Below are 144,179 nucleotides of genomic sequence, written 5' to 3' on the forward strand. Positions count from 1 at the left end.
GTGAGGTAGTGATTTGAAGGCTGGCTATTTTTTACTGAATATTTTGCGTGCAAAAATGCATAAAAGAGTATTTTTATCCCAGACGTTCTGTAAAACACCTAAGCCTGTCTGTGCTGTACTGTCATATGAGTGTGTCTGTAGCAAAGAAATGATTGGATGGGTGTTAACTGAAGGCATCAGTGACAAAAGAAGGAGGCGAACTTCAAAGAAGGAAACCGAACTGCCTTTGAGTGTGTGTGTGTGAACTGAAACCAAGGTCCTTGAAAAAAAATGGTGGAATATGGAATTTGTTTACGATCTTTTAAAATGAAAGAGGGAAGTTGTGTGCTTTATAGTGACTTCTGTTACATTGCAAAGAGTTTTACAGTATTTGCTGTTCAGTCCGGTGATTGTTTTTAGGTGAGTTCTGCTACCTTTACTGGGGTGACTAAAATACATTGATACACATATGAAATGTTTAGAATCATGTGCAATTTGCCAAAACCAAGATGATATTTCTACCCATGGATGCACAGAATAGCCCTAACAATGTTCCCTTGACTTCTCTTGTCAATGAGCAAGATAAGGAGTGGGAAAGTGGAGCATCCAATCCCAACCCGATCAACGTCCCACAGCTGGCATGATGGGAATGGATGGCAGCAGATGCTGGAAGCACCCAACCTGCTGTACGCCACAAATGAGAAGCATAGCCACAGATGGCTATTAGTCGCTTTCATAAATGTAACAATGTAAAGATAGAGGTCTGTCTGACACTTGCCACTAAATACGTACCCATTTTTTGCCATCAGCATCAAATTGGCTCAGTTGACACTGAGGACTTTGGGAATGTCAGCTTCATTCTTGTTCATGGTTCAATCCAAAGAGATACAAATAGTTGGTAAAAGATTCTTATTCCTAATTTGAAATCTCTCTCCCATACAATGTCTTCTGTTCTGGGTTCTTCCACAGAGACCTATAGAAATGAACACTGTTGCCCATGTAGGTATATCATATGCGCCCACAATATACACAGTCAATTCACTTTACAGTGTGTTCTGTGAAACGCTTTGAGACATCTTGAAGACATGATAAAGTGCTATATCAAATGCAAGGATTATTATTGTTGGTAGTTGATAATAAAAATCTTCAAAATTCACATTGCAAATGGGAGTCTTAATTTTTTTTGCCCCAATTTTAAAAGTTTCCTTGTTTTAAGAGAAAAAAAAATCTGCTCCCACCAAAAGCTCTTAGCCTGAATTTGCATTTCCGTTGATGCTTAACGCAAACTTTGGAGCTTGCAAATAAATAGTTGTCAACTCTTTATATTTGAGTCACCGATAGAAAAATGAAGGCAATGCAGTGTTGTAAACAAAGTGGCAGAACCAACTCACAGTTAGGTGGGACGCTTGACATCACCTCAGCTCTGTAAAGATTGCCTGGGATAGCTCGCTCTACAGCTAAATAAGACAGAGAGAGAGGCCTGTGGGCAGGACAAAATTACTTCTTTGAACCATAATCTAGTTTCCCAGAAACCAGTAAGGAAAAATCCAAGGAAACAACTAGGCTTCAAATGGAGTCTGAGCTGGGTGACGCCTGGTGACTGCAAGAAACACTTATAAAGTTTTTTGGGGGGAGGGGTGTGGAAACTTTTTTATTGCTGCTCACTTTTTTTGGAGAGGGAAATCAGAAGCAGCACTGATACCCCGAGAAAAATCCAGATCCCTTGTAGTTTGTTCGCAAACAACAACATTGTTGGACAGGGGGAGTAACAAGTGTATTTATTACCTCCAGCCACTGTAAAATAAAAATAGGCACTTATAAATAAACTGAATGACTTTTATTTTACTTTAGCTTGCACAATCCGGAGTTAAGCACAGAAATGCAGTGCTGTGCATTGGGAATTGTTACAAAGCTTTCTATATTTTTATTTTGATCAGAGTAAAATTCTTAGTAGTACATTGAAAATGCAAGAAAGTTTATATTAAAAAAAATGCCGGCCAAGAGAGCAGTCAGTCTCCTTTGGAGCTAGTTAATTAGCTGAGAAACAGGCCGATTTGTGGGTACCCATTCACTGAAGATGCCAGTTGCTGATAGCAGCCACATGTAACCCATCAGGCTAATTGAAGCAATCTGGCAGAGAAAAACTGAACACTGAAGAATATGACAAAAATGAAGTGATTTCAGGAAATAAGAAAGGGATTTGAAGGATGAAACGTCTTGCAGCCTAATGCAAAGCAGAGATGCGCTGCGGTTTGCTTTCCCTTAGATCTTCCGATGTAAACATTCACCTCCAAGTACAATGACTAATTGCAAATCCTTTTTATCCATTTCTGCAGATCCTTCCTACATTTACAGTGAGAGAGTCGCAATATGATAGAGATTTGTGGAAGGTACAGCATTATTGCACACCTAACAGCACAGCATTGTTATGAAGGAGGAAATACTAGTTAGTCTAATACTCCCTGCTAGTTACTACACTAAAATCCTATAAACACTCGCCTATAACCTGCCAGGACACATCTGGTTTTGAATCTCCGGCCAGCCTCAAGGGAGACCCGACATTTCAGCTCCAAGATCAATGCCCTTCAGTGCTGGGTGCCCAGGCAATGCAGTATATGGTTTGAAATTCACCAAAAAACAAACAGTCTCTTAGCTGATAATGGAGCTTCTCATGATGGAGACTTGTGTTTTATATTTAGTTTCTAAGGAAGGAAGTTTGTTTGATGTACAATGTACATTTTCACTAGTGTTTTTTTTCAGCCTCTGATATAATAATAATCCTTGCATTTGATATAGTGTCTTATCATGTCGTCGAGACACCTCAAAGCGCTTCAAGGGAGATATTGTTAACTATGCTCCCCATTCTGCTCTGCAAATACTGCCAATTTAATCCCTAGGAGAAAGTAAATCAAATTCTAAAGTTTATGGTTAACGTTAGTCGCTTTTCTCCCTCCTCCGCTTCTCCCCCAATCCCATTGATTTTAGGGAAATGGTTCAAACCCTAAGTGTTGATGACATTTGCAGGGGAAAGCTAGCTGAGAGGAATTACTGGGGATGGTAGCATGATCTTTGAGGCAGGCTTGCAAGAGAAATACTGCTATTATTTATGTGACCTTCCTCTTCGACTGTGCTTATGGTCACCTCCTCTTTCCCCCAGCTCGGCATCAGGCTCCACCACTGTTAAGCACTCTGATTCGCTGCCCCGCCTGTAGGGTGTTATATAAATGTAAGTTGCTGTTGTTGAAAGGTTGTAAAATGGGGCTTTTTTTTGTGGTCCCCCAGGTCCACGTTTATAAGTGAGGACCAGATTTTCTTAAAACTCTCAAAATTCAATCCATCCGAGTGACATCCTTGAAATAAACCTATTTAAAGTACATGGGAACCTCTTTTATACTGTTCTGTGTGTAATGATGCCAAGCGGCTGTGTCCATTTCCCATCAACATTACTCCCAGAGGCCTAATCTCAATTAGCGAGCAATAACTGTGACTGCTCCCAAACTGTTTAGTGTTTTAGTCAAAACATACAAATACCAATAGTCGCCTCTCTTCAAGCGCATGTGTTTGTTCTCTTTTCACTGTTTAACTCAGCCCTCAACATGAACCCGCATTTATAACCCGTTTTAGTGTCTGTTAGGGGCTGATTCCTAGAATTAGTGATTGTGGAAAATCCCTTGAGAAAGGTGCAAGGAAAAGCGTGGTCCTCTCACCAATGATCGTTTAATAACACTCCTCAAATCTCTCCTGGGTGAGATTAAAGGGCAAATCTCCCCATAGGCACCACTTTTAAGACTGAAGCAGTGACAGATAGTTGTAATTAGCTTTTAACACATATTAAATGTATTTATTTTCTGTCTGCTTTATAAATTGGTTGGAATTCTTTTGTTTAAACCGAGTGTGGATGACATCCTCAAGGGAATCTGGCTGGAAGGAATTACTGAGCCCAGCAGTGAGAGTGGGCGCACACACAGCATGGTAGCTTCATCACTGTCGGTGTTAGTTCAGCTCCGTCACACTTGGGCCTCAATCCACCCTGACACTTGGGTCTTATTGATTTTGTGATCAACATTCACTTTTTAAAAGGGAGCCATTGAAAAAATGGGACTCCTTCCCTCAGCATGGTTTAACACCATTACCTGGTTGACATAGGTAGAAAGGTCCTATGTTTGAGTCATAGAATTAATATATAATAATAATCCTTGCATTTAATAAAGTACCTTATCATGTTGTTGAGATATCTCAAAGCGCTTCACAGAATATACTGTAAAGTATATTTTGACTGTGTATTTTGTGGGCATAATTTGCACTGTTTAAATCCCCAAATCTTGAGGCCTCAGACACTTCCCCACAGGGAGGGAAGGTGGGTTAGAATTCTGGATGGAAACCATTGAAGAGCATTCTTCAATTGAATCTCTCTGGTGGCCTCCAACAGCCATAAACCGCGTGATTCCTTACACAACCCCATCCTCCTGGCTGGCATGCGATGTATGACACGGGAGGGGGCTAACTAGCCAGAGGAAGTTTGGGAAATAGCTTTACAAAGTACGCTGAGAAATAAAAACAAACGGAAATAAAAGTTAATGGCAGCTGGACAAGCAACCAGAGGTTGGGTAGCTGTAATCTTTTCATGATCAAAACTGCCTGAGGAAGGAGTACGAACGCTAATTTAATGATGACAGCTGCAATATTTCTGGAGCATTTTAATTCTGTTTACAATTCCACTCCTTCCCAATGAAGTGGAGGTTAAACAGTCTGTGACAGATGCATCTGCCTTTGCCAAGTGAAATGGAGACAACGGAGATCTGTTGCCAGAAACAAGATGAATTTCACCAGGGCTGATGGTAACCGAGATATACGATATCTGGCCACTCTGTTAACGCTGGGATTTGGATTATTGTTTATTTCTGGGTCAGAAATGCTTTGTTGGTGACCTGGTACAGGTCAAGGGTCTGTAGTATCAGGATTAGTGGTCAGCAGTTTTAGGGCGTATTTGGTGGTCAACTCAAAGTTAATGGACTTGGGCCTTTCACACATAACACCCCAATGATGTCACTTCCGAGTATCTCGAAGACGTGATAAGGCACTATATCAAATGCAAGGATTATTATTTTATTATTATTATTATCATCAACTGGCCGAGGGATGGCTCTAAAGAACTCATTTCCTTAAGACCTATGGAGTTTTAAAGGTTTCTCTTCCCAGTCGATCAAAGTGTTTATTATTGTAATTTTTGGTGATATTAATGTGGTTTCCTTGCTTTCTGCGAAAACTATATATGCCTGTGCCAGCTATTTTACAAGTTTGCAGAGGAAATATGTCATTCAATTTGTTTTGACTGGCCCACAATTGCCACTGATTGAAAACAAAAGGATATGAAAATGGCCAGTGGATTATTGTGCAGGGTCTTTGATCTGCCTGCCAGACAGTAGAGGTAGAAAAACAGGGAAAATTGAAAGAAGATAGGCCTTTTTTTGAAAAACCTATTCCCTTATTTTTTTGAAGACAATGCCACCAAATGCTGGTGTACTGTTCAGCAGTGTTCACCAGCCTGCAGTGCTTTGCTCCAGTGACCCAGAGAATGAGTTTTATTTAACCAAGGGGCAAGGGTGCCTCAGCCCAATCCTATCAACTACCACAGGTATTCCAGGGAGAGAGAGTGCAATTCAGATGCAGGGAAATTTCCATGTGTCGGTGACATACATATGTGGTACTCTCAGTCTGGTTTGGTTAGTCTTAAGTACGGTGATGGGTTTCCACATGTGTCAAGACACCCGGCTGGCTGAGAAACACACACACACTACATTCTCCTCTACTGCCTCAGCTGAGATCAGTCAACTCAGCACAGGCCATTGATCAAACTTGAGTCCTTCCTGATCTGCACTACCTCAGGACCATGGAGAAATGAGCTGTAATTGTGAGTGTAGTATTTTTCATAAGCATCTTGGCATTTGGCAAATATAAAAAACAATACACCAAATTGAACTGAAATGTAAAGATCTATAATGGGCAAACAGACAAGCTTGATGTGTGGTCTTACCTTTAAGTCATCTCATCTATCTCTGGTTTGGCATGACCGAATTAAATCCAGGACTAAGTGCATATAATTTGCTAGCTGGTTCAATGTAATTTCATTTCAACCTATTATCTCCCTGTGATGGGTAATTGGCAGTCTGGTAGTCCTGTTACTTCCAAAGAGCATATTTGGTGTGGTTTCCAGATATTTATGACTGAGGTAATCAGAAGTGGCGCCTTTAAGACTGCTCTTGGCCTTTCTTCTTCTTCTGTTCAGTACCAGGCCTGAGCCAAAGGGAATAATATAAGAAACCCATTCGGGAGCTCTTGTTTCTGATTTGAAACAGGTAAATGCCAGGCTCAAAGAGACTTCTCAACACAGTGGGTCTCAATAGCTCTCTGGAAAAATAAGTCTCCAGCTCAGGATATGTATCATCTTCATACCAAATGTTCATTTTTTTGTTATTTCGTGAGTTAATGAGCTGGATTCATTTTGATTCAGTTTGTGTTTTATATTAAGTATAAAGTCTTGTAAGTGTTTTGCCCAATTTTCCCCTCCCCTACTGAAGGGCTTTGATTTTCTCTTTCCTTCCATTAGAGTATGTTCCTTGAGAGCAGGATATCCATTGGTACCTCCTACCTCCGCACCATCCCGCCGACCCAAAGTGACATTGTGTACATGTGAACCATGACTATCCTGTTTCAGTTTAATCTTTTGAGTAGACCAGGCAACCGTGCAGAGTATCACACACCTTCCAGCTGGGTTCTCTCTGATCAGGAGCGGAGCCCTGGCTAATTTTCCATTGCCTAAGAAAGAGTGAGCGCTGAGATCAATTGGAGTGCTGAAACTGCTTCACTGGCTAAGATCAGTGTAGCTCAACACAGCACAGCATTTGAACCTGAGAACTCTAGTCTGCCTCAACTGATGCTCTTTCCTCGTGAGGCTATTGGTGAAGTTCCTTGCCTGTGTATAAAACAATTTGTTTCCTGTTTTTGAAACATGTTGTATGTTCCAGTAAATATTTATTATTTTTGTGAAACGTTTCTAATTTTTCTTTCTCCTTTTACCACAAGCTATTTGTTTCGCAACGTAACAATCAGTAAGTGATATGCTCCAACTCCAGTGGTGATTGCTGTCTGCTGGAAACCCAGGGTGGCTGGTTCTCCCATCTCCCCTTCCTCCTGGGAAAACTGCTGGGCTCTGCTCAGCACCTCCCTCTAGTGGCCCAGCGGAGATCAAAACTTCTCACATGGGGAAATCCTCAGCATGAGCCCATGTCTCTAACAATTCATTTCTTAATTTCATTCACGTTCAATCATTCATTCATTCCAATTTTTTATTTCAGTATCCTAAAATTAGCCAATAAACTGCAGCTTCCTCCCTACATCTATGAGAGAGGCCACTAACCCTTCTCTGGGGAGATTATGCAATTTTCATTGCCAAAATTTAGAAACACTGGGAAAAATAATATTTACCAAACGCTAGTCCTTAAACATTCTGTGAGAGGCTGGGAAACATAATTTCTAAAGATTGCTTGCTCATGTCTCAATTCAATTTAATCATATCTGACAGTGGAATTTCCTCATTGTCATGTCTCAAAGAACACATGACTGTCTTTCACAGGCAAACTCCGTAGCCATTTTGCTCACAGCAAAGTTCCACAAATGCTGCATTATTTCCTACAAACCTTTTAAATATGAATACGAGCACTGTTCTCTTTGTACGAGGAAATAAGTACAGAAAAATTAACTTATGCTTACTGAGAATACAAAGCAATACAAACTTTAAAAGGCTGTGAAAATGGGACGAATGTACTTCTGTATTATAAACGTTTTGAGATTCTATCGTTTAAAATGCTTCGAGGCTGAAGTTACAAAGATAGACATCTTGTGATTGTTAAATATTTGCTGCTTGAATCTAAATGATTATAAAAGAAATGATCAACTGTGATGAAGATATGTTTGTGAAGACAAAGAATTCAATTAAAGCTACATATTCGGTCTCCAGCAAAGTCCCAACTATTCAGTTATTGAGGTCACACATCACTGACCCTTGACTCCTTGACTCTTCTCCCTTTCTTTCCTAGATCAACTACACTGCCAGAAACCTTCACACGGGTTTCACATTTAAAATCCGGGGGGGGGGGGGGAGGGGGGGAACTATTGCATTGTAGGAGACGTTGTCCCTCATGTTAGACATTAAACCGAGGTCCTGACTACCTGTTCGCAAGGACATTAAAGATTCCATGCATGGTACTTTTTGAAAAGAGAAGGGAGTATCTCCCAGTGTGCTGGCCAATAATACCTAACACAAATTGGTCATTCATCTCATGGCTGTTTGTGGGACATTGCTGCACGCAAATTAACCCACAGTCACTACACTTGACAGCAATTTTCTGGCATGTGGTTTGAGCTGTTTCAAAGTTAAAGCAATATATGAAATGCAGGATTGATATAGGATTGATTTAAGTTGCCAACTGTGATAAGAAGGGCTACTATTTCCATAAGATGCTCTGGTTAGTAACCACACATGCAATCTGTTTGTTTATTGCTTCATCCTCAATCTAGTGACTAAGTTGACTTAATTGCATAGGGTGTTATATTGTATTTGAGTCAGGAAGAGTTTGCATCATTTGCTGCCCATGTTGATTAGTCTGTGATTCACTGTTGTCCCCCTATGTTGTAAACCCCTATGCATTAAATAAATAATTGACTTGGAAACTTAGTTCTGTACATTTGATGCTGGATAGCCTTCTGGTGTTCATTTGACCAGTTTGGTATTTTGTATTCCTCAAGATAAGAGGATGTTGGCAAAATCGATCATTTTTTTAAAAAAATCAAACCATCCATCAAAAAATCAAAAAATCCAGCAGTTGTAGAAGAAACAGGAATAAAAGAAAGAACTTGCTTTTTTTTTACAAACTATTCAAAAATCTCAAAATACTTCATTTTAGCAATTAGTATCGGGTAGTGACTATTTTTTGCATTATAGCATGAATTAGACACATGGGGAAAGCTTCTACTTTTCAATAATGCAATGACCCCATTCTTTTCAACTCTGTACAACAACCCCTCTGAATGTGGCAGCTGCCTTAGTGTGAAATAGTGCCTCAATATGGTTAGTTTTATGCTGTACAATCACACCTGTTGGGAGCTGGATTGAGACTGATCAAACATTCCACGAATAGGCTTTATAGCCAGCCACCAGTCTGGGTTGGATTCAGAAAGAGTAACAAAACGCTGTAGCAATAACCTGCTGCTTAAAGTTTTCATGATGTTTTTACTTCCAATGGAATAGTATAGGAAGTTGCTGATCTTAACAAACCAAAGGAACCACATTGGTTGAAATATCCAAGCTCACATATATCCTGCTGGTGAATTCAAAGTGGCTTCTGTCTTTTATTATTAATTTGAAATAAAGGCATTTTTCTTGCTCAGTTACAATGAAAAACACACCCACGCTCAACAAGAAATTCAGTGTAAAAAGAAACTGCTACAAGATTTATTTCTCGTTGTCTGATGTAACTTTATTGTTCTAGAGTATCGGCTGACAGACTGATTGGAACCAAATCTACTTGATTTGTGCCAGCCAGGGTATCGGAAATACGGTTAATCAAAAACTTTTCAAGTGGATTAAACGGATTCCAGAACAGGGATCCAGTTCAGTAGTGTCATATTAATTTGATCCCAATCAGAATTAAAACTCCGATTTTAGCTGGATTTAAGCTGATTTGCTTGTGCGCTGGTGAACTAATGATCTAAGGAGAACTAAAGAAGCCTGTCCCACTGCCTTCAATATACAATCCTTGTTTGTTGTAGTGACTAGTGAGGTGGTATTTATCAAAGCTATAAAACTTTAGATACAGTGGAAACTTATTATCACCACCTCAGACGTAGACGTATTTGTCACTTTATAACCAGCAGCTTCTATCGCCTTGGCCGAAGTTCCATTTATAAGTCAAACAGTGAAGTACTGAACCCTGATAAAAGGAATTGTTGGACAGGTCTCTACAAGTTTGCAATGTTGAGGTTTGACTGCACATTTTTCAAGCCAGTTGATCAGTAATTTTGTGTGTAGCCTTAGCCTGACATTCTGACACAGACTGAGCTGTAAGATATATCCATGTCAAGCACACACTTCAGTGCTGGTAAATCTGATGGTGTAGGGAAATATTTTTTTCACTTTGTTAATCGGTGATGTTAAACTCTAAACTTGACGCCATCAGAATCGTCTTGAGTCAAACCAGCATTTGACTATGAGCATTCAAAGTGGTAGTCTTTCCTCCCAATGTGAAAGACGTTATATAAATGTAAATTTGTTGTTCTTGTTATTGTTGTTGTTGTTGATTGTGTTTTCCAGCATTACTAACAGCAAATGAATACTCCCCATCACTGGGCTGTGTGTACGATTGTGTGAGCTTATTTATTTCATGTGTAAGTAACTTCCAAGTCTTATATTTGGCAAAGCCCAGAACTCCTCCTGCAATAGCCTAGTGGGTAAAGGCACTGCTCAGTGCAGCACTAAGCCACACAGACCAGAAGGTTGGAGGTATTACAGTGCTGAGACCTGCAGTAAGCAGTATGAGAAATGAACTCAGTGCCCCTATTATAATGATAAATATTAGCCAGGTTTTCAGCTTCAGTTTGGTGCCCAGTGATTCGTGTGAGACCACGCTTGTGGAAATCGAGGACGAAATGGAATAATCGTTTTTGGCTGCGACAACCTCCATGGAAAACCAGAACATCTGGCGATGCACAATCAGTATCTGAAAGAGAAAACGTATGCCCTCCTTGTTACCAATATAAACCACATTGAATTTTAATTTACTTCTGTGAGAGATTGGGCTACAGCTTTTTTTTCTCTGTAATATGACCTGGGAAAACATGACAATATACAAACTGTTTCACAAGAGAGAGAGGCTTGGATGAAGAAGGCCCTCTTCCCCATTTGATCTTATCCTTCCAGAATACTCTCTCTACTGTTCTCCCATTACAGCCTCAAGCTGTTTTCAAAAAACACTTTTTTATTTTTCAGCCGGGTGTCTGACACATGTGGAAGGCCATCACCATGTTTAAGAGGACCCAGACAAAACTGAGATTTCCATGCATCCCACCTATACATGGAAATCCCAGAGATAGATTGTTGGAATGGAATGTGCACTCTCTTCCTGGAAGGATGCTTCCTACTTACCTAATTCCAGAAAGTATTAGGCGCAGGTTGGGAAGAGCCAAGGACACCGGTGTGTGTGTTGCTGGAGTCGAACCAGGAAAACTGCATAGCTTGCTATTGCTGTTGTTGTCCGGCAAGCTTTCCCTCTGCTTATCAAGCTGGATCACCCTACCCATTAGGGATTTGGCTTGCAGGGTTAACAGGAATTGAGTGGGAAAACTCCCTGCCCCCAGTGACTGGTCTGTCCTTCCAAGTTTTCCTAATGACCCAGGCAGGCTGTGCTGTCATTAGAAGTGTCCTGGAATCCCAGATTCTTGCGTCAATTAACCTTCCTGGTAACCTGTTCTTATCATTAATTACCCTCTGGGTAAACAAAATACCTCTGGCAACTGAGATTTTGCATTTTTTGTTCTTAGCTTTTCCCTTAACCTGGAAACAAAATTCTTGCACTCGCTATCTTTGTTACAGAAGCATCCAATGTTCCTCCAATTACTTATTTACCAAATGCACAGCCTATCGTCAAACTGAATCACGCACACCAGGACAGTCTGAGGTTAAATGTTAGTCTGTGCTGAGTTAGATGATCTCAGACAGGGTGGTCAGTGTGAAACAATTGATAAGATTATAATGCAGTCAGTGAAACCTGCAACAAAGTTCATGGGTGGACAGTGGGCAGAATTGGTCTTGGCTCCAATCCCCACCATCCCACAGTTTGACACCTACTAATGTTCATAATTCAGGCTCCTGATTATAGAAAGGGGAGAATTTGGGTGAGGAACCGGAGGAAGCTGATAGTCACAGGGCACTAGTCCAGCATGACTCAGCACTACTTGAGTGAGAAGGTCAGAGAGCGAGAGATAGAGGCAGAAATAAAATTAAAGGAGGGGTACATAAATAAAATTAGAGGTTGAATTCTGGAAGTGACACTAAATCATAAGCAAGTGGAAGATGTCAAACTCATTGCAAAATAATTAAACATCCCTCCTAGGTCATCACATTGATCTGGTGATGATGACACACTAACCTCTAAAGATCTCATTTCTGACCTTGCATCAGGAGAAATCAGGGCACATTCATTAGCTGTGGGCATAACTTGAGCTAATCATTTTATTTTTCAATGAAACCCGTTGAAATCTCTTTTGAATTTCCTTCACAGAGCATGAATTGAAGTATTTATGAATACCGCAAGCTGGCATAGGTGGCCTGGGTTACTCATTAGTGATTGAACTACTAAAATAACCCATCCTCAATAATTAGTCAACATGGGTTGATGTAGATACACAGCAAAGGACCTGCAAAGACCTTATGTCCAATAATGTTAACTAGGCATGTTACATGTGAAACTTGGTGGCTATGAGAGAATGCCTAATAAATTCAACTGGTGGCTGACTCTGGCTGTATTTTGTGCTATTTCCTGGAGACTTGAATTTGGCAGTAAAGTACGTGATTCAATGGACGCTGCTCCAGATCTGTTCTGCATAAACATTGGTGTTTGGTCGCCAATCTAAATCTGGATGCACAGCCATGGGAAATGCACTTTAATCCAAATGACGCAGTATCTCTAATAGATGGCAATTTACTGAATTCCAGACGATTCATCTGAACTCTTCTGTACCAGAAAAAAAAAGCAATTGGAATTTTCTGAATCCCACAACAAGTCAGTTGCATTGCTGGCACCAATACATTTAGGATTTCTTTTTGTAAATGGCTTTTCCTTGTAGTGTTGCTTGCCACATAGCTCTCACAGGCCTATGGTTGGGATCCAGAGCAGTCATAAATTCAGTTCTAGCCAGCTCAGCTTCACCACATGAACTGGTCTTAAACCATGAAAACATGCAGGTAAAAACTAAATATAGTTTGTTATATGCAATATAGCATTAATTGTACAAGGCATGTGAAATATTTTAATTCACATTGCATTTAACATTACATTTATGGAAGTGATGCATGGAACTCTAGGGAGATGTCTCATTGTCGGTTCCTTATCAAACACTTTTTAGATCTGTTTCTATTTTTGACCAGCAATGCTGTGTACAAGGGAAATGCAAAAAAGGCTGGTTTTCCATGCATTGTGAATACTGCAAACCCACTATGGCTTATTTTCATAACAAGAAAATAATAATAATAAAAAACGCAAAGCAAATGCCTTTAGTTGTGGCTTTGCCCAACACAATAAAAAAAATGTTTACATGGGATACATATATTTCTTTCTGATCACACTCCTTATAATAATAATAATCCTTGCATTTGATATAGCACCTTGGCACGTCGTTTAGACGTCTCAAAGCGCTTCACAGCATACACTGTAAAGTAAATTGACTGTATAGTTCGTGGGCAAAAACAAAATGAATTTATAACAACATTCCCGGCTTTACGTGGTCTGGGGCACACACCTCACTGAGTTCAGTTCCAAACCCCGGAGCCCACTGCCGGTGCTCGGCTGATACATTCACATTCCTGGGAACGCTTGGAATGAGCTTGGATTCTTTACATCTAAACTACCCAAGCCGGCTGAGCTGGAAAAATATAACACTTCGGACACCAGGAAATTCTAAAGCAAGTGCACCTGCATTTCCGAAAAATGTCATAATTCTGAAACATTTTCCTTCCAAACCGTCAGCGAACCACCAATGGATGAGGTTTTGTTGGAATCACTGAAAGTGGCTGGGTTTGCTCTGAGACGCTGCCCTGCGTGAAGGCGCTATATAAATGCAAGTTGTTATTGTTGTTTGAAAAGCACTCAGTTTCTTTCCAAACAACCATTCAGCTGAGTGCTGAGACCTACGACTGCAGTGTTAAGCCTTATGTTGTTGTAGATGTCATTTAGTTAGTTGGATGTTGCTCGGCACACCCTCCTACCAAACCAGCGGTGGTGCAACACAGAGAGAACAAAGATACTGCATAGGGTTTCCTTTTATTGCACTGAAAGCAATCCAGATGGGAACTAAGTGGCGCTTCCATTCTTAGTGTTGATCTCTTGGTGATGTGTGCTGCGGTAAATAGGGAGTGTGACTGCAAAGCACACACACCAACCCCCACCCCCCCACCCCCTCCCAGCTCAGTGTCTGCGTGAAGCCACTGTCAGCACAACTTAATGCTCTCAGAAAGGATGGTAAAGCTCTTGTTAATAAAGTTAAGAAGCTGGGGATGAAAAGAAGTCGCAATGGAGCAGCCTGGCAGTATTATCTCTGCTCAGTATGGGAGCTGCCTTTCTGAGGTGCTTATAGTGGTTGTAGCTACAGGGGTGGTGCTACCATTACAGCCTTAGGACAGAGCAAATTATTTGGACCTCTCAGGCTTCAAAGGGGGGCAATTATACTTAAGCATAGCAATGAACTAATATTACAGGCTGCCAGAAAGCTTTGAAGACAGAAAAGCTCTTTTGCTTGAACAACACACCTTTTGACTAAACACATCCTAGCACGTATAATAATAATTGAGCTTTTTTGCCCTGCCCTGAGCCACAGCAACTCACGCCGATCATCAGCTCTCATAATAGAGGCCGAGGCAGAATGGCTCCTCTCAGTATGATCTGCATATTTAGTGAGAGCCGGGGCTATTGTGAGGCTGACTCGGAGGCCTGGCACAAACAAAGTGCGATTGCTTGTGAAGTTCTGAAAGAGGCTTTGATTGGAAATTGCTTTGGCAGGAGGGCTCACCTGCGGAGAGGGGCTCTAAAAAGCTTTTCAAGGCCAGAGCAGCTGCCAGGGCTGTAAGTCTGGGCACCCAGTGGGTTGAAGAATAGGAGACGAGGAGCCGTTGAATATGGGGCCACTTAGTAACAGAAGGCATGTGCCAAGCTTGCAAGAGAGAAAATAAAGTGTCCCTTTTTTTTGGCGAGTTTGCTAAATATTTGCAGGAGAGCCCCTCTCTCCCATTGTGTTGCTCATGCGCCTCACAATGCACAACACAGGGCTGCATCATTGTAAAATATGCAGGTTAGTAAATCACGCAACATCGAGGAAACCAGCTAAAGGAGAGAGAAAGAAGGGTGGAAAACTTGCGAGTAAATGCAAACAGGAAGCAGCATCTTTATGTTTGCAGGAGTTGTAGTTTTTGCACCCAATGGTCATATGTTACTTAATTAACTAGCATTTATAAACATTATGCCCTGGAGAGAATAACAGGGGCCTTTTATACCGACTTCACACTCCGTGTTCAATGTATTTGTAGCCGCTTGCCCAGTCAAAATGGGGCCAGCTCTTTTGAAATGGCCTGGCTTTTGATCCTTTAACAATTTGCTCTGCGCGACTGCGGGAGGATGTGCCTGAACACAGGCACTGCACAGAGGGCACAAAGGCAAATCAATTTAAGTATCTCACGGCAGCTAATTTATGATGCCCTCAAAGCAACTTTCACAGCTAGGAAAGTGTAATTGTATTTTCCAGCTCATTAAGCAGGAGTACAACAAAAGCAGCCTACTCCCAAAAAAATCTCGGCTGAAAACCGACTGGGCCACAGAATTAAATAAACTGACTGGGAACTTGGGGGACAAACGCTGATGATGGGTTTTGCCTCTCACGGAAATCTGTCTGCCGCTTAAACCAAGTATATTTCTCGTTCCCCCCACCCACCACCGCCCCTCACCCCTCCCCATCTGAAATCCCACCTCTTTTGTAAACTGAACGTCTCATTGTCAAAAAAGAGAATTTAATGCTTGTTTATTCAGGATCCTTTTAACATTCCTCCCACTTATTGTTCCCTGGGATGGGAGGAATTCTGAACTGTAATCTGGGGACAATTGGCCCGCTTATTTGTCCTGACCTTTCTCTCTGGTAATCAAAGTTAACCCATAATCACATAAACATCTGTCACAGTGGTAAAGCAAAAGGGATTTTATGACCCCCCCCCCCCCCCCACACCCCGCACCCTCCACCTTTTTTTTCTGAGACTCCTACAGTGTAATTATAACATTAAATGGTAGGAATAACTCTGTTGAAGCTTTTATTTAAACAGAGGTCATAAAACTACTGTGAAATGGATACTGTCAATCAGATCAACAAAAGTGGGTAGCGAGCTGTCTGCAGTACGATGCGGGGAGAGTTGGGGAGCGAATGGGCTTTTGAACTGGTGTCGAGATTGATTTTGCTCTTGTGCAATACTGTTTTATTTTCGCAGGTCCACACGCATGCAAAGCAATCCAATTCCCTACCCCGCCCCCCAGCAAAATAAAGTACCCAGACATAATTTGTTGCTACATTTTTTGCCCTGTGATTCTTTATATTCTACCCCGAAATATTATTTCATAGCAAAAATCTACCTAATTGATTCTTGAAAGAATCAACGCTTTCTGCTTCCAACCTTCTTTCACCTAGCAAATTCTTATGTTCTTGTGTACTTATTGTGTATCAGAATGCAACAAAACATAAGGGAGTGGAGAGAGTCAGGCCAGTACACATGGATTTCTGTAAATAGTTTTCAAAGTCATAATCTATTGGTTCAATGTCCTCATCGTATTTCTTTCCATTTTCCACTTTGTTAGCCAGATCCTAAATGCTTTTGGCTGGCTGTGTGATACAAAGAACTCACAGTTTTATAGATTTCACCCGCAGTGGCTCTGAAGCATAAGTCGCCCGTCTACTACTGTGCAGTCAGGTGCGCTTTAAAACTCTGCTGGTTTTCTTAAAGCGATATTATATTTGTTCCAAAGCCAATGCACCAGTCAGATTCATAAATTGCTTTCGAATTGCCTAATCTCTGTGCAAATGAGTTCATTAGTCGCGAGCGAAGCAACAAGCAATTAACTGAAGCAAATAATAATTGATGGCGAGGTGTCGTGTGTAACATTCTTTTTAAGTGTTTCTTCAGCAATGTTTGCTTCCCCCTTTGGCCCAGTTGGCAGTGTTTGCTAGACGGCCAGTGTGCAGTGCTGATGCTGTGTTTTATTATAATAATAATCCTTGCATTTGATTTAGTGCCTTATCACATCGTCAAGACATCTCAAAGCACTTCACAGAATATACTGTAAATTGAATTGACTATATTTTGTGGGTGAAACGTTGGTTTGGTGCAATCCAAAGGCAGGACTCCTGCCAGTATAGGTTTCCACCGTGTCTTGTGTTTGTATATGCAGGACGAACCCAGCAGCCAAAGAGCACGCAACAAGTCCCACAAACAGTCATGAAGTGAATAATCAATATATCTGGAGGATTGTTTTAGCTGGCTCACCAGGACAAATAATCTTCTCTTCTTGAGTCATGTCACGGGATCTTTAACGTCACCTGAACATGCATAGGGGATCTTGGTTTAATGTCTCATCCAAAGGACGGCATTACACACACCCAACAGATCCCAATGTGGGACTTAAACCCACAAACTTCTGACCCAGAAGCCAGAATGCTACCACTGAAGCAGGCTCACACCTCACCTCACAATCTCCCACTTTCTACCAAAAGCCCTGCCGACAATTATAGTCCAGGATGAATAATGGTTGAATAATATTAAATTGTCCACAAAATAGCAGGCTGTCCACTATGGGTGGAACTATACCTCAACATGAGTTAACATAACCAAGAGAGAAGGGAAGAAAATTGGAAAGGGATTTTTAAAATAAAAATTATTAGTTTCTATGCCCTGATCTCTCTTGTCTCTCTCCCTCCTCCTTGTATTGCTAAAGTTATAATGTTTTTGTCCCAATCAGTCATTATGTTGCTTTTCAATCTGCTGTTACTTTCTTGATCTCCACTCCATCAGACACATATGCACTCACACACACGCACACGCACGCACGCACGCATGCACAAACATGCAATAAAGCACAATGAACTACAATGCAATAAATAGGTAGGATTGGACACTGGGGAGTCATTACGAGGCAGCAATCTCATTGAAAGGTTCAGATTACACCATAAATGATGACCACAAAGCCTGAACCATTTGTAACGCTTCACATGATGCTTCAGAATTCTTCTCCCCATTAGATTGCAACTTCTGCTTCTATTGCAGGGTCTGTAATATAATAATGTTCACTTTATGGTGGGGTATAGGCCCATGTCCATGTTTGTGCTAATTTCAGTACCGCCTCTTAACAACCATTGTACACTGTGTTGCTAAGTGGCAACATACACATTAACACTTGGAATTTCATGACTTGTTTATCTAGATGTTCATTGCTTCTTGTTTATCAGCACTCCCAAGATGCTATCCTGCAAGAAGGATCTGAAGACACCATTGGAAGATTCTTTAGCTTTTTATATATTATGTTCATTAATAGAGGCAAGTGGTGACCAAGCAGATAAAGGCACCACTGAGTGTAGTCCGAAACCAGGCAGAGCAGAACGTCACAGACTGTGACCTATTAGTTTATCTATGATAGGACAGCAGTTGGAGAGCTATAATTGTACTTAGCTCATTCCTTTGGGTTAATCAACATTCTCACTCCAGATTCCTACCCAGTGGTGCCTCCTGATGCCCACGCTCCAGGATACATTCAGGATTGGGCTCGGCTATTGCGATATCACGGCTCTTGTGATTCAAGAGGTTTATTAATGGACTGACTCATGCAGGAAATATCTCTGCAGACTCACCTTTGGCTTGGTTTTTCCAGAAAGACCTGCGATTTCCTATACAGTGTGATTTAACCAAGAGAATGGAGCGTTAATGTCAGAGTCTGACAGTCAAGACTCACCCACTGTAACATGTTTGCAATATTATAAAGAGCAGAGAATTCAGAATAACTTTGATTTAAGTTGAAAGGCATTAAGAATATAATAGTTCTTGAGATAGATCAAAGAAAACTGGCTAATGCAGAAAATCAAGCAATTTCATTGACTGGTTCATTGCTTTGTAACTGAGTACAAACCCAGGAAGTCAGATGCATGCATTATTTACACATTCTATCCATTGATAATTTGATCAAGATTTCTTCGGTTTGATGTAAATTGCAGTGATAATAATTTTTGCATTTGGTATAGTGCCTATAATGTCATAGGATCAAAGCCCTTGAAAGACATTTGCTGTAAAATGTAGTTATTGGGTATTTGTAGGCAAACTCAACAGCCAATTTGCACACAGCAAGGTCCCTCAATCAGACAATTTAACTGGAGGACTGGCAGCCAGGACAACAGCAAAATCTACATAATGTTTTTAAGTACAATATCTGATAGAACTAACCTGGAGGAACCAAGCCTATTTTCTCTGGACCAAAGTAGGCTAGTGGAAGACCTGATAGAGGTAATTAATATTTGAGGGGTTTTGATAAGGTTGACAGGAGGAATTATGTCCATTGGTGGGTCAGTCACTCAGTGACCAGAAGGCATCAAATCAAAATATTTACCAATGGTGCAAAGGGAGAGATAAGGAGGTTTCTTTATGCACAGATGTGTTAGGATATGAATTGTGCTTGCGGAAGTGAAGGTTAATCAAGATCCACATTAGCTCTGAAGAGGGAACCAGATAGATATCTAAAAAGGAATAATTTGCCAGGTATGCAAAAAATGCAGATAAAGGAGACTGTATGCCTTATTCTTACAGCAAAGACACGATGAGCCAAATTGTGTTCTTCTGTCCTGGAAAGTCCCTGCTTCGCAACATTGTGGGATCACCAACAGCATAAGATTTGCCGTGATCTAGACCTCACCATCATCTCTTCTCAGGGCAACTGGGGACAACTATTAAATCCTGACCCTGTCTATGTCGTCCATATCCCCAAATGATTTTTTTTAAAAAGTGTGCCTTGTTACATATTATCCAAATTAAATCGGAGATCTTGATATGGTACTTTATCATAAAATGGGTAACTTGACAATCCAGATTTTTATCTTTACTTTTCAACTTAATTAATTTACATTTAGCAACTTAAGTAAAGAGCCAATATTTTTGCACAGTTCCAAGCGTAATCAGATTAGCTGCATGGTGTTGTATCGAGGCTGTGTGCATGTGTATGAGTGAGAGAGATAAAGTGTGTAAATGTGTTGATGTGTGACCTGGTTTTGATGTGTAAAGGCAATAAAGTGGTGGTTGAGATGCTGTTTTGTGTGGTGCACGTTCCTTACCTGCAATTCATTTGTACCTGACAAGTTAAATTGTGCTTCTGTGATCAAACTACACCACATAGTGTGGATATACCATTTACATTTTCAGCACATCCATGGTGTATATTTAAGGCAATCAGAACAATTAATTAATGGTCAACAAACTGACAAAGCATTCCAGAATTAAAAGCAGATTTGTTTTCTAAAGGAACCACAAATAAAACACAAAACAGCTCAACTTCCCTACCTCCATCTATATATAAAAAATATTCATTGTTCAAAAGTGATGTATGACGATGCTGTATTAGTTGTGATGGAAGGAGCAACTATTGTTTACTTCTGATCAATGGACAAGCACCTGGTGAGAAGAGAAAAGGTACAATGACAACCAAAAATACAATGAGAACCAGAAAACCAAAGCAGGGATTTGGAGTTGAAAGATAAAGAATTAAACAACCTTTATACCTGACATAGCGCTTTTCATGTCAGGACGAGGTCTCAAAGCGCTTCACAAGATATACTGTAAACTGTATTTTGTAGTTGAACGTGGCAGCTAATTTGCACACAGCAATATCCCACAATGAATGACCACTTTTTTTATCTGGGGGATTGTTGGCCAGGACAAATATCTTTTCAAATAGTGCCATGGAATCTTTAATATCCACCTGAACAGGCTGACAGGACCTCATTTCAACATCTCATCTGAAGTAAAAAAAAATGCTAGCAACTGAGCCAGGAATATACACAGCATTGAAATGAAATTAAGAGACATCAGTGTCACTTTATGTTCTGAGGCAACAGATGCTCTGATCTAAATCAGGAAACCCAGCTGCTAGAGGAAGTCTGAACCAAACACTTGGAAGGCTCAAAATTCACCAAGCCTTACTTAGCCTGTTTGTCTTACATTTCAGGCCTCCCCTCAGTCAGAAATTCAGACTTAATCTCGGAGTTCTTGGTCTCTGCTGATCTGGTGCTGTAGATTCCAGGTTCTCTTAGTTCAGACTCTGCTGATCTGATAGTAGAGTGCCAGTGACTCGATATCCTAATAGAAAAACAACAACAACAAGATTACATTTGTATAGCGAAAAAGTAACAACTAACAGCAAAATAGTTTATTGAATTATTTTTAAATGAATTCTGAAATGAGGAGGGAGCATTATCCTTTGTTTGCCGGTTCTATATTTGATCGTTAGTGGGGAGGGAGGGAGGGAGGGAGCAGCAAAAATGCCTAACCCATTTTCCTCTAACAACAAGCGATGAATAGACTTTAATAAGCTTTCTTTGAAGATTAAATGTCATACATGTAAATTAGCATTAATCCACAAATTCAAACTCCACAGTGTTTTTAAGCCACTACCCATAGTTTATAGTTGAATGATTCTACCCCCTTTGAATGCTATAACTTGGAAACTGAAGCCGAGTACCGAAAGCTTAGTACTTTTCTCTCACTCAAATGCTTGAAGGTTAGGCTCATAGGCTTGGCCTTTTGTCAAGATCTCTTACCGTTTAAAACCAAATTGACCAGGACAGGGCTAATAATGAATAATCTGACAGCAAGTTCAGTTCATTGAGCATTCCTCTCTATCTACCCTTCGTAGAGTGGAGTAAGTATTGTAGAATAGTGTGCAAGGTGCATTGTACCCTTTCTGCCTAAAAGGGGTTGCAGAATGGAAAGTATCCTCCCTACAAATATATGTGAGAAGGAGTTCAGATTTTTTTAAAAAAGATACTGTCTTAAAATAGCGTGCTTGTTCACGATCCAAAATGATATGGTTCTCCCCTTGAATATTAATGCCAATTTGTTTTCCTCCCATTCTCATGTACAAAACATGTGTCCAGGTCCAGCCCCATATGTATGTATGCATGCCAAACAATCAGGATCTATACCATATGTTTGTGCACATTCCACACCCTCCAATTTGCATATGAATTTCAAGACTTGAGTCACAGAAGACTGAACAGTCTGACTCTGAGTCTGTGGTTACAAACATTTTACATCTCTGGAATGTCTCCGCGGAAGACTAGCATGTTGACTGTCCTCTGAAGTCAGATGGAAAGGGAGGTGGCATTAAAGTACAAGGCTAAAAGAGTGTTTGTGGGAGAAACAGAAGAAGATTCTGCAAAACAAGAAACTTTACAAGAACTTTGTAGATAGATCATGTGTGAAGCCTAATATATACCGAAGAAATTTTGATGAATTCACGAGTCATTATTGTCAAGTGTAGGCACCCAACGAGTTCCCACAAATGGCCATGAGATTAAGGACCAATTTATCTGAAGGACTGTTGGTCACAAGACTGGGGGAAACAATCTCCTTTCAAATTTGGTTAAGGGGTATTTAAAATCCACGTGAAGAATACGCAAACAGGGCCATCAGTGGTCTCATTCGGAGAATAGCACCTCCAAAAATACAGCCACAACCTTCTGACCCAACTGTACCTAGCTGCCATCCATTGAAATTCTGAGAATAAATGTAGTGGAGCTAAAATAGTTACACTGTTAGCTTTCATTCATTTTTCTTTTTGAATTTCTTCTTTCTGTCATTGGATTTTTATTATTCACCTGGACAGGCAGACATCTTATCTGATGGATGAAACCTCTGACGGTGCAGCACTCCCCCCACTACTTTGAAGAGTTAGCATAGGCTAATAATAATAATAATAATCCTTACTTTTTGCATTTGGTACAGTGCTTTATATCCCTATGTGGGGTTTGAATCCACAATCTTCTGATTCAGAGTTAAGAGAGCTACCAACTGAGCAAGGCTGACTCACAAAGGAGCAAAGTAGGCCAGAAATCGCACCTAGCTTTAACCTGTATTACCATTTCCTCTTAAAATTTAAGATCAAGTGAAAATGTGAACAATTTGTAATTTAGATGCAGCTTTTCTTCAGTTTATTAAAAGAATCGACTTCCAAATTAAGCCTGAATTTAAAAGTATTCCATGCAATTTTATGTTTTACAACAAAATTGTCTTACAGACTAAAACTAGGTTGAATTTTGGGCTTAGCTGTCTATGAAGGTATAGGATCTTCATCTGCATCCATGGTTCTAACCCAAAATGTGTTCTGCTCTTGCTCTGTGATATGGCAAAGCAACTAAAGCTTGATCTACACCCATTCCAGTGATATCCGGATGGTGTCTTCTCTTCCATTGTTACTGTCTTTGACAGATTCTTCAGATGTAAAAAGTATTAGAATTGTATTCATCATCAATTCTAGCTTGTGAAAATATGTTTTATTCATTTGTTCTCTGAATGGAACATCCTGTTCACGAGGACATTGAACACTGAGAAACATCGCAGAAACTGACTTTACTAACACCCCACATTACATAGAGTCTTAACATCTTCAAGTGACAGGAAGGGAGGGGCGATGGTAGGCAGATGATGATTATAGCAACAAGTTGCATTCATATAGTGCCCTTCATATAGGATAACAGCACTTTACTAGGACAGAGTCAGATGCTAAGCAGAGAAGAGGGGTAAGTGACCATTGGCGCAGTCAAAGGTTTTAAGATTGGAGTTAAAGATAAATAGAAAGAGGCGAGACAGAGGGGTAGAGGGAGGAAGTTTCAGAGATTAGAGACGTGAAAACTGAATTCTCAGCCATCAATCTTGGTAAGGAGAAGAGAGGGGATGTGCAAAAAGCTGAGTTAGCTGAAAGGAGGGGGCAAGAGGAGGAAAGGGGTAAGAGAAGATCAGAGAGATAGAGAGGTGCTGGCGCATGAAGGGACTTATAGGTAAGGTTGAGGATATTGAAATTGATCCACTGGTAGACAGGTGCCAATAACCCATTGGAGCTTCACTGCTACAGTCTATGATCCTGACTGAATCTTTCGATGAGATTGGAACCCAGTAAACACTCCTGTATATCCTTGCTTCTTGATTTCCTTTGGCCCTTTCATTTGTTCTATATGACCCGATATCTTGCACCATGAAAGGATCACACACCCACTCCTAGACCCCACTAACCAGCCACTAGGAGGTGAGAGAAAGTGGCCCACCCTTTACTTCGTGCTTTACGAGTGAAATCCTTTTGCGAAATCAAACCAGTAAAGTATTCATATATTTGTTTAATGCCTTTTTGTTTTAAATATTGGTGACATAATCAACAACAACAACAACAACTTGCATTTATATAGCGCCCTTCACATGGGGTAGCGTCCCAGAGCACCTGACAGTGGTAGACTAGGAGTCGCAGCTTGAGGAGAAGGAATAGATTTGGGTGTCATCCGCATACATGTGGAAGTTGACCCCATGTCTGCGGAAGACATCGCCGAGTCGGAGCATGTACATAAGGAAAAGAAGGGGCCCAAGTATGAAGCCTTACCCCGCAGATGACCAGGCAGGGGTGGGAGGAAAAAACATTTGCCGAGATGTATTGTTGATTATTGCTCCCTAACTAGTGCTGCCTACACTTCCCAATGCTTCATTACACTTCAAACCTGCAGTCATGCTTTCATATTACAATTGCATAGAATAAACTGCTTAGAAGTCTTTATCAGACAGTTATAATTATAGTGAAGCACTTTGAGACGTCTCAAACACGTGGTAAGGTGCTATATCAAATGCAAGGATTATTATTAATACAGTCTTATTTGTGTTACACTGTTATATATTGTTATATCACATGTAGAGAGCAGTCACATGAGCTTTGTTACAGTAGATTTTTTCTCATGGACCTGCTACCAGCCAGCATATGAGATATGATTATGATCCATGACTCAGTGTGCATTTCTGGACAGCAAACTTTAGGTTTGGTTTGCAATTGGCCAGATATAAATGCAGTCTGCCCGAGAATGAACAGTGAAAGGTTCCAATCGGATACATGTGTCTCTAAAGTAAGCCTGAGTGGAGCCCATCTGTGCATTCAAATGTGGTTTGTTGCTGAATCAACGTTTACCAAAAAAACACTATCTTGGGAAAGGATACAATAGAAGACAAATTAAAACTTTAGTCAAATTTCCTTACTCTGCACACCTCTGTTTACCTAACAGTAAGTCGGAACCTTTTTTTTATAGTCATTGGCAGATCACTTTCCTGCGGTAATAATCCCTCTCCTCAAAAACAATTTGGTCACTCACTCTGTGAGTGTTTGTGGGACACTGTTGTGCACAATTAACTGTTGCGTTTCGCCCACAAACTACAGTCAATCTACATTACAATATATTCCATGAAGCGTTTTGGGACATCTCAATAATGTGATAAGGTGCTCTATCGAATGCAAGGGTTATTATTTATTAAGTTAAAATTAAATTACTTACTAATACTTCAATATCTTTGAGTCGACCATATCCGAGATAGATCAGAGACAAAACATCAACAAAGAAACTGCTTGACTTGACAGCTCATTCCTGGGATATGTGTGTGTGTTGTGTGTATGTGTGTGTGTGTGTGCGCGTGCGAGAGTGGGGATGGGGGGGTGGGGGAGAGTCAATTTCCTCATTATCAGAACAATTGGCATAAATTCAAATGCCCTTCAAAACTGCCCTTACACCGAAACATAATAATAATCCTTGCATTTGATATAGCGCCTTATCATGTCTTCGAGATGTCTCAACGCGCTTCACAGAATATACTGTAAAGTGAATTTACTGTATATTTTGTGGGCGAATTATTGGGATAATTCGCAAAAGGCTTCAGATGAACTTTCCTTTCACTTTCATGGGGTTAAATGGGTGTGACCTTTAAAGCAACATTAAAGCGCCCATCACTTCCCGGGTGAGGCAGGGATCAGAGTGATGATGGTTTAATGGGGAAATGTGAACGCCTGAATGGAGCATCGTAAAGTTGAATAACCTACAGAGCCGTTCTTATGAACGGCGCCTCGCATGTTACTGCTGCTGGGAGGTTGCAGTAAAACGCCTGAACCAGCCCAGTGCCATTTCAAATCAAGAGATCTCAAAACAGCCCAGTGATTTAGGGGGAAAAAAAAGAATCCACATAACCACACACCGCACAAAATTCAAGTGCGCCTTTTCCATTCCTTCTCGGGTAAGGTTTGCAGACTGGTAAAGCATCCAAAAGCCTCATTCCCACGGACAAGAGTTTGTCTCACCTTTGTTGGAGCTTCAAGGTGTTGGAAAACAGATTCCATGTGCAAGCTATTTGCAATGAACTTAAATTATGTGGATGGGGGAAAACTGTTCAGAACGCATGATAATCTTATCGAACTCAAATTGCATTAAGAATTAATGTCTAATTTTTTTTTAAAAAATGCAAATTGGTCCAGATATAGTTTAATGTCAGCGAAAGTCGTTTTCTGCCCGACAAGGGGATTACACACATCTGCTGATTGTATAAACGCCGTGAAAATACAAAGGTAAAGGAGCAGGAATTATCTATGTCGCTTTAAATACTAGTCGTGTGTTTACACTGTTCCAACGAACTGTGCAGTTGGAAGGGTTTCATGGGGAAGTTTTGATGAGCGCACTAATGCTGGCCTTAAACTGTATGTATTTTTATGTTTGTTTTTTCTAGACAGCAGAACGACCTTGGAAGAGCTGTTCGGATTTCACCTTTTCTTTTTAAAGGGTCGTTTTTATACAGTAGAAAATAAGACGCAAATTTAGCTTTGGGCATGCATTAAAATCTCTTCTGGCATGCATATGTTAACAATATAATTACTCACTGTCTGGTTCCACTTAAAATTAACAGTAAGTGAAAGACCAAAAATTAGGCTGAGCTGAATTAATTACTAACAACATATGTCAAGCGACAAAGAGATCTAACATTCTCTCACCCCCTCCCCTCCCCCCCGTTCCTTCCCTCCATCCCGCCCTTTTGACGCTTGTTCCAGACACTTTTTTGTAAGGTTATCTGTAACGTTTTGAACAATCGCTAAAAGTTACGAAACGGCAAACATAGAAGGAAGGAAGGCCCTTTGGCTAATCATGTACACATTGCACAGATCACATTTGTCCATGAAAGTCCTATAAAAGTTACCCCAATGACTCTATTTAGTTACAGGGGGCGGCTTGCTTCACCACAAAAGGCGTAGCATGAGTTTTATATGAAATGCGATTGTAAACATTTACATTCCTATACAAATATTTACCTTACTTCAAGGCTGCTGTATTGCGAAAGTCCCTTATAAAACATGTTTCTAATAAAAAAAATGTTCCTTTAACTGTATGCAGTCGCATAATGCTTCGAAACTCCGTAATTGGTGATTTGAACCATCCATCTATTGATAGATTTTCCGATGGAATGTGCTTTTAAAAATCTAACTTTATATTATATGTAGACTCCACCTATTCACCATCACCATCACCATCACCTCCCTTAAACAAAAGTGATGCATTCCAGGAAAATGTGGAACTACGTTTTGGAGATGTGTAATGTGCAAAGGTAGACTCCAGGCGTTTCATCATCTCTGTTTGCTGCAAGATCCCATGATTTAAGACCGATATCAAGTATTGATATATTGCATTGTGTTAACGCCGATGAGTTGCTTTCTATTTGGGCTTTTGGGTAGAAGCTTATTATTTGAAAAGATCAGAGGGTTCCGGAACACGCAGACATGTGTCTGGGATTGCCTCTTGCCTACACAAGCACTAATCTTACACGCTTCCCTCCGAATTTCTTCAGTGAAATGATTTCTGAGGCGGAATATCTGAGCAATTCGTTTCCTCGACAGTCGCAAAATAAGGGCGGCCGAAATGTACGCAAAATGTTTGTTTGTTTGTTTGTTTGTTTGTTTGTCTTGACAACGCAACTGATCCCAGTCAGGCACAAACAAGCCAAAAACGGCTGCAACAAGTTAATTTTAAGTTAACTTTTCCATGACCTCAGGCGAAAACTGCCTTATAGCGACCCATTAAACATGTCGGTTTACTGTATTGGCTATAATTCCATCTTCTGGATCAAAATCAAAGTGTAGAAATGTTACAAGACGTAGAATCGGACATTAATTTACCGATTGTATCATTAAAAGCCTAATAATACACGAATTTCCATACATACAGTGCTTCACTTTTCTTTAACATGACAAATCCTTCGAAATAAATAAATGTGTTTTAATATACAACTTAAGTAAATCGTTTTCTCGCAGGAGACAGTTGTCTTAAGGTGTTTTGAAATATGGCAATAGATTTGAAGTCTAAATTAATACAAATGAGTATTTAACACATTAGTTAAATAAGCCATTAGTTAACTCACCGAATTCATAAGAGTACTGAATATCTTTATATCCATATAAGGACTAGGGGTCATGTTAATTCTGTACATATAATGGGGTGTTGAAATTGACAGTGCCCTGCCACACTATATATCTATAAATCATATATTTTACGAGTTCAATTAATTTCAATGCACTCAATTTCCTCCTTTGACGAAAACTGCAAGTTTCAGTCGACTCTTAATAACGAATCAAAGGGCTGTGAAGCGATTCACTGGGAAACCGAAATCCATATTCCAACGAGATGTGTTTTAAAAAAATATATAATTTAGCGTAAATTCGATGCAAAACTTTTTTTTGAATAGATATGGATCCTCGACAAGCAACGCAAACGTTTAAAGACCATGACTTTATTTAATGTAGGAACCCATCATTTCAAAATCAATATAGATTAAATAAAATGTTCATCGGCCCTTGACGTTTTAACACTCTTTATTAATATTATTTGCCTCTTGCAAAATGCTCAATAACCCTAAACGGTGCGTCCGTTGTCATTAAGTCCCAAACACAGTGATTGTTAGTTAATACACAATAGTGGGTAACGGAAAATCCTTCGAGCAATCCATGGAAATCCATAGACATGTAACATCCCTGGAGGCATTCTTGTGATGCTCTGATCCCGATCAAAGTAAACCAGATCGCGGGACAACTGTTGAAACAAATATCACAATACTAAACGAAGAGGAACCGTCTTGATTTGCCAAAGGAGATTGTGACAGTGCATTCGTAACGATCGAAAAAAATATGTAAGCACAATTTTCCTATCTAACCCCTCGGACACATTAACATATGGCAAATTTACATCCCGCAATAGGATAGTCAGTGTTGGTGTATCACAACACAGTCCATCTCTCCAGTACACAGCGAGGACAAAACCAACTCGAAGGGATGTCAGCCATGTATGTATATTTGCAGGCTGGTGAAATTGGGAGTTTTTTGGGGGCGCATTTTACAGTATCTGAATTGTCCTGGTGTCTGTGTGGAGTAGATGAAGTGCAGTCGGTCTTCGTTACATCTCCAATCCACCTTGAATAGATTAGCGTTTGAGAAAGAAGGGGGCACCAGCACAGCACCAGCACAGCACAGCCACTTTCATCTTTATGTTTAATTTAAGTCGATCATCATCGATTCAAAAGTGTTCGGCTCCCACTTCCAAGCAGGAACCGGCCCTGTTAAGATCCGAACTGAACGGAACATTTTTCTCTCTCTCATTTTATGAGTGTGAAGTTTCTCCCTTTCGTGCGTTCGCTTCGCAGGTTTCATTCTCGATGTTAGAATTCAGCACGAATATTGCAAAGGTACTACAAATCACACGCGAAGCGACAGACGTCTGACTTGTTTGTTCGGTGGTAAACAAAAAGTTGGTTTGTAAACAAAGACAGTCTCCAATAAAGAAAAGCGTCATTCTGATCTCTCCCAACACACCACCGATTTTTGAAGCAACATCCTTCTGACAAGACATATATATATAATAGATGTGTGTATATATATAGATACATTAGTGGGTAACACACAGCTCAGATAAACCTATTCTTACTTATTTAGTCAATACCGACACAGCCAGTAACCCTTTTTTCTTAACAGAGCTGTTTGCAAGCAATGTTAGATCTTCTCTCAGTCCCTTCCAAACCTCCTTGTCCGTTGCAAACTATTAAAACTGCAACATTATTGAAGTCAACTCACATCATTATTGGTCAAATTGCAATACTTTTTTACACACACACACACACACATACCGGTATATGTAGAAGAACGCTTCCTGACTCAAAGCAGGAGCAGATGTACATTATATAGAGGGAATGTGTTTCTTGAGGTGATATTTATATATATATATACACTGTATATATCAGAAAGATGTGGCTTCCAGTCGCTCAGACGCCGATGAGGGAAGTCTTTGTCCCGTTTGATGTTCTCCTGGCGCTGGAGAGCTTTCCTTGTAAAGGCAAACTGTCGCCTTAGCGTTTCGATGCTCCGAAATAAATGTCAGATTGTGGCTCAAACAATGTCACCAGAAGCCATTGTCGAACTGTGTTTCAAGTTTCCAGTTAACTTCAAGAGCAGGAGTTCGATGAAAGCAATGTGACACGGGAGCGAGGTCAAAGCAGTAAATGTTTTACTTCATATTGTAAATTTTATACAATTGCAACGGTTTTTCCAAAGCAAACGCGAGTTGGTAAATCTTTTCATAAAACTGTATTGTAAAATGCTCGGTTGGGAAGGCGGAGAGGAGCGCTGGATTCGGTTTAAGCTTTTGTATTTCTTGTCGATGATATAAACAAGGAACAGCTGAGAAACCGCGTGGATTAGTTGAGTTTTTTTCTCCCCCAAAAACTCAATAATATTTTTGGCTTCCGGAATGATGCGAATCCTAAACTTCAGCTGTTTTAATAAGCGATTTAAACCGCGGTTCTGTCACTTCAAATGTATCAGGTTTTGTTTATTATATATATATATATTTCCAAGCATATATATATATATATTGTTGATAACCTTTATATTGTGATTTTTTTAACCTTGGGAAGTTAGAAGGTTAGACAGAATAACATCATGTTGTTGTGTACAGTAACAATTTAATCTAACGGCAAAGCAGAGAAGAAAACTCGGTTTAAAGCGGGTGAAATAGACCTACAATTTGTAACCCGACTTTAATGATGTCAACAACATCATAATTTATGGTGTATCCTCTGAGTTTTATTTTAATTAATACGAAACGGTTAGGTCCCCTACATCCTTATACTTTGATCTCGAGCTTGGGCAATCTCTATATTGCTATCGAGAACAATATAGATATCAATCTATATAAATAAATTAGATTTAAACAGCGTCTTTTTTAAAACAAATTGAGAGAGAGAGAGAGAGAGGTGAAAAACGTTTGGCAATTTGACATAGCCCTTTTTTTGGAAAAAAAAGAGTGCCCGGAGTTCATCAAACAGCCGAGATGAGCGTTTATCTAGAATCGGGCATTTGTATTAAACGCAGATAAAGGTCGGCAAATGTTCTACGCAATATATTGTATCTATTTCAATCGCCGTTTAAGATATCGTGAGTTGTGAAAATGTTTGTGGAGATGCATAAGAGCGGCACTGGGTGAGACTGTTGCGAATAGGACGTGCACCAGACTTAAATCGTTTGAAGACAATTGGTTAAGTTGAGTTAACTGTTGCTCGTTCTCCCTGAGGTAGCGTCTCGGTTTGATCCCACCGAAGCTGGCGCCTTCCAAAACATAACTTGTCTGCCTATTAAATGCCTTGACTTATCTTGAAGAATTGCCCTTTCCTTTTAACTTGAGCTGAGTTTCGGAACGGTGGGGGTGGGTGAGTGGGGAGGGAGGTGGAGGGGGTGGCGGGGGGAGAGTTGGTGAGAGACTGAGTGAAAGAGAGAGGGGTGAGAACGAGAGAGAAAGGGAAAACAGGGGGAACAGACGCATCACTAGTAAAAAAAAAGATGATCAGAAGTGAAAATATGCAGAAAATGCATCCTGGATTTTTTCATATTTAAGAGAACATTTTATTTAAATACCAAAAGGGGCTGATTTTTTTTTCCCCCCGCTTCCAAGGCATGGTTTCAATAAGTCACCAGTAATGAGAAAGGGATCTTTCTAAAGGCTGCCCTACTGCTTAATTGCGTTGAAATTGCTCTTGTGGCTCTGTGTTCCTATGAGATTATAGCCCTTGAGCTATCAATAAACCTGCCCAGCAAGAGATCTATGATTAACTACTCATTTCTTTCAAAATGATTGTTGTTGCCTTTTTAGAACCGGGGAAGCCAATGGGGGCAGTATTCCCGTCGTCAGGACCCGGACAGGACCAGCCCATTGGAGGGCGGCGAGATGACAGCAAAGTTCCAAGAACTTTATAGCCCGAGTCATTCGTCTGGAAGCCGGGAATCGCAGGCAGCAACTTTTGAGGGGCAGAGTTGAGCGTAGGGTGAGAATAGTTCCATTTCTCCTCCATGTCAAAAGCCAGGACGGAGGGCTCCAAACGCGATCTGTAAAAGGTGTATGGCCCCGTGCTGTCTGACCATGAATACCGTGCAAAGGTCTCTCAACCAGGGGATGAAAGAGCAAGAGAAGGACTCGGGGAGTACAGGGAAGGGACGAGACTGCAGCGAAAGTTCGACCACGGACTCCAAGGGATCTAAGAACCAAGTTTCCAATCTTTCTTTCAGCGTGGAGTCCCTCATAGCTGGAGACAGAAAAACTTTCAGGACGCAACCCTCTTCCTCGGAGCCCGGCCTGGCCGCGGTTAACCCTTTGGTTGCCAAGGACCAGCCTTCGGCAAGGACTCTGTATCCTGGCAAAAGTTACCCCGTGGAGGATTTTCAAAACTTTCCCGAAAACCCGTCCTCTCACGAGTCGGAAACGCTCAGCGACAAGGAGCAATCTGCCTGGATTCAAAACGGTTCCTATTCACCCCCACCCAGTAAGTACAGCCCCGTCTGCAAACCATCTCTCCTAATGCGATTGATGACCTTTGGCAAATGTCTTCATCCGGCGCTGGTTAGTTGAAGACAAAACGCTCCATTAAACTTACATAATTCTGGGGGGGGGGGGGGGGGGGGGGGAGGCGGGGTGTAGTCTTTTGTTTTACTTTATTTCGGGGCTTTTAAAAAATGCGGTGAATTGTCAATGTTTCCATCCGTTGAGGAAAATAATGAAATGCCACAGAATTTCATGCAATACGGCTCTACGCTTCCTCGAAGCGCAAATGAGTCTCAGAGCGGGCGGTCGGATAGACGAGTGCCACCTGGGAACGGGCGCCCTTTGCCTGAGACTCGGAGGGAAAGGGATCCCGATAGCCTTAGCCTTGTACGTGAGGACCGGCGGTGTCGGGGCAGCGCCGAGTGAACCGGAGATAAATTGGAACTTGATTTACCTTAGAAGAAGAAACGAAAAAAAAACCACGCGATGTACCAGGAAGTGACTGGGTGTCAACAAGTGGGTGTCGCTCTCCCTCTAATACCTGTAGAAGCTGCTGATACTCTGCTCACCTTCACTGGGACCTGATTGAGAGGAGATTAATTCAATTCGCCTCCCAAACTCCAGCGCGGCTAACCGGGTCTCCGCCTAATTTAGGACAGGTTTTTGGTTGTGTTACATGGCATTAAAATCTATATATTTCCGGAGGGCAATTTGAAATGTTCCAGAAGTTTTAAAAAAAATCTCCCCCCCCCCCCTATATGTACCACACTTTGTAGAGAGACACGGCTGAATTCACTCAGATTGCTACAGTATCAGGCACTCGACCCAGAAACATTACATCTATGAGGTTTTTCTCTACATAAACGAAATAAGGCGCTCGAAATTCGCAGTATAAGACAAGTCCGTCTGTCTTTACGCCAATCATTAATCCATAGGCGTTTCGTTATCTGTTACTGGATATATATGAATATATATATATATGAAACTGATCATATATATGAAACTGTGAAACTATGTTCAGATAAACGGTGTGTGCAGTTGGTAGTAATGTGTCCACTCTCATGACTTTACTCCAATTCAGGAGGATAGGCCAACATTAGCCCTTAACCCAAATCGTTGTAAATAGACATAAACTGCACATGTTTACTCTTTCTGAAAAAATCAGAAAGTGGATTCGTGAAGCATATATGTCACGAGAGTTTGTGTTATATGTGGAGATTTATGAATCTATTCAGCTTTCATTGTCAAAATCCGCCCGAGCCTTATTTTAAGGCATTGAATCGATTTTAGCGTTATTTTTTATATGCGTTCATAACATTTCTGCCCTTTTAATTTTTCCTCTCTCCACGTACACACACACACACACACACACGTTACCAATTTCATCCCATAAAACAAGCTTTAAATTTAAAGTATGCGGCTATTAAAAAGTGTCAAAGTGTATAAACTGAACACATAAGAAAGAAAACCCTCAGCTGATAAATGTTCTCTTTCAGCCTTTTAACATTTATATTCTCGTAAAAAAAAATTCCCTTTTTTGTGTAATGTGTATATATATTTATTTTAAAAAAAATTCGGGATTATATTGTAAAACATTTTCTCCTTATTTTCCCCATCATAGGACACCCCAGTCCATCTCCGTGCACTCTGAGGAAACATAAAAACAACAGGAAACCCAGAACGCCCTTCACAACTTCTCAGCTCCTGGCGTTGGAGCGCAAGTTCCGACAGAAACAGTACCTGTCCATCGCCGAGAGAGCAGAATTTTCGAGCTCCCTCAACCTGACCGAGACCCAAGTCAAGATCTGGTTCCAAAACCGAAGAGCAAAGGCAAAGAGACTACAGGAAGCCGAGTTGGAAAAACTCAAACTGGCCGCTAAACCCTTATTGCCCTCCTTTGGGCTGCCATTTCCCCTAGGGACCCATCTTACATCTCCATCTTTATATGGACCATCCAACGCCTTCCAGCGCCCCAGTCTTCCCGTCCCAGGACTTTTCACAACCCCGGTCACATATGGAATGTATTATTTATCGTAAATTGCAAGAATTCTTGTAACTACTCTCCCGATTTAAGAAAGACAGGATTCCCCTTTTCACTGATGTGAAATCAACTGTAGCCAAGTTTCCAGGGCACAACGTGCTTTGGCTAAAAAAAAATAATTTTTCTAAATAATTCCAATCGCTCTGGAGTCCATGATCGCTTATTAGATTATTTGGGAACCATAGGGATTTTTTTTTCGGGCACAAATTTCAATTCAAAAACCCTGTACGCGGCGTCCTTTACTATAAAGACGATGTTTTCTAAATAATCGATGCCATTCAAACCAAATACTTTTTTTTTAAAAAAAATGTTAAGAGAAAACGAAGGCGATGTAATAAAAATGTCCTATTTAGGTTTGTGAGCCCGGACTTCATTGATAAAGCTGAACACAGAAGCGTTGAGGGTGAAGCGACAATAGTTGCAAGAGTCTCTTGTCTGCTGTCAACTCTGTTGGATAGATTGGGGGGGGGGCATGAAAAATGCCTGGCTTTTATTTTTTACAAAAAAAACACATCTTTTAAAGTAGTTCTCGCTCAAATTTTGTTTTTGTTTTGCGCAACAGTTAGGTTTGAAATGTACACAGTTGATTGACCCTACCTATTGATTTCCATCCCCATGTATGCCTCACTCACTTCACTTCTACCGGATTTGTCACGAGCACCCAGAACAGAGCAGATAAGGAGTATCTGGTTAATTTCGCAACCTTGACAGTGGGACTCAAATCAACAAAAAAATAGATGAGAAAGAAATGGCATTTTCTCGAGTGCCGAGAGCCCAGCTGTTGAGGAAAGGGGGGGTGCTGCCTGTTTTAAAAGGAGTTAGTTCTTCCTACATGGCACTATATCGTTTTATGAAATTGTCACTTATAAAAGCAACCCCTTTGAGAGGGACGTTGCGCCTTATACTTTTACGGTGATTTTAGTCTATTATGATCGTTTGCTTACGAACAAAATCTATTCCTCTATAATAATAATAATAATAATAATAAAGACTCTTTAGTGACTACGCGCTGTAAATATAGTGAGTTCTCCATAGGGCTACTACGGCTGTTTTTGTGTTTGTTTTTTGCAAAATCTGTTGGCACTCTGCGACATTTTACAAATCAGATGAGAAAAACTCTTGAGAAATTGTTTACCGATATTTAAATATATATTTTAAGTGCATTTAAAAGTACGTGTTTTTTTTAAAAACTGTTTACATTTTCTTAAATAGTGTACAGGTTGTCACGTGTACAGAAGGTACAGATAAGTAAAAAAAAACAAAAGTGTAAGAATAATGAGAATCCCATTTGTTTTTGTACATTGATCACTCAATAAACTTGTGTAAGTAACTTTTTTTTGATAAAATAGTTACGACTTTCCAAGTATTATTATTGCGCATGCTTTGCCAACACAACCCACCCCGAGCCTTTGCGAAGATATCACACTAAAGTTTGCTTTAACGCTGGGAGGGAATCGGCGTGTTTTTTTTAAAAAAGAAAGTAAAAGCAGAATGAGATTGGTTTTAGATATGTGTTTAGGATTTCACTGGCGCGGTTGGAAGACAGGTTCTTGGAAGACAGCGCAGGGAGATGTCACGACAAGTCACAAGGCGTTGACAACCCGTGATTTATGAGCAAACGGTAAGGATAATAACTCTGTACGTCTCGGTTCTTTAATCGACTGAAATACTCCAACTGATTGCGTGGCCAAATACCAGTCTTTAACACTCCGCCCGATGCAACTATCCATTTTAGTCTATGTTTTGAGTGGCGTTACAATTACTCGTTTTGACTTTGGAGATGAGGAAATAGTGTTTTTTTAAGGCGGTTTTCTTGAGGTGGGGAGAGGGCTTTTTTTTTTAAAAAAATGTATTATTCTGCGTTACTATTGTGCAGCGGTGGAGTGGAGTTGCGGTCCATCTCGCGTTAATATGGCACAGACACGATGGGTCGAATGGCCCCCTTCAGTCTTGAAGGATATTACTGCAGTCGTGACTGGGGTTTTCACAAACTAAAACTAGTAAAACTCCCGTTTCAAATTAACCCGTTTTGAAACGATTTATTGTAATCTTGTAGTTTCATCCGATTTCCATATTAACAGCGGCACAGCGAGTGAGTAAACTCCTGACGCACTCACTTAAGTGATACATTCAGAAAATAAACTACATGTTGCACTACCGGCCAAATATTCCTGGGGAAAAGCAACTTTTTTTTTAAAAAAAGAAGCGTTATCTAACTGAATACTGCGACTGTATTGGGAGTTTATCATTGCCTTCGGCCACCGTCAGAGCGTTATTCTGCACATTTATTTCTTAAAGAACAATTATGCGCATCGAATTTGTGTCTGTGGAGAATGTGTGTCTCAATACAATAGTCTGATGAGAAAAGCGCTGGTTTGTTTTCCCGTTGGAGTTGGTAAAGACAAGTCAGATTTATTCAGACTGACCCACGGAAGGTGGATGGATGAAAGCCTTTTATTTAGTATAACGGTACACTCCTCTCAGCCCAAGTGGCAAACAATTAAGCACATTTAAGCAAATGTAAGATTAGAGCTAATGGATTAGAAGTGACTCGAGAAGTCATTACCTACATCAAAATGCTGTGAGAAATGTGGACCATCCTGGTCTTCAAATTGCGGATTTCACAACTTTGTAAAATAATATTTCCCTTTTTGCTGTCTCTATTGGTGTGTGTGGTGTGTGTGTGTGTGGTGGGTGGGTAAGGAAATGCCAGTTCACGATACTCTTTACCTCGAATCCCATATGACACTTTGCAAACGAATATATTGAAGCTGTTTTGTTGAGATCTGGTAAATATTGTGCGTCACACTAAAAAAAAACATTGTGCCAATACAATCTGTGACAGCAAGTAACTGGTACAGTACTCGGGGGTCTCCCAAAAGGTTGGATTGAAAACCTGGTATATTTTGTGAGAAATGTTCTCTTCGCCGACCTTCACCGCCTATAGGCATGTTGGTGGATTAAACACATCATTAGCAAAAAAAAAGGGGCGACGACAAGAGCAGTTCCGCAAAGAGCCCAGTGCGGTGTATTAATATTAACACAGGCCAATGTCACCATCTAGTGGATGTCTGGGACATTCGCTTTGAAGAGGAAAACTATTTATCCCCATTGGCAAAAGGGTGCAATAAGGTCATAGGGGTCCGATCTTTTTCTGTCGGATCTTTTAGAAACCTGTTTCGAAACCGTGGGCCCAACCGAGTCATGGCTCGGTTTTGAATCTCGTAACATTTTATTTATCCATTCCTTTCATTGTTGAAATACTAATGATAACCCTTTGCAGTTGATATCTCATAATAATCCTTGCATTTGATGAAGCGCTTTACGCAGCTTCTCGACGTCGCAAAGCGCTTCACAGAATATACTGTAAAGTGAATTGACTGTATATTTTGTGGGCAAAATGCAGCAGCCAATTGTGCACAGCAGTGTCCCACAAACAGTCCTGGATTGAGTAACCAAATTATTATTTTTATTTTTTTTGAAGAATTACACCTGGAAAGCAATCCGCCAATCAACTAACAACTGGGTTCCTACTTACTGTTAGATAAACAGAGGTGTGTGGATAAAGGAAATTTGCTTAACGTTTCATCCCACGGAGAATTAAGCCTGAATCTCCTCGCTTGCAAGTGCTCTAACCACTGCAGGACTCTGAATAAAACGGCATAAGGCTGAGAAACTGACCTGTAAAATTCCATTAACAAGCAAGAGCAACAACAATTACGCAAATTTAAATTGAAGGAAACTCAAAATTAGAGTTAAATGGGTTAGAAGTGAACCGAGATGCCATTTCCTAAAACAAAGTGGTGGACTATCCTGTTTTAGGAGACTATTCATGTAAAATGGATTGAGGTATTTAGAACAAGGGTAAATAGCTGGGAAGAGTATTAAGGTATATTGGAAAAGAGGCAATTGGATTAGAAAGATAAAGATCTGCTATGCACTAATAAAGTGGCAGAGGATTTCACAGGACAAATGGCTTATTATAGTTCTTAAGTTACTACATTAAATGGCAGGACTTAGTTACACAGTTTGCTTTGCAAAATAAGTGTAGATATCAGTAATATCATAAACCTGCAAATGACAGAAATGCTGAAAACCAAATACTGCAGTATATTATTTTAGTATCTTCTACTCAGTCCATTTCCATTGTTTCACTGCTGATTGTATGCTCCCTAAAGCATAAGGTCATTGTTTGTTGCTGGAAGGATTTTATATTCTTCAGCAAACATAGTTGAATTATGATGGAACAATAAACCAGTCTGCCAAGAGATTTTATGCTTGGGTAATGTGTTCTACAGACTGCACATAAAAATGATCAATTTGTACTTCATCCCATTTAATACGTCTGCTGTAACTTTTTTTTACTAACAAAACATTTAAATCAAGTTTTGTTTTAAAATATTGCAAACAGCAAATGAGTGTTCTGTTGAAATAATATTCAGAGCGCTGAGCAATTAAGGCATAAATAATTGGAGAATATTTCATGCATTCATCAGCATTACATTTAGAGTACTACACTAAGTATTGGGCCTGGAGTTATGTAATGGAGTAAACAGGAAGCCATTAAGTAGGTTACAATTAAATGATTATCACCAAATGCAATTCTGCACATGTTTAAAGTGAACTATAACTTATGGTTTGTTAACCATAAGAATTACAATTTTGTTTGAACAATCGTTGCATTTGATGTCTATGCTCATTTCATTTTAAGTGAAAAGCACTCCGAGACGCCATCCTGCATGAAGGATGCTATATTGTTGTTATTGTTGATATAGCACCTTTCTTTGTTGAAATGTCTCCAAGCGCTTAACAGGATTTTATTGCTAAGTGACTGCCCATTCTGTAGACGAAACGCGGCAGCCACAGCAATGTCCCCAAAACAGCCACAAAGTGAATTCCTAATTTATCTGTAAGATTGCTGGCCAAGACACTGAGCAAAACTCTTCTTTTTTTGAAAGTCACATGGGATATTTTACATTCTACTGAACAGGCACAGACAGGACCCTGGTTTAATATCTAATTTTAAGCTACCACCTTTGGCAATGCAGCACTCGCCCAGCACTGCATTGGAGTGCCAGCCTGGACTATTTTGTCACCACTGCATACACTGAACACTCATTTAAGATGTTTTGTCAATTCTCGTTCCATTTTAAGTGAAAATAAATGATAGCTTACCATCTATCTGCATGATGGGTTATCTTTCCTCCAAATTCTTCTTATGTGCTAAAGTTACTAAATCATTGGAGTCTGGGAGTAAGTTTTGGGAAGGCATTCTTAATGATAGTTCTCTCATAAAACTAAGTACTATTTTACAGTGTTGGCATCTCACTTTGTTTTCATTGATTCAGTTCACCATTGCTTGTAACTGGCAGTAAAACATTTCAGTGAAATTACATATATTAATGTTAGATAAAAGAGAATGAGAATAACGTTGTAAATTTAGTCCCTGGCTGGATTCCATTTTTATATATTGCCCCAGCTTTGCTTGCATACTTTGCAATGTCACTTGAACCTTTCAAGATAGGTTCATTACATAATCCCAGATGTCCAGGCCAATATCTATAAAATTCATATTTAAAAGTTCATTGTTCATTGTTTCTGAATTCCAAATATCCTTAAAGTATAAATTCATGTTTAATTAGCAATATTAATTGAAATATTAGCTAGTTATTTACAGATGAATCAATTGCACTTCCAATACTTTTATCACAGGGAATATCCTGTACATTCAAGTAACTTTTTCACTAATTGTCTATTCAACAATAATTTGCATTTATATAGTGTCCTTCGCATAGGATAGCGTCTTGGAGCACTGTACAGTGGAGAGGTTGGATGCCGAGCAAAGGAAAAGGTGACCATAGGGTGTGGTTCAAGAAGTAGGTCCTAATTCAACCCCCACATACAGTTTATTGTAGATGAAATTGATTTCAGAGATCTTAAAGCGTTTTATATTGAATATATATAAAAAGAAAATATAAAAATTACAATCTACCCATTTTGTATATGTTGTTTTATTTTGTATGGTAATTATATGAATTTAAAGCTGCAACAAAATCAATGGTTATCCAGTGACAACATTCTATATCCTAATCCTTATATTGCCCTCTTGCATTACTATTAAATACAAATGCAATTGTGTTAATTGCATTGCTAATTGTGTTTAATAGCAATGCAAGCGAGCAGTGTAAGGATATAGAAAATAAAGATAAGGGGTTTCATCTGCAAGATTCACCAAATAATTTGTAAATAGAGCATTCAGAATGATTTGCAGGCTGTCTGGCAGACAGCTCGCACCCCAATCTCTGATTCCTGTTTCCCACTGGAGTTCCAGAGTTGACATATACAGAATTTACAGTTTACAAATCCTTTGTCGAATCTTACAAAATTGGACCTGAATATTTCTCAGAACAGGCCATCCAGTGCAAGCTTTCCTTCAGAGAAGTCAGAGAAGTCTTTTATTTGCTTAAATTTCATCCACTTTGTGAGCTTGTGGAACATTGCCATGTGCAATTGTCTACTCGTTCACCTACAAAAACACCGTCCTGCAAAGGCAGCAGCAAATGTACATATTAGGATGATTAATATTATTATGATTAAAATGCATTGGAAATGGTAAATAATACTTAAAAGGTACAATTAAAGATTTTAATTTTTCATTGATCAGAATACAAAATAGAAACTTTTACTTTGTTACAGCTGTCTCTAGTATATACCACTAACTAAACCTCACCAGTGGTTCAAATTTATTGCTTCCCAATTACAGTAACGATTGCAACACTTGTGTGAGCAAGTATCACATCAAAATTTTAATTTATATCTAATAATATCTATGCAGTTTGAATGTACAGTTATAGATGCTAGGCATGGAATTTTATGATGGAAAATATATGCTGGACACAGAATTTTCTGGTTATGAAGTTATTATTTTTGCATTAAATTTGCATTAATGGTGCCATGAAAAATATGTATCTGGGTGAAAGATCACCAAAGGCACAAATGATCATGTATCTGCACTGAAAGTTGCTCAAGGTAAACGTATAAACAAAGAAATCTGATTCCGTATCAATAGAGGATAAAAAAAAAGAGATGTAAACTTTGGGACATTATAAACCATTTGCACTTATGGCTTGATGTCAGCAGTTATATTATCGCTCACTGCTATTTGGCCCAAATAGTCCAGATCAAATTCAAGAGATTACCGGAGTGCAGAGAAAAAGATGATTTATATCTGTCCAGACAATCAATCAATAATTTAGGAATCAGATCCTTGAAGTAGAGATGATCTTTTTACTTTCAAATTTAAAATGATTTTGATTTTCTGAATGTTGAGAGCAGATATTAAATGCGCTGCCTAATGCACAGCATCAACTCAATTAGGAACATAAAGTGCGTGAAAAGAAACCTTTCTATAAATACTGTGCTGCTGAGGCACACAATCAGCACATTATTTGTGCTGGACCACGGGGTGGAAAATATCTGATCTGAAAGCAGCAGGGATCGGAGGAAAATACAAACTGAGGAAGAGTGGGGAGAGCGGCAAGGAATCAAGACAAATAAAACAAAGTATGCAGCGGGAATGGCACTTATTTGAAGAATAAACTACTTTCTTTCAATAAGTCTCCTGCCAAGTATTCTGAACCATATAACCATATGCTATTGCGCTGTGCAAAACTCCAGGAATAATGATGCATTTTATTACAAACATGGTAGGGGAGTATAATCATTTTTCCATTGTGTACTGTAGTTCGGATAAAATTACATCACTATGCCTGGCTTGTTCTCTCCACTGCAGTTGGTTCACAAATAAATCATTTCTTTATTAATTTTAAAGAGCCAAACTTTATATAGTACACAGTGATGACATCTCTCTCATGGTGAAGGAAAATATGCCATCACCACCGTTATCTGAATGAGACAATGTTTGAAAAGTACAGCGAGACTGGGTTGGCCGATAAGGCCAACTGCACATCTCCAACAGGAAAAATATGTCCAATTACATCAGTCGAAGTTGAAGAAATGGTTTTCCAATTCCCAATGGAGATTTGATTTACAGAACTAATTCCATAGTTTATTGTTGTACACAAATCACCTCTTTTTTCTTGGGTTCTTAAAGCCCCGGACTGACCCGTGCCCAAAACAAATTGTTGCCGGCACCCTACAAAGAAAAAGAATGAATTAGAATATTGCTTGCTGTCAGGTCAGCAATAACTGGGCAAATACTACAATGAATGAAAACGTCTCATTAGTTCTTTATGTAAAGCGACTGTAACATTCCACCAGCCACATTTGTACTCTCTGCAATAAGCCAGTCTGTTTAACGAGAGCAAGATTTGAGTGTTCACAGTGATGATGCCTTCCTTGTATCACGCCAAATAGTTATCATGTACTTACACAACACTGAACGCAGAAAATTAACACAGGGGCTTTACAGCAGGATGCCATCATCTGGCTACTCCACACCCATGTTTCTTCCCACTCTCTGTGATTTATTGTAAATCTATTTTTATATTTCAACCCTATCACAGCAGTAATCAATCACGTTATATCCTTTAATCATACACTGATTATCAGGATCCCTAATTTAGTCATTTTTTAGCCCTTTATAGTTGAGTGTAATAGAACTGAAGTAACAACCAAGGCACACAATTCATGTCACAGTGTTTCTGGACTTCACTGAAACACAGGCTTCATGAATATAATCTCCAGACCTTTTATTTCTCTAGTTTCCCCATTTTGTTTGAGTTTGCAAGCTTTAGGATGATAGTTGTGCATTTAGTCTTTCATGACAATCGAAAAAACTAGTTAGAGTAGATAACAACAGAATTTTATTTTAAAAAATCCTTTTATTGGGTTATTGTACTGCTGTATAAATGTTATTGGCAAAACCAACACTTTTAAGGTTGTATACCTCAAAAATTAAACAAATTAAAACAGTAGAGATTAACCTGTAGGAGAAGCGAGAGCCTCCCTGTGTTGTGGTAGCCGCAGGCTGTTCCACTCTTGACATGGGTTCACTTTCAGCCTCTGTCATTTCCACCGAACCTTGTTCCATTGGTTCTCCAGATATACTGCCACAAACATCACTGTGTTTTTTCTCATGCTTTGCAGTTTTCACATCCATGTCATGTGGGTTCTTATTTTTTTTCTTATGTGCACTGGAAAGAAAATAAAAAGCTGCTTTGCGATGTAACTTTCAAGACTAACAATGAGAAAAAGTGTATTTTTAAATGGCTATTTACAACCATTAAGTGACCAGTTTTATTCCCCAGCAATTTGAAATACAAGAGCACTGAAAGCAAAGTTTAGTCAGGTCAGATCTGAAACTTTGACTGTTCTGCGCAAGGGCTGCTATGCCTGAGACTGTGCAGCTACATGCTGCTCCACTCAACACTAACCAGTCACATCTTGGAAAGGATCATCCCAGGTCGATATCTAAGCTCATATTAAAATGCAACCCAACTGCTGCCCCGGCTGAGATTGTCAACTCAGCATAGATAAAATTCAAATCTGTATCTTTCTCATCTCTATGGACACGTGCTGTACTGGATGATATCGTTACTAATTAGACCCTTTTAACTAGGCCTTTGGCAGAGCTACACTACAGCTTTTGTTGTACTTGTTATAAACCTGCATTGTTTGTAGGCTTCATTGGTGTTTTCTGTGTTGATTATATTTATGACGCTTCCTGGCATCGGGAAGTTTCTTTATAAGTGAATCAAGAGACATAGATGACCAATGGACTTTGTAGAGGTCAATTTCCACTGATGGAATTTAGAGCTCCAACATTACCCTTGAGGAAGCGTAAATGCATTGATTGTAATTAGTAATAATGTACAACAAGAGTTTAACCACTGGGCTTTCAGCATCCAGTAATGAATCTTTCCACAAAACACAATATCCTTCTGTATCCTTAATTTTGTAGCTAAATAGTCTTCAGATGATGGAACAAAAATAATAGCCAGAAATGGGACAAACGCTTAAACAATTTCTGCAAAAAAATGGGTATTTTAGTGATAATTTAACCTAGTTGGAAATGACTATTGTCAGACTCCCAAAGAGATTATTTAAAAACGGAGGATTTGACGATGAACTGCAAATAAAGAAGATTTTTGAGCAACAAAACACTTCTTTTTAATGTAATTTACCAATGTAATCAGTGAAAAAATGTTCTTACCGTTTAGTTATCTTTTGTTTGTCAAACCTAAAGTCAGGTGGATAACTGTGAACATTGACTAGATGTTTTCTTCGGTCGCCATAAGACTTAAACTTTTCCATGCAACTCTCCACCAAACATTGATACTAGGAAATAAATGTAGAAGCATTTAGAGGTTGCCATTTGCATAGAAAGTTTTAGGTATCTGCACTGAGTTTGTACAGTTCTAATCTAAGTTGTGATATACGAAACAAAAGGTCCACTGCTTTAAAAGCCAGCAAATTACATAGTTGACTGAGTAAATGTGTTGTGAGTCCAGAAGTGATTTACCATATTTTGTTTCGCTGCTAGTATTTGGAAAAGTGAGTCATGCCATTCCAGGATGTGAATGTCCAGGAGGTGACTGGAGGGAAAGGAGCGTTTGCAAGAGGAGCACACATTGCGGTGGAACGTATTATAATGATGCTCATAGTTTTCTAAGGTGTCGAACAGCTGACTGCAACCTGCTATATGGCAACAGAATATAGAAATCCTGGAAAAGAAAACAAACAAATACATATCCATCAGAGTCTGCTATACAAACAGTACAATTACAGATGTAAACCAAGTACAATATGGAAGGTGTCCCAATTCTGCTTTGTCATTATACATTTTTCAAAAGACATCTAATTTTAGGAGGACTGCAGTGGCACAAATTGATTGGTATAACAATGAACCACTTGTTATTGTAATAATCACTAATACATGAGCTTCACTTCACGGATGTTTGTGGGACACTGCTGTGCACAAATTGGCTACCATGTTTGCCTACAAAATGCACAGCCATTACAACACTTTACAGTATATCCTATGAAGCTCTTTGAGAACTTCACAGGATATACCAACATGAAAGGTGCAATATCAAATGTCAAGATTTTCTTAATTACTCCCATGTATTGTACTTACTTGGCTCTTTGAACTTCTTCAGCTACACTTGTTATGGCATCTTGCAGATACAGATGTCTATGAATGTCACCATCCTAAAACAAATAGCAGAGAGAAATTATTTTAGAGGAAACGTGGCTCTCAAATCACCGATTATTTTTATTGTCTGCTAATTGGCATGGACGGTCAGCAAATTGAAGCTGCTCATATACCTTTGGAGATAAGATGTATTTGAACATCAGTGTGAATGGCTACGTCCAAAATAGCACAGAAACTTCAATGCATCAGTGTCGAACACGGATTTAGCGTGTCCCGACAGCGATCATTGAGATTGTGTTCTCCGCATTAAATATATCTAATATACATCCCCTGTCTCTTGCACTCCCTGTATCTCTCTCTACCGCACCACCATTTCATATTCCCTCTGGAGGCAGGTTCTAGGAATCCTCCACACATCTGTAGAGTCGACTTTGCTTCCCTCTCTCTCCCTCTCTCTCACACACACACACACATACACACAACTACTCTGGTGTGTTTATGGGGGTGGGATGAGCTGACACCAGGTTTGCCCTCACAGCAACACTGGCTGAATTGCCGCGCTCCTGTGTTCCAGTGATCGGTCGGCCTTTTAACATAACAGCAAAACACTGCAGATGCTGGAAATCGGAAATTATAATAATAATAATAATCCTTGCATTTTGATGTAGCGCTTTTCACGGCGTCTTCTCGGCGTCTTCAAAGCGCTTCACAGAACGGACTGTAAAGTGAATTGACCGTCCATTTGTGGGCGGAACACCGAAGTCACTGGGAACAGAAGTCGCTGACCGACGGTCACCGACTTCAAACGTTCGCTCACTTTCCTCTCTCGCTTTCCCTCCACAGATGCTGCTTGGCCTCTGCCGGGCGAATCCCGGCCACTTCCGTCGTCACCCGCAGACGACATCGGCCGTTCACTTCACGACTGTTTGCGGGACACTTACTGGAAAGCCGGGGTTTGACTGCTGCACTCCGGTTACAAAAACGCACGGTCACTACACTTCAGGGTAAAAAAACCTTGCGAAGTGCTTCTGGTTTTTTTTTGTTTTATTTCAGCCTTTTTTTAAAAAAAAAACACGTTTATTTCCATCTGACAGGAGCTGTGTGAGACGCCACCCATCGTGGGTCCGTTCACACAAGGTGGGGGTGTGGTGGTGGGGGTGTGGGGGGGGGGGGAGGGCACTTACGTTGACCCTCATCCTGGGCCTCCACCGCCGGGGATAAAGAGTCCCCCCTCAGTTCGGGCCGCCTGAAGGGCCGGGACAGCCTCACCTCGAATAACTCGTCGTCCCTGTCCAGTCGGATCCTCCGGGACCTGAAGGTGAAGGGAGACGCTCGCAACTCGCCGGCCTCCTCCTCTGCGCCGTGTAGCATCTCCTCCTCCTCTCCTCCTCTCCTCCTCGCCTCGCGCCGCCAACTGTCAACCGTCACTTCCTCGCGCCGCCGCCGCCGCCTCCGCCTCCTCCTCCTCCTCCGCTCGCGCGGACGGACCTCCCGCTCGCGCCCCCTCCCGTCTCGTCGGCGCGCGCAACGTCAATTTGCCAACGATTTTTTTTAAAAAAAATCCACGATCGTAACCCCCACATCAACCGAATACTGCGCGGGTCCGCACTCTCTCTCCCCCCCCCCCCCCCCCCGAAGCGGCCCCGGTGCTGTCCTCTGCTGACGGTACGACGGTTACAAGTCAGGTTTAGGTTCATTGAGTAGTGCTTCGGAAACTGCTTCAGGAAAAAAAAAGTCTTCGAAATCGGGAGTTTTTTTTTTGCAGGTTTCAATTTTTTTAAAACGAAAATCAATGATAACACAGGTGAGTTCCTCTTTTTTTTTCACACACACACACACGCGCGCGCGCGCGCGGTGCAACAAAATACGAGTCCGTTAAAGCCGCCCGATCCGCTACCTACGAGTTTTTGCGGGTTCGTCCGCTCCGGCGGCTCCAGCTCTCTTTTGTTTTATTAGCGGAGGGAGGAACGGAGCGGCGGCGCTCGTGTTTCCGCTCAGGGGAAGGGGACCGTTTTCCGTGCGGCACCGCGGGGGCTGTTTGTTGTGTGTGGCGGTAAAAGGAGGTGGAGAGCGGCGCTCGAGCTACAGAGAGTGGGCGACACACACATATATATACACACACACATATATACACACACACACATATATATATATACACACACACATATATATATACACACACATATATACACACACACACATATATATATACACACACACATATATATAGAGAGAGAGAGCGAAAGGAAGAAGCGAGAATATAAAGACACAGGGACCCGGGAGGTGGCTATGGAGCGAGGGGCCGAGTGTACGTACAGACACCGGGGCGGTGGATTTATATAGAGAGGCCGGGGTCGGGCAGACCTGTTTGGGGGCTCTTCAGCGAGACGTAACGGACGCCGGGACAAGTACCAGAGAAGGCCGAGGCCGGAGAGGAGAGGCTCCGGGACGGGTTCAAAACCAGCGGGGACTTGTGCGTGTTTTTTTTTCTTTTACCCGCACTGCGCTGGGGGGGGGTGAGGCGGAGTTGGGATCGAGCGGCATCGAGAGCTGAACTTGTCCCTCCGGTTGTGTTTTTTTTTGTTGTTGTTGTTGTTGTGGTGGTGGTGGTGGCGGTGTCGCGTGTAAAAGAAAAAAAAATCGATCGAGGCTGTCAGCTCCAGACCGGGTACGTGTCTGTTTGCGCTCGGAGACGGAGGGCAATATCGCTGTGTGCACCGGGACTGTTCGCCCCGAAGATTGACGTTAACCCCTCGGGACGCGTTCGATTTAAATACACCGGAGACGTGTTGAGTTTCCCCACTCGTTTTCAACGACGGGGATACGTCTTGTTCTGTGTCCTAAAATTAGCGCAGCTCTGTTCATGTTGATGGCATTCGATCATTATGGCAATACTCTAATAGACTTCGTAGTTCATGGTAAGGTTCCTGACCTGGTTCGTGTTTCAGACATCTAAGACATGTATTCCGTGGGGAGAAACAGACTGAATAGCACTGCAACAGTGCATGTGATATGATGTTACTTTTGGCAATTAAGCACATACCTGAAGTACAATGGGTACCTTTTTTATATTCAGTATTTCTGAACTTAAAAATAAATAAATGCTTAGCGTATTTTGTCAAGTGGGGCTTTTTTAAAAAAAAGTACCTGCAGCACTTTTTTTTGTATGTTTATGGGCATATCAAGTTTATTAGAAACGTGTTTTTAGCTGCAGAACTTTTCAGCAACTACACAGTATCGTTCATCTTCGAATGCCTTAACCCTTTGAGGTTTGGGTTTTGCTAGCTGGAGAACAGGTCTGCTACACCTTCAATTTGATTGATAAGGAAGAAAGGTTGGTCACAGTGGACCAGCCTGACGTTTCCCATGGAGACTACTTAATGTTGTAGTTGTAGAATATTTGTCTCGTTTAAAAGTTACATGCCTTCAACTCCGAATATATTTGATTTAACTGTTACCTGCTTTGCAGAATTGATTGGTGCAACCTGCTATATTCAAAATTAACTGCACTTTATTAAGTGATAAATTATTAAGTAAAAAATGTATTAAGTAAAACTGGAAACGTTTTGTTTGGCAAATGTTCTTTCAATGTTGTAGCACGGCTAACAGCAGGTGCCAATTTGTTCCCCTCAATTACCTCATAACGTTTGGTTTATATTTTTGCTTTTGTTGGAAGTTCATTTTATGGGCAGCCTTCCAACTCAACCTGTTGTCACAATCCTTTCATTTTTCATTTAAATCTGGTGAAAACCAAAGGCAATGATCTATTAAACATATTTGTACAGTACAGGGAAGTAGACTAGTGCAAAACTAACTCCTGCCCAGGTGTATATCTGGAGCTATTCTGGGAAAAGGATTCTTTAAGTAAACCGCATATTCAATGTAATCATATGATTTTGTACGTAGTTCTTGGTGAAATCTCTGATTTGCTGAAACGCAAAAAGTTGTGCGTGACTGAGACCAAGAAATGAAAAAATTTGTAAAGTGATTTATTGGGGGATAGATTTATGGAGTAGTGTAAGTATTTAAATTTTTTTGTGTTCTTTCATCATGTTTATAATTTTGTGTTGCCTTTGGAAAGGAACATGAGTGAATTTCGAATCCATCACGATGTCAACGAACTACTCAGTTTGCTTCGAGTACGAGGTGGAGATGGAGCTGAAGTGTACATTGACCTCCTTCAGAAAAATAGAACACCTTACATCACAACTACTGTTTCTGCCCACAGCGCAAAGGTAATACCAACAATTATGTTTTATATAACTCCCTTCACATGAGCCAAATGTGTCAAAACTCTTATGTACTGTCTCGGATTTGACTCTCTCACCATCTGCAACACTTACAACAACAATAAGATTCCATTTATAGAGCGCCTTTCACGTCGGAGGACGTCCCAAGGTGCTGATGTACTTGAATTGCTACAGAGGCAACTACTGAATTTGAACTTGCATGTTGTAGGAAAAAGCTACTGAATTTCAACTTGGCAGCTTAGTGTGTGGAAAGACACTAAGTGCAGACTAGGTGCTTTGTGCACTTGGCTTACCTTCATGGACTAATTTCCTTTCTTTGTCTTGCTAGGTAAAAATAGCGGAGTTTTCAAGAACTCCTGAGGAATTTCTCAAGAAATATGATGAGCTGAAATCAAAAAATGTGCGGAATTCGGATCCCCTAGTTTACCTGCTATCAAAACTAACTGAAGATAAAGAGGTAATTTTTTTATAATTGAATTCTCTGAACTCTTCAATATGATTTTCCACAGAACTGCAAAGTTATTATATTCTTGACTGTCCACCAGCTATTTCTGTAAATGAAATGTCAAATACCTATTGGACTAATTTGTGCACCAAGGTTCTCACTCCCTGATTGCTATTCAGAGGCCCCATGCTGGAAAGTGGAATGTATGGAACTCGCTACCCCAAAGGGCTGTTGACGCTCAGTCCTTGAACATATTCAAGACTGAGATAGATATATTTCTTATTGCAAAAGGGATTAAGGGATATGGGGATAAGGCAGGGTTATGGGATTAACTGGAGTTAGATTAGAAGATCAACCATGATTGAATGGCGGGGCAGGCCCGAAGGGCTGAATGGCCTACTCCTGCTCCTACATGTTATGTTAAGTGCCTGTGTGCAGAAATCAGGTGAAATCAGGAATAGGTTTGTATAGCCTGACAACATTCAATCACAGCTGGCATATAAATAATAGCCCCTTGGGCGAGGTATGGGAGGGCAAACAGTCACCATGAAACCACTCCTGAGTAGACAAAGAACAGTCAAATGCCAACAGAGAATAAGGCAAGAAGAGAACATTGGAGGAAAAGGTTTGTTTTAGTAACAAAGTTTTGAAAATTGTCTTACGACACCTCGTAGAAGGTGAAACCGAAGCTGGAAGTAAGTTGCCTTCAGTTGTTGCTTGTAACAATGCATTTAAGCGCTCTGAGATGCTACCCTGTGTGGAGGGCACTATATAAGTGCAAGTTGTTATTGTAGTTGGCAACTTGCTATGGGTTTGACATGCTGAAATTTCCCCCCTGCTTTACCACAACGTTACAGCCTTTGAAGATGGTATATATGATCACAAATTATCCTTAATCCAACAGCAACAATCTTGATTTTTTTTATATGCAGTAGTTTTTTTAATATAAAACAAATGTGTCCAAGGCTATCGAAGTTTGAATTGTAACATAGATGCAAAGCTGGTTCATTCTAATGAATGGAAGGCGGAATCCAGGAATATAAATCAATGACATATGATTCTAAGTTGCATTTGGCAGTTCATAATGCACATGCTGAAAGTTTGGTGAATGACATATTTCTTTGGTAAAACAAATTTCAGCAGATTGAAAGAAGGGGTCATTCAATTTCAATTAAAGTTGGCACACGGTGATATGAAATTCTAATCGCACTGAAGATGGGAGAGAATGTTTAAGTGGACAAACTGATCCATGAGGTAGTGCACATTTTGAGAATGAAACAAGTACACAAGCAAGCTTGCACAGAAAGATTCAGAAACATCTTGAAGCAAATCTGTTGGGCATGCAGAAAAAGTTACAATTGGAATTGCATTTGATTTTTTGTGTGATATTTAATTGTTCAAAAATTATTCACACAAATTCATAAGGGCTGCAGTGTTTAATACCTTTCTTGCAATGGAAACAAAGCTTTTGTTTCAGTAAATTTGAAAGCTGACTGATTCTAAAACCATTAGTTGCTGAAATGTTAAACGCCGAAGGGCAAATAGTGGCTCAACTTTATACTTTAACTGCTGTAATTATGAAGGTTATTACTTTTTTAGAACGTTTTCAATGAATATTTAAATGTTCCCGGATTGAGAACAGATTTGTCTTGTTATTGTAGACCCTGCAGTACTTGCAGCAGAATGCTAAGGACCGAGCAGAGCATTCAGCCAGTGTCTTAGCGAACAGCAGTACAACCTTCAGTCTCCCCTCAACTACAACCAAGCTGTCTGTGCAAGAGCTTGAAGAACTCCGAAAACAGCTTGGGAGTGTCACCACTGGCTCAAATTCACAACAGGTAAAGAGATCCATCTTTCAATTATTCAATTTGTTGGTATATTTATGGGATTCCAAACATATAGCATGGAGTGGACATGATATGAGTTGACATGATATGTTTTTGATGTGTGCGTTTCCATAGTTGCTCCATTCTCCCATGAAGGATTTTTTAAAAGCTGAACAATTCAGACATTCAATTCATTATTTACCCATTAGATGACTGAGGGAATCTCAGTGTAACGGTATGCAGTACCAGATCCAGCCTTTCTGACATCTCTATTCTGGAAGAAATGCAGAGTCACTGTTCAATGATGTCTTTTTATAAATAAAAGTGTTTTATTCTAGTCACTGAACCATATGTTCTCCATAGCTCTATAAACAGTTATCAAAGTGTATTTTGGGGGCTATAACAACCTAAATAGTTTAATTGAAATCCTTAATTTTGACCTTTACTGAAGTGGTCATCCTGCTTTCATTTTAATTTCCAGCCACTCGAAGTTGTTCGAAAGATGCTGCGAGACAAACATAGCAAGAGGAATCCAGGACAGATTATCCCTCAGTTCCCACTATGGGTGTACGAGAGGACAGCTCTTCTGGGGGATTTTATAACTAGCCACAGTCCAATTACGGAGACAGTGGTATCCATAGGTAAGTACGATTGCTGTGTGCAATTGGCTGCCGCGTTTCGCCGACAAATATACAGTCAATTCACTTTACATCATATTCTGTGAAGCACTTTGAGACGTCTAGAAGATGTGAAAAGCGCTATATCAAATGCAAGGATTATTATTATTTATATCATATACTTTTTATGTTCAAACACTGTGTCCAAATTGGAATTAAATGAATTTGTGCCAGGTTGTCCTAGTTAGTAGCACTCTCACCTCTTAGTTAGAAGGTTGTAGGTTCAAGTTTTGAACAATAACTTAGATTTAGAAAAGCGCTCTCCATGCCAGACGGCGTCTCAGAGCACTTCATAGTAACGGATCCCGGGGCCGGGCCAGGGGGATGGGGAAGAAGGTGACCAAAGGCGTGGTCAAAGAGAGAGGTCTTCAGCAGGGACCTGAAAATAGGAAGAGAGGGAGCGAGGCGAAGGGAGTGAGGAAGGGAATTCCAGATCCTCGGGGTTTAGTGGCTGAAGGCACAGCCGCCGAGGGTGGAGCAGAGCACTCGGGGGACGAAGAGGAGGCCAGACCTGGAGAAACAAAGGCAATGGGTACTGTTTTGAGGAGGTCAGAGAGGTAGTAGGGTGCAGAGGAGTGGAGGGATTTGAATACAAGGGTGAGGATCTTGAAATTGATCCTCTCGGATAGGCAGCCAGTGCAGTGAGAATCAAAATGCGGGCTGCAGAGTTTTGAATGATCTGGATCTGAACACGTACAGTCAAAGGGCTGACTCTACAAAGCACTGCTTGGGAGAGCAGTGTCAGGTGTCGACTTTTGGATGAGGCGTTAAACCAAAGTCCCAATTGGCTTTTCAGGTGGATGTTGAAAATTTTATTTCTTCAGATAAAATTGGTCATTCACTTCATGAATTTTCATGGGACATTGCTGTGTGCAAATTGGCTGCCATGTTCACCTACAAACACAGAATAACTACACTTTACAGTATATTCTGTGAAACATTTTGAGCTGGAATGATGATGTGATAAGATGCCATATTAAATGTAAGAATTATTGTATCAATTTTCATAGCACATTTGAACTTGCACAGCCTATATATTTTTTTCAATTATTTCTACATTGATTACACTTAAAACGTTTGAATCTACAGATTGTATTATTTCTTGTTCTTTATTGATTGTCACTTGCTAAGTCTGTAATGCTGGTACTTAATTAATTAATTCATTCATTTATTCATTAATTAATGGTAAGTAATTCTTCACTGCACAAACCTTCCAGAAATTTTACATGATTATCAGTGCTGTAATGCTTACTGCTCACCCTCCAAGAACCTTACACTTGATACTGTTTTGTTTAAAAAACACTTGAACTTTCAAAGATTTTAGTAATAAATCTCTCTTTGTCAGGAACCATGACACTCACTACCCAAGAGCAAATAATTGTTGAGGACTTGCTGTACGTTCTGATTGGAGTGGATGGCAAATATATCACAGCCAATTCATTAATGGGCAGGCAGAACCGATTATTTGCAGTTGATCCGACACTGGACATGTCCATTAAAGAATTGGTCAACAGGATTCTTCCATTAGCGGCAAGTTATTCTTCTGTTACCAGGTGGGCAGCCTGTGAAAGGTGGTGGAGATTCAGGTGTATTTACTGTAATTCTATCTGTTGAGAGTCCTTTCAGAAAATTATTAAATGTACATTTATAGTTGTGTAGCTGCCTTGAATGTACTGTGATATGAATGTATTGTGATATGAATGTACTGTGTTTCAAGATCAACATTTTTATTCAAAATGTCTGCTGGTGTTTATTGCCCTATCCCTGTCCTTTTACTGACTTGGGAAAGGAGAGAAAGTAAAATGGACAGTCTAAATTCTAACAAGTGTTTTATCTGCCACCTGCAGATGTCACACTGGTTGTCTTCCTCTGCACTTCTTATTCGTCAGTGTGCAAAGACCTGTGGGAAATGAGGGTGAAAGTTTTTTATAAAAAATATATAATTGTGCCTTTTGTGATACATTCAGGTTTATCGAAGAAAAATCCTTATTTGAATACGGTCAAGTAAACCATGCATTGGCTGCAGCAATGCGAGCCCTCGTGAAGGAGTACATGATTCTTGTGACCCAGCTGGAACACTTGCAGAGGCAAGGTTTGCTCTCATTGCAAAAACTTTGGTTTTATATTCAGCCAACAATTAGAACAATGGAGATATTGGCTTCAATAGGTATGTTACACTTCATGTACAAGATGGTTAGTTGGAAATTGCATGTAAGAATTGGATCAAAATTGGGTAAAGTTCACCCGTGTAAATGTACATGTTTGTTTTTCAAAGTTTTATCTGCATGTAGAAGAAACTCAAGACATATACACCCGAAAATAATTGATATGTATTAGTGCTTGCATTTAATGCTGAGTGATCTTTGCCCTGAATATTCTATTCTGCAGCAAACTTGGCTGAACCAGTTTTTTTGGTTTCTTTGTACACTATCCATATCCTAAGACAATTGCACGTTTATATTAAAAAAAACTTGAATCCAATGAAGATCTTTTTGAGGTGTTAGAGAAATGGTAATCAAATATACATGTTAGTTAGGATGTCCTTGTTGGTATTTTATCTCTTCTTTGTATGACATCAGCTACGTCTGTAGAGAAAGGAGACTGCATGGGAGGATCAACACTAAGCCTGCTCCATGACCGGACTTTTAACTACACCGGAGACAGTCAAGCACAAGAGCTTTGCCTCTACCTGACCAAAGCAGCAAGTGTTCCTTACTTTGAAATTCTGGAGAAATGGATTTATAGGGGCATCATCCAAGACCCTTACAGGTGCAGTGCTGTGAGCTTTGCAAATCCTAAAGATCTGTAAAGTTTAAAAATACAAATGTGGTAGCTTCTAAAATATTAAATGGTGTCTTGAATAAATGGATTTTAGCTGAATATTTTGGTAAAGTAGCATTGAATATATGAAAATATTTATAAGATCACGAGTTATGCCTTTTGCTTGCTGTTACACCGTAGATCTAATCAATTAAAGCACACTGTTAGGCCATTGGAGAGCCCCGTGGCAAGGATTTATATTGGTGAAGCAAAGATTTTCATGTGCACAGGTAATCCTTGATGCAAGTTATTTTTTTTACTTTGGTTTGTACAGTGAGTTCATGGTGGAGGAACACGAACTCCAAAAGGAAAAAATCCAGGAGGATTATAATGATAAGTACTGGGATCGGAGGTACACCATCATCCAGCACAGAATCCCTTCGTTCTTACAAAAGATGGCTGACAAGATCCTCAGTACAGGTAGCATGTCGCTTGGTTCTTCCTCACTATTTTCAGATTGACCCCATCACATCTTTGTGTCGCCCTCAAATCTGCTTAAGTTACAGATAAATATATCCGTTTGTCTAGAGACGGGTTAAAGTAACTTCTTTAAATGTCTTATGGCAGCTGTCTAAACTTTGCCATCATTACAGAGGCTTCCATTGAGACAAAATCAACTAGAGAAATTTATTCCCTCTCCTTGCAAATGCTTCACAGATCTAGATATCCACAGATTGAATTGTTAGTAGCTTCATAATTGTGGAAGTGCACATTTGACTTTGATCAGTCTGACACTAACTACTGTGAACTTCTTTTCTGTGTTTTCTTTTGGCAGGGAAATATCTCAATGTTGTGAGAGAATGTGGTCGTGATGTGACCTGTCCTGATGCCAAGGAAGTGATTTACACACTGAAAGAGCGGGCATACGTGGAACAAATTGAAAAGGCGTACAACTACGCCAGCAAGGTTCTCTTAGATTTCTTAATGAAGGAAAAAGAACTCTTAGAACGACTAAGGTACAGCGTGAACTGGCTTTTAAACAAGCAAATGTTGTTATCTGCAATATTATGAGCTAATAAAGTAACTCCTGATTTTCCAGTTTGGTTGAAAGCTAGCAATTTGAGCTATAGTCATGTAGCTTTTTCCCACAAGTGGGAACTAATTTTGCAATTCCTAGTTCCCTGTTGAGTATTTTGTACAAGTGCTTATAATAATAATCCTTGCATTTGATATAGCGCGTTTCACGTCGGGAGGACGTCCCAAAGCGCTTCACAGAACACACTGTAAAGTGAATTGACTGTATATTTGTGGGCGAACGCGGCAGCCAATTGCGCACAGCAATGTCCCACAAACAGTCGTAGATTGAAAATGACCAATTTATTATTGTTTTTGGTTTTGGAGGGATTATTATTAGGCTCTGTGTGGAGTAAGGATACTTGCCCAGGGTTTCGCCCTGACCTGCCTGGAATTGAACTCCGGTCTCTCGCTTGCAAAGCGAGTGCTCTAACCACTGAGCTACAGGACTCCACAATGTCATAATTTCAGTGATTCATTTTCTTCACTAACAGAATTGACAGACATTAGAATGTGATAAACATATGCAATTCTGTGTTTTTTAAGCTATTGTTTCAGATCTGCCCTGCCAATATAGTGAGATGAAGATCAAATATATAGTATTATTTTTTGCAGTATTAACCTCAGACTCACAGCAATATAGTAATACTTTGCATTATTAACCTTAACTTCAGACTTGGTCTGTTAGTATTGCGTCTAAGTGGTGTTATCGTACATCAGTGGCATTATTTAAGTCCAAGTGGCTTACAGGATGCATAATTTCATTTTGCAAATACAAAGAAGTTTTAGATTTTGTACTTGCAGAGTACTTGAAGTACATTACTAGGGTGAATAGGGATCTTTACACTGAAGGTTGTGAAAATGTGGAATGCACTGCCTTGAGGCTGTAAAGGCAGAATCAATTATTATTTGGAAAGTATCCATGCACACATACTTAGTTACTTTGGAAGTAGGGGTGTGGAGAAGAGGTGGAGAAATTGGATTAAAAGATCTGCCATGATCTAATAAACTGACAGAACAGGCTCAATGTTCTCTTCCTGTCCCTATATTGCTATTTGCACGAAGAGGAAGATTATACCAACTAAACTATTAATGTTAACAGTTGTTTAAAAAGGAACATTTTAGCAAATGAGAAAGTTTAGTCAATGAGTGCATACTGTTAAAATTCAATAGGTAAATGAATTGGCAGTATTAATCTTGTTCCATTGGTTTAGTTAGGTTTTCATGCAAGTCAAATTGGTTATTGGTTTTATTCCCTCAGGCAGATATTCTATTGTGGCACTAAGTTAACTGACTTCAGCACAGTGTTAGGTAGAAATTTTGGCCTCTTCAAAAAAAAAAAAAAAAAAAAAACCTTTTGCTTTTAATTATGACCCATGGTGTTGGAAAGAAAGTATTGCTGAAGATTTATGCAAATTGATGATAATGTTAAAAGCTGCACTTCATTATGTGTTCTGTTCTAATGCAATAAAATTGGGTAAATTACTTCCAAATGTATTCCTGTGCTCCTTTGTAAGGACTTTGAACTTGTCAATTAGTGTTGGACTTCAACATGGATATTTGCTCATCAGCCTACTTTTATCACTTTTTTCTAGGTCAATAAAACATTACTTCCTGATGGACCAAGGAGATTTCTTTGTCCATTTTATGGACCTTACCGAAAACGAGCTGAAGAAGCCAGTAGATGACATTATTGCCACCAGACTGGAAGCCCTGCTTGAACTGGCATTGAGAATGAGCACTGCTAACACTGACCCATTTAAAGATGATTTGAAGGTTTGTTTTAATGTTACTGATAGAACTTTGTGAGTTAACTGTATTGAATGTAACTTTATTGGCTTTAAAATTTGTGGGAATAGTTTGAGTATTAAGTTTGCTATGAAGCTATTAAACATTGCATAAAATTAAGTAATTATACAGTACACTAAGTGTATGCTGATTCAGTGGAATTTATATCATTGTGCTGTATGGTGTTTTTAAGGGATATTGAGAGTATATTATATAATGACTCAGTTCCACTAGTTTAGCAGATGGAAATATCTTGATTTGGCCAGCTTTAAGATACTTATTTCAGAACTAAGATGACTACCACACAATTTCTTATTCTTATGAAGCATTTTGCTTTTTTTTGGTGATCATTGGTTAGTTCTTGGAACTAGGGCACCCAAGGCCAGGCCAATCTGTTTCAACTTTTGTCTGGTCAGAGTATCGATGGCTGAGGTCAGAGAGGTGGTCATCTGTCTACACTTCTTGTTCGTGAACGCTCTGTGAATGGGACGAGAGAAAGCGGGAAACGGCTTATCACTGAACACACTATTATTCAAATCCAATTAAAAAATCAATATTTCTTCTACTCTTGGGCTATGCCTACAGAAAGGAATGACTTCTGGTTTTGAAATTCCTAGACTAGAGTTGGGAATATTTGATTATAACTAAGTATGATTACAAGTATCTTGACATGTTGTTTAATGGAAAAATAAATAGACCTCCAAATTTATTACAGCATTTTTGCAGTTTGGCTCCTGTAACTCGTATTGTTTTTCTGCAGATTAATCTTATGCCACATGACCTAATCACCCAACTTCTGAGGGTTCTAGCTATTGAAACTAATCAGGAAAAGACCATCATCCACCCAGACCCGACAGAGATTGCTCTCAGTGGCCTTGAAGCATTCTCCTTTGATTATGTTGTGAAATGGCCACTTTCGCTGATTATAAACAGGTAATTGATCGTGTTGGACTACAATGTAGCAAGTAATCCTCTGGGTAAACTGATCTGTTGATTCACAAAGAACAAGAGAAAGTGAGACAGCAGACATTTTCATGGGCTACAGTATACATTTTTTAAAAATTGAAACCCTACCATTACAGATGGAGATTTCAAGCAAAAGTCCTCAATAGATTATGTACCATATTGAAGCACCATTAATCCCAATTGCTGCTAATGAATAATAAATGTTATGTATCCGCAAGAAACCTTTACAAGTTGGCTTGAATAAATAACAAATGATTAATGGATATTTGCTTTTGCAAAGTATTTTTTATTAAACTGGTTCTGGAATCAAAGTAAATTGAATTAAAAAGGAAATGTTTTTAAAGCCAACGCTCTCCCTGATGACTTTCCACGGACGTTATTGAAATGTACAATGCAATAGGATATGGTGTAGTTTGTAATCCATTCCACACTTTGTGTACTACAGGATACAATTTATTCTTGTAGATGTCAATCCCTGATCAATATAGTCAGTTAAGCACGGAACCGGAATGGCTGTATTCAATGCAGTGCAAATCAACAACAACAACAACAACAAGATTCCATTTATAAAGCGCCTTTCACGTCAGGAGGACGTCCCAAATCAAAACTTTGGTCTCAGTGATTACAAGTTTTGAAAAGATATCCTGTGCAAAAGAACACAATAATATTGTCAATAAAGAGCCTAATAATAATAATAATTCTTGCATTTGATATAGCGCTTTACACGTCGGGAGGATGTCCCGACGTGGAGTCCTGTAGCTCAGTGATTAGAGCACTCGCTTTACAAGCAAGAGACCTGAGTTCAATTCCAGGCAGGTCAGGGCGAAACCTTGGGCAAGTTTCCTTACTCCACACGCCTAAGAATAATCCCTCCAAAAACCCCAAACAATAATAAATTGGTCATTTTCAATCTACGACTGTTTGTGGGACATTGCTGTGCGCAACTGGTTGCCGCGTTCGCCCACAAATATACAGTCAATTCACTTTACAGTGTATTCTGTGAAGCGCTTTGGGACGTCCTCCGGACGTGAAAAGCGCTATATCAAATGCAAGGATTATTATTATATATTTCCAACTCATAAGAGCGGTATACTGTAAATGCACTGTTGTATCTTTTAAATAGGAAAGCTTTGACCAGGTATCAAATGCTCTTCAGACATATGTTTTACTGCAAACATGTGGAACGACAGCTGTGCAATGTTTGGATCGGTAATAAAGTCGCAAGACAGTATTCCTTACACTCTGCTAAATGGTAAGTAGTTTGCTTTGAAATAATACCAAGACATTAGCTTTAAAGATATTGCAATGCTGACGCCTGTTGGACATTCCCAGGTATTGCAGATACCGGTCGCCCCAAATTCTACCTGCAAGTTTTTTTTACTTAAAATGTAAGTTCTTAAATTCAGTCCTAATTTAGAAGCAGTTTCTTTTTAATAACTGCGAGAACACAGCCTGAAATCTGATGAATTTTCCACAATCCTGTGCAATCTCAAATTCTAAAACGAGGTTTTTAGGCCTCAGAATCTCACATTCTCTCCTAGTAATGCTACGATGAATATAGCAAAATGTCCAGTCTCTGTAGTATTTTGCAACAGTACTTATGTTTACTGTGCTTCAATAGCAGATTTGTGGCATACAGATGTAAGCTTTTAACCAATGTAAGTAAATCCAGACTGACCCTGTAATACCATGATTATTTTGGTCCATAAATTCAGACCCCACTTTATAAGGAGACATGCTAAAATATGGCTTTTTATTTAAATTTTGAATCTGGAGAAGTGTTGGTCACCTTTGGTCTAAATATCATGTATAATAAAATGTATAAAAGCTGCAGGAGACTGGCAGAACACAGGTAAGTTCATTGTAAAGAACCCTACGTTTGAATGCACTACATGATTGAATGGTATTTGTGGATTTTATTAATCATTTGATATTTATGGTATTGCATACAATCAGTAATTTTAAACATTACAAATGGCTTCTAGATGATTTAACATCAACACCGACATTAAAAACTGCACTCCTTTCAAGAAAATTCCTTTGATGCAATGTGTTCTAAGTTGTGGTGTCTGCCTTCCCAAAATGTTCAATGAACTCGATCAATGCATCTGCAATCTTTTAAGCCTTAAGCCAAATACTTCACATCGCATAGGTACCAATAATTAACTATTTAATCTGTCACTATCTGGTTGAGATATTTACTGTCACACCAGAACTCTGCTGTCCATATCCTTTCCTGCACCAGGTTCCAATCACCACTATCCTCTCTGGCTCCATTGACTCCCTATTCCCCAATAAATCAATGTTAAGGTCCTCATTTTCACTTTCAAATGTTTCTATAGCCTTGCACCATTCTATCTATCTCTGCGATCTCCTAAGATTCTACTACCCTGGTCACACTCTACTCCATTGAATAATAATAATAATAATAATAATAATAATAATAATCCTTGCATTTGATATAGCGCTTTTCACGTCGGGAGGACGTCCCAAAGCGCTTCACAGAACACACTGTAAAGTGAATTGACTGTATATTTGTGGGCGAACACGGCAGCCAATTGCGCACAGCAATGTCCCACAAACAGTCGTAGATTGAAAATGACCAATTTTATTATTGTTTTTATTATTGTTTTTATGAATGCAGCCAACTTCATGTCTCTCATCCTTCCTTGGGACGTCCTCCTGACGTGAAATGTACTATACAAATGTAATTTGCTCTTGATCCATCTTCCACGTTGGACAAACCTTTAGTCACTTTCTCCTACCCTCTGGAACTCTCCCAAATTCTCTCTGTTTCACCCTTTCCTTCTCTGCTTTGAAACCTAAGAACACGGTGTATATTCTTCCAAGGCATTGTGTCATGGGGAAATGCAGAGAAATCCATTTTCCTTCTTGCTTCTTTCCCCAAAGCTATGTTTTAGAATTCTGATAGTTCACTGTCAAGCTCGCTGGGGCACTACCCCATGTGAAGGGTGCTATATATTGCATGTTGTTGTTCATGCTAACACATAAGTAACTGATGTCTGTTCTTTAGGTTTGCAGCTGCCTTTACTTTGAGACAGCGAATGCTGAACTTTGTGCAGAACATTCAGTATTATATGATGTTTGAGGTTATGGAGCCAACTTGGCACATCATGGAAAATAATCTCAAATCCGTAAGTAATGGAGAACTGCATTTTTAAGAGGGAGGGAAACTATAAATCTATAAAAGATGCTCTGCATTTTGCTATTAGCTATTTAAATGCACTAAGTCTTATAACTTAAAGAGAATTAAGTTGAGGAAAGTGTATAAAGTCCTATTCTAAGAACGCATAATCTAAGAGGTACCCTTAGTAGCAAGAGAAATTCTTTGTCCTTAATATCTCCCAGACTCGTGTAGAATACTAACATGGCCATTACTTGGCGCTGTGCAACTCTGCACAATATGGAAGAGATTAGCATAGCATTTCTTTTCAATTATAATCATGGGCTAAATTACATTAAGCAGATATAAATTACCTGCTGTTAAAAGCATTTAGCTTTAATGAATGCCCTGAATATGTTTTGTTTTTGCCCTACTTATTGCCCTCACATAAACCATTGGCATTTATGGAAAAATTGCAAAGGAATCCTATCCTAAATGTGGAAGACATTACTGTAGAGACAGGTAATTAAATCAAAATGTCCATTTACCAGATTTTCTCTCGCATGTTGCAGCTGTTTCTTAAAACATTTAAGGACAAGATTACAGCTCTGATATTTAAACATAAAAAGGAATACCCCTGGATGTCTCCAGAAGAATTGGACTTTACATTAACGTGAACAGTAAACCCCAGTAACTTATTCTTTGCACTTGCAACCAAGGTTCACTGAAATCTGTTCACCACAATGCTAATAAACCTGAATGGAATCACATAAGCAATTACAATTCTACATTAGAAAAAGACCAAATTAATTTATTTTTCTAATGCATAATTTATCATCCAGGCTTTTTCTAATACCAGCCCTTTCAATATGCAGAATTTGTCATGTGCACAAATACTTCAAAGTCTTCCAGTTAGCTACATGGTTGATTTTGACCTTTTTAGCGATTTATTTAAAATTTTACAATTAAGAAAGATGAAGCTTAGTAAGGGAGAGATTACACTATATGCTGGAACTTTAAAATCTTAAGAGGTATAATCACTTTTCTTTTAATAATATCTTTTTAGTCCGGTCTTTAGAATGTTTACCAATTCAGCACAGGTGAAGCTGCTCCATTGGATAGAGAGCTGGATACCCCCCCCTCCCCCCCACCCTCCCCGTCCATGCAGAACTACCAGCAGAATTGCACTAACTTCCATACACTATCTCTGCTGAGGTTTTTCAGAAAAAGTCGTATTCCTTGTAAGGATTCTCTGCAGGTGCTCTGCTCAGTAATAGTACTTGATATTGGGCTTCCTTTCTTGGGTGATTTAAGTTGCTGTAGACTTACCTTGGCCGTCCTCTTGCTCAATGGAAGTTCTCTGTTTTACAATAGTTTGTTGTCTAAACCTTGGCCGAAGTTTCAGGCTGAAAATGTTAGATATGACACTGATGAGTTGAATGACAACTTTCTGTAACTTATTGCTCTATTACATTTGAATTAGGCATCCAACATAGATGAAGTCCTGAGCCATCACACCAGCTTTCTGGACAACTGTATGAAGGACTGCATGTTAACCAACATGGTGCTTCTCAAGATCTTCTCAAAGTTGATGTCCTTATGCGTTATGTTTACCAATTGTATGCAGGTATGACTTTGGTTATTTGTCCTACCTTCCTTCCCTTTTAAATTCCTTCCAATTGCTTCTTCCCAGATCCACGTTATCCTGGATAGGAATGGTAGAAAAGGTAGAGAGAAATGGACTAACTTGTAGATGTTTTTATAATAAGCATCATTGTGGCCTTATCCCTCCTCATACTTCCAAAGCACTGCAGATTACAGTTTTGGATTTGCTTCTTCTGTTCTTAGACGTTTACTCAGAACATAAAGATTGACAGTGAGATGACTCACGGGACGATGAAGAAGCCACCAACCCAGTCAGAATGTACTGAAGAGACTGAAAAGAAGAGAATCAGTAATAAGGTTACCATGTCCGAGGTATCTTACTGAGATTTAACGAACTACCGACGATGAAAGTATTTTGGATTTTAGAACATGTGGAAGATAAGATTACAAAAATTTCAGTACAGTAGAACCCCATTATAAGGTCCTGCCTTATAATACTGGTTTGTTTATGAGGTGTTTGCTCTGTGGGTAAGCACATTGGTTTCCAGTACTCAAGGATAAGTCTACAGAATCTTAGATTCCCACGAAAGAAAATGGTTTCCATTCCCCAGTATTGTCAACCCTCATTTCGGTGAGCATGTTCCAAAAGGGAAAGTCTCTGCAGTTCTAGTTCTCATAAGTTGATTCTTGTTGTTCTTGAATTCAATCTGAATTCAAACCACAAGTTAAGGATTCACTAAATCCTAATTCAAATGAGAATACTCCCTGGGAATGAGAGTTGCTTCTTTGTTTCATCCCAGTTTCTAAGACCATTTCTTGTTTTTGCAGAATGTGGCAGAACGTATTGATGTACTACATTCTACCTCTGGATTCGATAGCACCATCAATACATTTGACAACAACTTTTCCTCCAACCTACTTGACCTGCTGGACAAACTGAGCATTTCAAGTACAAATGATTGCGAGCACAGTATGATCAACATAATATACAGGTATGTTATTCATGTAATGTGACATTTCATGCTTGCCAAACCCAGAACTCCTATGTATTTGTGTACTTTTTAGTGGTATAATGCTATCAGCATTCTTTTCAACCCCAACTCCACCCCCAGTCTAGCTCAGTTGTTACCACTCTGATCCAGAAGGTTGTAAGTCCAAGCCCCATGACAAGTCTTTGTTTTGTGACTATAATGCATCAAGACCTGAGAACTTCTGGATCAGCTTGATGCATTTCCCTTAGAAATTGTCACCTATTTGACCTCAATCTCTCTTTTGATGAGTGCATGACAAGAGGATGAATATCTGCCCGTACTTGTGAAGTATCTCTAACATCTAATAGCACAGGCAACAGATAAATAAATTTGTCTATTGTGACACTACTCTGCCTTGAAGCTGTGACATTTTGGTTAAGCGCCAGGCACATTGCATTTCCATCCCACCATCCTTCAGTAAAAAGTGCTTTTAATACTTTTTTCACAAAAAAAATTTAGCCACAATTATTTATCAAGCCGTACTTGATGGAGTACTTATCGTGCAGAGTACAATCTTGGTGTTATTTTTATCGGGTACTTGAAATTTTTTTAAATTTTAGTGTCCAATTATTTTTTAATTTATTTTCCCAATTGGCAATCTGCCTTTGCTCTGGTCCACAGCCTGTTCTAGTTGAGGAGTGGTTCCATAGGCACTGGTTGCCCTATGCTACCCCTCCAAAGTGGCTCCTGTTCGTGTGCAGTCTTGGCAGTGAGTCTCTATCTGTAGGCCACTCAACTGTTGAGAGCATCAAAGCAGAGCCTGACCTCTCCTCACCTGCCAAATATACATACTACCAGTAGAGGGTGCTCAAGAGGGACTGGAGCCAGCTGATTTTACCCTCCTTAACCATGAGAGGGTTAATTTCGACTCCCCATTCAACAAATTCAGCACAGACTGTGATTCAAGTCAGCAAACTCTTGGTAACATTAGCTGCAGCTCCACCCACTACTAAATTGAGGCTACTTAGAGCATTCTTAATCCTTTGGCAATTGTAGTACATGCCAATGTTGTTTGCCTTCCTTCTCTGTCCTTCGGTTCAGACATGAAAGCCAAGGTCTGGCTGTTCAGGTGGATGTTTTAAAGAACCTTTGGCAGTATTTGAAAAGAGAAGGTAGTTTCTCCTGGTGCCCTCCCAAATAAAATTGGTCACTCACTTCATGGCTGTTTGTGGGACATTGCTGAGTAGAAATTGGCTGCTATAATCAGCAACAAAGTGACAGTCACTACAATTTACAATGCATCCTGTAAATGCTTTGAGATGGCCACTCGGGGTGAAAGGCACTATGTCAAATGTAAGAATTATTTTTATTATTTAGATTGTATGATTTTGACAAACCTTTATATTTGCACTTTGCAGGTTAGATTTCAATGGGTTCTACACTGAACGCCTGGAACGCATGTCTGCAGAACGGAGTAAACCACAGGGTCAGCAAGGAACAGTTTCCAGAGCCCCTTTATCTGCTCAATAAGACCAGAGAAACAGCATGTCCTAGATCTAATCAATCACTGTTAAAAGACTAAGAATGATAAATAATCAGTTGTATTTCCTGGGTATAATAATTGAAACTAATAAAAGTTTGTTGTACATTTCCAATGTAACTTTACAAATATATAACCAGTTTACTTCAACTTTTTGTTAAGATCTTGTATGTTAAAATACTCTGATAGTTTGCAGCTGTGAGTGGGAGGGAAGAAAAAGACTTTGTGTTGTTATTTTTGTGTTAGATCATCTCAGTGTAATGGAAACTGGTGTGTACCCAAACCTCTGCTTATGTTTGTATCCAAATTCTCTTTCCACACTCACCTTTTTGTCAGACTGCACTGGTGATGTCAGATTGGCAGGATACAGGGATGGAAGAGAGAGTGAACATCAGCAAGGAAAGGGATCCCATCCATACCAATACAGTGCACCTAGTGGCTGAGTCAGGAGCGGCATCGATAGCACTTGTACAGGTGAACCAGGTGGTTCTACTTTCAATTTAAGATGAGCTTTGAGAGAAAGATGGTATGAGGGAAAATGCTTTTGTATTCTGTGTTAGGTTGAGTGCAGGAATGTGTGAATAGAGGGGTATGCTTTTCAAATGCCTAGAATAATTAATTTAAGGTCACAGTGCCTTCAATAATTTCACTTTGTATATACACTTCTTTATTTTTAGTATAACTGAGTAATCTATTAAACGCTTCAGTATGAAACATATTGATTCTTAAACACTCTTTTTCAAAAGTATATATCTGTGCATGATTACTGCTGCAGAATTTCCCAGGAGCTCATATGATTAATTTACCAGACAAAATAGACGAGTACAACAGTTCTAATAGGTTTAAACCCAAGTCCCAGATGTGATGGAAGGTTACCTGCTACAATTCCAACTTCAATGTTACTGGCTTTTATATTAATTCAATACACCTTTCGTGGTGTACATCTGGGGAGGGGGTGGAGGGGGAATCAGCTTTCTTTCAAGCTGTTGTTGCTCAATTGATAGTAGCCATAAGGAAGTCTCCAGACTGGAGGTGAGGCGATAGCAGTGGTATACCTGCCCACTTCTGACTGGCAAGGAGTCTAGTTTGTTCTGCAAACCCAACCAAAAGTTGGGAATTCAGAGTTGGATGAGATACAATGATGTGTATTACAGCAAGAATGTGGACTGCGCAACATGGAAGATCAACACAGACTGCATCCTAGCCCTTGTTCTTGGGAGAATTTCTTATCCTATGCCACCAGCTTGGATCTGAAATGCTGTACACTGTCCGGTTCCTTGGGACGTCCTCCCGACGTGAAAAGCGCTATACAAATGTAATCTTGTTACAGGGCAATCTCACATACATCTTTAAGCGTTTAAAAGAAACGGTTGTGAAAATCTTTTAAATAACTTTACATCCATTGGGTGGCGATGTTCTCCAATCAATGAATAAGTAAAGTTTATTTTCTCTTAATTAACTGAATTTATTAATGCAGTGAATAATTGAAATCTACATGTGTACCATGCAAAAGCTGAGACTCATTTACTCTGAAGAATTAAAATCAGTTGAATATAAATAGTCTTAATGAATAGACTAAATATATAATTTAAGACAAATTTGAAGTTGGCTTAATTTTTCCAACCAGATACATTGCTGTTTTTCATCTGAAACCAAAACCCTGTTTAATCCCAAATCAAAAAAAAGTTGCTTGAGTAGTAATTTTAAACAAGATAAATCTAATATTTATGTGACTCATTTGCAATGTTTGTAATGTTTACTTTTTTTTAGTTTTTGATGCATTCACCCTCACCTGCCAGTTCTATGAATTGTCTGAAAATGCAATTATTTCCCTGAAATCTGAGCTTTTTTTTTGCTTTAAACCACAGTCCCAGATACTCCCAAGGGCAGGTATATTCAAAATCTGATGTACAGTAAGTTTCCTTGCAACAGTTACTCTGCTCAGTGTTGTGTTTCTATCCTATCCTCCAGAGTGTTTCAAGTCCTATTCTCATCACTCTTCGTTTCCGAGTTAGATCAGCCATTTATTATTGATTTATGATTTGGACATCAACTATACCCTGGGTTGGAACTTGAAGTCATTCCTGTATCTTAGAATCTTTACAGCCATTCACTGTTGACTTGTCTCATCAATCTGAGAGTGACCCAAGCCACAGAGACCAAGCCAGTCGAATGAATCGTACAGTTTTCGCAAACTAGTATTGACACATAAACATTCCACATAATTTTCTGAGGCAATTATTATTCAATTTGGAACCTCTTAGTAATTTGTAAAGATCAGATAATTTGAACCATGCTGTGTAGTCACCGAAAGTCCACAAGTTCATTTTGGGGAGGGAATAAAGATAGACCTGACTACTACAGAACACCTTTCAATTCATGAGTGTGCATTTGCACGCTACATAATCCTTGCATTTTAAAATAGCACCTTATCATGTCTTTGAGACATCTCAAAGCGCTTCACGGAATATACTGTGAAGTGAATTGACTAGTTCCTGAGCGAAATGTTCAGTATCTAAAGGAAACTCACTTTGTCCATTTTGACTTGTAAGAACCAAACATTTCTAAAAATATAGAATGTATTACCATGAAAGCTGGGCTCCATTTACAATATGAATTGAAGATTCTGTTCTTATTTGAACTTAAAATCCTTTTGCTGATTTTAATGTGCATTAGAATTAGTAAAGCATGCGTTTCCTAAAGGGTGGGTGAAGGAAGGGGGTTTGTTTCGCCCACAAAATACACAGTCAATCCACTTTACAATACATTCTGTTGAAGTGCTTTGAAATGTCTCTACAACATAATAAAGTGCAATATCAAATTCAAGGATTATTATATTCCTGATGATTTTCATGCTGCTCAAAGTTCAACTCTTTTTCCTCAAAATGAAGTGTTTCTTTTCCCTTATGCAAATATTTACTGAGCAGACATCAGATATTACACTAGTTTTTTCTGCAGCCAACAAAGGATAGTAATTCTACCACTGCGCTTACAGATTTCAATGGCATCACCAGCAGCAACCAAAGACATTGTAAGATCGCAAAAACAGCTCAGTCATAGCCCAACTCGGGTAAACAGAGGTAAAGCAAAGGGAAAAGTAATAATCCTGGAATTCCTTATCACTACCATCAAGAAGAAAACAAAGTTATCATTGATCAGGAAACTAACATTCCATAAGATATAGAAGTATGCACAATTACATACAATTGTAATTGGTCTCTCAAACACCCAAATCAAATCTGTTTCTCTATACTGCAATAATCATCTTATTTTGAAAATAAATGAAAGCATTGAAACAATGAAACAAGCATTGAAAACAATAACAGCTTGCATTTATATAGTGCCCTTCAGGTGGGGTAGTGTCTCAGAGCGCTTAAAATAACTTGTCCTATTACGTGACCAACTTTAAAATACTGTGAAAAGGGGAAGAAGACTAGTATGAGAACAGTATTAAACTTGTCCCCGCCTTATCACTATCTCCCTGAGGGCACAAATGTTCTTTGAGGTTTCAAGGGTCCCTGCTGAACAATCTGACCAGCAGCCAGTAATTATCGCTATCATTCTTTCAAATGCTGATTGACCTGCTGCACATTATCAGCTTCTGTTTCAGCAGCCGGTGTCCCGTGGCGCTAATGGTGTGAACACTGGGATTGGTATCACACTGCCCTTTGTAGTATCCCTGACTTGCCTGTTGAGTGCTGTTTGAACTGTGCAACACTTGAGCCACCAATATAGAGAACAGCTTTCTTCTTTGATGTGCCTCTCACACACAAGCAGGTAGAGAAATAGTTAGCTTCATGTGTAGATGTTTATTGATTTTTTTTGTATGTTGTGGTACAATTGTAAGTATGTTTCCCCCTCAACAAAAATGAGATCCCAACCTGCCTTGAAGGAAATGTACAATAATAATAATCCTTGCATTTGATATAGTGCCTCATCACATCTTCGAGATGTCTCTAAAAATGCTTCACAGAATATACAGTAAGTGAATAGACTATATTTGGTGGGGGGGAAGCAGCAGCCAATTGCACACAACAACAACAACAACAAGATTCCATTTATAGAGCGCCTTTCACGTCAGGAGGACGTCCCAAGGCGCTGGACAGTTGGGTCAGGACCCGAGCAGGGGGGAAATGGTTAGGGTGAGGGGAGGGAAGGGAGGGAGCGAGGAGGGGGTAAAGAATCGAGAGGGGAGCTGAAGGCACGGTCAAAGAGAAAGGTCTTGAGACCGGCCTTGAAGGAGGAAAGGGAGGAGGCGGCGAAGGCACTGGGGGATAGAGTTCCAGAGCCTCAGGACTGAGAGGCTGAAGGCCCGGCCACCGATGGTAGGGCGGTTGGGGCGGAGGATGTGGAGCAGACCGGAGCCAGAGGAACGGAGGGTACGGGCAGGTAGTTAGGGGGATAGTAGGTCAGAGAGGTAGGAGGGAGCGAGGCCGTGAATGGCCTTGTAGGTGAGGATGAGGATCTTGAAATCGATCCTCTGGGGGATGGGGAGCCAGTGGAGGCGAGCGAGGGTGGGAGTGATGTGGTCCCGAAGCCTGGTGCGGGACAGTACACGAGCTGCAGAGTTCTGAATGACCTGCAGTGTCCCACAAACAATCGTTGATTGAAGTGACCAATTTATTCTTTTGAAGGAATTATTACCCCCAGAAAAGCGATCCGCCAATTGACTAACAACCGGGTTCCTACTTACTGCTAGGTAAACAGAGGCGTGTGGAGTAAAGAAACTTTTGGAAGTCCAACATTTTGCTCTGCTGGGAATCGAACCCAGATCTCGCGCTTGCGAGACAAACGCTCTAAACACTGAGCTACAGTACTCCATATTTCACTGTTAAGGCAACATTATCACAATTATGCCATTGGGATAGGAAAATGGGATGTGGAATAGGCAAGCATTAATTTATCACAAGTACAGTCAGCCTCACGAGAGGAAATAAAAATTAGATCGCAGAGGATACAGTCAGTGATTTTGCATGACATGAGTTTTTCTAAGTCATAGTTTGTTCAAGTGATTTGTATTTAGCCAGGAAGCGAGGGTAAAGGAATAGTGATGTCATTCAATTTAGCAGAAATGACCAACAAGGAACAGGAAACAGAAGCAGCGAAAGGCATATTTGGGTGTTTTAAAACAATCTGTTTGAGTTAAGTAGTTAAAAGTATTTCACACTAAATTAAAGTAGCACATTAAAGTTTTATCATTTGCTAATCTTTTTAACCTGGTACAATAACCATTTTTAGAAGGAACATAAATGAACCGTTTCTGGACAACAAAGGAAGATTTAGCTGTATGTCTGACTGCTTCCCCTTGAGGGTGCAAGTGTTCTCAATACGATTGAGCCAATTGTTCCCATAGCAAGGTTCAGAGCGATCCCTCCAGTAGGGCTCGGTCCAGTGTGTAACTGAGCCGCACAGGTTGCTAAAGTTATAGTTTCAAACTCCGATCTGTGCTAAATTAATTGATGTCGACCTAGTGGGAGTGATAATTGGCCTCACTGACCTAGAATGAGAACAATCAGGAATCCTGACCCAAGCATATGAGGGTCCAATAATTTTCTTAGCACGTGGTTAAAAAGAAATTGGGGAGATTATAAACATCTGCGCTTTACACCTGCAATCGTTTCCAATGAGTGAAGTGATCCCTGCCATTCTGTTTCTGTGTGGTGAGGAAGGGGATTCACTGGGCAGAAGAATTGGGAAAAGAGGCAAAGAACACCCCCGAATGGGGAATTGGTAGATGAGGAGAATGGTATTACTATTTTTACAGGCTTAACCTTCAGCTAAGTTCAGGTATGCTGGAATGTGGGATATGTATTTTGACAGTTTCAACAGATGCAGTTTTGTGATAGCTGATAATAATCTCTTGGAGACTTGGAGTCACATAGTTTAAGATAACACTCCAATGCAGTGCTGGGGATATGTTGCATTGTTGGAGGTGGCATCCTTCGGAAGAGACATTAAACTGAGGTCCCCTCTGCTTGTTCAGGTGGATGTTAAAGATCCTGTGGCATTATTCGAAAAGAGGAGTTTCTCCCGGTGTCCTGGCAACAATCCCCCAAATAAAATTGGTCACTTACAGCTTTGCTGTTTGTGGGACACTGCTGTGCGCAACTGCCCCTACCAATCCGTCTGATCCCTCCGCTCAGCCTGCTCTGGCTGCTCCACATCCCCTGACCCACCCGCCCCACCATTGGCGGGAGAGCCTTCAGCCACTCTGCCCCCAACCTCTGGAATTCTATCCCCCAATCACTCCACCTCGCCCCCTCCTTAGCCTCCAAGTCCCGCCTCAAGATCCTCCTCATCGACCAAGCCATCGGCCACCCCCCCGACCCCAGCTCAGGTCTGAAATGCTGTACACTGTCCAGCGCCTTGGGACGTTCTCTCGACGTGAAAGGCGCTATACAAATGTAGTCTTGTTGTTAAAGCACTTTGAGACATCTCAACAATAAGGCGCTATATCAAATTCAAGGATTATTGTTATTATTATTTGGAAGCGCCAAAAGTGCAGGTGTCCATTCCAAAGGCTATGCCCTCATTTGGACCACCACTCATCAATGGATGTCTTTTTGCACACCTGCATCGACTTTTTGCACATTACGACTTTCTAAAATATAATTGGGGGGCGGGGGGGGGGGGGGGGAGTTATTGTGGCAACACGTCGCATGGGAACGTACAGATAGAAAAGTCACCTCTGTGGTTGCCTCACTGTCTCTGCGTCAATAAATAACCTGGAAAACAGACTCATCGCGGTCGTAACTGTACTGCGCCCAGTGTGTGTGTGTGTGTGACCTGTCTGGGAATTAAGTACATTAATTGGAAAGGTTAGTAAAAAAAAATCCGCCAACGTTTCTGTGACACTCAGCTTTAGGGAATGCTCACATAGGATGGGCGCAGCAACGCATCACCGCTGACTCACCCATTTGACTTCCAGAGACTGACCCGCACTCACTCAAAACTGTGCGCACAGCGATCACTGTGCAGTCTTTTTTTTATTGTTGCGATCGCCCAGAGATGAAATTGTTGCAGATTAACACTCTCTCTCTCTCTCCACCCCCACACACCCCACTTCAGTTTTTTTACGAAAATGTGCAACCGGTCATTTCTGAGTCAGCAATGACTCACTGAGCAGCGATCCCGCAGCCTGGAAGCCAATGATAGCGCAGTGAGGCGGGGTTTGGGGGGTTTGGGAGGGTTTGGGGGGTTTGCCAAAGGCTCTGAGCGCCTCTCAGCAAAGCTGGTTTCACACTCTGAGCTCCACCGGACGCTCTGTACCGTTGAGCCGACAATGCACTGGATTCCCGTTAACTTCTATGTATTTATCATATGCACAACAACATTTGGTAAGTTTGCAATTCTCGCCTCGTTCCTCGTGTCGGCGGGTGGAATAAATGCAAAAGTAAGATTACTGCCTTACCAGCCAGTGCGGGGTATAAACCCTGGTTTGCAGCTCCATCCCCTAACCCTGAAATTGTAGCATCCTATTCGCAACTCTAGACCTCTGTGAGACCAGTGCTTCGGGGGTGGGAGGGGGGGGTTTCTAGGAATAAACCAGTTACTTGAAGAAGTGGTTGGCAGCTAATTTTGCCTTTAACATAAGAGATGGACAGTGGTTTTGCTCGACAGTCTGTGACTACACGTGGCTGCTGCTGGTTTTGAAATACCAGGGACTTGTGTCCTGCTGAAACTGTTTGGAAAGTTTTGGTGGGAGGAAAAGATCTGTCGGCTTGATCGCATGTTCTGTATTCACAAAGTATTGTCAGACCCACAGACTTTGTCGTGCCTTAAAGGTTAAGATAGGGGATCTGTTGATCTGCTGCGCTGTGTGTGTGTGTGTGTGTGGGTGTTGTGTGGGTGTATGTCAGAATGATTGGTTTTCAGTTGAGATTGGGAATGCGGAGGATGGAATATGCCAGTAAGTTACTGCCTTAAACCCCTTACCAGCCAGTGCAAGGTATAAAACCCTGACGAGGATAGCACCTTCAGAAACCTTTTATATATTGTTACCGTTTCCGCAAACCTCTCAGCACAGGTGATTTTACTACTCCTTGACATGAGGCTGCGAGTTCTGCAGAACCTGATGCATTTGCTTCAACTATTATATTTTTGGAATATTATTTGGAAAGGTGGAGTTTGGCTGAAAGGGTTACAATGCTTCAGCGCAGCTATTATATAATAATAAAAATAATCCTTGCATTTGATCTAACGCTTTTCACGTCTTCTCGACGTCTCAATGCGCTTCACAGAATATACTGTGAGCAAAATGTGGCAGCCAAATTGTGCACAGCAGTGTCCCACAAACAGTCGTGGATTGAAGTGAAAAAATTATTATTGTTTTTTTTTTCTTGACGTATTATTAGGCGGGTGGAGTAAGGAAACTTGCCCAAGGTTTTGCCCTGCCGGGAATTGAACCCAGGTCTCTCGCTTGAGAAGCGAGTGGTTAGAGCACTTTACAGTATATTCTATGAAGCACTTTGAGACGTCTAGAAGATGTGACAAGCACTAAATCAAATGCAAGGATTATTATTGTATAATAACTGCACTGAAGCGTTGTAATCATTTCAGCAAAACTCCACCTTTCCAAATATATTCAAAAAAAAGTCAATACAAAATGTTGCAATCATATTTTATTCCGAAGTCCTTATAATAAGTGATGATACCCTGTGTGAGATGTGATGTATAACTGCAATTTGTTGCTATGTGGTGTCCATTGAGTCAAAGTGACATTAAGAACATAAAGATAATGATAATTTGATATCCCATCTCAAAGCACTTCACAGTATATATATATATACAGTAAAGTAGATTGACTGTATGTTTTGTGGGCAAAACACAGCAGCCAATTGTGCACAGCAGTGCCCTGCAGTTGTGGATTGACTTTAATTAATTTAATTAAAATTAAGATGTCTTGAACTGTTTATCAGTGCTGTTTGGCCTATGTGGCAATTGATTCTTTGAATTTGATTTGGCCATTACTTCTCACCTCAATGATGCTAGTGTTGCAGTATTGTTAAGTAAAGTTCTGTCTACTTATTGTTTTGGTTTCCCTGCAGTTGGATGTGACACCTGGTCTAATCAGCTTCCTGAAGTAGAGAGATATGAAATTGTGAAACCTCGCAAGCTGGATATTGTCCTGAGAAAAGGGCGCTCTCCTCCTCAGAGGTAGGAACACAATGTACTGTTAAGAGAGTGGCACTATGTACATAAGGGATTGCACAGTTTTGCTTAAATATAATAATGTGGTGATTACTCAAGTTAGTCCTGAACAGAGGAACTATTGGATTAGCCAAACATAATATATAATAATAATCCTTGCATTTGATATGGTGCTTTTCACATCTTCTAGACATTCACAGACTGTACTGTAAAGTAAATTGAATGTATATTTGTGGACGAAACCCGGCAGCCAATTGCAGTGTCCCACAAACAGTCGTGGATTGAAGTGACCAATTTTATTATTGTTTTTTTTTCTTGACATGTCTGAATGTCAAATGTGGTTTGGCTGGTGAGGTACAATTGGAGCTCACTTGCTGCTCGCAACATTTAACATTTCAATATTATTCCTTTTTTTAAAAAAGTCATAGAAAACAATCTAATTCCCTGAACTTATTATAATAACAATAATAGGGTGTTATTATAATACTATTATATTATAATAACATCTTCAGGTTAGAGATACAACATGCACATCTTAACCTGGGGATTAAGTAGGAACAGGCAAACATGGATCACAGTCAGTGATAGTTCTATTGGACTGAATCCAGGGTGAACCAACCAGTCTGACGAATCCAGAATAGAGCAATGAGATGTCTCTTGCTCAAATTATTGTAGAATGTCTCGACTTTCAGAAATAATGAAGAAATTGAAAAAAGGTTTGGAGGTGTAAATTTCTGTGGCATAAAACGGTAATTTAGTTTTTAAAAATTATTAATTAGCCATCATTATAATAAGAATTCATTTGTGTTTTCACAATTTTAGATTGTCTATCCAGAAAAGGTCTCATATTCTCTAAATCTGGAAGGAAATGAAACCATTGTGCACTTGGAAAAGAACAAGTAAGTGTGGGCTTTCCTCTTTTAACAGCATTAAATTATACAGTGAGTTCTTTCACTAGTAAGATGTCTGTCTTGAAATAAAAAAGCACTTTCTGCTTTATTGTTCTCATATTCAAATGCCTCCACGGCTTGCCCCACCCTACCACTGTGACCTCTTCAACCTATCAACCCAGCCACTTCCTCATTCAGTGAACATTGGCTTGGCTCATGTCCCTACCTGATCCGCCCCAACATCTGTGAGCAAACATTTAGCCATTATGCCCCTATTTGCTGGAATTTCAACCCAGAGTCTTCGACTAATCCCTGTGCTCTTTCCCGATTTTTAAAGCCTGTCTTAAGACTAACCTCTTTGATCAAGTATCCTTCCCCACCCCCTTCCCCCACCACTCTCTTCAGCTCCCCCCCCACCCCCAAGCTCAAGTGCCCAGCTGATTGTGTAAAGCATTTTGCAATGTTCTCCCAATACTACATAAATGTAAATTGTATTGTATTGTATTTTGCTGATTTAAAGGGACAGTGCCATCACTTGCAAGCCAGAAATTCAATCTAACTGAAGAGTCTGAGAGAATCTGACCCTGCTGTGATCTATCTAATACCCGTGTTTTTAAATGCTTAAAGAGTTTGATTTTATGTACCGAAACTTGCATCTGAAAGCCATGCTATTCATAGACTTCAGTGATATAATTTATTATAAAACCTGCAGCTGGCGGTGGCCTGATGACACACTGGGGGTTATCATGCCATGTTTGCTCATTTTTATTGGGCATATGATAAATCCAATTCTATCTGTGCAATGAAGCTGTGGCTACAGCCAACACACAATGAATGATAACCACAAGTGTATTGGTATGTGTTGTGGGAATGGTGCGGTCTCAATGGTAGTTCACAGCACTGTGATTCCCAGACCTCACCCATGCCATCAGCAGAGGTGCTGAGGGCAATGAAGCATTTCCTCAGAGACAGGAAGCAAAGGTCAGAGGCCTTGTGAACTCAGTTCTGTCTCCAATAGCTACTGATGCCTGACTGTAGTGAGGTTCTGGGAGAGGCCCAGAAGCAGGAAGCCTGGCAGTGCAGGATTGTTAGTGTGGTAGGCAGCAGAGGAGAGCTCAGAACCAGAAACGAGAACAAAACAAATCCAAAATAATTAGTATCACACCCAATAAGACACTTGAACTTGTTGGCATCCTAAACAGAGAGAGTGGCTCTCTAAAACATGTGAAGCTCAAGAAATGTGTGGTGACTAAGTGTAAAGTTTTGGCCTTTTTGTTTTCTCTGAATTTTTTTTCTCTGAATGATTCCCTCTGAACACTTGTAACACTCACTCCTCCTCTACTGAAAGCATTTGACTCCTTTGCCTGCCTATTAGGATACAGTTACACAGATGCCACTCACCTTCTGGTAGCTCGCTCAAGTGGCTATTATTCATGTGGGAGTCTTGACAGTGAATTTTAGCAGTCTGTTTGACCCTGGGTGGGAAAAGCAGCTGGGCTTGATCCTGTCCTCACCTGACAGCTACACACACATACCTTTCATGGGGGCCTCCAGATAGCAATTAGATATGGGAATCCTGGTGGATTCTTGTCCCAGTGGCATTGAGGCTAACTGTTACCTTGTTGAAATCAGCTGGCTCAACACAAACCAAGGTCTGAACCTGCAACTGTATGACCCAAGGTCCAACCAAAAATATATCAATCGAGCTGACTACATTTCTGAAGCACATCTTTGTCATTCTCGATGCAGGATATACAGTCCAGCAGTTCACGGTGAAAGCGACTTCCCAGCACATTCCCATTCATATTTTCCTGATGGAGAATGACAGAATTATATGCTTGGTATCACCAAGCATTGATTTCATCCTTATTTATCTACTGCTATGCACCTTCAATCTGTCAGATCGATTCTGTTTAGGTTGATATGAATGAGTACAGTGACTAACAATGCACACATTGTATCTTACAGGGGTCTGCTGGGCAAATGGTACTCTGAAACACGATACACTGAAAATGGAACTGAGGTGACAGAGACACCTCAGCTCAAGGTACAACTCTGCTTAGTAAACATAGTGACAAACTGAGTACTTATTAATACAAATTTGCTTGATTTAAAATGTTTCATTATTCTGCTGATGTTTTCGGTTGAATCATTATTGTAACTGCTTGTCACAGGATCACTGCTATTACCATGGCATCATTGATGGAGTTAATGACTCTTCTGTCAGTATGAGCACCTGCTCTGGACTCAGGTACAATGCAGTACTTACTTCTTTCTTTCTTTCTGTTTATCTTTTTATTGGCAATTCTGCACCCTTTTATACTTCATTGATGAATTTAGACAGTAAAGTGCAATAGTGTGAATAGATGTGGACATCTCTGATTATCTTCACTGCCCAGATTGGGTTTCCTTGGAATGATTGTGTTATACCTGCTTCGGCCGGTCGATAGGTGGAGGAATGCCACCGTTGTATCTGATCAGACCATGGCCAGTGGTGGCAGGTCCATTCATCAGACAGGCAGCACTTTACTCAAAGCCTTGACATTCCAGTTGGAAAAGACTGACACTTAAACATTCCACGTTGAAGCAGAAGGTGGTTTAGCTTTGTTTACAAGTGCTGTGATATGTCTGCCCTTGACATGTTGCTGGTCACTCCCAAAGCCTGATAATGCATCCAAATAAATCACTGGAGAAAGGAAGATCAATCTGTACAAAGCCCAAACATTGAGGGAAGATTGCCACTTTATGGAGTTTTACCAGACCATCCAGCAGTGCACTATAGAAGCCATCTGAACATAAGTATTTATTCACAATAAAGCAGCCTCGTTAAAGGGGCATAGTGGTAAAGACAGGGATGTGATTAATTGTTACCGTAAAAATAAGAAGCCATAATTCCTTTGGGTTTAAGATGTATTTAACTATGCAATCAAATGTTGTTGAACTGAGAGCTAATCTCCAGAGAATTTCCAGATCACCTTTCATTAAACCAGTTTGGTAGCTGTGACTGTTAAAGATTCTGTCCGGTAAACTGGTGATGAGAGCTTGCATTGAAGCGGAGCACAATGTTCTTCTCAGACTAGAATCCAAACCCATGATGAAGACACGTCACTGATAATAGATTTGTAAAACTGATACTTGCAACACAACTAATGACAACTGGTCGGGATCCACACCCATATTGTTTCAAGCTGAACTTCTGTGTGACTGGCGTCTCTTCGCTTGTAGGGTGAATCAATCCTAACGGAGAGGTTTTAATAACATTGTGCTGTGTTGTTTTGTAGGGGGGTTCTCATGGCTGGGGCTCGGGTCTACTTAATTGAACCACTGGAAGGAGCTGAAGCTGGAGAACATGCCTTGTACAGAGAGGAGCACCTAAGGGTTAAGCGGGGAACATGTGGTACATCGAACTATACAATTTATGACAATGAGCCCAAGGTCGCAGCAATTTATCAAACTTTTGGCCAGGTACCTAGTTCACTAGCATTCTCTTCCATGTTTCCAATGTATCTCGAGGACAACAAGTAGAACATTTGAATTAAAAAGTTTTCATACTGATTCTCACTATTATTATCAATAATTGTGCTTCAAATGTTTCAATAGTTTCCGTCCCCTCTATTTCAGAGACTGCCACAGGATTTCAGAAATACCAAATATGTGGAACTTTACCTAGTTGTCGACAACGCCGAGGTAAGCACACCCAAAAGTTAACTGAGAAGCTGGATTTTAAGCTGGCTAAATATTACGGTGGAGACACAACCAGTGATAGTTCACTTTTTACTAACAGCNTTTTTTTCCCCGCAAACATTTTTTCACAATTGTAGATTTTATACAACAAGGTCACTTGTTCTGTTTCATTTCAGTATCAAAAATATGACAGAGATTTCCTGAAAGTACGAAAACGCATGATTGAAATTGTGAATCACGTGGATCAAGTAAGATTTGTTTTATTTTTTTAAAATAAAAGATAATTTTGAATGCTATTTTTAATGGTTTTACACAAGCATTATTTGCACTTGTCAGTAAATTTAGTAGTGCACTTATTACCATTATTATAAAATTTACTGCAGAGAATATCCCTTCATTTCCTTCCAATATTTTCCTGGGCCATATCAGGGTAAAATTTGCAGATGGTGGGATATATTATTTAATACCTATGTGCCAATCAACACATACAGTTATAAAATTGGTAATCTCTCTAAGAAAGGTAACTAGTATCACTGATGTCACATGTAGCTAAAGATACTGTCACTTTGTGCAGCAGGGATTATGCTTCTGAGCTTGAGGCATAATAAGGGTAGGAAATGTTAACAAATAGTGGATGTGTGCATTTGACCGTAGAACTGCTTCTGCTACAAGTGCACATTCTTCATTCTGATCCACCGGCAGGGTGAAACCTTGGGGAAGTTTCCTTATTTCACATGCCTGATAATAATCCCTCATAAAAACAACAATAAATTGATCATTTCAATCCACGACTGTTTGTGGGACACTGCGGTGCGTAATTGGCTGCTGCATTTCACCCACAAATATACAGTTAATTCACTTTACAGCATATTCTATGAAGCACTTTGAGACGTCCAGAAGATGTGAAAAGCGCTATATCAAATGCAAGGATTATTATTATTATTATTTTGTTTCAGCTGTATAGAACATTAAATGCTCGTATTGCATTAGTGGGCTTAGAAGTATGGAGTCAGTCAGACAAATTTACTGTCAGCACAAATCCAGATGTCACCCTTGATAGGTTCCTCATATGGCGTGAGAATTTAAAGAAGAAGCATGACAATGCACAGTTTGTCACGTAAGTATTGACAAAACGCACTAAACTGTTTGAAGTTAGTGTGGGGTTATAACGTGTTGGTGTGTGGTATGCTTCAGATAAAGCTGATTAACAAGAAATTGGTAGAAAGTCCAAACCCAGCAGTAAACTGAACACTGTCGTTACCCAACAAGTAACAACAGTGCAAAGTGCAACCGTAATATTTACAGAACAGGATGTTACGGGTTCACTTATCTCACTCACGGTGCCCATTGAGATGCTATGGTTTGCCTCAATTATTCTGGACTTCAGATTGTTATCTCAGGATCTTGTCGTAAAGTAAAGGTGTTTGGATATCAGGTTCATTGTGATTCAGCTCTGATATGATATCCTATAGAAATTGACCACTGTGCACATGACCTAGATCCATGGTCACTAAGAGGCAAGGTACCTGACAGTGGCTGGTAATGTAACATTGTGTCTCAGCATGTGAAGGATCTCAAGAGCAGAGGAAGTTTGCCCAAAATCTCCTTATTTATTTGCTTCAGATATTTAACACAACAGCCAGCTTTTGCTTGATAACCGTTATTCTTTGTAGGAGGTGTGAAATCAAATTGCTTTAGTCTGAAAACCTCAGCAAAATATATCTTAATTCTTCTTTCAAGGGACACCCACCACATATTTGCTGCAATTTGCTTCATAACTTTTGCTGTTTTTTTCCAGAGGAAAGAACTTTGATGGATCAACAGTTGGATTGGCAACAAAACATTCCATGTGTGGCTATCATTCAGCTGGAGTAAATGAGGTATGTTGCATGTGCTGGTTCCTTCCTTGGTTTTCAATACAATTGGATAGATGAAGATCAATGTTCCCTAAAATCTGCGGTTGAAGTACAGCATCAGGTGGAAGAAACCCATTGGGTCAATCAAGTCTTCTCTTTTCAGCAGACCAAGTGCAAGAGTCATGGAGTTTTGTCACTGTTGACTTGTTAATGGGTGACAGCAAGCACAATCTAATTATCTAGTTATTGGATGAAGATGCCATTTTTAAATGGAATTCTTCTTTTCATAGTCCTCTAGGAGCCTAGCTCAGAATTCATTAAATTCAACACTGCCAGGTGGTTTTAAGGTGTGAGCATCCCTAGCACTGGAACTCGTGACTTTATGATGGAAATTTAAATGGTAACAGCCTGAACTATCAGGATAAACCAGAAATGTAGTGTTGAAATGGTTTAAGCCATTCTTGACAATTTGGTAGCTATGTTGAAGCAAAGGATTTAATGGGCTTGTACGAGCCACATTGGTCAAGTATCATTCCGATTCATGCAATGGGAGAAATAATATGGCCTATTATTTGCATTTCAGGACCACAGTAAGAATGCAATAGGACTGGCATCGACCATTGCACATGAGATGGGTCACAATTTTGGCATGTTGCATGATGAGGATCATGGTTTGAGATGTAAATGTTACAAATCAAAGCAGGAAGGCGGCTGTGTCATGGATGGGCAAACTGGGTAAGTGTAAGTATTCAGTAAGGTGAAGGCTTCCCGGTTGCCATCTGTTCATGTACATTTTCCCTGCCAGATGAATCCACTCTTCCTTCATCTTTTCAGGAGTTCATCTACATAAAAGACATTTATGCATAATAATAATCCTTGCATTTGATATTATCATGTCATTAAGATGTCTCAAAGTGCTTCACAGGATTTACTGTAAAGTGAATTGACTGCAAATTTCGTAGATGAAACATGGCAGCCAATTACACACAGCAGTGTCCCACAAATGGTTTTAATAACTGTAAAAACTGACTTTTTAAATTGATACTGAATTTAAGATTTTTTCAAATTTGTGTACAAATTTACATTTTAAAACAATGGTCTTAAAAGTAAAGATGTTCAGTCTTAGGTGCTTCCCCTGATTCTACCAGCTGGCTGCGGGTAATTTAAGAACAGGTCAAATCTTACCTCAACTTTGTTTGCTCTTGTTTTTCTCGATTTTGTGCGCAGGACCATTTTTCCTAAAGTCTTCAGCAGTTGCAGTTCAGAGGACATGAAGAACTTCTTGATATCGAGGAGACCCAATTGTCTGCTGAATGCCCCCGGAGTAGATAGACTGTATGAAAGCCCAGCCTGCGGGAACCGCTTCCTTGATCCTGGGGAGCAATGTGATTGTGGCACTGCAGAGGTTTGTTTCTTGTTGGGGATAAACCTGTTTTGATCGCTCTGTGAATTTGTTTTAATAAAAATCACATTCATAGAAATAACGAACCTACATTTCTTTTATCCCGCTTTTATCAGCTTTGGAGGGATCCAAATCAAGGGGGCATAATCTTAAAATTCTAGCATTATTTTATTTTAATTTTATTATTATATAATTTTATTATTTTAATTATTTTCATTTTGTTATTTTATTATATAATTGTATTATTTATTTCACCCACAAAATATAGTGAATTCATTTTACAGTATATTCCGTGAAGCACTTTGAGATGTTTGATCAACATGATATGGCACTATATCAAATACAAAGATTATTATTATTATTTCATAGGCTAAGATGGTAAGAAGCAAGATCAGCTTTCTTCCTGCTGAAGTTTGTGAGAATGGTGAATGCACTGCCTCACAAAGGCTGTAGGGAAAGAATTGATTGGGAAATAAGGTTTTAAAGGGATCTGAAGTAAAGGTAGGGAAATGGGATTAAACTTGATAAATTGATGAAACAGGCTTGACAAGCCGGTGGCCTCTCATTGACTGCTATCATACAAATACAAGTATTATTATTAGTGTTATGTTACTAGTTCATAAGCCACTTTAATCTTGCTTTGTTTTTCAAAGTGCTTTTCAGCATTTGGAGATGCAGCAATAATGTATAGGCTTTGAAAATACTGTGTGATAAGAGTTTGAAAGTTTTGCAAAATAAAATATAAGCGCGTGTGTGTTTTACAGGAATGCACAAATCCATGCTGCAACTTCACAACCTGCAGGTTCAATGATGGGATGGAGTGTTCTGATGGGGAATGTTGCCAAAACTGCAAGGTATAGACATCAGGGGGGAGAAAGTTCCTCTGGGTCTGCACTCAGACATTTTACTTAGCATTTCAGAGCGTGCAAATGTTGGACAATATTTCAATCATAATTCTGAGGTGCAGCATTAATGTAGATGGTTGTGGGAATTCAGTGAGATGAGAGTTTTCTGTAGGTCCTTTAAAGAAAATATTTTACCTTGAAAATATTTTGTCCTGTCCTTCCTGAGCAGGATCCTTATTGCCCTGTTTGCCTTTTTAATTCAGATCAAACCCCTGGGCCAGCTTTGCAGGGCTGCACGTCATGACTGTGATCTGAATGAATACTGCGACGGCGTGAACACCCAATGCCCGGAAGACGTCTTCAGGATGAATGGTTTTCCTTGCAAGAATGGGGAAGGCTACTGCTACAAGGGACGGTGTCCTACCCATAAGCAGCACTGTGTTGATCTGTGGGGAAAAGGTAATGCGGACAAAGAATTAACTTAATTGATTTCCAAATGCTGAAGAGTAATAAAACAAATTGTGCCCGAACAGTAAAACTCACATAAGTCTTATCAGTTGGTCCCATAACATTTAATAATGACTTACGCAAAAGTCTGAGTTGCAGGCAAACTTGTATCAATCTTATAAAATCAGATTTAATCAATAATCTGCGCTGCGCATGCGTATTTCGGTGCAGCTGGCAAGTGCTCATGCGATACTTCTAAATTCAAGACTGCATTTAAGAATTTGCCAAATTTTGGAAGGTCTGCAATTATACGATAATGTAGTAAATCTAGACCCAAGTGGAATTTCTACCATGTGCTGTAAAGACTGCAGCAGATGTGTGACCTTGCTTCACATAACTGGACACTGATGTGAATTTCTGGCTTGGAAGGCAAAATCTTGATTATTGAGAATCAAGGTGCAGGACCATGAGCTATTGTGCAGTACATTGCCAAGGTTAACAATTCACTTTATGACTGTCTGTTTGTGAGACATTGCTGTGTGCAAATTGGCTACCTCACTTGGCTACAAAATACAGTCACTTTCCACTTTACAGTTGATCCTGCTCAAATTAAATTCAAACACTGAGTCCTGTAGCTCAGTGGTTAGAGCACTCGCTTTGCAGGTGAGAGACCTGAGTTCAATTCCAGGCACAGGGCGAAACCTTGGGCAAGTTTCCTTACTCCACACGCCTAATAATAATTCCTCCAAAAAACCAAAAACAATAATTAAATTGGTCATTTTCAATCTACGACTGTTTGTGGGACATTGCTGTGCGCAATTGGCTGCCGCGTTCGCCCACAAATATACAGTCAATTCACTTTACAGTGTGTTCTGTGAAGCGCTTTGGGACGTCCTCCCGACGTGAAAAGTGCTATATCAAATGCAAGGATTATTATTATTATTAAACAGGTCACTCTCCTTATACAGGCCATTGCCTGTATTCCCATATTTCCCTTACTGGACTTTATACTTTCCTTGCATGAAGCATTCAAAGTTTTCAAAAAGTCTGTTTCCAAAGGGAGAAAGAGTTGCACCATTTGAAGCACCAGTCAATACATAAATGGTTTTCATGAGAATTATTATTCAGTTAATGTAACAACCACTAACTGAGTTGATTTACAGAGTATCTATTTCTCTGTTGTTACACAGGTACAATGGTAGCAGAAGATGTCTGCTTTGAACTTAACAGGAATGGAAACGCGCACTTCCATTGCAGAAAGACTGCACGTGGGTTTGTGGCATGCCAGGAAAAGTAAGTGGAACAGGAGCCTTTCAATTCCCTTGTACCACTGACAACCTTTGGGAAAACACATTTGGTTTAATACCTCTGATCAATATTTCTCCAAGTGCTGAAATGCAGTGCTAATAATGGTGTCTTAAACAAAGTCTGGTACATTATAAGGCATTGTTTTCCCCAGAAGGTGATTCCTTGTGCTGAGAGTTCAGCTACGCGTGTGCTGTCCAGCATCTGATACTTCACTCAACTGGTCCTTTTGTACGTGTGAAGCCAGGCAATGTGGGTTGTCAGGGTATTCAACTGTGCTCTGGGTGGATGTTTTGCTCGATGTAGAGCTCGATTCTGAGGATCCTACCATTATTGCCTGTAGGTCCCCAGTCAACTGGACTTAGTGGACGCATGTCCCTCCATGGCGCTGTGGCTATTGTCTGGAGGATGGCCGGTGTAGGCCCGGGATGGTTGCAGATTGACTGCGGTGAGGTGTCCATCATGCACCGCCACCTCACTCCTCTCCCCACCTTCCCAGGTCAGGATGGTGGGTGGCAATTTCAACTGGGTTTCGCAATGTCAGGGAGCCCTTTCACTGCCTAGGGGCCACATGCAATTGCATAGGTTGCATGTCACTTGGCGCTGCCAGTGACTGTGCTGCTACCAAGATCACTGGACACCCACTTCACAGCTAAGTCACTGGATTGTGATCTGCAGAGGGTATATAGCGCTTCACAGAATATTCTGTAAAGCGGATTGACTGTATTTTGTGGGTGAAAGTTGGAGCGAGACCTCTGATATGGCATCATCTCTCAATCGTCTGTGACAATTTTGTTTCTGCAGGGATATGAAATGCGGTAAGATGCATTGCACTGGAGGGAGTCAGAAAATGAATTTGAGAAGGTTCACTCAATGGTTAAACAATCGCAAGAGTTGTGTTGTAGCAGAAATTATGCTGCAGAGCAAGGAAACAACTGATGTAAGCCTGGTGCCAATGGGAACAAAGTGCGGAGATGAGATGGTGAGAATTAATAGTCAGTCCCTTCCATCATTTCCATGGATTGCTTTGGGACGTCTTCCTGACATGCAAGGCGCTATACAAATGTAATTTGTTGTTGTTGCCTTGAAAAGCAGACCAATACCTTTTTTTTGTCATCAATAAACTGCCTTTGACAAATGAGGTCCTGTGGAAGTGCAGATGTCTTGACAATTATTTCCAAATGTAACTTTGTTATTTCCAGGAAACCGAAGAAGGTTTAAAACTCATTACATTAGATACTTTAATAGTTACAAAGCCAGATACACAGAAGGGTAGAAAGGTTACATTTTAAAAAAATTGTTCGTAATTTCTTTATATTGCTAACTGGGTGGGAGAAGTGCTTTAACTGATGTAGTTCCTGGTCTTGTTATTTTTCACCTCACCCCTCTCCATCACATGGTGTGGTTTAAACCACATCCTGCTCACATATGTGGCACGCCCTTTATTTTACCCATATTTTCTGGAAGTTTATCTGATCAGTTCTTGATGTTTTTCAGTGTAAACATGTTTATTTTCCCCCTCCCAGGTTTGCTACAACAGCCAATGTCAGAGTCTCCTGTTATACGGATCGCCAAATTGTTCAGCAAAATGCCACAACCGAGGGGTATGCTTCATGTATTATTCTATTCCTGCATTCGCTTGCTTCCCCACTCACTACTACAATAGAAAGGAGTTAATTCAGGAACCACACCCCCCAATTAATCCTGTACCCAAATCAGCTAGTAGGAGGCACAGTTGAAACCAGATGTGGAAGATCTGTAAAAATGTGGAAGAGGTAAACATCTCCAGGGTTGCTACTGCTAGTTGCTGTCAAATGATCTGATGAGAAAATTGCTCAGGCTTTCATATGACAAGAAGCCACCTCATTGAGGTATCAATGAATTGTCAATGCTTTTGAGACTACAGATATAACTAACATATTGCAAGTCAAAACCTTCAGGAGAAGAGAGCGGGGGGAAATTATTGGGTGGCTTGGCTGAGTGAGTCATAGTTAATATTTATATAACGTATGCCATGAATCTCTGGTTTACACTAATATTTTCATGAAGTTATTCCATTGTCAGGAGAGGTGTTTATTGTTCCTCATTGTCTGAAATCTTTTGTTTAGGTTTGTAACCACAAGGCGGAATGTCATTGTGATCCAGGCTGGGCACCACCTTACTGTGACACACAAACAAAATACTCAACATCAGGTAAGGAAGGAACTCTATAGAAATCACCTCCAGCTTGTGTTTGTACAAAATGTTTAAACTTTTTATTCCAGCTTATTCCACACACAGCCATGGCCAATTTATTTGGAGTTATCTTGGCCAGTATGCAAGGAGAATTTTTAATATCCAGCTAAAGAGGACATTAGACCTCACTGCAGTTTAATATTTTACTCTCCTCTGAAAAATTGCATTTCTGACAAAGCAACGCTCCATCAGAACTAGAGTTCTGATGTTCACCCGAGACTGTGAGCTCAAGTCTTGACATGGTTCTTGAACCCACAACCTAATAATAATAATAATCCTTGTTTTTTATAAAGTGCCTTTCTCACATCCTCGAGATTTTTCAAAACACTTCACAGGATATATTATATAATCTAGGTATAACCTAGAGACAAGAATGCTCCGAAATAATCTATTCTGACACCTGTCCTTTACTCCACCTTGTATGTATACAGCCCCAAAATCAGAGATTTTTGACCACACACTGACAGAAATGAATCAAAAACACTTTATATTTCAGGAGGAATCTCTGCCTTGGTCATTGTCGTTTCAGTCATCTTGCCATTAATCATTTTGGCTATTCTAATAACCATAGCACTATTGTACTACAAGAAATCCCAGAAACAAGAATACATAAAGAAAACGTGAGTATGCCGCACTTTCTTCACCTTTCCCATCAAACCATTACTGAAATCATGCTGAAAATAGATGGTCAATCTCTGATCTCTCAGATTATGGTTACAATGAAATGGAGTCCTGTAAAATGTTCATACATTGAGCAAATGGCTGTGGCAAGCTGGTTTTTACATGTATGCAAGCACAGGTCCATGGTTTAGTTAACGCAGCAGAGATGAATTTACAAACTTAGGAAGACACTTCACTATGGTTGGCAATACATTTACATGCCACTGATCATATCTTGTGCTACATTTTTAAAAATATTTAATTTAAGACTCATATGAAATATAAACAAGAACAAGGTCAACTTTTAACATAACATAACATGTAGGAGCATGTATCATCATTATGTAGGTTTTGATCTGAAACCCTTGGGTAGAGAGTATTGTTCTGACTTATTTTTCAATCAACATTATTTCTGACCAAGGGGTGGATGAAAAGGTAGGACTTCAGATGGTTTGTTTTATCTAAACATTGTTAATCACCAAAAATAGTAATGCCCCTTACGTTGCATTATAGGATCTATCATGTGGGGAAGAATCTCAACGTGCATCACAGGTTTTATTGTAAAGTGGAGTGACTGTATAACTATAAAGAGCAGGAAGTCAGTGTAATGGAAGGACTGAATTCATCAGCTGGATTTAGATTTTCATGCATACTGCTCAATTCTGAATATTAGGTGTAAACTTTGCATTTTATTTTCCCTGCAGGCAAATGAAACCCAGTTTGTCATCTGGTCTGTCAAACCCCTTGTTTGCTGAAGGAAAAGACAGGACCAATTTTAAAGTAGCTTATGCTTCCAATAGGAACCCAAATGTGAAACACTCAATGACAACAGTTCCAAAGCCGTTCGTATTTACTGAAATCCCAGCCGTGAATCCTAGCCGTCAAGCACCAAAGGTAACATTATTAACACAATGTTTACCTGTTCCCTGTGCTTTGCATTGTTTCTGCTCTGTATCATTATAATCAACTGTATGGACAAAGTTTTATAGGCCCCATAAGTTTTCAGTATAATTATGTGGACTGCATATCCTTCTACCCAGGTGAAGGTAGGGTTCGAATCGGTTGTAAAGACCTGTGGTCAAAGAGCTTGGCATCATTCACATGAGACAAGACACTTGGGTTAGGTCCCCAAGGACTGTTTGTTGGTGGAACTCTACTCCAGCTTTGATCAGCATTTTCTGGAGAGGGGAGAAAATTGGGGAAGGAGAGGGGGCACAAGAAGACCTTTTACAAGTTAGCGTTTGTCCAGAAAATAAATCTCTGGTCATGAAATCTCGTATCCAGGAGATCTCCGATGTATTTTCTGGTTATACCATAAATATTGCTTAGCACGTGATTAGGGATAAATGAGAGAGGATTGGATATCATGACAATCTAGTGACAAAGCAGAAAGGATGTTATCTCAGAAATTATCACCAATTCTGCAGTTGTGGTCATGAGACTGTAAGGATTTTCATACTGCTCACTTTAAATCTTTGTGTTATTGCTATTGAGTGATGGTCCAATTTAAACTTGAATCCCGTTAAGCATGAAGGAAGGAAGAGAAATATTTGTGTAACAATATTTTGTGTTGGGTGCTATCAACCAGCCCATGGCATTTAACATTAACTCATGAAAATGTTTACAAATGTGTTTTGATTATGAGTATGGATAAGAAATGGAAATGAAGCTTAGGATTTAGAAATTAATTAAACAGCTGGAACAAAAAGGATAATCTTCAGGATTCTTGAGATTTATTAGACAACAACAACAACAACAAAATTACATTTATAGATGCCTTTCACGTCGGGAGGACGTCCCAAAGCGCTGAACAGTCAGATGTCGGGGCCCAAGCATGGGGGAGGGGTGGTGTAGGGGTGAGGGAAGGCAGAGAGGTGGGAGGGAGACCAAAGTCTCATCTCGATAACTAAATGAGGATTATTAATACTTTAGTTGATAGTCGGTTTATCAATTTTTAATCTTCTTTGATCTGAATTTTTTTAACCTTGTATTTTTGTAGCCTCCATCCTCTCCTGAAACATTTATTGCAACTGATGCAGCAAAACCTCTGCAGGTATTGTACTGTTACTTATTCACTTATAAACTTATATTTCATTGTTATTTCCTGGTAACCAGCTTCCGATTACCTCTAAATAAAAGTCCAGTGATTGAAACGCAATCCTGTTTATATCCAATGGGGACTACAACTCTGAATTGGCACAGAGCTAGTGGGGACATCATTGTATTGCTGTGGAGATGTCACTGTATCCATAGTTATTTGGAATTGTTACATTAAAATGTCTTTTCTTCCACCACATGGGCAGATTGTGAAGCCAAGTGCACCGCCTCCTCCACCCCCTTCTTCTAAGCCCATCACATACCAGGCTGTAGCAGAACGTGTGCCACCGGTGAGTATTAAACAGGCACAGTGATTTACATAGAAATACACAAGACCAGATAAGGCCATTGCAGTCCACCTGGTCGTTCCCAAGATTTAAAAGAAGAAATAGTAATAATCAATGCACCACCTTCACACAACTCTGTCCCTCAGCCCCCTGTAATCAGCAATCCATTTCAACAACAACACCTTGCATTTATATAGCCCTCTTCATGCAGGTACCCTTCTCGGAGTGCTTACCAGTGGCGGAGCTTGATGCAGAGCCAGGGAGAGTTGGGAGGTGGCAGAGTCAAAGAGGAAGGTCTTTAGGTGTTATCTGAAGATGGGCAAGGAGGGGACAAGGAGGAGGGATTGAGGCAAAGAATTTTCTTTATCAAATGGCTATCGTAATTCCCATTGAATTTGCTGACAGGGGTTTGCTCCATTTTTTTTTTTAAAAATGACCTTTTCGTTTCATTGAGGCCTAAATATATAATTTGACTGGTAGTAAAAGAGGGTAACATTTGTCTGGGTTAAAGGTTAAAGGCCCATCACATTTGTGAAAGGACTCAATGAATTAACTGCTTTTGGTCAAGGCCAAGTAAGGTATTAGGCGGTGAGGGAATGCTGAAGAAGGCAATAGAGAACTGGTGATGTAACTACAAATGTTCATATATGAGGGGCTTTTGTAACCAGAAACAGCTTTATATTTAAACCTGCAAAAAAGGAGTGATATGACTCATATTACACTTAGCATACTTCCCTGAACAATTTTTTAAATGATCTACATTTAGAATAATACTCACAACATCTACTCGGAATCATAGCTTTGTCTCTGTGGTTATTCTTGAGAATTGCTTAACAGTTCAAGGAATTAATGAGCGGATTATGAAACTGTTAGATTTGCTGCGACATCGATGATAGATAAACAAGTCATTTCCTTTTTCATCAGAACAAAATTGTACATTTACTATTTTCAATCATTTTGTTGGAGCCACTGAAGGAGCTGAAAAGCAATGAACCAGTCCCTTAAATTGAATTAAATTCCTTTAACAAAATAAAGGAAACCATTTATACGTGTGGTTGAAAGTTAGAAAGCTTTGCAGCTGAAGTGTTTCTTTTTCCCCTGTAGGCCAGGCCCCCTCCTCCCCCGACAAAGCCATTGCCCCATCTAAAGGAGAAGCAGGTAGGAGAGTGTTTTCAAGCATTACCAGTTGCATACTGTTCTTTGATGAGACAATGATCCACATGCCATGCAATGCAGCTTTCTTTCAGTTCTCTTGGGTTACAATTGTGCTCTATTCACAAGGCAGTATAGTCAGTCCTTTGCTTAGATTACAGTACCCAGCAGAAAGACACAATAAACTCTTAGTGCGATGATGGATAGTCCGTTTCCTGCATATGTGTCACCTCCTACAAAGGGTGAGAGGGTGAGTCAAGCTGAAAACTCAGAAACCCGGTGAGTGATTTTTTTTCCCCCCAGCAATAATCCAGATTCAGAAGTTATGGTTCCTCAGTTTTTTTGCCTCACTGTGCAATTTCAAAGTGAGTCATTTTTAACAGGCTTTTGAAATAGGCCACGTAACAAAGGATCTTTTGATCTGGACTTGAGTCAGTTTTAGAAACACGCATTTGAAAATTAAATTGTGTGTGCGGGTCAATTGAAGGCAAGAAGGGGCCCATTTGAGTTTGATATAGTGGCGCTCATGGTAAACTACTTTCTTGCCTCATCTATTTTAGTTTTTTCTCTCAATGTCTTTTTCTCTTTTTGCTTATCCCTCACACTGCTCCTTGGAACCTTTGCAGAGAGCCTCTGGGGACATTAAAGCAACACTGAAAGGTCTGTTGCTGGAGTGAATAAAGCACCATGCTCTGAAAGAAAAGCAGTGGTGCTCTTCAACGGGCCCTGGAGCTGCACAAGTTCATTTTTTTTAAAAAAAGGAATTACTATATAAATAGTCTTAGTCTCCAATTTTTATTTCTAGCACTAGTTTTCATTGTGGTAGAAGTCCCTCAATAGCAGGGACTAATTTAATCAGAGTTGTAGAAAGGGCTTGACCCCACTTTTGTATGTGTGCATGTGTATTTATACATTCCTACACTTGCTTGCAATGTGTTTCAGTGATGTGAAAAAAACCTGCTGTGCGCAATTGGTTGCCACGTTTCGCCCACAAAATAAACAGTCAATCCTCTTTACGATATATTCTGTGAAGCGCTTTGAGATCTCTCAATGACATGATAAGGCATTATTATATATAATAATAATCCTTGCATTTGATGTAGCGCTTTTCACGTCTTCTCGAAGTCTCAAAGCGCTTCACAGAATAGACTGTAAAGTGAATTGACCGTATATTTGTGGGCGAAATGCGGCTGCCAATTGTGCACAGCAGTGTCCCACAAACAGTCATGGATTGAAAATGACCAATTTATTATTGTTTTGTTTTTGGAGGGATTATTATTAGGCGTGTGGAGTAAGGAAAATTTTAAAAAATCATTATATCAAATGTAAGGATTATATCAGTGCGGTCACGTAAACCTGTGTTTGTGCGGGCGCAGATGGCTTGAATGTGAATTTCTTAATGTTTCCTAATCGGTGCATCACAAACATCTGTGCATTGGCATGACGCATACTCGTTATTTTAGGAAACATGCTGGTGAGTGTAGATATACTCTTGATTGCCCGTGTGTAGAACAACACACTGGAATCAACTTTTAAAATCAGAAGACAAAAAATATGCAATAAACTTCTCCCTCCAATAAAATATGCATAAAATTGCATTTATATAGTGCCTTTCCCATCAGGAGGATGTCCCAGGGTGTTGGACAGTCGTGGGTTTGCAGCTGAGCTCGGGGTTGGATTCGGGGGAGTGGAGGCCGTAACTAGTCATGCATTGAATTCAGCAAAATTTGTCCAGAATTTGAATCTGTAATTTAAAATTGAAACACTTGTCATCAAAGTTCAAAAAAAAATGTAATCAATGAAACCGTTTTTTTCGGTAATGGAATTAAAATGAAAGAGATATAAAGTGTTTTTGTGCAGGTTAATAGACACACATGCTCTCATTTCAGGTAGTAAAGCCTAATGCCATTCCAGTCCCTGCTGTCAAACCAGTCTTTCCAACAGCTCCCGCCAAGCAACCACAGGTGAGCTTTTGGCAAAGCAGTATCATAACCGTAAAGGTTTTAAGCGAAGACTGTAAGCCAGGCTAGTATGTGGACCCATTATGAGTGACTCTCCGTTAGAGCCCACTCAAAACCAAAAACAAGTCCAACTTCAGGACCAGATTAAAAAAATGGTGGTTTATGCTGGAACAACAATTTGCAGTTGTATAGGACACGTAAGGTCGAATGACATCTTGAAGCACTTACCAAATACAATAGGGAGCACTAAGCAAGGAGACTTAAGTATGTTGACCAAAATCAAGAGGTTTTTAAATGCAGGAAGAGAGGAAGCCAGGCAAAATGGCTTTGGAAGAGAGTCCAAAGGCAAGGGTGAAATGGCAGAAGGATGGGCCATCAATGTTGTAAATCAAACATGGGGTTGAGCGAGGCTTTTATATTGCTGTTTGTTTCTGTGAGCAAAAGCAAATTAAAAGAGGAAGTGTCATTCATGAGCTAATGCATAATCATGAGCATTATCTGCAGAACTGATATGGATAAAATTAGACCCTCATTTAATGGTGCCAATAACCCGTAACTTTAATTACTGTAATTAGATGTAATTACTGATTTCTAAGCCTGTATGAATGAAATAGGCAGTTGTTGAATTCACCCGTCCTTAATACATAAATAGTATAACATAAAGTTTGTTAGTCTCTCACTGAACATTAGCACTTTGTAAGTTAGTACTGACAGTGGGTGATTATTGCTGGCTCTATCTTTTCCTCCACATTGTCCCTATATCTAAAGGCACTTGACAGCAATTTTATAAGACTTCTTCAAGTGTGAAAATTAAAGGGGCATGAAAGCATGGAATGTTTGAAAATATTTCATTCCTAGTGTGTGTAATGTTTCATATTTCTTCCATGGGAAAATACAGAATAAACGTCCTCACCCACTTTGAATTCAATACAATATTATGTCTTGTTAAAACTTCGGATATAATGTTTCTTTGAAGTGTATTGACTGTTACATAATGAGAAATGTCTGCTCCATCCCACGAACAGTAAAAAAATGAAAGGCTAATTAATCTGTTTATTTTGGATGAGGGAGGACTATTGGCTAGGACACTGGGAGAATTCCCTGCTCTTCTTTGAAAGAGTCCATGAGAACCTTTTAACTTTCTCCTGAACCAACAGAATAAGCAGACAGGACCTCCAACAATGCAGCATTCACTTCATTGTTTTAGAGAAATTAATCTCGCTCAACATATTGTATGTGCGCAGAGTTGTGCAACATAAAGTGAGTGCCAATTTTTAGGACTGTCAGCTTTCTCCACTCGCTCACTGCCCACTCCTCACCACCTTGTAAGACTTGCTCATAATGGAGAAAATATGTCTTTTTAACTCCACCTTGGCTCGTTATGATGGTAAAGTAAATGGGCTGTTTTTTCTGAACGTACCATGGGCTATGTCAATGGAACTGGAATTTTTGACCTCCATAAAATAAATGAATAAAATTACAATATAAATGGGGAAACTTGATAAGTGTATTGTGTATTGCTCAGCATTTTAATCCAAGTCTATGATGTGGCCACACTAATATCAGTTTATTTTTTAAAGGTTGGTTTCAGGCCAAAAGTTGCACTAATGCCACCCATTCAGCGGAGATGAACAGGAAATATCAGAAGAAATGCCAATTCTCTTACAGAAGCTTATCTGTGGGACCTGCTTGATGACATTGCTCTTTACTGTCATGTCAAAAAGATACTGTATTTTTTTAAGAAAGGCTGCTTTCCTGCCGAATGAATTTACAAAATTAAATAACAGAGGGCAAGAATGTGAAACATAATATCCGGGGTGAAATAATACACCAAACTCTGTAGCAAAAACAGAAATCTCTCCAGCAAAGTATTTGCTGTAAGGTACTATTTTAAGGAAAACTTTTTTCTTGATTTTTACATCAATTTTAAAAAAAAGGAAGATTTTGCTGCAGAGTGGGGAAAAAAAGCACAATTTGTCGTGCAGCAAAACAAAGTATTGAGTTACATTTGTCTGGCTTTACTTGAATCTTAAGGGAAGACTTGTCATGTGCACTAAGCTTGAGCGTATTTAAGGAGCTCTGTTTTAAAGATCTTCTGTCTTAGAATTTTTGTAACATAGCTGGTTTGGTTCGTACCATTCAGATGCGATCGATACAGAGCAATTCAGAAACATTCCATTTAATGTAGCTGATGAAACAAGTCATGTTATGTGTCCAGTCAGTACCAGTGCAAACCAGAGCCACCTCAGTGTCTCGCATGAGTGTCGATTCTGATGCAAGCTGCATAAATCTGCTCTGCAGCTATTGCACGATCGGGATTACCCTCCCATGCATCTTTTCTTCCATATTACAATTACAGCCTGCCTCATGACGTTGACTCCTATTGTCTCTGTCTTACCATTTAATTTAAAAACAAAAGTATTGCAAATTAATTAACTTTTCAAGCAAGCATCAAACAGAACACAATTGCAGATAAAGAACAATATTGCAAATCTTGCTCAGTGTGCTCATGTGTGGATTTCGCCCACTAAACAGTCAGCCACTTTACAGTATATCCTGTAAAGTAGTTTGAGATGTCTCAATGACATGATAAGGTGCTATGTCAAATGCAAGGATTATTATTATATTATTTGATTTGCTGGACCTGGAATATAGCTCCAAAAAAGCTTCCTGTGGCAAACAAGCACGTTCTGATCGACAGATTCAGCAAATGCATTGGATTTCATTACTCTATTTTTATTCATAGCAACGTGTGCCTTAGCACAAAAGTGCTTGATGTGAACAAAGATTCCAATAGAATGTATTTATAACTCTGTACAGCGCACACCGGTAGTAGACTTGTATGCAAAGAATGTATGTTGTTTTTTTTACACGTATTTACTGTTGGAAGGTGTAGGGTAAATAATTGAAGTGTAATATTAGTTGAATCCAATTTCATCTATTTTAGGTTGGCTCTTAGACTTAAACAAGTGGGTTTTCAAATCATCTAATGTCTGACTAAAGGGAAATAATACATTTCAGTGGGCGATGCAAAAGAAAACATTGAAGTTGTGTATGAATTGGATATTTTGTTCAGTTTTCAATAGTGAAGTGTAATACTTTTGTGGGCCATTAATCAATGTCAATTTCTGTCTTAACCTCAGGTTCCTTGCTAGTTTTTTTTAAAAAGCATGGAAAGCTTAAAACCCTGGTTTGAAAATACACAGTACTTTAAAAAGAAACATTGCTCTCATGTTGGTTTCTCTGCTGAGAAAAATATCTATTTATTCTTATCAAAGCTAAGGGAAAGCAAATGAAAGCTGCTGGGATTGTGCATAGCTTTGGGAGAAACTCTGGAACAGAAACTCAATAGACATTTTTTAAACAGAAAGCCTTACTTGAATGTAAAAAAATCGTCCCCATAGCAGGGCATTTAAACATCCCAATTCATAGAAATGAATTGATTGCACAGAATGAATGTTTGTCTTTTTTTACACTTATAGATTTATTTTTCACTTATTGATCAGTACCGATAGACAGTTTGATCATGTTAAAGTTTAAATCACAGGTTTTTATTCAGATGGTTGAATTGTGATGTTGATTATCTTAAGTTTGTTTCCAGTAACTGATTTGATTTGAAATCACAAATACTTTGTTGAACTCCAGGAGCCTTCTTCTTAAATTGTATCCTTTTTCAGCTGGACTGAATGAGTATTTGTCAGTCTGGAACACTGAAGTCTGAAATGGGATTTATTTTCCATAGTAAATAAATTCTTGTACTTTATCTGAACAGTGCTCTCAATTGTACCATTTGTTTTGAAAAGCAAGGAATTCTGGTCATCTGCTCGTTAGAGTAAATTAAAACGCAATCCATCTAAGCAGGTGTTCTCTACAAACACGTGAACAGTGGGAACCTCTCAGTAGAAGCAAGTAAATGGTTTGCAAGCTCTTGTTAAGACACCTGGCTGATCAAACAAAATCCACAGTCACTATACTTTACTTCTCCACTTAGTGGAGTCCTGTAGCTCAGTGGTTAGAGCACTCGCTTTGCAAGCGAGAGACCTGAGTTCAATTCCAGGCAGGGCGAAACCTTGGGCAAGTTTCCTTACTCCACACGCCTAATAATAATCCCTCCAAAAACCCAAAACAATAATTAAATTGGTCATTTTCAATCTACGACTGTTTGTGGGACATTGCTGTGCGCAATTGGCTGCCGCGTTCGCGCACAAATATACAGTCAATTCACTTTACAGTGTGTTCTGTGAAGCGCTTTGGGACGTCCTCCCGACGTGAAAAGCGCTATATCAAATGCAAGGATTATTATTATTATTATTCTCTATCTAAGTCCAGCCTTAATGCTGATCTTTTTGGCCGTGCCTATGGTCACCATTTCCCTCCTTCCCTGCACGATGTCTGACCTAGCCGCTACGAAGCGCTACCCTACGTGAAGGGCGCTCGGATGCATCCAAGCTGTCATTGCGGCATTCAGTAGATCCTGTTGTGGCACGCGGTGAAATCCTGCTCTGAGACGTTTTGACACTGTAACAGGCCAAATTGTTAAGCATTAACAAGTATTAGTATAATATGACATCCAGTGACATCATTCATCCTGCCCCCCCCCCCGCAAAAAAAAAAGAGAGAGAAAGATTAGAGTTCTGCAGGCGAGAGAAAACACTGTCCAGAAAGAGCTGATCCGTGGTACTTCCTAACCATGTGCACGTACGGTATTGTAATTCGATGCCAAGTGATGGGGCACCACCCAGGGCTGCGTGTCGACATTCGCCGCTCCGCTCGCTCTCTTTAGTCCCTCCCCGCACACCGTACCCTCGCCAGGCAGCGCGGTAACCTAGCAACGCGCTTGGGAGACGCGGAGTCGCGGGGATCGAGCGCCGGCTTTCCCATTTCCATTCAAAAACACACACACCCCACACACTCACACACACATATATATATATTATATACAAAACACACTTACACGTCCCGTAACCTGCCACCGGGGTATATGGACGCGGAGTTGGGGGAGGACGCGCTGCAGGAAGTGTACTCCTGGATTGACCAGATCCCGTTGTCCAGAGCGAAGCGCAACATCGCCAGAGACTTCAGTGACGGAGGTAGCGGGTCCGCGCAGGCGCAGTGCGGTGTTTCACTCAGCAGCGGGGCTCGGTGGTCCCCTCACTCGACTCTGAGTCAGTAGGTGGTGGGTTCGAGCCCCCACCCCCACCCCAGTCGGGACTTGGAATCACTCAGAGTACAACAAAAGCCCAGTCAATTGGGCGTGAACCTCATCCACACGTTCATCGCATCCAGACTCAACTAAACCACCTCCCTGCTTGTTGGTCTTCCCAACTCTCCCTCCCGCGAAGCTGCAGGTCATTCAGAACTCTGCAGCTGGTATCCTCCCCCGCAGTAAGCTCCGGGACCCCGTCACCTCCACCCTCGGCCGACTCCACTGGCTCCCATTTTGAGACGTCGATAAGACGTGAAAAGCGCTACATCAAAATGCGAGGATCATTGTTGTTATCATCACAAAACACACAGCCACTCCACTTCAACAACACCAACAAGTTACATTTGTACAGGGCCTTTCGCGTGGGCAGGACGTCCCAAGGCAATGGACAGTCAGGGATTTGGACCCGCCTGAGCGGGTGGGTGCGGGGGGGAGTTGAGATTAGGAGGAAGGGAAGGCAGTGGTGACCGAAGGCACAGGTGAAGAGCAGAGCAGGGTCTTGAGATGGGAGGCAAGGGAGGGGGTGAGACGAAGGGACTGTGGGATGGGGTTCCAAAGGGTGGCGGGCAACGAGCTGAGCAGAGGGAGCGGACAGGTCGATATGGAGTTAGCAGTTCACAGAGGTAGGAAGGAGCAAGGATTTTGAACTTTGGGGAATGGGGAGCCAGTGGAGTCGGCTGAGGGTGGAGGTGACAGGGTCCCGGAGCTTACTGCGGGAGAGGATACGAGCTGCAGAGTTCTGAATGACCTGCAGCTTTGCGGGAGGGAGAGTTGGGAAGACCAACAAGCAGGGAGTTGGTTTAGTTGAATCTGGATGTGATGAATGTGTAGATGAGATTCACGCCCAATTGAGTGTGCCTTTGTCGCACTATGAGTGAAAAAAACAGCTTTGTGCAGATGCCTAATTTAAAAACATTTAATTTAATTCCCCTTTTGAAGACCTTTTTCTGCAGAGTTTCAAAAGCTCTAACCAAAATTGACTACTGCCCATAAGCAGGCAACATATATTATTGGGCTGATTTTTGTGCAAGTAGTTTGTTTGATTTTGGTCTAGAAACACATTTTAATTTTGGACAACCCCTGTTTAGCACAGTGTTGTCCAACCCAAATTGACAAGAGGTCATAGGTGTGGCCACCGAGAGACAGAAAAAAGCGCTCTATGATTAAAAAAGAACTCGGAGTAGATGCAATATGTACAGAACATTGTACATATATACCTATAAAAATTTTTGCACGTTTTTATGAAATGCAAACGCTCTTTTAGCACTGCAAATTAGCAGCAGTAAGTTTTTCTACACAACAATAAGTATTCAGCAACAAAAAATTACTTCTATCTTGCAGGGTTATTGTGATCTGAGTGGAAAGAGTTCCTCTGCCACCTCATTCCTAACTGCAACATGGTGCATGGGACAAGCAACCTCCACCACCAACCACCCCCCTGATTACCCCCCACCCTCCCCAACACACACACACAGCCACGTATAGGACATTTGTAAATGAAAGCAAGAACTGCAGCATCACATTATTACTATAGTTAATAATAATTGCATTTGATATAGCGCTTTTCACGTCGGGAGGACATCCCAAAGCGCTTAACAGAACACACTGTAAAGTGAATTGACTATATTTGTGGGCGAACGCGGCAGCCAATTGCGCACAGCAATGTCCCACAAATAGTCGTAGATTGAAAATGACCAATTTATTATTGCTTTTGTTTTTGGAGGGATTAATATTAGGCTCTGTGTGGAGTAAGGAAACTTTCCCAGGGTTTCGCCCTGTCTGGAATTGAACTCAGGTCTCTCGCTTTCAAAGCGAGTGCTCTAACCACTGAGCTACAGGACTCCACAGTTAGACCTGCTGTGGAGGTAACATGGAACCTTGAGAAAGCATTCAAATCCTTTTCCGATCCCAAACGGAAACAATACAGTTTAGCTGTTTTTTTTAAAAAACAAAATAAGTATGAGAAAAAGGTTGTCCAATTCACCCTGCTATTAAGGTTCATTCACATGACCGTGTCTGTGACGAAATTACAAATCACAGTTTTCATGAGTTCAAAATGACATGCCACATTATCGATATTATTCGCATCCGTTTCACCTCACTAAATGTTGTGACCTGAAATACTCTGTTTTTAGGAAAATGAAAAGTTTGTTGGCGGAATCCTAAATCTAATCTACTACAGATGATTTTATATATTGCTTCTAATTTGCGGATATGTGTCTTCACCAACAATCCTCCAGTCATGACTATTTGAAGGACATTACTGTGTGCAAATTGGCTGTCAAGTGTACTACTTCAAATGCAAAATCACTACACTTCACAGTAAAATCCTTTATAGTACTTTGAGACGTGTCATGATAAGGTATCAAATGCAAGCATTATTATTATTATATTTGAAATGTGAACATTGGAATATAAATCTCAATAGTATTAATGAAATATTCATATTTCTATGTTCCATGACCACGTCTTGCTCTTCCAGTCCACTGTATGAAAAGCTTTGAGACATTTTCCTGACGTGAAAGACACTATAGAAATGTAAATTGCTGTTGCTACTTAACTTGTGAAGACCAATTAGAAATTATTCCTACTGTTTGTTTTTGAATGCTTGCGAAAATGATTCCCAGAGTTCTCAGAAGATGTATGATGCGAAATGAATTAAATGCAATACAAATTTAAGCAGATTTATCTGGTTACCAGTACTCAGTACTGAATAATATTCTTCACACAATTAATAAGGTCTTGATAAACAGGAAACAAAGCATAATTCGGAAGTGTTTTGTAATATAATTTACTTGGTTTTGCCAGCTATTTGGAAGTTAAAATCAGTGCTGAATTGATTTTGTAATTCATCTTTTTCATTACAATTTAAATGGCTGATTAATGATTAATTTCAGGGAACAAACCTTGGCTGATTTTGTTTTCTTATTTCTCTCAAGTAATGGCAGCTGAAGTCGTGAAGCACTTTTTGCCAAAGGTAGTGGAAATGCACAACTATATTCCTGCAAATTCTTCTGAACAAAAGCTGACCAATTGGGTGACATTAAACAGGCAAGTTTACTGAATAATTCAGTCCATTACAAGCTGGTCTCTTGTTTTACAATGAAGCTCCTCTGTTGTCTGGTTCAATTTGACAGCCAAAGAAATGATCTTAACCAGAAGTGACATGGTGGGATTTAATTCGCATATAATGCTATTTCTATTGAAGAGGAAGCATATTTCAATTAATTACTTTCTATCTCTGACTTACATCAGTTTTTTACAAAAATGTATGTTTTAAAACAAAGGTAATATAAGATTAATTTATAAGAAGTAATATGTATTAAAAATGTTCTGAGTGTTCTTTGCTATGAAGTGGTGGGATTTAAAGATGTACCTGATTACTCACGGACATGTCCCCTGTTACAAGCTGGTTTCTTGTTTTACAATAAAACCCCTCTGCTTATTCAGTTTGACAGACCAAGAAATGATGGAAACCAGAAGTGACGTGGCAGGATTTAAATTCACGTATAATGGGATTATAGAAAGATTGGAGGGAGAAGGAGAGTCAAATTATTGGCATTCTCCTGTGTTGCCAAATGATTGTCAGAGCCTTGAGATGAGTTCCCACTGTGATTTGGGAAAACTATGTAGCACATGGGGAGAAAAAGCAGAGGTAAAACAAACTGGCTTGTAGGAAAAAGGAATATCAGCAAGTGAGCTCCTCTAAATTATATTCTGTCTCCCACCCCACTCCCCACGTTTAACTGATTTATGTTTGTATTTTAATCTTGTTTTATGAGGTAGGGATTTATAGGACTTGTCTCATGTTGAGTTATTGCCCTCAACCTGAAGTTAACTGACCATGGCAGTCTGTTTATTTTGAACACTTTGAGTTTTCCTACTTGGGCATTGACAAATTGTCAAGTTTGTGGACACAATGTTAAAGTGGAAATGCTCAGGACATTTTATTGGTACATTTTTGACATTCTGATGTCTTCACCTGCATAAAATGCATTGATGGCACATTTGGAGTAACAAAACAATCCTGTGTGTGTGATAGTTCACAGCCCTCCATCCATACCTGCTGTAGCTTTATTCTGAGTTATCTATCTTGTTTTGAGATCCTTAATGTGCTAAATTATTTCTTCATGTAAGCACACTGTGCCAAATATTAATTCTGGATATAATTTACAATAAAATCCAAATTGAAGTTTGTTTGCAGATGAGTAATATGGGAATAGAAAATCAACAGGAGTATCATTCCAACATGATTGATAACCAATATTACTGTAGTGACTCCCCTGAGATGATTAAAGCATCAACCATTTCCCTTTGAGAGAACAAGGTACTGGATAAGAGCTTTATGTTAACTATGGTTATTTAAGACAAACTGAATTGAAATATTTTTGGGGCATTTTTTTTGAAGGAAGGTATTTTCCAAATTACAATTTCGTGTTCCAGAAGAAGTGGTAAAAAAGTTGGTTAAGAGTTCTTCGGGAATTATTGAGCCGGTTTTGTACACCCTGAAGCAGAGGATTGAAGAAGAACTACATAGAAAACAAGTAAGAAGCTGATACTATGTTCACTCACAAGTCCTATTTATCAAGTACTGATAAATTATCTCCATCATAGACCTTGTGTAAATGCCAAGCATTAAGCACAGATTGTAAAGAACATGACAAAACACAGAGTTAAGGGCAGCAATGAAGTCTTAGCCACCAAAGGCGGCTGTGATATAAACTTCACATTACAGAGCTGTTTCTTCAAGCTGTGCTGTAATGTAAATGTAGGATAAGATAAGGATCATTCAAAGTTGGAATGCCTTCGTGGGTGGTTCTTGCCTTAACCTTCATGGCACTGATATACGTTCACACTGCATTCAGAAAGTTAACGTTAAACATATGCAGTTCACAATTAAAACATTTCTCTAATGGGTATTTTTAAAAAGAAACAAATATACCTGAGAGGAAGTTAAAAACTATATTGCACTATTTATTTTCAGAAACTGTTCAAACCTGCTTCAGACTTCCAACCTGTGAGCTTATGGTGTTAGCTGAATTTCAAACTTGGGTCATAGGCTTGTAACTCTCTCCACATTGTCTAATCTTCCAATAAGCCTATGAAGATAAAGCTTTGCTGAATACATTGGTTCCATTCTGCACATTCTGGTCATCGTCTCAAGGTGGCTATTTAAAAAGGAAGCTTTCTTTCCGTCTCAAATATAAAAGAACAGTAAATTGCCGCTTTGCATCGTTCTACAATATTATCACAATATGGTGATTTTTTGATAACTATTACTGGTAATACCCTTTTTGCTGACAGGCTGTGGAAGGTTTCAGCAATAGAAGTGACCAGACCCTTCCAGGTAAGCTGGTTTATTCCTTTTCTTTTGTGATTTACAGACAAAAAACTTAAAAAACAAAAACTAGTTGGGAGTGCTACACATGCCCTTTATGTGGCTGGATTAGAGATGGCAAAATTTAGATAGCGTTGACATTCTTCACTGCTACCCAGAGACCCTGATTGTTACATTCCATGTGTGGCCTTTAGATGAGAATAGCATGGGGAGGGGAGCTGAGTTGTCATCCTCTCCAGTCTCAAATAGCAAAGCTAGTAGTCACTGTTAAGGCTCACAGGAGAATAATGACCACTCACCACACTGACTGGCAAACTTCACACAGGAATAATTACCATTTGGGCAAAATACTAGAAAGCGAATCAAAATTGTAATTTTCACTACAGGTATCACAAATCAATGTGCTGAAGGGCAGTTAACATTCTTTTAGGATGTGTAATGGTCTTACCACATTATTTGCTGTAATCATTCTGTCTCACAATTCTAAGGGATTGCAAGGGCCTATGATGCTTGTTCCTGTTCTGTGGGTCAAGGTTGCTCTGATCTGACAAATCAGAGGAAAAGGATTTCCTTTAATATTAATCAATCACAAACGCAAATCTGCCAAAAACATAGAAATCAACTAAATGATTTAAGGCCATTTTTGTGATGATAGTCTACCCGGCAGGTTCTTCTACCTAGCATTGAGGAGAAATTCAGCTGTCAAGGCTCCACTCTTCCCATGAGTGACATTTCTGCTTGTGCACTGTGCTGTGGCTTCATGACCCGCTTGTGCTCTTAGGGTTATGTGCTCTTGTGCTTATGCTCTAGATTTGCACAAAATTTTGGCTCCTAAAAAGAATAACCTGGTTTTATAAATGAGCCAAACGTTTATAGAAAGCATCCCAGCTTCTCTGGCTGCCCCTCAAATCTGTCAACCAATACACATCATCTTCCGGAAGACAGTTGAAATGAAAGAAAGTTGAGTGAGACAAATCTGTAACAATCCGTATCCGTGTGCTTTTAGCACAAATCAATGTGCTGAAGGGCAGTTAACATTCTTTTAGGATGTGTAATGGTCTTACCACATTATTTGCTGTAATCGTTCTGTCTCACAATTCTAAGGGATTGCAAGGGCCTATGATGCTTGTTCCTGTTCTGTGGGTCAAGGTTGCTCTGATCTGACAAATCAGAGGAAAAGGATTTCCTTTAATATTAATCAATCACAAACGCAAATCTGCCAAAAAGTGATGGCTCACAGTCATTTAGGTGGAGGTCAATAACAGAGCTTGACAAATTTATTTGAACTTTTAAACCTTTTGAGCTTCCTCACCTAGACATAGCTCTTAATGTAAAATACTGACCTTTCGTATCCCATGTACAGTGAATTGCAATAACTTCCTGAAACTGAATTACAGAAATAAAAAAGCACTTGCGAAAGTAGTGTTTACATACAGTACATATCTGTGGCAACAATCTACTCTAGTGCCAGTCTTATCTTTGAGTAATAATAATGATAATCTTTGCATTTGATATAGTGCTTTTCAAATCTTCTAGATGTCTCAAAGCGCTTCACAAAATATACTGTAAAGTGAATTGACTGTATATTTGTAGGTGAAACGTGGCAGCCAATTGCGCACAGCAGTGTCCCACAAACAGTCGTGGATTGAGTGACCAAATTATTATTATTTTTTTGAGGGATTATTGTCCCCGGAAAAGCGATCCGCCGATTGACTAACAACTGGGTTCCTACTTACTGCAAGGTAAACAGAGGCATGTGGAGTAAGGAAACTTGCCCAAAGTGTCGCTCTACTGGGAATAGAACCGAGGTCTCTCGCTTGTGAGGCGAGTGCTCTAACCACTGAGCTACAGAACTCCAGGGGATGGTCAGGAGGGAGGCGAGGTGGAGGCTGAGGGTGTTGTCTAAAGGTACAGTCAGAAAGATGCGTGTTCAAAGGGTTTTGAAGTCTGAGAGAAGGTGCAAAGCAGAGACAGATTTTGAGCAAGTTCCAAAGCATAAGGGTATAATAGCTGAGTCCTTGACCACTGATGGGGCTGGGGAGACAGACAGCGAGGGGTGGTTGTGTACCTTGAATTGTTAGAACTGAGGTAAATTTGACAATACGTGCACATCAAAGTGGTATATTGTGGTATATTGTATATTGTTTTCCAGATCAGACACATCTCTTAATGCATTCATTTGAGAAGAAAGGCCAGGCTTACCAGGGAGAGTTGGGTCACAATCCAAGGTAAAGGTAATTCATAAAGGTGGCTGAAAGTGACATTGATGAACATAGGCATTCATTTTTTCGTTTCTATGTTCTGTCACCTATGTTGCAAATATTCAACAGGTCTTGAGCTGCCATGATGCTGTGAACTTGCTCTTCACAATCCTAATTCTGCACCCTATTGCTCTCCAACCATGGCAAATCTAAAAGTGCTGTTATGAGTTTACCCTTTCAATCCAGCTAAGCATCAATAGATATCTCTACAATCTCTATCATTTAGGGTTCAACAATTCCAGGGTTCACCCAATATCTGAATATTCAATATTAAAGCATGCTGGATATTGGAAGAGTCAACTGATGAAGATTGCGGTGCCTTAGTAATTGATGTATTTCAATTGATTCTCTCACCCTTTTACTACCAATTTGGAGGCCATTCAATTCCAAGCAAGAACAGCAGCAGCAATGACTGCCAACTGAGACATATTTATACTGGATACATTCCTGACACTTCAAAATCAACTTCTGAGAATAGTACATATAGACTCACTCAGCACAGTTGCTTTGCTGTTCCTATCAAAATGATGTGAAGTTTGCCAGAGCAATACTTAACTCTGATATATGCTTATTGTGCACTTTCCTTTCTCATATAAGTCAGTACTGTGGGAGATAAATGCCTGGTATATGCAGTGTAATGATACATTACAGACCTTTAGATATGGTATATTCACCTACTGATACAGAGTCATTACATTTTACAATAGAAAAGAACATTGATGATGTTCATAAGACATTATATCAAATGCAAGAATTATTCAGTTGAAGATTTTTTCTACATGTCATATTTCCTGTCTTCCTTTCCTTAAGAGTTGCCTTAAGATCTTTCACATGGTCCTTCCTCAGAATGGAAACTGCTTTTGAGAGAATAATTTTAGTCTTGTAACTATTTGAAATATTAAAGTAAGTTAATTAAAAAAAGTAAAACGATCCTGGCCTTGTATTTTTAATCTGTCCTTTGCAGCTTTATAATTTAAAACATTTGATAACTAGTTCATCATCGGTGTTGCAAGATTGTTTTAATAATCCTCGCATATAGCACTTTATCTTGTTAGAGATTTGTAGATCATCTCAAAGACATTCACAGGATTTTACTGTGAATTGTAGTGGCTGTGTTTTGCATGCAAATGTGGCATCCAGCTTGCACATAGCAAAGATCCACAAACACCCAGAAAGTGAGTATTTTTTTTACAGAAATAAGCTTGTGAATATTAGGTATTCAAAGTGAATTTTCACATCTGTATCTTGATTGATTGTCTTTATTGACAATGGCTTCTGTAAAACAAGTGCAAAATACTGCTGATGCTGCAAATCTGAAACAAAAACAGAAGTCACTGGTCAGGTAGCATCTATGGAGAAAGGAAAGTGAGTCAACATTGCCTGACCTGCTGAGTGTTCCCAGCGACTTCTGGTTTTGTTCTGGTAAAACAAGTCCTGCTTATAATGTAAAATAATTTCTATTCACACACATTTCTGACACTGGTGAATTTACTGAAATTAAAATATAATAACTATAACTACTGTATATAACTAATTTAAAAACTAAAATATACTGGAATTAAAATATAATCATTAAAATCACACCAATTTTAGAATATACCTCTGGGAGTAATTCGGTTATTGTTGGTAACCTTGCAAAAGTAATTTTTTTCTAGTTGTTTAATTGAAAATCCACATCTCCAACTGAGGTTTTACACTTTGATAAAATATAGTGCAGCAAGGGATGTTCTGAAATGTCCCATTTTGTTCATTTTTTTAGGTCACCATTTTACTTGTGCATTATCCAAGTTTTGCTCCTTCTTTTACAGTCTGTAGGATTATCCATTCTTTATTCAAATTTTGTTAAACATCTTCTCTATTTGCTCCTTAAAATAAGAAATGAATTCAGGTCACAGCACAACAAAGTGCTGTTTTAGTCAAACAACAGTGAGTAGTGTTACCATTAGAATATTTTGGTATGTGGTAATCCCTTAAATTCAATTTATTTGCGCAATGTGCCATAAAACATTTGGCCCATTAGAAAATACATCTCATGGGCTCCTTGTGACTTCTGCTTTTATGCTTTGTCCTGTTTGCCATCATTTCCAGGACACTGACGTATTTCCAGGACACTGATGAATTAAACAGTAACATTCTTGTCTTTGCAAAGCAGAACCACTTGTACTAAAAGCTAGGTCATTCTTATTGCTAAATATTGTAGTGGTGCAACGCCTGTCTTATGACCTATGGGAAGCATGGTTATGCAGTATTTCAAGATTGTCCACATAAAGTGGGACAGAATTTTTAATTTGTTTTGGAATGATATCCTAACGAAGATCTAGTATAAGGCAAAAAAAAAGTCATCTAACATAGGTTAGATGAGTATACACTACAACCAGTGGCAATGCTGCAATAATCTTAAACTGCCTCAAATAAGTAGCATTGCTGATAGCTGAAACAGAGGCAGTGAATCCAACAGTATAATTGCAGTCTTCCCCACTGTATGAGCAGCATCAATTTATCATCTTGTCATTGCCATCTCTGCATTCAAACAAAATGCAAACTAAATCCAAAGCTCTTTTTAAATAATTATGTTGATTACATCTGGGACTTTTGATTCATTAATATTCTGATAAAGTTTTAACAAGTAAAAGAAAATCAAAACCAGCTGCCCAAGAAGAACTCCGTTCCCAATGAGCTCCTGGAGGATTGTTGTTGCCCATGGGCCTTTTATTTAGTGGGAGAAAAGATGGAAACAAATTTCTAAATTAAAAATAAAATTACAATGTTCTTCAAATATTACAGAAGGTGCATGAATAATAAATAACATCCTACAATTGGAATGAGTGGCTCAGGCGAGGGAAGAGATGCGTCAGTCAGGGCTCTTGCCGCTGATTATTATTGAATAAAATGTCCTGGGAGTGCATTTTCTGTGACTGTTGAATGAGGATATGATTGTCCTGGCTGTGAGCCACCGGCAGTCAGTGATATACACTGTCTTGGCTTCCATGTGAAGAAAAGATTAGTAAGGGTTGTCAGCCCATGTGGAACTGAAAGCTAAAATTCGCCTACTTTTAACAGAAGAGAGGGATAAAAGAGAAAATTGGGAATAGAATGAGGGTGAAACCTGCCTACGGAAGAACAAAATCAATTCATTATCTTCCCCATAATGGATCAACATGTGATCTATTGGAAGGATTTCTGAAAATTCCAAACCTATTTCTAGATGCAGTTTTCACCAAACCTTCTGGAAATTATTTGAAAATATGAATAAATTGATTAATATTAAAATGGAAAACAATATTAAACATGGTCTAATATATGTCAATCACAAATGTGTGTCCTTGTGCAAAAACACTGTGGTTGAACAGATATTATTTGCATTGGTATTTAAACAATAAATATGTAGAATGCATTTAAATATATTTGAGAATTCAGGCCAGTCTAAGGGAGTTAGAGTTCCCATTCTAAAGCTACCACAAAAAACAAGAACTTAGTTGTAAGAGGTTAACCTTTACAATCCTAACATTAATCTTCTCCTCGTGTTGTCTCAAAAATTGCAAATGTGGAATTTGATGACTAGCAACCTTTTATCTCCCCCATGCAAATGCAATGAACTCAAACTATGTCTGCATCAGACTTTAGAGCTTAGACCTGTTAGATATAACCTCTTTGGGTTTGTTTCTTTGTCCATGCACTGAATGTACAGGTTGCTGTAAAGGTGTGTTGCAGGAGGGCAGTGAAAATGATTCATATTAAACCACATTTTTGTCTGTTTTAGGTCAGGTTACGAGGAGTACTCTGCATTAGATCCTAAAATTCGTCTGCTGTTAGAGGAAAAAGAACAAGCTTTGCTAGCCCTTCAGGAAACGGTGGAGGTTGGTAGTGTAAATCAAAGACACATTTACTGTATCATTTTCCATTGGAATACAATGAAAGCTTCAAAGATGGTATTATTTTTACAAGATGAGCAATAGTTAGTCATAGTTTATTGAATGTTTCCAGAAAATGACCTGTTGATGAGCAATCCAGAATGGGATTCAGTAGAGAATTTGTGGGTATGTAGTAGTGATAATTAATTCTCTGCTGCTTTTCAGTTTAGGCTGGTAAGCTCTTGTCTACTAGATTTGGGCCTCATAACAACATGGAGAGCAATACGCCATGAGCCACATAGCCTCAGCGTAGTACAGAATTAACTTATTTATGTGCTGAACTACAAAGATCCAGATTAATGCTCTCAGGTCATCCATGCACTGAGTTCCAATCTTAACCAAATGGTCAAGATCAGATATAACATAGAGATTCAATGCTTCTTCTCAGGGAGGAAGGTATGCCCTAGGCAAGTTTCCTTACTCCACACCCCTCTGTTTACCTAGCAGTAAATAGGAACCCTGTTGTTAGTTGATTGGTGGATGGCTTTCCAGGAGTAATAATCCTTCAAAAAAATTGGCACTCAATCCACGACAGTTTGTGGGACACTACTGTTCACAATTGACCCCCGTGTTTCGCCCACAAAATATACAGTCCATCCACTTTACAATATGTTCTATGAAGCTCTTTGAGACATCTCAAAGACGTGATCTACCAATTAATAGTAGATTCCCTGCCACCCCCACCCTTCCTCTCTATCTAATAAACTTCATACAAATTTTATTTCCTATTTCGTGATGTGTATGGTGAGATTCGCAATCTGCTTTGTCACTCTTCTGTAGATAAAAGAATTGGAGTGAGTAAACGTAAACACAGCAGTGTTGTTTCCTGACAATTTTTGTTCTCATAATGAACTGTTCAAATTGGTTTCCGTGTTAAAGATTAACACAGGAAGGGCAGGACAGTATTTCAGCACTGCAGTACACTGCCCATTCCAGATGGTGATGGGCAAGGGAAGCACATGGTGCTGTCTCAGAAAATTAATCATTTCCTTTGTGCCCATCTAAGTTTCTGGTTTGCAAAACAGTGCCAGTGAGTCAGATGCACCACTTGTGATCTACTGCAGAAAGAGGCTAATTCATTGTGCCTGCGCGTATAACTGCAGCCTGTGAACGGGTCACTGTCTTGATGAAAAAGTGTTTGACCAACCTTTTATGATTTGCAAACAAACAATCATGATTTAAACTGCATTGAAACGCATCACTGGATTGATTATACAAGGTAACTAGTGATAAATGTGTTGTAGGGCTCCTCTACCTGTCCTTTTCCCCAAACAAAAGGTTTGCCAAAAACATGGATACCATGAACATGATGTCCTGTAACCCTTCTAGAACTGAACTACTGCTCAGTTTACTCCTTCCTGACCTGTGGGGAGAAATTCTACTGGAGACTATACATACAGTTTTGTTTTAAGCATTTCTTTGTTCAGAATTTGGCAAATGCTGTCAAAGTACATATTAAATATTTAGCAGCATTTCAGAATGCCTTTTTCTATACATCTTACAATGCCCATTCTTTTCCCATGGGTGTTGCAGGAATTGGGCACTTCTTTTTCCTTCCTGTTATAGCTGCATCCTGTGTTCCTCACCATAGCATTAAGCTGGTGTGTAATATCAATGCAAATATTGTAGACTCTTTGCAGAAATGCTTTGTTTTCCGACAGATCTTGCAGATGAAAGTGCACAGACTTGAGCATCTGGTACAGCTGAAAGACCTGCGAATTGATGACCTGACAAGGCATTTGGAAAAGCAGAAATCAAAAGGAAATGCAAAATGACTTTGACCAAAAACGGAAAAAGGGTATTAAAAAAATGTTTTCTTGGCTAAGTATCTGGCAATCCTGTATCCCATTTATTTACCAAACCTTTATGTGATATAATAACTTAGAAACACATCACCATGTGTCTTGTGCACGGTGTGCCCAAGTGACCACAGTGCCTTACTTCTCTTTCGATTACCCTTTGTAAATTAAAACAAAGTTCAGCAAAGCTTTTACATGCAGACTCACCCCATTAGCATTTCTGTGCCTTTAACCATTGAGCACAGCCTGAAGGGTGTGATTATAGTGCCAATCCAGTTTGCCGTTTTCTGCACCAGAGATATGAGAAGATTGGACTGTATTATTTCTGTCCAACCTGTCGAGCCACTTGTAGTATTTGGTTATAAAACCTGTTCTGTGTATGCTTGATAAGGGGAATTCAAACTTCACCATATCTCTTTCTTATAAATTGTCATGAATATATAAAGTGTAATCAAATACAACCAAATACGGAATATAACAATAATAATATATCCAAACCTGCTATTGGGAATGTTCTCAAATTATGAGTCATTAGCATTGTTGGAAAATACAAAATATAGTAACTTTCTTTTAAATTCCTGTATGTTGAAGTGCAAAATATATTGCAACTAACAGAGCTGAATGAGAAAGCAATGTATATTCATTTAGAAGTTCAAGATCTTAGGTTCATATCCCGTAGATATCTTCTCAATTCCATAGGTGTTTTCTTTATTGTGCAACAAGGATATTTTATTCATTTAGAGAATTGCACAGTTAGAGTTCCAACATGTATCACATAATTGATAGACACTATGGGCGGAATAGCCTCCTTCCGAGCTGATAATTTCTAGATTCCCAACATCAGGATGGGCACAGAGGTTCATGCTGAGAATGCCTTCTTGAGAAAATTTACTCTTGACACCAATGTGTGACTAAGATATTTGGAGCATTGAACAATTGTACAGTAATTTTAGGTTAATATAATGATTGAATGTGTTGTGTGCTGTTTTGAGAGTGCTTTCTCAAGGTCACCGTTTTCTGGTGCACGTTAGGAAATTAAGCGACATGTACCTTAAGTAAATGATATCACATTAGCATCTCCTCATGTACAGCAACAGAATTCGTATCCACTGACAGAAATGCAACAGACAGATGATAGGAAACATGTGCGGCACTTGAAAAAGAGTTATTCATACTTTTAAAATAAATGATATTTGAATACTTGACCACATGTTGTCTTCTTAAGTTAAAAGACCATTTCTACTGTGCAATTTATTTCTAATCCAATTTGATTTCTTTGTTCTATGTTAAAATGTTGCTGTAAGAACGTCCAAAGAAGAATAGGCTAAAAATCGAGGGATATGAGAAAAAAACAATTAGCAATTGTTATTCTCTACATCACACCCTTTAATACTGTGGTTATTAAATTAAATATAATAACAATAATAATCTTTGCATTTGAGATAGTTCTTTTCATATCTTCTAGATGTCTCAAAGCGCTTCACAGAATATACTGCAAAGTAAATTGACTGTATTTTTGTGGGCGAAATATGGCAGCCAATCACTGTCGTGGATTGAAGTGACCAATTTATTATTTCTTTTCTTGAGGGATTATTATCAGGCGTGTGGAGTAAGGAAACTTGCCCAAGGTTTCACCCTGCCGGGAATCGAACCCAGGTCTCTCACTTGCGAGGCAAGTGCTCTAACCACTGAGCTACAGGACTCCAAATATGTAGAGAGGATCAGATTTCGTAATTACAAGTACCTATGTCCTGCTATGTGACTTATGAAGAAAGTTTCTCACTGTTTATTATCACAAAACAGGAAGGCACAGTGATGTGGGAAATGTTTATAAATTGCATCATTTATTAAAAAATTGCATGTTACGCTTTCTTTCGTGATGCAGTTTTGTGGTGGAGAACATTTAGGAGAGTAATATTTCATCAGATGATCTGCCACAAGACTACAGATCATGTTGTTTTTCTGAATTCATGTACAAAAGGTGATTACTGTGCTACACATTGTGGCAACTGCTCACATTATTAAACCCCTTTTCGTATATCTGTTGCATTGCTTAGTTTGAGCCTACTGTGAGCTACAACTGTAACTTAAAGCTCTGGTTAAAACTCTACAGCATGAACCCTGTCTGTGATACTTCCATTCTTAGTTCCATTGCAAATCAGAAACAGATGTTCGACAAACCAGTCACAGCTGTGGAGTCCTCTTGTATTGTTCCAGTTTTCCCCATGTCCAAACAAAAAGAGGTACAGATGTTTTTCCTTAAGGCTCTATAAAGCATTGATCAATCTACTCACCCCATTATTACTCCATTGCCTTTACAAAGAGGTCATCTAATGGAATATTTGATTTTTTGGATAGGTCACAGAAAGGGTAAGATATTCATTGTGAAAGAGCCAGTACCCTCTCCTTAAGAATATTGACTGTTTCGAATTTAACTGCATTTTCATGTCCTATCTACTCACCTGGATCAGGTGGTTTTTGTTCAGCATTTCTAAGTGATAATGTTTCATAAATATATTTTACAAATCCCTGTAACTTCTTCAAAATCCTTTAAAGTGTTTTATTGTGTTCAGTGCCTTAGGATATCCTCCTGAATGTTGTCATTGTTTTGTTGTTGTATTCCTCTTTTTGTGATTGTGCTGTGTCTATATCGGCATCTTACATTTCATAATTTTAATTTCTTAAGATAAATCCCGGTGAGGTCCCTATCAAAACAGACAGCCATGTCAGTGTGCTTCACAAGATTTACTATGTAGTATAACAACACTGTATTTTGTAGGCGAACGCAACAGATAATTTGTGCACAGCAATATTCTATAAACTACCACAGAGTGAATGGACAATTTTATCTGAAGGATTTCTAGCCAGGACACTGGGAGAAAATCCCTTTCTTTTCGAATAGCACCACAGGATCTTTAACACCTTCTAGGACAGGGACCTCGGTTTAATGTCTCATCTAAAAGACAGCTTCTCCAACAATGCAGTACAGCCTCAAGCTGACGTGGAACTTGAACCCACGGCTTTCTGACTTGCCCCAAGAGTGACATCGCTCTATACTCACAAACAGGATAGGCAAGCAACCTTTGGCATTGGTTGTCAGGCTCTGCATGTGGGGATGGGGGTGGAGGTACAAAGGTGAAAGGAAGGGTGAGTAAATCAGAATATCCTTCCTTAGAAGCATTTCATTTTCACTTGGTGACTTTCCAGATGGCCCAATGACACTACGAAGACATCACTGGGAGAAACCTCAAATCCTAGTATTCTAAGTGCCAAAGGACTAATAAAATGGGTAACCGGGCAGCCACAAACCTGAAATGATCAGCTTTCCAGCAATATACAGTTCTCATGTATCATGGATTATTCAGTTGATGCAGTTGATCTGTGACTAGCTCATCCTCATTGCAGGAAATAAAATATCCTTGCACTGTTAAGTGGGCTGCTGTTGAACCACAACCATCGTCCCAAAGGAAATGTTTTATCTGACGCACTGGTTCATTTTCAGGACTTCCAGCTGTCCACAAGAATGCTAGAAACCAGTGGCTGATAATTTTCCTGTCTCATGAAAAAATAGAACACTGGGTCCTTGATAATAGCCATATTTGTAGCATGACTATGGAACGGTCTCCAGCTATTAAATGATGTTGAAACTTTGAATATACAATTATATTTTCCTCATAACAAGAAATGATCTTTTAATGCTTGCAAATTTTTGAGAATTATTTCCAAGTAGAAGACATTATACTGTATTACCAGTAATGAAAGAATGGTTGAAAGGCCATCTATTCTGTTCTGAATTTCTATGGATCTATCAATATGATTGGGATTTCAAACTAAAAATTTCAGTACATTTCTCAGCTTTAACGATTAGTATACAACAACAACAACAACAAAATTACATTTGTATAGCGCCTTTCACGTTAGGAGGACATCCAAGGCACTGGACAGTCAGAGTTTTGGATCTGAGCTGGGGGTCAGGATTGGGCGTGGTGGAGGGCAGTGGGGGAAGCAGGGTGATCGAAAGCACAGTCGAAGAGGAGGGTCTTGAAATGGATCTTGAAGGAGGCAAGGGAGGGGGCGAGGCGGAGGGACTGCGGGATGGAGTTCCAGAGGGTGGGGGCAGAGTGGCTGAAGGCCCGCCTGCCAATGGTGGGGCAGGCAAGGCAGGGGATGTGAAGCAGGCCGGAGGCCGCTGAGCAGTGGGAGCGAACAGGATGGTAGGGGATTAGGAGGTCGTAGAGGTAGAAGGAAGCAAGACTGGAGGGCTTTGAAGGTGAGGACCAGGATCTTGAACTGTATCCTCTGTGTGATGGGAAGCCAATGGAGTCAGGCGAGGATGGGCGTGATAGGGTCACCGAGCCTGGTGTGGGAGAGGACATGAGCTGCAGAGTTCTGGATGATCTGCAGCCTATAGAGGGAGGAGTTGGGGAGGCCGACAAGCAAGGAGTTTGCATAGCCAAGCCTCGATGTAATGAATGGGGTTTCAACAGCCTGTGGTGTGAGACAGTAGCAGAGTCGGGTGATGTTGCGGAGGTGGGGGAAGGCAGAGCGGGTCATGGCATTGATGTGTGGTAGGAAGGATAGTTGAGGATCAAACAAGATGCTAAGTTTCCAGACTGGCTTAGTAAGGTACACTTAATGGTGTACAATTAACCTGTCTTTTTTACTTATTATTTTACTTGCATTTTAAAACCCCAACCACAATAACATCCAATAAGTTACCCATCAATGAAAAGTAAAAAGTTACTAAAAGAATCTTAAAGACAAATTATTTTTTGTAAATATATATAAGTAACTCAAATCACGTATAAGTAACCCAGATCTGGTGGTAATCATGGTGTGAAGGTTTGCTGCCAAGTGTGAAACACTTATGTTGGAAAGTAGTCTTACCAATCGGAGGAACATGAGACTTTTTTTTACAACAGCCACATGAATTTATATAGTGCTGTTCACGTAGAGTAGCATCTTGGAGTGCTTCAATGTTGTGCAGAGTACAAAGAAGAGGCAAAACCATGCAATGATTGAAATCTGTTGTAATCTGCTCTGGCAAGTAGTCTGCTGCCCAATTGCACACATATGTAAACACAGTGAAATGGATTCAATATTTATTGATGATTCTTTTCATTGAAATAGGTTTTAAAAGTTTTTTGTGTGACTATCTCATGCCCTTATCTCCCCTCAGTAATCGGCTGCCAATTTACTGTATGTAAATCGTCCTGGCTGTAAAAAAAAGCATATGAGCTCGTATTAATGGAAGGGATTAGCAGTGGGGAAGCTGGTGGAAAAATACTTAATCTACAGCTACTTAAAGCTACTCGCCTTTTAATTATACTGACTTTAATTGCTTCGGGGGATATTATTTGCTGCACAAACAAAATTTTAGGAGAGAAATGTGACACGTATGCAAACCATGGTGTAAGTACATGTGGTAACAGAAAGTTAAAATTCTGTAAGATTCCTACAGTAAAATGTGGTTACGGAGTTGCACCAATGGGGGGAATTAAATACAATATCCTTAAGGCTTGTTCTGCACTTACCAAAAGCAAGCAATTCAAAGAGGAAAATCAAACGAAGATGCATGTCCCTTCAAGAGACATTTTGACTGGGACCTATGTGTTTTCTCTACTTATTTAATGTACTCCCCACATGAAAGGTCCTTTATTAATGTAATTTGTTCTTGTATAGAACCTAAACACCAAAATGTCTCAAATCACTTTGCAAAGAATTGCTATCAATTATAGTGACCAGGTTTTTGTAGGCAAATAGGCGCCCAGATTGCACACAGTGAGCAGTCGTGAAATCAATGATCAATTTTTTCTCAAGGAGCGTTCACTGGGATACCAGGGGAAACTTCCTTCTTTTTCTTATTCAATTAATGTCACAAGATTTTTATCATCCACCTGATGGGACATTAGTTTTAACGTCTCATTCAAATGGTGTCACCTCTGACAACACAACACTCCCCTCAGCTCTGACTGGAGCATAGGCCGAAATTGTAAGATACTGTGACAATGAATAGGATATGGTACATGTGGGCCTATTATGAAAGCACCTATTGTAAAGTCAGCAACATTAGAACTGCATTCAAAAAATAAAATAAAATCATGAAATGTGACCATACTTTACGATCCAAAGAGATTTAAATTATCGCTTAAAAAGCTCGCATTAGGCAGGCAGTTGTGTCTTTAAAATAAATTAGAACATTTTTTTCTACAGTTTCGTGATTTATGGTGATTGGTGAGTAATGCCATAATCTTTGAAATCTTAAATAGTAGCTATAAAAATGCCACATAATACTGACCGTGAATGCTTTATTGTTCATAAAATCCTTTCTAATTGTGGGGAAAAAATCTCTGTTTCAAACCAATGGGAAAAAATGAGTTCAGGCAGCTGAAAATCATAGAGTTTTGCACAGCGGGATGGAAAAACATTGGGTTTGATTCAAAAATTCCTTGCCAGACTCTTGTTTTTATACCAATTACAAATTTTCATTACTTTCAAAACATTTGACGGAAATTCCTTTGTGTTCTGCAGGGTTTATTTGATTAATATTCTTCCCTTTCATCTCCTTCCTCCTCTTCTGTGAGCACTGAGTCAGTCTTGATGGGGTATCAGTGGTTTCACGAGCATCAGCCCTCCCTCTGAGATCCCTTCGAGATGTCCTTCCAAACCACTATTGTTCCATATGAAAAGCGCTATATAATTGCAGATTGTTTTATCTCAGTCAAGCTGCCAGCTATCGTGTGTGAGTCTAGACTTACTTGAAGACAACTCAGAGGGGACTGCATAGAGGTATATTAGATTTTAAAAAGGAGGCCATTTGATCTCATCCTTCCGGATGTAAATTTACATTTATACAGTGCCTTGAGGACATCTTAAGGTGATTGACAATCCTAGCTTGGCATCCGAAGTGGGGGGAGGAGGTATACCCTGTTTCTTCCCTTAATAGTATCAAGCTACTTTTTAAATGAACCCAGTACCCTGGCATCAACTGTCCTTCCTGGGAACGTGTTCCAGTCATTAACTACACTCTGGATAAAGAAATACTTCCTGGTGACTGACCTGAAATTTCCAATGGCAATTCTAAACCTGTGTCCCCTTGTTCTGCTGCCTTGGTGCATCGTAAAGTAATGGACCTGAAATGCTGTCCATTTAGTCTTGCTCCTTTCTGAACCAAGAAACGCATCGTGTGAATAATATACGCATTCAGAAGAATATATTGACAACCTGCGCTCTGCATTAAAAAAAACTTAAAGCCAGATCAGCAGCAGAGCACAATGTTGGGTTTACAAACACGGGTCTGTGTGTGATGATACAATCGTACCTGCAATTTTTTAAAAAATATTTAATTAAAATGAATAACGTTTGGAGAAAAGTAAGTAAATAAAACATCTCACACAATTCCAAAGGCACGTAGCATATGCTGCGGACTGAGTACCTCCCAAGTGAATAGTATGGTTCAGTTTTTGATACAAACAGGTTTTGGCTAATTGAGATAATAAGCCTGGCTGGAAATGTATCCAGGAGGACATTGCCCTTTGACAGTTAGTCAGGCTTCCTGTTGTATTGTTGTTATCAGCTTATGGGTTTGTTGCTTAATAATAATTCTTGCATTTGATACAGTGCCTTATCATGTCATTTAGACACCTCAAAGCGCTTCACAGAATATACTGTAAAGTGAATTGACTGTATATTTTGTGGGTGAAACGTCTTAAAAGATAATAACAACCATGTCTGTTCTTTGGTTTGCAAAACAATACCACTGATTAAAGTGTTGAAATGTTATTTAGTCAATCCCACATCATTCAATCCCCGATCAATCCCTCCGCCTTGCCCCTTCTTTATCTATCTTTAAATCCCACTTTAAGACTTACCTCTTTGAACTACTCCTATGGTCGCTACCCACTTCCCCCTTCATGAATGTTCAATTGCACGTGTTCCAAGACATAATTTCTGGGAACAGCAAAGGCCAACCTTTATGGTCGGCCAATAAATGCAATTTTCTTTATTGAATATTTCTTCACTTTTCTCAATTTGTGTGAATGTTCAGGTGGGGGAAAGGTGGGGGTGGAGGGGTGGTGGTGGGGGTGGGTGGGTTGGGACTTCTTGGATCACAGGTTGGCCACTGTAGGATATTGCTTTAAAAAGTTTCTTGGGAGTGTGTTCCCTCTATGTTTGATTAAACGAACAGCTCGATGCAATATTTTCCCTAGAAAATTAGTCAGATTTCCTGCTGTTTGAAAGGCACAGTTTATCATCCACATACCTCCCAGGTTCTCCAGTTACCACACAATACTGAAAACCAAATGACAATTATCTGCTAAATTCTACTTGCTGACTCAGTATAGAATCATTGCCTGCAGCTCCTCTGCAGCTAATGTTATCAGAAGTTTTAACTCTTGAGGCAGAAACTTTGAATTTGAAAACATCTTTTTTAAAAAATGAAAATGGGTTTTCTCTTCAACCTCAATGAACAGTTTTGGAGGTTTTTTTTAAATTGTAAATTTACAAATAAATCAAATAGTAAGCAAAATTTTGACAGGAGGTGTTTTCTGTTATATCTTTCTCTCAAGCTCATACTTTCTGGGAACTGTGTTCCCTCTACATTTGATTAAATGATGGCTCGATGCGATAATTTGTATTGGCTGTTCCCCAAGAAAACGACACAATTTATCTCATCTCCATCTTGAAGGCTCATTCTTTTACAGCCATTTAGAACTTTTTGAATTCATGCCTCAGTCGAAGTGCTTTACGAGACGCACCCATGTCCTTAAAATTCACATAAACTCTGGGTGGCTATCATTATTTAATGCCTGATTTAAACCAAAATTGTTGTGTTATGTGCCACTTGCATCTAGTGTTCTAACTGTCTAAACAAATCCGGCATTTATGTAAAAAAAATCTCAAAATAAATAACAGTAGAAAGAGATGCATCCCAAGCATGTAATGGAATTTCCCCCTGGCCATGACTGGTTTCACTGGCTCAAGCGAAAAATCTTTAAGGACAAAACTTGGCTAGCTGAGTTCTGGACGAGTTGCAGTTTGTGAAGGGTGGAATAGAAACAAGCAGTGCAGCAATCTAACCTTTAGGTTTAAATGCATGGATAAGGGTACCAGCTATGCTGAGAGTAAGCCACATTCTGGAGAGAAAGAATGTGGAAGGGGTTTGAAACTCATTTCAGGGTCTATCAGATGTCAAGGTTGTGCACCACAGGGGTCTAACTTGAGTGAGCAATTGAATAAGTTAATGGAATCACAGCTCATCCAGGATGTGAAGTCCAACATGAAAGTGAACCAGCGTTAGGTTGTTTATGTCTTTGGGACTGTAAGGTGGTTTGTCAGCCCCAGGTAACATATCTGCGGTTAAGGAGAAAATTGCTGCCTTGCAATTTTGTTATTTATATTACACATGCTGACTGGTAACATGAACAACTTTGTCCTGTCTCCTCTGAGAATATGTTTGAGCAATGATCAGCAGAAGCAACTCAAGCTATTGCATGTTATTTTCCTCTTTGTAATTCCAATGTTAGGCAAGTCAGACTGATTTATCATCAGTTTATACTGTCCCTGGGAGGAAATTGAGATTTCACAATTATTTCTGTTAGTTTGGTAGGTATATAATTTGTGTTATTCGTGTTAACACAAGTGGGTATTGAAGTGGGTCAATTAAGTGACTTGAAGGGGAATTGGATAATTACTTGGCGAATAAAGATATGAATATGTGTAATAAAAAGAGGCAAAAGAAAACCCTTATGAACGACGCATCAGTCATATCAATTCCTTAAGCTTCTAACTCTTGTAAGTGATGTCTATTTGAATTGCAAGAAAAATTGCAAACCCTAACTTAAATGAAGCAAATGCACAGAAACTGAGTCACACATGAAGAGTTTCTCTGGCTACAGGCAGCAAAGTAAGCAGTGGCTGGACTTCATGCTCGCTGCCAGGCTGACTGTTCAACCAGACCACACCGGTCAGTGGAGCGGTTTCCTCAGCCATAGGCCACACTGTGCCTCTCCAAACAGCAAGCAGAGCCCAGCTGCCAGAAATAATATAATAATAATAATACTTGCATTTGATATAGCGCCTTATCGCGTCTTCGAGATGTCTCAAAGAATATAGCGTAAAGTGAACTGACTTTGTGGGAGGAATGGGCATATGTTACAAGTGTGACTCAATGTCTGGTGCTGTGGAACGTGCCCCACAGTGTAAATAAAGCAAATTGTTCATCACGGACGCCTCTCCTTGAAGCACTATCTGTTACATAAACACAGCGTTGGAAGAATCCCTGTTCTGCTCTGAATCTATAAGTTATTGCAGATGGCCAGGCAAGCTGCATTCTAACAGGCTTCTGTTATTGGGAACCATCTGACTGGATTATTGCATCATCAGGTCAAATTGCTACGTTTGTGTAAAAATATCCTCAGTAAATTATGTGAAGCGCTTGGCGACATTTTGAAGTTAATGCGCTATATCAAATGTAAGCATCATTAGTGTGAAGAACTGTTGTAGCTGTTGCTTAAATTGAGTGATTGATTGCATTGATGGAAGATTGGTCACCCTCTTGTACCTGCTGCTGTCTGCTCTCCGATGCCTGCACACGCTGGCTCTTGTTTGGTGAGAAATGATTTCAGTTAGTTGTTCTGCCAGGGAAGGATAGGATTTATAAATCACACCCTTTTCGCCGTTTCATTTGCCTTAAACTCATGACTATTTTTTAGTGACGTTTGTGAAAACTCACAACAAAAACGCCCTGTCTGCCTTGTGTCCACTTTGTCTGTAATAATATCAATTCATGTCTACACAATACACAAAATTCACATTTATTTAGTGGCTTTTCGTGTGGGAGGATGTCTCAAAGGGCTTGATTGACACTGCAAGGATAAGAATAAGGAATTAAATTTAAATGCAATGCCAATAAGGTGTCAATAACCCTGAAATGTCTCAAAACGCTTTACAAAATTAGTTACCTTGAAATGTAATACACAATACAATCCAATTTATATTTATAGAGTGTCTTTCACGTCGGGAGAGTGTTTTATTTTACATAGAATTGGTTAAATCCTATTAGTGTGTGCCGATGTTTATATTCATGTCGCCTCCACTTATCCTAATCCTTCACACTACCCATATCCCTCCCTTTTCCCCAATTACACTCTCTGTGTTGTGCAGTGAATTATAACTGTGTAGTGAATGCAGGTGAATGCAGATGGGTTGGGATGAAGAAGACCCTTTGTGCCATCTGCTCTCATTCTTTCAGAATACCCTCTACTGTCTGTCTCCCTCCCCACACCAACCCCCCACCACTTCATCACAGCATCAAGATGTTTTTTAAATAAATCATGAATCAAGTGTCCTGGCCTCAACCACCGTTCCTGGTAATTTGATCCACTGATTACCCTCTGAGTAAAGAAAAAGTTGATTGGTGTCTGTCCTGAAATTTACAACTCGTTACAAGGACAAAAGCAGTCCCTGTCAGTCTCGTCTTCCTCCCCCAGGTAGACGACTCCTAAGTTTCAATCCCCAGCTGATACCATTCACCCACTGACAGCAGGGAAGTGTGAACATCAGCCCACACAGCAGCACGGGCCAATGCGGCTCAGATGAAAAGCGTCAACAATTTTTCCCCCCCTTTCTTTGGACAACTTGCCAGCTATCAATAAATGTAGCAGAGTTCATCACCCTCTCAGTGAAGGCATGAGTTGCAGTGTAACCTAACATAGGGAGTAGGGTTGGGGCTGTATTGCAGTGACGGCACACAGCACTTTAACAGTGCATCCACTGGTGGAATGCAGTGATTCAGAGGCTGATTCAGTCGCTCAGCTTTTCAGGCCAACCTTCGAACACAGCTTAACCTTTCCCTGCCACTTCTCAACAGTTTCCTTTCTCAGTAAAACGAGAAACATAAACAACTGCATCCAATCTATAGTTTATTTTTATATCTTGGAGACCTGCCAGAAATGTCAATAAGGCCCTACACACTGGGCTCCACCAATTGTGGGAATGATGGTCGTTTTGCTGCCAGGGTCAAGTATAATGGTAGCTGTACTGTAAATTCACAACATGATGGGTGGGGAGTGTGGGAGGAGAGGGCAGAAGAGCAAGGTCTTCTCATCACACACTCGTCAATCTTCAGGGAAAGTTATAGTTAAAAGGGAATAGTTGTTTGGATTAAAAATTTATACGATTTCTCCACATTACTTGGAGCTCTAGGTCCTGAGATCAGCCTCTAACAATTTCCCATAAATTGGAGATGCTTCAAGACTCATTCCTGCCATTCCCCAGGTTCACCCCCCACCCACTCCCTGCCCTCCGCAACCTCCGACCTGCTGCTGCATGTCCCTCGGCCCCTGCAACCAACCATCAAACTTTCAACCACACGTTTCAGCTCTCTGAACTCTCTCCCAAAGTCCGTTCATGCCACAGCCATTCCTGTTTCCCAAATCAGTCAAATAAAGCACTTTTAAAACATTCTTCTATGGTAAAGATACTGTATAAGCGCTAGTCAAAATTGTTACCCCCCAATTAGAGGTGGAAATCTGGGATTGTTCACTGGAAAATGCAGGAAAATACAATTTATTGGAGCGGTTATGGCCGAGTCTGAACTTTAGATTCTTTGTGGTTTAAATGCATTTCTGTGCACAAAGAAAAGCATCCCCTGAGTAACTGGGCCCCAAACCCCTACCCAGTTTGACCTGGCTCCCCTAACCTCTGATTCATTCCCTTCGCAGCACATGAATCTCTGAGCTCACAGCCTCTTGTCCTGTCCAAAGCAATATGGCCATGGTCTAGAGGGAACAGGTTTGATGGGCCACATGGCCTTTTCTCATTCTATCAATTGATTTGAACAGAGCAGAGTGAAATGATAAAGCTGTCTGGCTGGCCGAGATCCGAACATGCTTTCCTTTCAGGAAAAAAAAAAGGTCATCCCAGAAAATACTTCACAACTGCAGAGAGCAGACAGCCACAATGTTGTTCACAACAACATGTCTGTAATATAACAGCAATGTTCGAACTGCTGCCAAAATGAATTAAATCATCACTTTCCACTGCAGTTCTTTGCTCACCCATGTCCATGTTGACAGTGGGGTTTGCGCCACCTGCTGGGGAGAATAAGAATAGCTCTTCCCTTGGGTTTGTACATGCTTGGAAGTGTTCACATTCTGGTTAACAGACAAGCAGAACAGCTGATAGTTCAGCACTGCACAGCTTGCTGGAATTCGTCTAAAGATGTACCACTGCTTGAAAGTGAAGAATATTGAGGGATATCGGGGAGCGAGCAGGCAAGTGCTATTAGATTAAGTGATTCATGTGGAGAATAACACCAGCAGAAGACTTGCCGGACAGAATGTCCAGACTTGGTGCTGTAACATCCTATCATTTTACATTAACATTGTGCCAGGCGACAGATAGCTGGACCCTTGTGTCATTTCCCCCATCTCCTCCCATCCAATACACAACATAACAGCCCTAGAACTGGGCCAAAATTCTCTTCTCTATATTGGGTCCCACCACAACCCCAATATAAGACTAAACACAGTATTAGATGGGAACGGGAAGATCCAGATTCCAATCCAAACACAGAAATTGCCATGTGTAGATGGTAGACATGGAAATCTCAGTCTCATTTGTGTGCTTTTAACCATGGTGATTGATTGCTGCATCGGTCAGACACCCACCTGACCAACAAACAAGGTCAGCTGTCTCAAAACCAGTCTTGATCAGTTTCTGTGCACTGTTCAGATCTGCGGATCTGGCATCAGATCAGTTATTAATAGTCCAATGCAGTGCAGTGCATCTTAAAAAGGGTGAAGGGCAAATCAGTCTTTGGTATTGAGTTGTTTGGACCGCAAGATATAATAAAAATAATAATAATCTGCATTTGATATAGTGCCTTATCACGCCATTGAGACATCTCAAAGCGCTTCAGAGAATATATTGTAAAGTGGATTGATGTATATTTTGTGGATGAAATGTGGCAGCCAATTGCACACAGCATGGAGAAGTTCTGTTCAGAATGGCTTGTTGCTTACACTTCCTTTGTACTGCTGGGAGCGAAGTACAGCAATATTGCTTCCAGCACTTTGTTAAATCCTTCATAGAAAGCCTGAGACATTGAGCAGTGTAGCTGGCGACACACATTGATCGCATACATGATGTACACACTTTAATCACAGTTCTGTTCAAGGCTCCTCGACAACACTGGAATAGGATGACTGTGAGTGGTTTGCTCCAGTTTTAAACTCACTGAGAAATCTAAATTCCTGTCTGTGCAGACAGAGCACATTTGGTATGAATTGCTCATACCCATAATCTCATTCAATGAACATTTGATCCTTAAACCACAAGGGCCTTGGGAGAGGAATGCAGAGAGAAAATGTATTGACGGAACTGTGAACCGATTAAAAAGTTTGAGCTGTGGCTGTGACTTTCTCAAATAGGAATTTTCGAAAGGAATTTTATTTGCGAGCGCTCAGTAAATCTACAGACAGCTAGAGTTCTGGATGCCTGAGGGTTAATGTGCAGGGCTGCCCTGGACTGCAGACTCCTGGAGTGAAATTACATGGGAATGATCAGCGCAGGAAGCAACATTCCACCCAGAGCATTAAACAAGACCCGAGGGGGGGTCTCATTCTCACAGCTCTCTTGCTACAAAGTGGCCCATGGACCCTTTTTCTTTTTCCGTCCCATTCTCTCTTCCCCCCCACAAGCATTTCAATGAGCAACAACAGGAAGCTGGCACCGCTCCCATTTGCCCAGTCTTCACATGTGAGCTTAGACCAGAGATTCTCAAATTTGAGTGCTCGTGTGGAGCCCAGCAGGTGCCTGTTCTTAAGCGCTCCGGGACGCTACCTCGCGGGAAAGGGCGCTATATAAAATCAAGCTGTTGTTGTTATGGAATTTCGAGTGTGTGTTGGGTCCTGCTGCCAGGCCAGACAACAGTTCCCAAGAAGCACTTCGAGGGTGGGTGGGCATTCACGCCATTCTCTCCCCCTCCATCTCTCTCTCCCCACACGCGCTGGCTGGCTCGAGAAGAGAGGGAGTAATGCAGATTACTGAGACTAGTCGCAGTTTTGTTACTGTCTGGGCAAGATTTTGTGCAAAAATGTGTTTTCTCAAATTTGGTTTGTGGAATGCACAGAAATAAATGAAAACCATTTGAGGTGTGCAAATGTCGATACTTCCTTTACTTTTCACATGATTAAGTACTTTTAGGAAAAACTAGCACTGCGGCCACCAGTTAGTGTTGACCACACACTGAGGCCACCAAAAAATATAGTTTGAGAACCATTTGCTTAGACAGCATGACTAGGCTATGCCACTGTGTATGTGTCTGTGTGTGTGTGGTGGTGGGTGGTGCTTGCAACTTCTGTAAAGTTGTACACAATTGTCAGGTTTGTGTACTGTCAGGTACACAAACTGTCAAATGCATGGATTGTAAACGGGCTTGGTATTGCAGCGACAGCAGGGGTAAGAGATGGAGAACCAGAGTTTGAGCGCAGAGATAAAGAGGCCACAGGTCTCCGCCACATCGCTGCTGAATAATGTTTCCCACAGCCCTACATCAGCAAGGGAATCAACTCCTGCTTGTGAAGCTCCGTACTCAAGGGGCTCGTTGTCGGAAACTTCAAGTTGAGGCAAAATAGTCTTACAGACTGAGCTGAGGGAGAATTTTGTGTTTGTCTACGGTGCGATGTCTGGAGAAAAATGTGCATAAATAGATAGATAGAAATGGCCACTCAAAGGCAGAAACGTGACTGAGCTCAGAACTTCACACTGGGTTTATTAATGTGACTGTGAAGGTCCACTGACCTGTTATAGTTAAGGTGGGAGGCAGTTGAACCCTGATATGATTTGAGTTTATTTTTGGTCTCAATATAGGAAATCAGTTGATTATTGACCAAAAGCATATTTCAAAATAAACTCAAGGCTGAGTTGTTACTTGGGTGAGGAGCCATGAGAAATGTCTGAGAGCAATTTTTTTTAGTGATATTTACACATTTTGTTACAAAATTGTGGTTTTGCTTAGAAGTAAATATAAAGGATATTTCTCAGGGAAACAGGAGTAGCAACATTGAGAATGTGAGAGAAGGGGTCAGTGTTCTCAGTTGGAGTCTGTATTTTTGATACAAAGAAAATTTATTTTTTTAAAATGAGACATGATACAAATGTATACCATACGAACCGGAGAGCTTTTTTTTCATAACTTGTTTTTATAGAATCTTAGAAGTGGAAACCAATATTTAAAAGTCCCAACAGAGCATATAAATAGTAACATAACAGCTTATATAAAGTGAAACTCTGATAATTAGGTAAGCTGGGTGCAACCCTCCAGAGAGAGGAAAGAACTTGTTACTCATTTAATATCCCGGCTACTTGAGTAGTACTTTGTGCCTTTGAGATACTGTACTTTGGAAACTAGTCAACTCTGATAAATGGTCATTTAAGCTATTTCCCGTGGGGTGACAAGTTATCAGAGTTTCACTTTCTGAACATTTGTGATCAGGGCTCCCTCTGCCTCCTGGTCCTCCTCAACCTCTCTGCCGCCTTCGACACTGTCGACCACTCCATCCTCATACACTGCCTCTCCTCTTCACTTAACCTTCGCGGACCTGCCCTTGCCTGGTTTGATTCCTATCTCTCTCACCGTCTCCACTTTGTTGCCTCTAACGGTTTCTCCTCCAGTCCCCGCACTGTCACGTCTGGCGTCCCCCAGGTCTCTGTCCTTGGCCCTCTCCTCTTTCAATATCTACATGCTCCCCCTTGGTGACATCATCCGCAGACATGGGGTCAACTTCCACATGTATGCGGATGACACCCGACTCTATCTTTCTGCCTCGACCCTCAACTCCAGGACCACTGCTGTCCTGACAGACTGTCTGTCAGACATCAAGTCCTGGATGAGGGCAAATTTCCTTCAGTTGAATGTGAACAAAACTGAGGCCCTCCTGATTGGCTCGCGCCAGCGCCTCTGCACCTTAGGCTCTGGCAGCATCAATCTCCATGGTTGTACACTACAACTCACCAAGCCAGTCAGGAACCTAGGTGTCTTGTTTGACCCTCAACTGTCTTTTCTTCCCCACATCCAAGCCATGACCCGCTCTGCCTTCCCTCACCTCCGTAACATCGCCCGACTCTGCCACTACCTCACCCCTCAGGCCGCTGAAACTCTAGTTCATGCCTTCATCACCTCCAGGCTCGACTATGCAAACGCCCTGCTTGTCGGCCTTCCCAACTCCTCCCTCCACAGGCTGCAGATAATCCAGAACTCTGCAGCCCGTGTCCTCTCCCACACCAAACTCCGTGACCCCATCTCCCCCATTTTCGCCCAACTCCATTGGCTTCCTATCCTTCAGAGGATCCAGTTCAAGATCCTGGTCCTCACATACAAAGCCCTCCATGAACTCGCCCCACCCTACTTCTGTGACCTCCTAACCCCCTACCAACCCGCCCGCTCCCTCCGCTCAGCCGGTTCTGCCCTACTCCATGTCCCCCAACCCACCTGCCCCTCTCCTCCCTTCTCCCCCCCCAGCTCGGGTCTGAAATGCTGTACACTGTCCAATGCCTTGGGATGTCCTCCCGATGTGAAAGGCACTGTACAAATGTAATCTTGATGTTGTTGTTGTCAATAGACATAGAGCAATCAGCAGGCCATTTACACTGTGTATGTGTACAATTGAAAAAAGACCCATAACTAAACTATTACTACGATTAAGTTGTAGCTTCTCCAGTATCCAACTTACCCAGTAAAATGTAGGTGGAATGGTACCAGAACAGGCTATGGTGCCATTATCTTCTCCATACCGTTTGGCAATCCTTTCCACGCCTGCTTCTAAGCACTCTAAATGTGATAGAAGGAAAGGTATCAACTTGCCTCGGTTAGCAGTGCACTCGCCTCTGGGTCAGAAGGTTGTGGCTTCAAGCCCTAAACTGGATCTTTGAGTTCACAGTCTTGGCTTAAACTATAGTCTTGTGCTAGGGTTTGAGGGGAGGGAAAAACACATTGTATTGTCAGTAGTGCCATCCTACAGATAACACATTAAGCTACGGACTTGCCTGCCTGTTCTGGTGACTGTAAAGATCCAATGAACCCATTTCAAAAGATTGAGTTTCTTTTAGTGACCTGGCCAACATGTGTCTGGATAAATTGATTATTCACTTGATTGCGGTTTGTGAGACTCTGCAAACTAGCTGCTGTGTTTGCTTGCAAATACAGTCACTGAACTTGAAACCAATTACTGAAAGGCTTTGAGGCACTTTGCCTTATCATACTGTATTAAGGGTAATTTTAGACTGGACATGGAAATGGGCATGTGATGTTATCACCACGATAACAAAAAACTCTCAGGAAAAGGTCTTTTTAAAGAAGAATACAGTAAATTTAAAGTTCTGAGCTAGTAACACAAATCCTCGCATTCCAGAAAAAGGCAGTGGATTAGATTAAGGGGGTTAAAAGGCAGTCGGATTAGGAATGCGTATTTCTCATTACTTCCTGAGGAACTGCACACAAAATAAGCTTTTGTTTGGTCAGTCGGGTGTCTGGTACATTGCAGAAACCCATCACTACACTTAAGAGTATGCAAACTAAGCTGAGATTTCCATGCACCCCACCTACACATGGAAATTCCAGAGATAGATTGTTGGAATGGAATGCACACTCTCTCCCCAGAGAGATGCATTCTGCTACTTAATTCCGGAAAGTATTAGGCGCAGGTTGGCAAGAGCCAAGACCTGGTGAGCCCAGAGAGTGCATTGGGGTATTGCTGGAGGCTAACCAGCTAAAACAACATAGCTTGCCATTGAGACTGTCTGGCAAGCTTTTCTGCTGCTTGTCCTGCTGGGACCATACTACCCATTAGGGCTTTGGCTTGCAGGGTTTACAGGAGGTGAGTGGAATGACTCTGTGCCCCCAGTGAATGGTCTACCCTTCCAGGTCCTGCCGATGAGCCAGACTGGCTGTGCTGTCATCATCGGTGCCCTGGAATTCTGCAGACCCACCTGGCTCAGGAACAGGACTGCCGAGACCATCACAGAGAGCCGGCTTGATGACATTGTGAAGTCCTGTAGCTTAGTGGTTAGTTAGGCAGTTGAGAGGTGAGAGGAGAGGCGGTGGACTTTATGAACTTTGTTAGTAAAACGCATCTGCAGCCTTTAAAATGAACAACTGGCGGCAAAGTCAGCGGGAAATGTTTTGTCTCAAGTTACTCCGATTAGATCTGACTGAGGGGAAAGGGAGGCTGAGATTTTCCCACACAGGGCAGTGGTACAGGTTGGTGTTGGTGTATTACATCTTGTCCACAGGATGGCGGGGTTCTGCTCAAAGTCACCAGCAGGAAACTCATTATACTTGGCCACTGGATGGCTCTGCAACAACTGAAAACTGACTGGCTTTGCTTTCTGACCTCTGCCATCTCTGCGCTTTCGGTTTACAGCTGTTCCCCACCACCCCTCTGCGCCTCCCCCCCTTTTTATTTGATAATTATTGAGAAAGTCCATGACTTCAGAAATACCAAAATGGCTATGGAGTCCTGTAGCTCAGTGGTTAGAGCATTCGCTTCGCAAGCGAGAGACCTGGGTTCGATTCCTGGCAGGGAAAAACCTTGGGCAAGTTTCCTTGCTGCACATGCCTGATAATAATCCCTGCCCCACCAGGTAGGGTTACCGGGAGACAAGTGGGAAGAATCCCTGCTTCCAGTGACTGATCGAGCCTTCCAAGTCCACCGATGAGCCAGGCTGGCTGGTTAGTTATCAGCAGTGCCCAGGAGCACTGTGGACCTGCTTGGCTCAGGAACTGGACTATTGAAATGGTCTGTCGAGGATAGACTCAATTCCAATGTCAAGCATGTCACCTTGAAGGTAGCTCAATTCCAAGGAGACCCAGCTTAGCTCTGCTCGAGGAGAGTCACTAACTCTTCAGCGCAGTGGAGGAGTAGCGGCGGGAAACACCACCCCCCCATTAGCATTTCATTAAAAACCTTGTGAGCCATGTCTCTGTGAATAAACTGTTCACGGTGTGCTCTGTCAGAGCACCAGGCTCCTGTTTAAATACCACACACTTTTAAATACCAAAGGGTTGATTGATGATTACTGGTGTTGCAATTCCTTTTGAATTAAAACAATAAATCTGGAGATCCCGGGTGTCTGCAGTCTGGTCAGCGCCATTAGTTTTGATATTAGAACCAATAACATTTGCAGGAGCTTGAAATAAAAATAAAACCTGCAATTGAGCTTTGAGATGTGTGAGTCTTTGAACGAGAGAATTTTTTTATTGAAATATCACAAAATCTTACATGCAATGAAGCAAGATGTCTGTACACTTCTCAGCGCCTTCTTTCCTGTTCTCTTGTCATGAGTGCTTGTTAAAATCAATCTGAGATCAGACACTTGGTGTACAATACTCCCTAAAAGGTTAATGCACCCTGGTGGGCAGTGATACCCTGAATAGGAATGGTGAGTTGTGACTGATACTGTCTGTTAATGGAAACATTGGCCAGTAACTGGTTCTCTGTTTGCTAATGGGACTAGGAAATGGGTAGGAGGCACTGATAAGCGCACATACATATAAAAAAACTGGGTTCCTACTTACTTCTAGGTAAACATAGGTGAGTGGAGTAAGGAAACTTGCTCAATGTTTCGCCCTGCCCGGGAATTGAACAACACAAACTTACATTTATAGAGCACCTTTCAGGTCGGGAGGACATCCCAAAGCACTGAAACCCAGGTTGAATCGAACCAAGGCAAGTGCTCTAACCACTAAGCTACAGGACATATCGCTTCAAGGCATGTAAGATATTTTGAATGTTTAATAGAAACCGATTGTCTCGCTCAAATAAGAATTTGTTTTGTTTTAGAGTGAAAGCAGCAGCTCAGTTATTCTCCGTTCAGTTGCTCTTAGGGTCTGTATTTGAATAACCTTCTAACCTCTTGTGAAAGAAGTTTCCTCAAGCACAATACTGCAGACTCAGTGGGTTGGTAAGATGCTGTCAATGGGCAATGCCTCACAGTCCATGGGCTTCCCTACAGGCTGCTTAATCCTCATTGAAAGGCTCAATTCCAAGCGCCTGGAGGAACCAAGGTTGACACAAGCAACCTCACAGAAGGTGATATCAGGATCCCAATGCACAAGGGAGTGTGACAATATGAAATCTCTCTTCACTTCTCTGGCCCTTTCCAGGTGAAGGTTGCTGCCCACAGGGAATCATTGTTCAGGTTGCTGTTGGCCAGCAGGTGCTGTGTGAATCCAGTCTCAAGGTTCCTGGTCCTGTCAGTGTGACTAATAACTAGCTGTCTCTGTGTCTCTATGAATCGCGGGCTCCAGGCTGCTCACTGGTCATGGTCATCACCCTGCTCCCTGTGGGAACGCTGGCTGCTTTCTGCACAGGTAGCTTGCTCAGATTTGCAGTGTAGGGCGAGAGAAAAAAATCTCAATTTATTCTTTCACGCTGCCTTATTCTGATTTAAAATTAGATTTCTGTTACTATTTTGGTCGCAGGCTGGAGTGGAGCATAAAATTGCCTTGAGGATTAAACCAGAAAGTGAAACCCTTGGTGAGTAACAGAGGAACATAGCATATACCAGGAAAGGGAAATTATCCTCTAATGATGATTAATGCCTTGAACCATGCAAGATGCCTGTTCTTTTGCAGAGACATGAATTCAATTTCAAAACCTTTTGTGTCTTCTCCCTCTTTTCCTCTGCACCCCTCTTCCCCTGCCTATTCCCATCATGTTGGATGCTATGAAGACCAAATAATAATAATAATCCTTGCATTTGAAACAGTTCCTTATCATGACATTGAGACGCCTCAAAACTCTTCCCAGAATATACTGTAAAGTGGATTAACTGTACAGTTTGTGGGCAAATTGTGGCAGCCAATTGTGCACAAATGGCTTGATTGGTAGCACTTCTGCCTATGGGTCAGAAGATTGGGTTCAAGCCCCACTCATTATCTAGTCTGAAACTCCAGTACAGTATTGAGGGAGCGGTGCATTATCCTTCCAGTGTGATGGTCAAACCAGATTAAACAGCCAGCACTGGCTTGGAGAAGCATTATCACCGAGCAAGCATCATTCATCTTTTGTTCCCACACCCAATTCAGTCATTCTCAGTGTTGAATTCCATAGAACTAAAGCAGCACTTTTGCAAAATTACAGCCTGAATGAGACGACTGCGTTCATGTGCATGAGACATCACATTGCCTGCATGGTTGGTCACCAGTGAAGGTCCACAGTACAGCTCTCAAGACATGTTGTGAAAAACACTCTCAAGTAATCAGCCTCACAACAGCTGCCCTGTCCTAACTGCCTCTGCAAAGCAATCTCACTTATTTTCAGCACTGCCAGTGATGGACAGCTCCATCTCAGCAACACCCAAATGTGTTATTTTTTGAAAGACCAAGAAAGCTGAAATCAACTCAGCGGTTGGTTTGTCAGTACTGGCCTCGTGCTGTGGAGCTTGGGTCAGGGATTATTGTCAGAAACAGCTCCTCCCTCTGTATGTCTGCCACCCCAAGCTCTCTGTCTGCTTGTGATTCACCTACAAAAAAAAACTCCCACAGTCACTACAATTCATATTAAATCATGTGAAGTGCTTTGAGACATCCTCCCCACATGAACGGATCTGTATCAAAGACAAGGAAAAGGGTGTTTTATTAAACTGCCTGGAATTGTCCAGCTGAGATGGAGCTGAAACTACATTGTAGAGGCAATTAGGTCAAGGCAGCTGGTCTGAGGCTAATTATTAGTTACATTTGAGAGTGTTTAACTGTGGAATTCAACACTGAGAATTACTGAATTGATGGAAGCAGAGCTCAGTGACAGTTAAAGCACTAAAATCTATTTGCCAGGGACCTCAGTAACTCGTATACTCATAGGGACCACAGCCTTTCTACACAGTCAGATCCACATATCATTCAGAATATAAAAAAAAGTCCTTACATTTGGAGTTGTACCTTTCACATCAGGAGGATGCTTCAAAGCACTTCATAGGATACATTGTAAAGTGCAGTGACTGTGTTTTTGTAGGCAAAACACCAGCCAATTTGTGTACAGCAATGTCCCACAAACAGCTGTGAAGTTCCTGAATGGAGTACATGAAGTATTGTTAGCCAGGACACTGGGAGAAACTCCCTTCTCTTTTTCAAAAAGTACCATGAAATCTTCAACGTCTCCCTGAACTGGCAGATGAGACCTCAGTTTCAACCCCTCATCCGAAGGATAGCAACTCTGGCAATGTTGTAATCCCCCAACACTGTATTGGAATGCCAAACTGGATGTGTGAGCTCAAAGTCCTGACAAGGGGCTTGAACTCACAACCTTTTAAGTCAGATCTAGGTGAGTAAATGGCTGTGCTGGAGAATTGATTGGTATTAGCGTCTATGTACTCTAGGTGGCATGAGTGCCTTGCTCCGCCAGAAACCAGGCATCGCTAAGTGACAATAAACAGTTCTTCGCAGGTGTTTCCTCCACGTGAGTGTTCGTCCACATTCAATTATGTGTTGTCAGTGAACTCGATAATGGTATCAGAGCACTGATGGTAGGGTTGGTTATCTATGAAGCAGAATTGGTGAAAATTGCCAGTGATTTTACTGCCAACTTCTGTGAACTTTCAGAAGATCACACCTGCTGAAGCAGCTGGGTGAGAATTGGCACTGGATCAAAAATGATCATTACGTCTGATCTAGCATCTTTCACATCATGAAGACTTTTCAGAGCACTCCACAGGATATACTTTGAAGTGTAGTGACTGTATTTTGTAAGGCGAACAGAGACAAACAGCAACTTATATGTAACGTTTAGACTATTTTTAATTTGAGTCTTAATTTTGAGGCTGGTTTTCCACAAGTTGTTTTAAGACATGAACATTGAAACCAAATTTTAAAATTGTACAATAATTTACATGATGTAGAATGATAATAATAGTGATAATAATAATCCCTGTATTTGATATAGCGCCTTATCACATTGTTGAGACATTTCAAAGTGCTTCACAGAATATATTGGATTGTGGATTGACTGTATTTTTTTGGTGAAACACGGCAGCCAATTGTGCACAGCAGTGTCCTACAAACAGTCAGTAGACATAATGAGCAAATTATGAATCAAAGGAAAAAGAAGGACCCTTTGCTCATTTGAATTCATCTTTCCAGAATATCCATACTACTGACTTTCCATTACAGCAAAAATCCCAGCTTCCTGGTCTCCACCACCTTTTCTTACATACTGTTCTGTCTTTAATACCTTCTGTGTAAAGATATACTTATTGATGTCTGTATTGAAATTCTCTTCATAACCTGAACCTATGCCCTCTGGTTCTGCTGCTTTGACATATTTCAAAGTATTATTCTGGGTTTACTTTATCCCACTTGTTCCCTATGTTTTTCTACTAAATCTTCATTGTTTTCGAGGATGTAGTTTATCTACGAGTTCCTTATAGCTCATTCCTCTTAGCATTGCAGATCAAACTCATTGCCCTGCTTCCAGTTCAGAGCAGGAAAAAGCAGCCCCAACAACACAGGTTACATGAGAGTGGCATTTCCACTTACCTCTTCATTCGTTCTTGTGACCTCTCTTAGCGAGATTACAAAACTCCTTAATATAAACTGTACTAAGCATATCTCCCTTGCCCCTTTGTGATATTGGCTCGGCTCCCAGACACTGCTTTGCAGATAAGATTCTCTGTATTTGACAGATTAAGGAACAGAACATCCTACAGCATCAACACGTTGAAGCCTGTGAGTCTCTCTAATAGATTTATAGGAACTGCTGGGAGCAGTGAAGGGAATATTTGTCAGTTTTCCCAACGATTTTATGCACAGCTGAACATTTTCCTTTCGCAGGTTTCTTAAGTCAGCAATTGTTTTGTATCAGAGTCTGGTGTATCTATCATCGATTTACAGATTTAACAAAGGTTTCTTTTTAAGGTTTCAAAGCATGTGTCTTACTTATTCGGCGTTCATCTTTCCACAATGAAATGCATCCCAACAATGAATTAATAGACCCCTCTACCAGCCCATCAAACAGATGGAGGCAAGAGGCAGCTTTTCACTGCGCTGGTCTGTTCTCTTGTTCTGGCACTTGGCTGCGGCATCTGCAGTCATGACTTTCTGTGCATTTTAACGAGCCCTTTTACTCACTGATGCTGCAACACATCACTGTTGAGAAAACATTTTGTCCCACACTATATCATATTAAAAATCAATAGCTCCTCTCCCTTCCGGTAACAGATGCGAGCTTCTATAATGCATATTTATAAAGCGTGTGTTTTTTTTACTTGCGAGTAACTATTGAGAGCTATTTTTCAATCTTCGTTGGACACAGGAGTGATGCCAGAGGACTGGAGAGTGGCCAATGTGACTCTCCTGTACAAAAAGGGACAGAAGGATAAACCTGGGAACTACAGGCCAGTCAGTCTAACATCAGTAGTGGGGAAACTCCTGGAGACTATAATCTGGGACAGAATAAATCTTCACTTAGAAGAATATGGGTTAATTAGGGACAGCCAACATGGATTTGTTAAAGGCAAATCTTGCTTAAAACAAATCTAATAGAATTTTTCGATGAGGTAATGGAGAGGGTGGATAAAGGTAGTGCAGTTGATGTAGTTTATATGGACTTTCAAAAGGCATTTGACAAAGTGCCACATGAAAGACTTGAAAGAAAGATAGAAGCCCATAGTATTAAAGAGATAGTGGCAGCATGGATCCAGAACTGGGTGGGAGACAGAAAGCAGAGAATTGTGGTGAACGGCTGCTTTTCTGACTGGAGGGAAGTGTACAGTGGCATTCCCTAGGGATCTGTATTAGGACCACTGCTCTTCTTAATATACATAAATGATCTGGACTTGGGTATAGCAAGTACCATTTCCAAGTTTGCGGATGACACACCGTTAGGTAGGGTAGTAAACAGTGAGAAGGATAGGAGCCAACTGCAGGAAGACATAGACAGAATGGTAAAATGGGCATACACATGGCAGATGAGTTTCAATGTGGAGAAATGCGAGGTAATGCATTTTGGTAGAAAGAATGAGGGGAGGCAATATAGGCTGGTAATGCAATCTTAAGGGGGTAAAAGAACAGAGAGACCTAAGGGTGCAGGTAAATGAATCCTTGAAGGTGGCAGGACAGGTAGATAAAGCTGTAAAAAGGGCATATGGGATACTAGGCTTTATAAATAGGGGCATAGAGTACAAGAGTCAGGAGGTTATGATTAACCTATATAAAACACTGGTTAGGCCTCAGTTAGAATACTGCACCCAGTTCTGGGCACCACACTATATGGATGTTAAGGCATTGGAAAGGGTGCAGAGGAGATTTACAAGAATGGTACCAGGACTGAGGGACCTTGTTATGAGGAAAGGATAGAGAGGCTAGGATTATTCTCATTGGAACAGAGAAGTTTACGAGGAGACCTAATAGAGGTCTTCAAAATCATGAGGGGATTTGATAGGTTAGAAAGGAAAAACTGGTGGATGTGTCAGTGACTTGAGGTCACAGATTCAAAATAGTATCTAAAAGAAGCAGAGGGGAGGTGAGAAGAAATGTTTTCACACAGCGAGTTGTTCGAATCTGGAACGCATTGCCTGAAAGGGTGTGCGAGGCCGATTCGATAACTACTTTTAAAAACGCGGTGGACAGGTACTTGAGGATGGGTTTGCAAGGTTATGGGGAAAGGGCTGGGAAGTGGGATTGACATTAATTGCTCTATTCAAAGAGCCGACACAAACTCGATGGGCCGAATGGCCTCTTTTTGTGCTGTACGATTCTATGATTCTATGATTCTATAGCTGAACATTTTGTTCCTGACCACACTTTTATTACTTGCAGTTAAAGTTGAAAAGAGTTGAAGTTGAGAGAGAATCAAAATAATAATAATAATCCTTGCATTTGATATAGCACTTTTCACGTTTTCTAGACATCTCAAAGCGCTTCACAGAATAGACTGTAAAGTGAATTGACCGTATATTTTTGAGCGAAATGTCAGGAGACGACAGCAAATTGGATTTATAGAGAGCCCCTCAGCTTCTACCAATGTATCAGCTTGGCTTAGTTGAGAGCACTTTTGCCTCTGAGTCAGAGGTTATGGGCTCAAGCCCTACCTTGGGCCTTGAGTTCAGAGTCTAGGCTAGGTCAACACTTCAGTGCTATGCTGGGGATCACTGTATTGTCTGAGGTGTATTTCAGGTGAGCTGCTAAATCAAGGTCTTCTGATGGATATTAAAGATCTCAAGTCACTATTGGAAAAGAGAAGAGAGTTTCTCCTGTTGTCCTGACACAAAATCCTCCAAATGAATTAGGCATTCAATTAATTCATGGTTGTTTGTGGGACCTTTGCCTGCCAAGGTAGTTCTTTTTGATTTCTCTTAAGCACTTCGAGATATTTTGATATAAGGTGCAATAAAAATATTATTTCTTCCTTTTATTTCTTTCTAAAAATTATTATTCAAATATTGTTGGAGGGAGGAAAGAGCAAGGGAGGTGTGGGCAATCCAGAGTTTTGAAGGTTCTTGTAAAGAATGAATTGGGGGCAGTAGCTGGTGTAATGATCCTTTGGTTTAATACAGTTGGGTTGTAGGGAGGAGAGAGTGTATAGGGTGCTCATTTGGAGGTTAAGAGGAACAGGAGAGAAACATTTCAAAATAGCAATAACTACTCTTGTAATAGTAAAACAGAGACATTTTGTGATGGAATAGTGGGGGGTGAGAGAAGTATCATCCATCAGACAATGAGCTTCTTCTTGTATCCTGTATCCTGAATGTGGGAGAGGTGCTGGAAGAGTTCTGCCAATTTTTTCTTCAGTGTCGGCCAAAGGCAATAGCAAATTAATCTGTAGCAAAATGCAAATGTCAATGCTCTGCACTGCACAGCCCACATGGGATAAAGTCTGCGTTTTTACACTCCGGAATATTGTCACGTTGGTTTAAAGTGATGGCTTGGTGGAAGAGCCTCAAACTCATCAGATACTGAGTAATAACAACTTGGATGTGATTCCGAATAATATCTGCCTTTGCTGACAGGACACTCTTGAGTGGCAATGTTAGCACAAGGTTGACTTAGACCTGATTTGCTGAAACCCTGGCAGAGATCAGTCCACTTGTGCCAGAAATGGACATGCACAATAACAATAGGTCCAATGGTCAACCTGTCCAATCTCACTCTCCTGCAACTCCACAAATATTCTTCTTTCTCAAGCATTTGCCTTTAAAAACAATCCTTTATATTTTTATTTAAAGTCCTTTCATTGATTTAAATGATGGTTCAGGGCTGATGCAAGCATTGGCAGCAAATGTTATTGAACTTTTTCAGAAGCCGATGTTGTCCCTTGAGAATCGAGTGAGTGAATGTGAGACAGGTTGGTCTCAGCAGAGTTAGATCAGAGGTAATTACCCGGGGAGAAGGATTGGTCTGAAATATTGCTGAGCAAATCAGCAGCTACGTTTGGAAGTGATCTGAAGTAGCTGGCAACTGATGGCAATGGACAATGAGCCAAGGTTTTGTTAATGAAGCTTTCAATAATCGGCAATTAAATGAATGCTCCCACCAGTGATACACGCTATATTGATTGTATTTCAACCTAGTGAGTGCTGAGGGAAATGCCAATCTGGCACTCGCCAGACCAGATCCTCCATCTAACAATTGTGGGATTGAACTTTCTCAAATTCCCCCAAAGAGCATCTGTGATAGAGCAGAGAATTGATCGATTAAAGAAGCTGAAATGCTGCCAATGTGTGTGTGTATGTGTGCGTGTGTGTGTGGAGGTTGGAAGTGATTGGACTGATGTTTTGCTTTTTTTCATGTGGTTTATTTCCATCTATACGTGAATAAAATGTTCTTTGAATCCTAAAACTGATTTGTGGCCACAAATATCACAATCTCTCATTGTCTCCCTCCCCAGGGCTAGAAATTCCACCCGCTTCAAGCCTCGTACAATTTCCTCAGCGTGTGTCCTGCAAATTTTGGCAAACTCTTAAATTCAACCTTAATTTAGGAGCTGATTTTTTGATAATTCTTAAAAGAATCCACAGAACAAAAATAAAGTTGCAAAAATAAAGGCTGATTTGCCCAAATTGGCAAAATCTATCAGAATAATATTAATAACAATCCTTGAATTTGATACAGTGCCTTACTATGTTCATGAGTCTGTATATATTTGTGGGTGAATGCGGCAGACAATTTGCACATAGCAATGTCCCACAAATGGAATTTCTGTGTAGAAGCAAATGGAATTCCTGGTTACTTGTCACAAAGACTTGCAGTCAGCTTTTCAAAACATTGATTGACATCTGTACCTGCTATTGATGAAACAAGTAATAGTGGGAGGGTTGTGGGGGGTAATATTGTGGTGCTCAAGGCATGAATAATGACTTTCAGTCACTTCCGATTCATGAATGAAATTGGACTGGGTGGGGCGGGGGGCGCGGCAAGAAAATCACAATGCTGAATGCTGGGGAAGAGAGAGTATTGTGGCCTGGGGTTTGCTTTCTGATGTCCCTCTGATCCTTTGAAATGTTAACCTAATTTACAGCCCATTATTGTGCTGTTGGTGAGTCTCGCAAAGTTTCCCTGATACCTTTACAGCATGGGCCCCGGTTTTGTCTCAGGAATATCCATTCCTTGAGAGGAAATAAAATCTCTGCAGTCATTTACATTGCACCACCACCTCACGGCACTCCACGATCTGCTATAGTGTGACAAAGCTTTCGCAGAAATGTCTCCTCGAATGATTCACGCAGCAGTGCTCTGAAAGATTTGGAGCAGCAGTAGAACAAACAACCCCTGTGCCTTTTGCCTGGAAGCTGGGAAGCAAGTGCCCAGATACGGGACATTCTATTCTTTCCTTGTCTGAGCAAAAGACATTTAATTGAACTGCTTTTCTACCAACACACTGGGATATTAACCTGGCACCCCATAGGCATAGCTCCTGCACTCTCGACTGCTTTCAGCCGTGTTTAATGTGCAGTCAGAGAGGAAATACATTATTTATGTTACATTTTTTGTAATGCTATGAATAGACGTGGTTAAAGAGATATGGATTTCACTCTTTTCTTTTTCCCTTCGTCTATTTGTAGATAATAATAATAATCCTTGCATTTGATATAGCGCTTTTCACCTCTGAATTGAGGTCAGAGAATCCCAGAAGTGGCAGTGGAAGCTATTTATAGGTACAAACCATTTCCCCAGCACTCAGCGTCTGAAGCTATTGAGCTACTTGTGCTTTTATTCAGCTTGCTCACTTCTAGCGAGGCACAGGTCAATTTCTGGAGTCAATCACCTAAGACTGCTAATAACTGAAACCCGGAATGAATGAAATTAGTGGAAAATGAATCTTGAGTTCAGCCTGAGTTCAGCTTACCAGAGTTGACAAGACAGGCTCTGATAAAGAAGCCTGGCCCATCTGATCATATCCTTTCAGAATACCCACTGAGTCCAGTATCCTGGCCTCAACCTACCTTGATAGTAACTTGTTTCAGTTGTTATTTTAGCCTCTGGGTAAATAAATACTTCCTGGTCCCTGGCTTTAAATTGCACCTTCACAATTTACTGAACCTGTGTCCTGGGCATATCTGAAAGCAACAGAATTGAGAAAAATCCTGTTAAAAGCTCACGTTCCATAGAAATGTACTGACAAGCGAAGAATCAAAGCCTCTACATTCCTCAATCCAGATTAAAAACATTTTTTTGGAAAGAATATTTTGTTAGAAAGCTATATTAATTTATTCCAATAGGTCACACCTGAATCCTTTCAAGCAGGGGATCCTGGAGAGCAAAGCCTCGGGATAGGCCTGTTA

At 40.2% G+C, this 144,179-nt stretch overlaps 5 protein-coding genes across 6 annotated transcripts; 4 read left to right on the plus strand and 1 right to left on the minus strand.

Annotated features, from left to right (window-relative positions):
• Positions 1-32,190: 32,190 nt before the first annotated feature.
• Positions 32,191-35,278, plus strand: LOC103182065 (homeobox protein MSH-C-like). The gene is made up of 2 exons (XM_042336933.1): positions 32,191-32,731; positions 34,352-35,278. Exons 1-2 carry the CDS (start codon positions 32,311-32,313, stop codon positions 34,765-34,767), a joined length of 837 nt encoding a protein of 278 aa, XP_042192867.1. The 5' UTR covers positions 32,191-32,310; the 3' UTR covers positions 34,768-35,278.
• A 7,165-nt stretch (positions 35,279-42,443) lies between these two features.
• Positions 42,444-47,332, minus strand: znf511 (zinc finger protein 511). Its single transcript, XM_007898913.2, has 6 exons — positions 47,157-47,332; positions 45,870-45,943; positions 45,255-45,456; positions 44,946-45,070; positions 43,717-43,926; positions 42,444-42,926 (listed from the first exon to the last, which is right to left on the minus strand). The coding sequence occupies exons 1-6, from the start codon at positions 47,256-47,258 to the stop codon at positions 42,857-42,859; spliced, it is 783 nt and encodes a 260-aa protein (XP_007897104.1). The 5' UTR covers positions 47,259-47,332; the 3' UTR covers positions 42,444-42,856.
• Positions 47,333-48,087: 755 nt separating this feature from the next.
• Positions 48,088-67,627, plus strand: tubgcp2 (tubulin, gamma complex associated protein 2). 2 transcript variants are annotated; one of them, XM_007898886.2, is made up of 18 exons: positions 48,088-48,360; positions 49,969-50,122; positions 50,466-50,594; positions 52,244-52,420; positions 52,890-53,049; positions 54,431-54,638; positions 55,053-55,252; positions 55,665-55,854; positions 56,180-56,325; positions 56,681-56,861; positions 58,515-58,695; positions 59,468-59,640; positions 60,797-60,925; positions 62,708-62,828; positions 64,281-64,424; positions 64,646-64,774; positions 65,231-65,394; positions 66,792-67,627. In XM_007898886.2, the coding sequence occupies exons 2-18, from the start codon at positions 49,973-49,975 to the stop codon at positions 66,901-66,903; spliced, it is 2,694 nt and encodes an 897-aa protein (XP_007897077.1). In that variant the 5' UTR covers positions 48,088-48,360; positions 49,969-49,972; the 3' UTR covers positions 66,904-67,627. The 2 variants fall into 2 exon arrangements, with proteins under 2 accessions (XP_007897077.1, XP_007897093.1); XM_007898902.2 differs by having other exon boundaries at positions 64,646-64,759.
• A 6,519-nt stretch (positions 67,628-74,146) lies between these two features.
• Positions 74,147-98,653, plus strand: adam8a (ADAM metallopeptidase domain 8a). The gene is given in 26 exon segments (XM_042336966.1): positions 74,147-74,250; positions 75,961-76,032; positions 76,035-76,069; positions 76,886-76,962; positions 78,922-79,000; positions 79,128-79,204; positions 80,235-80,418; positions 80,575-80,640; positions 80,814-80,885; positions 81,594-81,754; positions 82,436-82,517; positions 83,077-83,228; positions 83,721-83,898; positions 84,660-84,749; positions 85,004-85,199; positions 86,378-86,480; positions 87,297-87,474; positions 88,019-88,096; positions 88,601-88,685; positions 89,224-89,347; positions 90,092-90,281; positions 91,387-91,440; positions 91,691-91,774; positions 92,876-92,929; positions 94,813-94,887; positions 96,465-98,653. Coding segments are annotated over 26 exon segments (2,652 nt in total). The 5' UTR covers positions 74,147-74,195; the 3' UTR covers positions 96,516-98,653.
• Positions 98,654-99,848: 1,195 nt separating this feature from the next.
• Positions 99,849-113,394, plus strand: spef1 (sperm flagellar 1). Its single transcript, XM_007898867.2, has 7 exons — positions 99,849-99,974; positions 103,030-103,141; positions 104,499-104,634; positions 105,395-105,437; positions 107,581-107,656; positions 111,450-111,546; positions 113,262-113,394. The coding sequence occupies exons 1-7, from the start codon at positions 99,866-99,868 to the stop codon at positions 113,373-113,375; spliced, it is 687 nt and encodes a 228-aa protein (XP_007897058.2). The 5' UTR covers positions 99,849-99,865; the 3' UTR covers positions 113,376-113,394.
• The last annotated feature ends 30,785 nt before the right edge of the window (positions 113,395-144,179 follow it).

This window comes from Callorhinchus milii, unplaced genomic scaffold (genome assembly GCF_018977255.1).
Source record: "Callorhinchus milii isolate IMCB2004 unplaced genomic scaffold, IMCB_Cmil_1.0 Scaffold7, whole genome shotgun sequence".
In the NCBI taxonomy this organism is placed as follows: domain Eukaryota; kingdom Metazoa; phylum Chordata; class Chondrichthyes; order Chimaeriformes; family Callorhinchidae; genus Callorhinchus; species Callorhinchus milii.

Coding starts and splice junctions, on each gene's coding strand:
- LOC103182065 (XM_042336933.1), top strand. CDS start 32,311: ATGGCCCCGTGCTGTCTGACCATGAATACCGTGCAAAGGTCTCTCAAC. Junction 32,732..34,351: donor TTCCTATTCACCCCCACCCA/GTAAGTACAGCC, acceptor TCCCCATCATAG/GACACCCCAGTCCATCTCCG.
- znf511 (XM_007898913.2), bottom strand. CDS start 47,258: ATGCTACACGGCGCAGAGGAGGAGGCCGGCGAGTTGCGAGCGTCTCCC. Junction 43,927..44,945: donor AAACAAAAGATAACTAAACG/GTAAGAACATTT, acceptor TTTTCTTTCCAG/TGCACATAAGAAAAAAAATA. Junction 42,927..43,716: donor GGCTCTCGCTTCTCCTACAG/GTTAATCTCTAC, acceptor TTTTCTTTGTAG/GGTGCCGGCAACAATTTGTT.
- tubgcp2 (XM_007898886.2), top strand. CDS start 49,973: ATGAGTGAATTTCGAATCCATCACGATGTCAACGAACTACTCAGTTTG. Junction 50,123..50,465: donor TTTCTGCCCACAGCGCAAAG/GTAATACCAACA, acceptor TTGTCTTGCTAG/GTAAAAATAGCGGAGTTTTC. Junction 54,639..55,052: donor AGTTATTCTTCTGTTACCAG/GTGGGCAGCCTG, acceptor TGATACATTCAG/GTTTATCGAAGAAAAATCCT.
- spef1 (XM_007898867.2), top strand. CDS start 99,866: ATGGACGCGGAGTTGGGGGAGGACGCGCTGCAGGAAGTGTACTCCTGG. Junction 103,142..104,498: donor AATTGGGTGACATTAAACAG/GCAAGTTTACTG, acceptor TTTTTTTTGAAG/GAAGGTATTTTCCAAATTAC. Junction 105,438..107,580: donor AAGTGACCAGACCCTTCCAG/GTAAGCTGGTTT, acceptor ATTGTTTTCCAG/ATCAGACACATCTCTTAATG.